At 38.7% G+C, this 144,179-nt stretch overlaps 1 protein-coding gene and 1 pseudogene across 2 annotated transcripts; both read left to right on the top strand.

The window, feature by feature from the left end:
- Positions 1–22,925: 22,925 nt before the first annotated feature.
- Positions 22,926–85,368, top strand: UBE2V2 (ubiquitin conjugating enzyme E2 V2). 2 transcript variants are annotated; one of them, XR_007458525.1, is made up of 5 exons: positions 22,926–23,008; positions 59,654–59,802; positions 64,348–64,473; positions 80,556–84,080; positions 84,862–85,368. XR_007458525.1 is itself a non-coding variant. In XM_049633418.1 (4 exons), exons 1-4 carry the CDS (start codon positions 22,993–22,995, stop codon positions 80,700–80,702), a joined length of 438 nt encoding a protein of 145 aa, XP_049489375.1. In that variant the 5' UTR covers positions 22,926–22,992; the 3' UTR covers positions 80,703–84,107. The 2 variants fall into 2 exon arrangements, 1 of the variants encoding a protein (XP_049489375.1); XM_049633418.1 differs by lacking the exon at positions 84,862–85,368 and having other exon boundaries at positions 80,556–84,107.
- Positions 85,369–102,468: 17,100 nt separating this feature from the next.
- LOC125924704 (2-iminobutanoate/2-iminopropanoate deaminase-like) lies at positions 102,469–104,706 on the top strand (annotated as a pseudogene).
- Positions 104,707–144,179: the final 39,473 nt, after the last annotated feature.

Genomic DNA, 144,179 nt, shown 5'->3' with positions numbered 1-144,179 from the left:
ACTGGTAGGTACACTTGTTCATGATACAGTATATTGCTTTAAACATTCAGGTAGTCAGGCCCAGGTTTAAGTCTGGCTTTATTACCTGAAAGCTGTATGGTCTTGGGCAAATTACTTGATCCCTCCATGCCCCAGTTTTCTCATATGTAGAATAGAGGTAATGCTACCAAATTAGTTGGCAAAGGAAAAAACCTGGCATAAATTGGCTTAAAAAAAGGAAACATATGGCTTGCATAACTAGAATGTTTATGGGCATATGGGTTTCAGTCTTGACCAGGTGTAGAGGCCTACTGATGTGGTTGGCTTCTGTCTCTACTGCACAGCTTTGCTTTCTGTGGTCTCCTCTGTTCAGGCAGGTTCTCTGGGGGTGGAGGCTAGGTGGCTACCACAGAAGTCACCAACCCCAAAGACAGACTTCCTTTCACAGTTAGAACTTTCTGTACCCATTCACAGTAGGTGGCTGGAATATGCGGGTGCCCCAGCTTCAGTCCCTTGTCTACCTAAGTCTTGGTGGAGTAGGCACAGCCTTGCCTGCAAATCAGACTGAGAGCGGGGCAGAGGTCTTTCTCCAGAGGAAAAGCAGGGTGCTGTGACCGGAACGGAGATGGATGCTTGAAGGAAAACAAGAGGTATCCACTGCCAGTACCCACCTAGCCCACCAGCAGATTGGAAAATTTACCTGCACAGGTAGAAATGATGATGTATATAAAGTACTGATTGGTACCGAGTAAGAGTTTGATAAGTGATTGCTCTTCACCATCACGTCAGGAAGGCGATCTCCCAGGGCACTTATTTGCATGTAATGAAACTTATGCATCTTAGGGGCACGTGGGTGGATCATTTGGTTAAGTGTCTAACTCTTTTGTTTTTTTCTTTTTGAAGGCAGCAGGGAGGGGCTCAGGGAGAGATGGCAGTGTGGAGAATCCCAAGCAGGTTCCAATATGGGGCTCACGACCGTGAGATCATGACCTGAGCTGAAATCAAGAGTCTGATGCTTAACCAACTGAGCCACCCAGGTACCCCAAGCACCCAACTCTTGATCTCAGTTCTGGTCTTGATCTCAGGGTCATGAGTTCAGGCCCCACACTGGGCTCTGTGCTGCACGTGCACATACACACAGAGAAAAATACTAAAAGGATGCATCTGAAAATGATACAGGGTAGTCTCTGGAATTATAGGTAATTTTACTTTTCCTCTTTATTCGCATTACCTTTTAAAGATACTTAAACTATATTTTTGATTAGGGAATGCATGCACACGGTGAAACACACTAAGGATATAAAATGACACACAGTGAAAAGTCTTTCTCTTATTCTTGTCCCTCCAACTCCCTTCCTAGGAGCTGAGCAATGTTGCCATATTTTTATGTATTCTTCCAGACATATTTTATACAATTTTACTTATTTTTAACCTTTCTACAATTAACTTTTTACTTTTCTAGTAAGAAAAACTCATAGGGGCGTCTGGGTGGCTCAATCAGTTGAGCGTCTGACTCTTGATTTCAGCTTAGGCCATGATCTCATGGTTTGTGGGTTTGAGCCCTGCATTGGGCTCTGAACTGACAGGGTGGAGCCTGCTTGGGATTCTCTCTCCCTCTGTTTCTCTGCCACTCCTCCGCTTGCTTGCACTCTCTCTCTCTAAATAAATAGATAAAACTTTAAAAAAAAGAAAATTTAAAAAAAGAAAGAAAAAGATTATAAAATAATGAATACATGCCATTGTGGGTTGGTTTGTGTCCAAATTCTAACTCCCAGTATTGGTGCACGTGACCTTATTTAGAATAGATTTTTTTTTTGGAAAGGAAATCAAAAGACTTTGGGGATTAAACAGGAAGATTCAAAAAGGATTTTCCATATCCTGCTGAATAACAAACATCATGTATACAGATGGTAAGTAGTGGGGGAGGAGTTTGAAAGTGGCCATGTGTGATTAGTTGGAAATACTTCCTGGGATAGCTGTAGTTTAAAGAAAAGATTTTGGGAGCAATTTTATTTGCCTATTAAAATTATTTTTTGTAAGTACAAGATAGAGGCACCTGGGGGCTCAGTTGGTTAAGTGTCCGACTTTGGCTCAGGTCATGATCTCACAGTTCATGGGTTCGAACCCCACATCGGGCTCTGTGCTGACAGCTCAGAGCCTGGAGCCTGCTTCAGATTCTGTGTCTCCCTCTCTCTCTGCCCCTTCCTCACTCCTACTCTGTCTCTTTCTCTTTCAAAAATAAGTAAAATTGACAGCATTTGAAAAGAAAAGAAAAGAAAAGAAAAGAGAACAGAACAAGGTAATATCTGGTTTAAAATTTCAAACATTACCAAAGGATATATTGCAAAAACATGTTTTGGATTTTTTTCCCCCACACTCCTCCCCAGAGTGTTCTTCCTACAGGGTAACCAGTTTAACAGAAGGTTTGAAAATAAAGAGGAATTAAAATTTTGCGTAAGAGAGCATTTGAAAAGCATAGAATGTGCAAAATTTGAAACATGAAGATATTGCCAAGATCTCTTGTCTGTTTAGATTCTGAAAACATAATCCTTCCATCACTAGACTTGATGAGGCTTCCAGGCTTAACTGGAAAGGATCTCTGAGTGATGGGACACAAACGGAAATCGCCTTCCATAACAAGGAATTCAGACATTGGAATCAGGAGGTGGTGACTGGGCTGTAGAACTGCTCAGCATCCTAGGGAGACACCTTGACTTCTCAGAATCTTATTTTCCTCCTTCTTAAAATATTTTACTAACTGCTTGTCCTGAGACCTGAAGCAACTATTAGTGGTCAATAATTGTTACGGTGTAACTTGCCATAATGTATCACTGTGACTGTTTGCACAAAACTATTTTGTCTAAATACTTGCAGACATAAGAAAGGACTTATACACAAGATTATTGTATGTTGCTTACAACTGCAAAAAATTAAAAACAACCCAAATACACATTAGTAGAAACTGATTAAATAAATTATATATATCCATACAATGGAACATTATGTAAATAATACTATAAAAAAGAATGAGGCAGCTCTCAATGTACTTACATGGAAAGACCTCTAGGAAATATTGCTAAGAAGAAAAAGCAAGGTCTAACATAATGTATTTAATTATCCTTCCTGTGTATAAAAAACGCTGGGGAGGAGTAAGAATCTACATTCTAATTTGCTAGAATGCATAAGAAATCTCTGGAAGGATATATAAAAACCTAATAAAAGTGGTCACTCGGAGAGTTGATGGGGCAGATGGTACACAGATGGAAGTAAGACTTTCTGCTACAGTTTCTTATAGTTCAATTATGAACACTGGGAAAGTATTAGCCATTCAAAAATAAAAGAGATAAGTTAACTGGACATACACTATGATTTTCGTTGGTGATGTAGCTATTCTTGCCATTATAGAGTCACTTGAATACTTAAATTCACTTATAAATGCAAACCAAACTTACAAAGAGGATGCAAGGGTCTAGATATATTGACAGTGACAAATGCCTATGTGAGATTTTGGAATATCATTTCTTGTACTTCCGGCACACCAAAAGATCTTTTTTTACAATACTACCCTTGCAACACCATATTTCAGGGTGATGTCATGTTGCAGTGTTCTTAGTGTGTGGTCATTATTGCTGCTGGAGGTGACTCCACGGAAGATGACTTAATGATCTACCATAAAGCTGCAAACACCAAGGTGTGATCAGCACTGAGCATGCCGTGTCTTTTGACGAGTGACTAGGACTATACAAAAAGTGTTGTTGCAGACTACCAGTGTTCAAACACCACCTCTGACACCAACTGGGTGTCCCACAATTCAATTCAACTCTGACACTAACTACCCAGAGTTAACACAGACCTCACAAGACCGCTTCCATTTCAGACGTCGTTTGCAGCCTGTGGGTGTCCCCAAGCCTCCCGCACTTCTGCCCACCTTGCTACGAATTCCGAAATGCTATGTTCCCACTCCATCTGGGGGGACTGCAGTTCAGTTCTGGTACTAACTACCAGACTTAGCACAGATCCCACAGGAGAAAGACAAAGCCTGTGACAAGACTGTCTCCACTTGAGACGCCACCTTCGAGTCTCGGAGGCCACCTGCACTTCCTACAAGCAGTTACAAATGTGGGTTTTCCTTCAACCCTTTCAGGCTTTATGATTCACCAGAGCTGCTCACAGAACTCATGAAAAGTGCTATTCTTATGATTGCAGTTTTATTACAAAGAATACCGTGAGAGTTAATATTATGTTATCAACTCGACTAAGCCATGGGTGTTCAGATGTTTAGTTACACGTTATTGAGGATGTGTCTGTGAGGGTGTTTCTGGATAAGATTAATGATTAATGTGTTCATTGTTAGACTGAGTAAAGCAGATTGCTCTCCCTACTGTGAGTAGGCTCTGTAGGGAAGGAATATTTTTCCTCCTATCCTTCTTATTAATTTTTTTAATGTGTTTTTTTGAGAGAGAGAAAGAGAGGGAGAGACAGTGGGGGAGCAGCAGAGAGAGAAAGGGAGACATGGACTCTGAAGCAGGCTCCAGGCTCTGAGCTGTCAGCACAGAGCCTGACATGCGACTTGAACCCACAAACTGTGAGATCGTGACCTGAGCTGAGAGGTCAGATGCTTAACCGACTGAGCCACCCAGGCACCCCTCCTTCTACCCTTCTATGTTCTTTGGCTGCTCTAATAATTGAATCGACATAGGACAGTTTAACAGGAGAAAACCAGATTTAATTTTATACATTTGGGAAACCCATAGTAATATGAAACTCAAGGGCAGGTTGAGGAGTTGAGGCTTCTATACCATCCTGAGCGAAGGGATGAGATAGGGGCCTGGAGCTTCAAAGAAGAGGAGGTGATTCACAGGCTGATAAGAAGAACAGGTGTATAATAATTACATCCTTGATTGGCCATATGCACAAGTCCTTCAGATTAAAGTTATCTGATAATAGCTCTCTTCCTGAGCCAGCCCCCCTATCTGAAATCTTTTAGGTAGTTAATAGAGAGGTAAATGTGTTTCTTGAGTAAACTGGGTCCTCATTGCCTTCAGCTCAAAATTATTCACATGCCAAATTGGCATATTTTGGGGTCATGTCTTCTGTTCTCCCTCAGCCACATCCAATCAGTTGAAGGCCTGAACAGAACTCACGGGTGGACCCCCCATGAGTAAGAGGGAGCTCCTTCTTCCAGATTGCTTTGAACTGGGACATCGGTCTTTTCCTGCCTGCAGACTTGAACTGAAACATCAGTTCTTTTTGGGTCTGCTAGCCTTCGTGCTGGAACTTACATCATTGGCTCTCCTGTGCCTCCAGCTTGCTGACTCAGACCTTGGGACTTCTTAGCCTCCATAACCGTGTAAGCCGATTCTTTATAATGAATATCTTTCTCCCTGTATATACATCCTATTGGTTCTGTTTCCCTGGAGAACTCTGGCAAATGATACAGATAGTAACAGTCGAATGAAGAGACACATACGGCAAGGTCTGGGGAGGTGGCAGAGCAGAGCTTCCATGTCCTCCCCTCATGGAGTCTAGGCATCGTAACCTCCATTACACCAATGTGTTCACCAACTAGGAGTCTCCATGGAGTCTCATGTCCAGAGATTTTTATCAAGGTTCCATTATATTGGCATAATTGACTAAGCAATTGGACATAAGATTGAACTCAGTCTCCAGCCTCCCTTCCCTCCCCAGAGGTTGGACTGTCCCAAAGTTCCAGTCTTTGAGTCATGTAGTTGGTCTTTCTGTCGACTCTTCCCCATCCCTAAGGTATCTTAATGAGTAACCTCATTAACATAGCAAAGGCACTCCTAACGTGCCGGAAATTCCAAGAATGTTTGAAGCTCTGGGCCAAGAACTGGAAACAAAGACCAGATGTAGCCTTTATTCTATCACATTAACAGGCCCACTGTTTCCACTGAGGAGCCCTACCATGCTGAGAGCTTTTGATGATGTTATATAATAGTACATTCTGAAGGAATTTGCCAGGAAGGGGGAAAGTATCATTATATACTTCAGGTCTATGCACCTAAAATTATGTACCTTAGGTTTGAGTGCTAATATTTTTGAAAGGTATTATTAGTATGTGAAAATTGTTTTCTAGTATCTTTATTTTCACATGTCGTCTGTTCTTATCTCAGAGCTGGGAACTCCTCAGGCAAAAAAAATTTTTAATTTTCTTATTCTTTAATTTTCTTCCCTACAATATTATTTATTAATAAAAATAGTAAGAACTCAATAAATACTTGTAGAGAAAATATTAAATTAGTAATATTCACATTTTATTAATAGTACAATAGTCTTTCTAGTATAGACTGTGAGAAGTGAGATGATTCATTTTCAGAAATACCAAACAAAAGCTGTGTGGTCTAGTTAACAATAGGTTTACAACCTATTGGAAATGTCTATAACACCCCACCCCCACCCCAACAATGGAGAATGAAGTGTCCCAAACCCTTAGTTCACTTGCTGGTTCTCCTTCCCCTCTCCATTTTGTGGGCTTATTTTTGTGAGCTTTGAAATGAGCATGCACCAAAGAGCTGAAGTCCCTGTGTCACCTCAAGGAATGTATATTTGTTCCAATCAGATTACTTTTTACCTTACATGGGCTTAGGGGACTTCTGGGTAAGGCTGTAACCTCTGTAGTGCTCAGCCAATGAGGAACCAGGGGAGGGACTTGCCTCTGTAGTGCTCAGCCAATGAGGAATCAGGGGAGGGACTTGCATTCTAAGAGATAAATCGCCAGCTATAACTGTCCCCAGTGTGCCTGTCCATCACATGCTCTCGCAAGAATGTTGATTAAAGCCTCACTTCACTGTGTTCCTAGTCTCCACATGCCTTATTTCATTGGGTCAGTGGGCTTATTTCTCACATAGACCTAGACTAATTTACTCATAAGTGGCTTGGATTAACACTTGTATAATTATTTTTCTAAAATTTTAAAAAACTTTGTTTTAGAGATAGGGCACGATTTTGAGCAGGGGAGAGGGGCAGAGAGAGAGGGACAGAATCATAAGGAGGCTCCATGCTCAGTGCCGAGCCCAACACAGGGCTCGATCTCACAACCCTGGGATCATGATCTGAGCTGAAATCAGGAGTCAGACACTCAACCAACTGAACCACCCAGGCGTCCCTTTAGTTTTTTATGCCCAACATGGAGCTCAAACTCACGACCCTGAGATCAAGAGTTGAATGCTCTACTGACTGAACCAGCTGGGTGCCCCAACCAACAGTTGTCTAATTAAAGGCAAGATAATCTTATGGCCAGAAGTCACCAAAGGTCCATTTAAAAAATCATGTTATTGGAAAATCATTTACAAATAGTAGACTTATTTATGTTTCTGGACACACTGCTAAGCATTCTCTGAGTGTTCACAGTGCACCTGAAACGATACCACTTAGATACTGTATGAGAAGTGTCACTATAATCATCTGCTATGTAGCACACTTTGTTTTCTACTAAAATTCTAGGGAGGTTTTCCCTTGTGAAACACAGCCAACCAGTCCTCTGATTTCCCTGATCATGACCTAGTACACAATCCTTTGATTTGCTCAACCAGGTAGAAGTGGAAGGAGTGCCCATGTTTGTGGTAATTAGAAGTTAATAAATGTACTGGGTCCTCAGGATGCATTGTGGTGATAAGACTTTTCTGAAAAGGGTCCTATATGTAAAATCTTGTTGTCAGGTCTGGATTTCAAGTATGTTCTGCTGGTTAAAAATAAATAATTTTAAAGGAGGAAATAAAAACCTAACATAATGCAGAGAGATGGAAAACTTGATAGGAATGACTGAGTCATCTTCAATCAGTCAGGTTACTTTCCAAACCAAGATCTCCAACTATAGATTTTATCAGCTTAATTTAAATGAGAGAAGCATAGAAGCCTTGTTTATTGAAGATATTGAGGCATACTAGTCACTTAAAATTTTGACGCATAATCAAATTAATAATTTAAAGTATTTCTTCTTTATAACATACTCAGAAATTTGAGAATTTGTGGAGAATATAAATCTTAGAATGTACTATATGTTGTTAAGCTCACTGAATTATTTTATGATGACTCTATATTGGCACAGACTGCCATACCGCAGCTCTTTGTAGCAACATACAATTAAAATTTTAATATCTAATGTCAATTATATAGGCAGAGCTATGTAGGTTGTATTATCTGATCCAACTATTACATTCCTAAAAATGTATCCTGTTGTAATGGTTCAAAATAAGCAAAATGTGCTGACTAAAGACTTGTCAACAATAGTGAATATTGGAAGCAGCTGACAAATCTGAAACATTAAGAGAATGGCTTGATAATGTGATATGTATTTTAAAGCTTTTAGACTTGTATCTATGAAGACTGAATGGAAAAATATTTTTACTGGAAGTAGCAAATAATCTATGGCAATAAGAAAACATGTTTATGTGAAAGACATACAAGAACCAAAAGTGTATGTGTTAAAGTGATAAAGTTATAAATAAGTTATTACACTAGAATTATTAAGAAATATTTAATGTCGTTGTCTCTTTTCTTAAAAAAAATGGAATTTGGATATCTAGGAAATGGTTTTTTTGTCAGACCCTCCCTCTCAATGAATTCTGTGTAGCCTTAACTGAGTCAGCCCCCTACTTTTAGCATACAGAGTTCATGTTATTTCAGTAGCCATCCATTCTTCCCAGCTAAGGAACTGAAAACTTCAAAAATTACCTCTATTCCTAAGAATTCCCTTACATAGTGAGAAAACAACAACAACAAAAACAACAAGAGAGTAACAACAAAATCTGTATTATCTTGGGTTTCATCATCTCTTGTTTATTTAGGTTTAGGTTTAAGAATGCTTCAGATGCTGAATATGAGGAGGAAGAAGAATGGACCACTGAATTTGGACTTAACACTGTGACGATCAATCAGTATTCTATCAGATGAGAGAAGGAGAATTGAGAGTGCTATGCAGTTTAACCTTGGCATTGTGGTGAAAGTGCTTATTTTCAGGGTTCTGGGTTTGAATAATCACCTCTCAGTAGGTGGTCAAGAATGACTCTACTTTCTCCTAACAGCTTTGTCATGTGTGGACTCTTCAGAAAAAAACCTCAACATCCAAGGGTGTTTAGAATGAGCAGCAAAAATGCATAGACCTTCCTGTGGGAGTTTCCCTTAATGGAACATAGTCAGCAATAATCCCTGTCCAGATCCCAGGTGATGGATCTGATCATCGTGACTGATAATGGGTGAACGTTTATGGACTTTGGCCAGAGGTACCGCCAAGAGACAATGGGCAGGGCTGATACCCAGCTGATAAGGACAGGGAGAAAAGAGGTCCAAGTGGACTCAATGGCCAGTGAAAAGACCCTAGAATCTACGTTGTTTTAGGGACAGTGAGGAAGCCCATGGGTTGGATATAAAAGAGCAAACAGGAGAGGAGTAGTAGATGAGGGTGGGATATAATGGGTTAGGCATGGGAACAGACCATATAGAGCTTTCTAGGCCCATTTCAAGAATGCTGGCAGTGCAAGAACATAAGATCAGTAAAATGGAAGCCACCAGAGGACTTTTTAAAAAGCAGACCTTTTTTTTTTCCCCCCAGCATAGGTTCACAGCAAAATTGAGTTTCCCATATACTTCCCTGCCCCTAAACACACCTAGCCTCTCCCATTATCAACATCCCCCACCAGACTGGTACATTTTTTTACAATTGATAAACCCACATTGTTACATCATAATCACCCAAAGTCCATAGTTTACATTAGGGTTTACTATTGGTGTACATTCTATAGATTTGGACAAATATGTAAATGACATGTATCCACCATTATAGTATCATACAAAGTATTTTCACTGTCTTAAAAATCCTCTGTTCTCTGTCTATTCATCCCTCCTCTTCCGTAATCTCTGGCAACCACTGATCTTTTTACTGTCTCCATGATTTTGACTTTTCCAGAATGTCATACAACATGTAGCCTCTTCAGATTGGTTTCTTTTATTTAGTATTTAAATTTTCTCCATGTCTTTTCATGATTTGATAGCTCATTTCTTTTTTAGTGCTGGACAATATTCCATTGTCTGGATGTATCATAGTTTATCCAATTCCCTAGTAAAGCACTTCTTGGTTGCATCCAAGTTTTGGCAACTATGAACAAAATTGCTGTAAATATTCACATGCAGGTCTTTGTGTGGATGTAAGTTTTCAACTCCTTTGGGTAAGTAGCAAGAAGCACAGCTGCCTATTACATGGTAAGAATATGCTTAGTTTTGTAAGAAACCACCAAATTGACTTCCAAAGGGGTCTTGCTGTTTGACATTCCCACCAGCCATGAATGAGAGCCATGTTGTTCTACATCCTCATCAGTATTTGGTATTGTCAGTGTTCCAGATTTTTTTACCACTCTAATAGGTATATAGTGATATCTTATCATTGTTTTAATTTGCATTTCCCTGAGGGCATGTGATGTGGAGTATCTTTTCATATGCTTATTTGCTATCTGTATATCTTTTATGGTAAGATATCTGTTAAGGTCTTTCACCCATTTTTAAATTGGGTCCGTTGTTTTCTTTTTGTAGAGTTCTAGAAGTTCTTTTTATATTTTGAATAACAGTCCTTAACAGATGTGTCTTTTGCAAGTGTATCTCACAGTAGGTGGCTTGTCTTTTCATTCTCTTGATGGTGTCTTTCAAACAGCAGAAAATTTTAATGTTAATGAACTCCAGCTTGTTATTTGTTTCTTTAATGGATCATTCCTTCTGTATCATATCTAAAAAGTCATTGCCAAACCCAAGGTCATCTAAATTTTCTCCTGTTATCTTCTAGGAGTTTTATAGTGTTGCATTTTATATTTTAGTCTATGATCCATACTGAGTTATTTTCCATGAAGGATGTACATATGTGTCTAGATTCTTTTTTTTTTTTTTTTTGCATGTGGATATGAGTTGTTCAAGTATCATTTGTTGAAAAAACTATCTTTGTTCCAGTGTATTGCCTCTGCTATTTATCAAAGACAGTTGCCTATATTTATATAGATCTATTTCTGGGTTCTCTAGTATGTTCTATTGATGTATTTATTTATTCTTTCACCAATACAACACTATCCTGATTACTGTAGCTTAGTAGTAAGTCTTGAAGTTGAGTAGTGTCAGTTTTCCAACTGTTTTTCTCCTTTAATTTTTTGCTTTTAAATAATTAAATTTTTAATTAATTAATTTTTTTAAGTATTTATTTATTTTGAGGAAGAGCATAAGAGTAGGGGAGGAGCAGAGAGAGAGAGAGAGAGAGAGAGAGAGAGAGAGAGAAAGAGAGGAGACACAGAATTCCAAGCAGGCTCTACTCTGTCAGAGTGGAGCCTGACATGGGGCTTGAACTCACAAACTACGAGATTATTACCTGAGCCAAGATCAAGAGTTGGATGCTTAACTGACTGAGCCACACAGACGCCCCTGCTTTTATTTTTTCTTAAAGTTTATTTATTTTGAGAGAAAGAGAGTGGAAGAGAGAGAGAGAGAGAGAGAGCAGGGAGGGGCAGATAGAAAGGGAGAGGGAGAATCCCAAGCAGGTTCCACACCATCAGCACAGAGCCTGATGTGGGGCTCTATTCCATGAATTGTGAGATCATGACCTGAGTCAAAATCAAGAGCTGAACACTTAACTGACAGCCACCCAGGTGCCCTGTTTTTCCCCTTTAATATTGTGTTGGCTATTCTGTTTTTTTTTTTTTTTTTTTTTGTCTTTCCACATAAACTTTATTTTTAAAAAATGTTTATTTATTTATTTTCAGAGAGAGAGAGGCAAAGAGAGAGGGGGAGAGAGAATCCTAAGCAGGCTCTGTGCTGTCATTGCAGAGTCTGACATGGGGCTGGATCTCACAAACCATGAGATCATGACCTGAGCCAAAACCACGAGTTGAATGCCCAACCAACTGAGTGACCCAGGTGCCCCTTTCCACATAAACTTTAGAATCAGTTTATCCATATCCATAAAGTAACTTACTGGGATTTTGACTGAGATTGCATTGAATCTATACATGAAGTTGGGAAGAACTGACATCTTCACAATATTGAGTTTTCCTACCCTTGAACATGGAATTTCTCTCCATTTATTCAGTTCTTCTTTGATTTTGTTCATCAGAGTTTTTTAAATTTACTCATATAGATCTTATACACAGTTTGTTAGATTTATACTTGATTTAATTTTTAGGGTGCTTATGTAAATGGTATTGTGTTTTTAATTTCAAGTTCCACTTGATCATTGCTGATATTTAGGAAAATGATTGACCTCTGTACATTAACCTTTTATCCTGTAACCTTGTTAGCTTCATATTTTTTTGTTGTTTTTTTCAGATTTTCTACATAAACAATTATGTCTTTGGCAAACAGTTTGTTTCTTTCTTCTCTAATACAATGTTGAGGAGGAGTGGTGAGGAAGGGATCCTTGTCTTATTCTTGATCTTAGTAGAAAATCTTACAGCTGGTCACCATTAAGTATCAGGTCAGCTGTTGGTTTTTTGTAGATATTCTTTATCAAGTCAAGGAAGTTCCCCTCTATTCCTATTTTACTTAGAGTTTTTATCATGAATGATTGTTGAATTTTATCAAATGCTTTTCTGCATCTATTGATATGATCATATGCTTTTCCTTTTTTTTTTTTTAAATTTTTTTTCAACGTTTTTTATTTATTTTTGGGACAGAGAGAGACAGAGCATGAACGGGGGAGGGGCAGAGAGAGAGGGAGACACAGAATCGGAAACAGGCTCCAGGCTCCGAGCCATCAGCCCAGAGCCCGACGCGGGGCTCGAACTCACAGACCGCGAGATCGTGACCTGGCTGAAGTCGGACGCTTAACCGACTGCGCCACCCAGGCGCCCCTGCTTTTCCTTTTAGCCTGTTCATGTGATTGATTACTTTCATTGAATTTTGAATATTGAAATAGCTTTGCATTCCTGGGATAAATCCCACTTAGTTATTGTGTAATTCTTTTTATACATGGTTGGATTCTTTGCTAAAATTTTGCATTTATGTTAAAGAGACATGTTGGTTTGTAGTTTTCTTCTCTTGTAATGTCTATCTGGTTTTGGTGTTAGGATAATGCTGGCCTCATAGAATGAAATAAGAAGTATTCCCTCCATTCTATCTTCTGAAAGAGATTGTAGAGAATTGGTATAAATTGTTTCTTAAATGTTTTTTTTTTAATTTTTTAATGTTTATTTATTTTTGAGACAGAGAGAGACAGAGCATGAGCAGGGCAGGGGCAGAGAGAGAGGGAGGCACAGAATCCGAAGCAGGCTCCAGGCTTCAAACTGTCAGCACAGGGCCTGATGTGGGACTCGAACCCACAAACCATGAGATCACAACCTGAGCCGAAGTTGGATGCTTAACTGACTGAGCCACCCAGGTACCCCGTTTCTTAACTGTTTGATAGAATTTACCATTGAACCCATCTGGACTTGGTGCTTTCTGTTTTGGAAGATGGATCTAGACCTCTTTATATTGTCTATTTCTTCTTCTGTGAGTTTGGCAGATTGTGTCTTTCAGGGAATTAGTTGTTGAATTTGGGGCATAGAGTTAATCTTAGTATTTTTTTTTATTATACTTTTAATGTCCATTTCTGATAATAGTGATTTGTGTTCTCTTTCTCATTTTGTATTAGCTAGTCTGGCTAGAGGCTTATTGATTTTATTGATCTTTTCAAAGAACCAGCTTTTGGGTTTGTTGATTTTGTCTATTGATTTCTTATTTTCAATTTCATTGGTTTATGCTCTAATTTTTATTATTTATTTCTTCTGCTTACTTTGGATTTAATTTGCTCTTCTTTTTCTGGTTTCATAAGATGGGAGCTTAGGTTACTGAGTTTAGGTCTCTTCTTCTCTAATACATTTTTCAATGCTATAAATTTACCTCCAAGCACTGCTTTTACTGTATCCCACAAATTTTAATAAGTTGTATTTTCATTTATTTCAAATTATTTATAGATTTATGTTGAGATTACTTCTTTGACTTGTGTTATTTAGAAGTATGTTGTTCAGTCTCCACAGATTTTGGGAATCAGTGGACACTTTTGAGCAGAGGAATAATTTAATCTGATTTATACTTTATTTATTTATTTATTTTTAACATTTATTTATTTTTGAGACAGAGAGAGACAGAGCATGAACGGGGGAGGGTCAGAGAGAGAGGGAGACACAGAATCCAAAACAGGCTCCAGGCTCTGAGCTGTCAACACAGAGCCCGACACGGGGCTCGAACTCACGGACCATGAGATCATGACCCGAGCCGAAGTCGGCCGCTTAACCGACTGAGCCACCCAGGCGCCCCTGATTTATATTTTAAAATGATAACTAGCTACTATGGTAAGAATGAGCTATTTGGAGTAAGGGTAGGTAGCAGCACAGAGGTTCTTGGAATAAACCGGGTGAGAGACAATGTAGGCTTATAGCAGGGCAGGAAAAGCGGACACCATTAAGAGTGTAGCATTTCAGATATATTTGGAAGGTAAGGCCAGCAGATCTTCCAGATGGACTGAATACATGATGTAAGAGAAGGAGAAATGAAAGACTTTTTGGAGTCAAAGCATATAGACACCACTTAAAATCATGAGCTTAGATGTGATCACTAAGTGAATGTGGAGAGAAAAAAACTTCCAAGGACTGAGAACTAGCCCTCAATGGTCTGATTCATACAGAAAAGGAAAAATCAGAAAAGGAGACTCAGAAGGAATGGCCAGTGATGAAGGAGGAAGATGAGGAGTATTAACCATGTCTTATTTTCTGTATTTTTAATGTTTTTTTAAATGTTTACTCGTTTTTTTATTAAAATTTTTTTAAATGTTTTTATTTATTTTTGAGACAGAGAGAGACACAGTATGAACAGGAGATGGGCAGAGAGAGAGGGAGACACAGAATCTGAAGCAGGCTCTAGGCTCTGAGCTGTCAGCACAGAGCTCAATGCGGGGCTCAAACTCACGGACTGTGAGATCATGACCTGAGCTGAAGTCAGATGCTTAACCGACAGAGCCACCCAGGCACCCCGTAATGTTTATTCATTTTTGAGAGAGACAGAGAGACAGAGAGAGACAGAGACAGAGCATGAATGGGAAGGGGCAGAGAGACAGGGAGACCCAGAATCCAAAGCAGGCTCCAGGCTCTGAGCTGTCAGCACAGAGCCTGATGCGGGGCTTGAACTCACGAACCATGATATCATGACCTGAGCTGAAGTTGGATGCTTAACCAACTGAGCCACCCAGGTGCTCCTATTTTCTGTATTTTGATGCTTTGATATCCTTTGTCTTTGCTAGGACTTGAGGTATAGCTCCTACAGGGTTAGCCAATTCCTAAAAATGGTAAATACCTCTCTGGAGATTGTGCCTTTCAAAAGCAAACCAAGCCATCCAGAGTTTACACCTCCATCACCTCCTTTATCATGCTCTCACACTCTGGATCACTATTCCTTGCCTTAATCACTCCCGAGTGAGGGATTAATGTCCTGGAACCCACTGTTATTTAGATTAGCCAATCCTCAGCCTGCTTATCCTGCCTTTTCCATTCTTTCTTGTGGAATCCACAGTAAAGATTCTTTCCTACACTTCCCCCTCAGCTACTCTGCCTCCTAACTGACCCTGGTGCTTCCCCATGTGGCCAAAAATGGTATACCATGCCTACTTTTCCTAGGGAACTTTGAGTATAACAGATTTCTTCCTTCATGAGAGTCATTTCTGTATCTATGCGTCATGCGTCTTACCATATCTGATTAAAGCGAATCACAGTTACCCTTAAAATACCAGGAAAGTGTGGTGAGTTTGCAGCCAAATGAAAAAATTAATCCCCAGATAACATAATAGTCAATTATGCTATCATCTACATACAGGTCAAGTAGGATGAGTGCTGGGAATTGACCATCAAATTCCATAATTGGACAGCATTTCAATATTGGAAGGCCTTTAAGGGAAAAGATAACAACAGTGGAGAAAGGTAAGCTTTGGAGCAAAGACTTTAAGTGGTTGAAATTTGTGGGGCGCCTGGGTGGCTCAGTCAGTTCAGTGTCTGACTTCAGCTCAGGTCATGATCTCATAGTCCGTGGGTTTGAGAGCCACGTCGGGCTCTGTGCTGACAGCTCAGAGCCTGGAGCCTGTTTCTGATTCTGTGTCTCTGTCTGTCTCTGTCCCTCCCTCCCCCCATTCATGCTGTTTCTCTCTCTCAAACATAAACATCAAAAAAGATTTTTTTTAAATAAATGGATGAAATTTGTCCCAAACAAGGGGGAAAAAAAGCCCAGCTACAAAAGGGCAACACAGAGGAGATAGCATTACAATGTTGAGAAGAAAGAAATACTCCCAGAATGAATAATGAGGTTTTACATGTATATATGTGCATAAGTGTGTTTCAGTCACAGGTACTGAGGTTCCTACTTGTGATAAAGTCTATGAATGTATTGGTTTTTGAGGCCTCACAACTTCCTGAATCAACAAGTTAGTTGGCTTCAATTGGATCTTTTATGTTGCAGACAGAACATGTCTGCATTTTCCTTTACTGCCTCCCTAGTACAGACGAAAAGAGGCAGAGCAGTTTAATGAAGGGACAAGAAAAATTAATCAGGAAAGGATTCAGGAAAGTAGAATTTGAATTTGGCCTAAGGAAGGACAAGAAAGTGAAAGGTAGAGGAGAGAGGGGAAACCTAAGGTAGAGATACAACCATGAAAGTGGCCATTAGCACATAGCAGTAGCATACCTGGGAGATGGTTTGACTAAAGTGCAAGGTGTCCATTGGAGAGCGATGAGAAATAATTTAGGAGACGTCAGTGGAGGCTGGATTTTGGAAGTCTGTGAAGGCCAGGCAATGGTATTTGGGCTTGATGTCCTTGGCCTGGTTGTTAAGAGGACAGTTGTTTGCTGTGACTTCCTAAGGCAGACTTCCAGTTTTGATGACAGCACTTCTTTTTCTGCTAGGCTTAGAATTCTCCAAATAGCTCTTCAGGTAGCCATTATGAATTTATTAGAATTGACAATAAATATGAAACTCATTGCCAGCCCAGTGGGAAGCAAAAGGGGGCAAATGTATCCACTAGAATTCTATCTAGTGGATATTCTATCCACTAGAAAGGATAGAATAAAAGCAATGCTTGAGAAATATTGACATTTAGGATAGTTCGGCTGAGAGGCTGTTGCAATCTAGGTATGTAATATAGTGCTAAGGTTGGTAGAAATTAAGAAAACAAGCTTGGGGAAAGTGTATTTAATAATTTGATGATACTAATATCATCAAATTATTTTTTTTTTCCCCTCCACAGTGGTAAGAAATTCCAGTTGGGTTATTATGTCAGGCTCCTTTCAAAAAAAAAAAAAAAAAAAAGACTCCCTCAGGCTTTGTCAAATCATGGGGACTTTATATAAAGATATGGTATTAGTTTTTATTGCTGTATAACTAATTATCACAAATTTGGGGGCTTAAACACACATATTTGTTTTTTCACAGCTGGGGCATGGTCCAACTGGGTGCTCTGCATAGCTTCAATCTATGTGTCAGTTCGGGGTCTGTGGTCTCATTTCATGGCTCGACTAGGGAGGGAGCTGCCTCCAGGTGTATGTGGTTGTTAGCAGCATTCAGTTTCTTGCACGCCATCAGACTGAGGGCCTCGGTTTATTGGTGGCTATAAGCCAGAGGTGGCCCTCAGTTTCTTGACACATGGCCCTCTCAAAAGTGAAGCTTGCTTTTTCGAATCTAGCAAAGGAAAAAGCTTCCCTGTAAGATGATCATCACAATTGTATCATAATTGCATAGGTAACATCCATCATTTCACCATATTCTCTAATGATTAAAGACAAGTTCCAGTGCAGCCACTATAGAAAACAACATACAGGTTGTTCAAAAAATTAAAAATAGAACTACCATATGATTCGGCAGTCCCACTTCTGGGTACACACCCAAAGGAAATAAAATGACCGTCTTAAATAATATCTGCACTTCCATGTCCGCTGCAGCATTATTACCGGTAGCCAGTACATGTAAACAACCTAAGCGTTCATTAACAAACAAAGAAAATGCGGTGTGTATACCTACAGTGGAATACTTTTCCTCCTCACAAAAAAGAGGAAAATCCTGCTTTTTCTGATAGCACTGATGAACCTAAGGGACGCTACGCTAAATGGAATAAACCAGACACAGAAAAACATTTTGTATGATCTCAATTCTGTGTGGAGTATTGACAAAAATCATAGTAACAGAGAGTAAATGGTGATTGGCAGGGGCTGGGATGGAGGGGTAGTGGGGAAATGCTCATCAAAGGTTACAGACTTTCAGTAATAGGATGAGTAAGTTCTGTAGACCCGGTGTGCAGCACGATGACTATAGTTAATAGTAATGTATCATACACCTGAAATTTGCTAAAAAGAGTTCATCTTAAGTGTTCTCACCACACACACACACACACACACACACACACACACAAAGGGGAACTACGTGGGTGATGGATTGTGGCAATCATTTCACATACATAAATATATCAAAACATCGTGTACACTTTAAATGTACAAATTTTTAATTTATCAATAACACCTCAATAAAGCTTGAAAAAAGCCATAGGTCCTGTTTAAGCTCAAGGGGATGGGATAACACTAAGGAATGAACACCAGAAGGTGGGATCATGGGTTGTCTCAGACTACCCACCACAGACACTAAGGGAGGCAGAAACCTCATGGGAGTTGTACCTCTACTGTTGGAAGAAGAGGAACAGTTATTTTGGCAACTAGAGGGACCCAGCATGGATCTAAGGACCTGTCACCTTAATGCTTTCAAATTGCCATTAAAGGGATTCTGTGACTTTGTGTCTATGTGTCTTCTCGTATGTCATTCGTTTCTTTCTGCTTCCATCCATGGCTGTGTTTTCTGCATGTTCTTGGACAGATGGGGAGAGAGATAGCGATAGGAAGAGAGAGAGAGAGGGGAGGTGCCTGGGTGGCTCAGTTGGTTCAGAGTTTGACTCTTGATTTCAGCTCAGGTTGTGATCTTGTGGTTCATGAGGTTGAGCCCTGCATTGGGATCTGAACTAACTGTGCAGAACCTGCTTGGGATTCTGTCTCTCCCTCTCTCTGCTCCTCCCCTGCTCATGTGTGGGTGCACTCATGTGCATGCACTCTCTCTCTTAAAATAAATACATAAACTTAAAAAAAATAGAGACAGAGAGAGATGTTCATGTTTGACAAAGATGTTTGTTGTGACAGATCATCACATAGGCCAGTCTACAGAATGGACACCCTTGATTCATATATTACCCCTAGCTGGAAGGAGGTGGTTTAACTGTTGTAGCTGAACCACTTTTGTTCAAGGAACAGTTTAGGGTGTCTTTCACTAGAGCACATGATTGGGCATTTTAAGGAGGGATTAGGAAACGACACATACCAGTTATCCAGTGGTTATATAGAAATCAAAAGCCTATAAATAGCTAACTTATCATTTATTAATACTGTCCTTCTTTCTAAAGAATGAGAATTTGTGGTAGCTTACAGAGATATATAAAATACCACGATAAGGAATCAAATAAGTGTGAAGTATGATAAGGGAGAAATAAGAACGCAAAGTGAATTGATTGGTGAGGTCAGTGCATACATTATATACCATAAACATTTATTAAAGATGTGCTACAGATTTGGTTTTGAGTTTCTTCACAGCCAGAGCCAGAGGAAAACACAAAATACCTATAAAAATGATTCGCATGGGGTGCCTGGGTGGCTCAGTCGGTTAAGCATCTGACTTCGGCTCAGGTCATGATCTCACGGTTCATGGGTTTGAGCCCCATGTCGGGCTCTGTGCTGACAGCTCAGAGCCTGGAGCCTGCTTCGGATTCTGTGTCTCCTTCTCTCTGCCCCTCCCCTACTCATGCTCTGTCTCTTTCTGTCTCAAAAATACATAAACATTAAAAAATTTTTTTTCAAAAAAATGATTTGCCTACTACTAAAAAGAATAATTTTCTCTGATGGTGTCATCATCATAATAATGGCAACCATTTGTTGTGCACATTTAATGGGGCCAGACACTATGTTTAATATGTTAAGTATAAATTCTAACATTACCTCCATTTCACTGGTGGGAAATTGGAGATTACAAGATTAAATGTATCTTCTAAGGTCACAAGGTGAACAAGAGGTTGGACTGAGATCTCTCTGGTTCCAAATCCATCATTTCTCCATTGCACGCTGTGGGGCTGAGTGAGCTGTGGTGGGCAGGTGATGGGGAAAACCGCACCCGTTGCTTTTCTTGGCCTTTCCTGCCTCTCCTCTGTCCTTGAGCCCTTCATGCTGCTTCCTGCCTCATGCTGGTACCCCACAAATGCCAGACTTTGCTTGCACAGCTGTTCTTTGACTGTTTCTAACACTCCAGACTACCTTTTGATTTGCTTCTTCCTTCAATTTCATTTCCATATTGATCAATGTTCTATTCGATGAGTCCATTTTTAAAAATTTGATTTTATTCTTCTTTCATTGATTTTTCTTTTCTATTTTCTTCCATTTTGGTTCCTAAGAAATTTGAGGTAATTTTTTCCCCTTCTTTTTCCTGGTTGTCATTGAGGCTTGTTGCTTTATACACTATAGCGAATAGGCAAAAATTGAGCATTTTTGTTTTCAAGTTACACAATATCTGACTTCCTCCCATGTATTGTAATTTATTCTTCAATTAACAATAGAGACGGTAGGACTGCTATTGGCTTTGCAAGTCCTGTTTACAAAATGTGAAGCAATATTTACATATTTTAAGAGTTAAACATTTCCTGAGTAAATATTTATAATTGGTCAAGTAGAATTGAATTTGGTTATTGTTTTGCTAGTCGTTAATTTTGATTCTGTTGTGAGGAGGACTATTTAATCTTGCCATTATCCATCTCTCTGGCCTAATAAGATGGTAAATATATGTCAGCAGAAGTTCATCAACATCCAAATGTAAGTGGACATTTGTGAAAAATGTATGGTAACGGTTATGCAAACAATGTTTGTAAGAATAGTTAACAGAATAAGCAGGGTGAATGTTATTAGTTTCCTATTGCCGCACAACAAATTGTCCCAAAACTTAGTGGCTTAAAACAGCAAACATTTGTTATCTTATTTTCTGTGGGTCAGGAATCTGGGCATGCCTTAGCAGAGAGGCAATGAAGGTGTTGGCCACAACTACCGTATCATCTAAAGACTTGACCAGGGCAAAGTCTGCTTTCAAGTTCACCCCCATGTTTGTCAACAGAATTCAGTTCTTCACGGCTGTTGAACTGTGGGCCTTACTTCCTCCAAGGCTGTTTGTCAGAAGCTGATATCAGTTCCTTGCTACCTGGGCTTCTCTGTAGGGTGGTCCTCTGTGTGGGAGCTGGCTACCTTTGGGGGAAGCAAGAATGAGTGCTGCAGTTGGAATCTAGTCTTTCTAAAACATAATCTCCAAAGTGATATCCCAGCACTTCTGTCTTATTTTATTCTTTGAAAGCCAGTTAGTAAACCCACAAAAGGCAAGGGGATTATAAAAAACAAGGGCATGAACACCAGGAGGGGATCATTGGGAGCCATCCTGGAGGTTTGCCTACCACAGAGAGTGAAACTAACACTAACTTAATGCTGCCTAGCATCACTTCATATTAGAGGACAGAACTGGGACTGACGAGGAAGAAAAAGCAGCTGGCACTCCAAGTTCAAAAACTAAGAATAGGGTCTTTCTCTTCCCAAAGTTTCAGAACATGTACTAGATGGGGTAAACAAGTATGTGGGATGGAAAGAACTAAGGACCACTAAAAGTAAAAACTTCAGACACCCACTACTATAGCAGAATCAGCATTTACTCTTAGGCCCAGCATTTTAAGGGCAACCAGGAATGAAAAGAACATTGACTTGGGAATCAGACTTCATCAGAATTCCAGCTTTCTTGTAACTACTGGTAGATTCACATTCTTAGGAAAGTCATTTAAGTTCTTTGGGGTTTATTTTCATTTCCTATAAAATGGGGATGATAGTATGAAATATTACTACCTATATTTGTGAGGCAGGTATTTAGAGCCATGATAGTTACACAATACTAGATGGCAACATAGTTCTACTGTGCCGCTATACTGAAAACTAAGGATGCAAAATCTTTGTTTTTTGAAACACATGGTGCTTTCTAACTACTTACAAATTTTATTTTATACGCTTTTGAAATCACTTTTCAGACTTAGACAAATATTTTAATGTTTCACTACCATGCATTATCTCAAAAGTATGAATGATATAAATTCATTTAATTCCAAGGGGTTCTTTCGATTTTTTTGTCCAACCCCTCTGAATCATTTTTAAACACAGAATTGCCAATGCCCTATTTAGTTACGACTTAATTTTTTTTTTTTTTACACTTATTTTTGAGAGACAGGGGTAGGGGGAGTGGGGCTTGAACTCACAAAACGTGAGGCCATGTCCTGAGCCGAAGTTGGAGGCTTAACCAACTGAGCCACCCAGGCGCCCCTAGTTATGACTTTTAATAGTATACTTCACTTAATTCAATATCAAAATAAATAGTTTCAATATTTAGTCAATATAAAACATTGTTTATGTTCTCTCTCTCTCTATATATATATTGGCTAACATATTAAGGTTTTGCAAACCTGCGTGATCTTCCTTACAGCACATCATCTACGAACTATTAGGACACATGCCTGCCGTATTTGGGACTGAAGCCTCGCTGCACATGTCTTTTAATAAATTATTAAAAAAAATTTTTTTTTTCCCCTCCCTTCACAGAACATGCCTTAAAAAAAAATATTTCCCGTTGTCTTTTTGCTCTACATTATGGTGACCGCCACAACTCGGTCTCCTAATGAACTTTAAGTTTTGCTTTGAATCCACGTATAACCTTAGGAAGACATCCAGACCACAGCAAGGCCCTGTACGCCCTTGGGCTAGGTGGCTAGAGCTTGAGCCGACGGGGGCGGAGCCTATGGTGACGTAGGCCGGGAAGCCGCGGGGCGGGGGGCGGGGCGGCGCGCTCCCGGAAGTGGCGCGTTACGTCGCTGTGCGTGCAGGCGGCTGCGTCGGGCTGCAGGAGAAGATGGCGGTCTCCACAGGTCGGTTCCCGGGCTGGGCTGCCTACTTTCCCACTCCAACCCGGCTCTGCCCCTCCGCCTGCTGCTGGCGGCCGGGCACTGATCGTGTGGGAGAATCCAGAGTGCGCCTTCTCGGACACCGTGCTACCCGTGGAGCGAAGCCCGGGAGCTGGGAGGGCCCGGGCGGGTCGGGCGCCGGCGCCGAGGGCCCGGGGCGGCCGTCGGGGGTGGCGGGTCGTGCTTGCGCGTCGGCCGCGCGCCCGCGAGCTGGGGGCGGGGTGGCTCCGGCGCGGGCGCACACGCAGGGGCTAGCGGGTGCGGGTCAGCTCGCTGAGCGGAGGGCAGTGTGGGAGGGAGGAGAGGAGGCCCAAGGTGGGCAGTGTCAACCTCGGGCACGGAAGGGTTTCGGGTAAGGGGCGTCCTGGATCGAGGGGGGGTCCCGTTCTGTTGGACTTGCCTTTATATGGGTGGAGGAGGAGAGGACTAAGAAGAGGACTGTTGCTGTTTGTAATAAGGGAGAAATGATGATCATTCTTACCTGGCTGAATACGTGTTGTTATTTTTATTCATTTAAGGGCAAAAGTGTAGTGCAAGAAAAATAAAACCATAGAGCAAGAAAACGCCAATTTAAGAAGTGGTTTGTTTCTTAGACTGTTCAACTCCTCTCTCGTACTGAGTACAGTGTTTGGTTTCCAACGAGCACAGACTTTGAAGTTAAATATTAATACTGAGATTTTCGAAACTTGACCATTTTACAATATGTTAAAATGAAAATGTTAAGTTTTACTACTTAACGTCTGATCTTTCATTTCTCCTAATTATAATTGAAACCAGGCTATAGAACAGTGTGATTTAATATTTCATGCCATCATTGCATAATAAAACAAAATTTTAAATGTATATGTGCTAAAAAGTGGAAGGTTGCAGTATATGTTATTGCAATTTGTAAGGTCATACCTTGGGATACATTCAATATACATTTTAATGGAAAGTTGTGTCTTTTAAGTCTAATCTTTAATGTGTACAGGTGTCATAGGTGATAGGATCTTTACCAGTTTTAGCGTTGGGGAGTATGTCGGCGTGCTTGAGGTGTTAGCGAACTAGTAAACACAAGGATTATTTTAAAAATGAGATTTTAGTGTTACAACTTTATTGTACTTGCTGTCGGAAATCCAGCGTGCTTGCGAATGGGGCCATATCCCTCTTGTTGTGCTTGGTACTATGGGTTCTTGAAAATTTAGTAATAAAATGGTACATTTTAATTTGATAGTTTTCATTTTGTGGATTGCATTGTTTATTTAAACATGTTTCCCCCCCCTAACATTATACATATGAGAGTGTGGAGATATTTTGAAAAGAACAAACATTAGTTGTTAGTAGTGGCAGATACTTTTCGTTATCCACTTTCAGTTATCTTTTAAAGAAGTCGAATATAAGTTATAAAGATGTTGCTGATTGTTGGCACGTTTCCTTATACATTGGAAGCCTGTATTTTCTAGTTTATATTTCATCATCACAATTGTTATATTTTCATCCTGTTTTCAGATTTATGAAATATGATACCTTAGCATAACTAATAAGGATGTATTTTAGGCATTTGAGGTTTTTTCAATGAAATTTATTTTGAAACTATTGCTAAAAACTTGTCTTGGTCAATTTCAGTATTCTGTTTATTCATTTTGTATGCCTTACATAATTCACAGTATTGTTGAACTGAGAGGAAGACGAGTGCAGAAGCAGCTTTGGACTTTTTAAATTATACTTTCTTTTAGCTATACTTTTGTATTCTTTGTGGGGAAATAGTACCTGTATATTTGTGAAATAAATATAGCTTAAAATTTAAAACGAGATGAGCTAGGTCATGTAATGTACATGTTTTGGGGTGCTTGGCTGGCTCATCCTGAGGAGCATGGGATTCTTGATCTAGGGGTTGTGGGTTCGAGCCCAATTTTGGGCATAGAGATTATAAGAAAAAAATAAACTTTGAAAAAAATCATTAAAGAATAATATACATGTTTTTTATTTAAGACAAAATAATCTTGATAAAAATAGTTATTTGCTGGGCTAAAAAGAAGAGATACCTGACAAATATTTTTGATCCTTATTAAGGCATTATATTTTAATGTACAGTATCTAAGTCATATACTTTTATCCTTCCTCTTACTAGAAGAAAAATTGGGGAGAAAAAATTCCAGCTAGCCTGAGATTTTTAAGCTGAAACATACTTTGCCATACTATTTGATTCTCTTTTATTTAAGAGGGGAGGGTGCAGAGGGGAAGAGAGAGATTCTTTCTTTTTAAGTTTTATTAAAAAATATTTTTTTAAAAGTTTATTTATGAGCGATAGAGACAGCATGAGTGGGGGAGGGACAGAGAGAGAGGGAGATACAGAATCCTAAGGAGGCTCCAGGCTCTGAGCTGTCAGCACAGCTGAGATGAGATCATGGCCTGAGCTGAAGTTGGACGCTTAACCGACTGAACCACCCAGGTGCCCTGGAAGAGAGAGAGTCTTAAGCAGGCTCCATGCTCTGTGCAGAGCCCGATGGGGGCTCAATCCTGGGACCCTGGGATCATAACCTGAGCCAAAATCAAGAGTTGGACGCTCAACTGACTGATCCACCCAGGTGCCCTTGGTCTTCTTATTTTGCAGACGAGAAAAATGAAGGCTAAAATATTACAAGATTTTACACAGTTGGTTAGTGATGGATTCAAGGTTAAAATTTGCGTTTTTGTTTTTATTTTGTTCTCAGTCTTGTGTTCTTTCTGTTATGAGGAACTGTGCGGTTTGAAATATTCCTCAATCATGCATCTTACTCCCTTTTAGGCTTGAGAGTGGCTTTCACACTTCTCTTTCTAGCAGAATCTTTGTTTCAGACTTAGATGTTTCTTGTGGATGGAAGTTGGGCTGTGGTGGAGACCCACTGGCTAGCTCCCCCGTTTCCAAGAGGCACAGTCACCTTTGGAGGTCAAGAGGATTTCACTGGACATGGCTTAAGAACCACTACTTTAAGGAATAGAAATTTATTAGTACATTTAGTACCTTTGATTCAAAAATTTAATTAGATCCCACTACTAATAAAAGAGTTACTGTTAGATGAAAAAGCGCGTGCCACACTTTCTTAAAAAATAAATTTAAAATTTTAGGATAATTTTAATTTTGCAGTAAAGTTGTGAAGATAGTACAGAGAAGATTGTACATGGGAGTACCTGATGTTCATTTCCTGTCTCAGGATCCCATCCAGGATACATTGTTAAATGAAAATTTAAAATTTCTTATCACTTAAAGAAGTTGTGGTTTATATATACAATGGAATACCACTTGGTAAAGAGAAAGAATGAAATCCTGCCATTTGCAACAACGTGGATGGAACTGGAGGGTATTATGTTAAGTGAAATAAGTCACAGAAAGATATTATATGTTTTCACTCATATGTGGAACTTGAGAAACTTAAGACCAATGGGAGAAGGGAAGAGGAAAAATAGTTTCAGAGAGGGAGACAAACCCATAAGAGACTCTTAAATACAGAGAACAAACTGAGGGTTGATGGGGGCGTGGGAGAGGGGGAAATGGGTGATGGGCATTGAGGAGGGTACTTGTTGGGATGAGCACTGGGTGTTGTGTAAGTGATGAATCATGGGAATCTGTCCCCGAAACCAAGAGCACACTGTATGTTAGCTAACTTGACAATAAATTATATTAAAAAGATAAATAAAAAATAAATTAAAAAAGGAAAAAAATAGGGGGCGCCTGGGTGGGTCGGTCGGTTAAGCGTCCGACTTCAGCTCAGGTCACGATCTTGCGGTCCGTGAGTTCGAGCCCCGCGTGGGACTCTGGGCTGACGGCTCAGAGCCTGGAGCCTGCTTCCGATTCTGTGTCTCCCTGTCTCTCTGCCCCTCCCCTGTTCATGCTCTGTCTCTCTCTGTCTCAAAAATAAATAAACGTTAAAAAAAAAAAAAAAAGGAAAAAAATAAAATTTTTCATCACTTGAGTTACACTAGTGGGGTTCTAATCTCTGAATGCAGATGATTGTAAAATATCTTTAAATAACGAGAGACTCAGAAAAGAACGGAATATTTTTGTCTTTGATAGTAGGTCTGTGTAAGCCATAAGGTTGAAAAACGAAACGATAAGTAAAACTTACTACCTTCTTCAGAAGCGGGCAGCATTGTGTATACTGGAACAAGAACTGGATTAGCAGTGCTTTAATTCCACTGCTGCCTCTGACAGATTAGTGTGGCATGCTAGGCATGCCACTGAATCTCTTAAACCTTGCTTTGCCCATCCCTTCTGTGAAAGGTTGGACCACATGATTTTGTTTTCCCTATCTTCAAGATGATGATATGCAGGCAGAACTTGGGAGTAGGAACAGAAGAGGTGTGCATGGTGTGTAAATCATAACATAGAACCTGGGAACTGGACAAAATAAGAGCCAAATTGTGGTAGTCTAGTGCATTTCCCTCTTGAGACTTTAATAACTGGCTTGATTTTTCTGTGTCTGTTAGCAACCTGGATCCTCTTGATACATGTTTGCTTTTGACAATATGATTAAATCGTACAGCCTTTGCTGTACGTGCATTCATCCCTTTGCACAATACTGCAGGATGGTAAAAATGACCATGCAGACTGAGACTGTTCAAAGCAATCTTACTAAGAAAAACTGTTAGTCCGTGACCTTTGAAAATGTTTGCTTAGATATTAAAAACTCTTTGTGGTTATAAGTATTTAGGAAAATGAAAAAAAATTGTAAAACTAATACTTGTTCAGTACTGTAATTTAAAAACGAGACGTTAAGAATTGGAATGTTTTATTTGTAAAAAGTTTGTCAAGAGTAGTTTGAACAATGCTTGACTTTTTCTTCTCATCGTACACTTACGATGTGGAGCAAGCATCTTTTCTGTGCTTTGATAATTGTCATACTCCTCAGTTTGAATCACTTCCAGTATTTTATCCTTTGTGCTTTCGATGTTGGAAATAATCTCAGATTTCCTTTATTGTGAAGTTTTTCACTTCCTGTGGAACATTGCCATCCTTTTCTTGTAACTGCCTTCCTCATTTGCATCCATAAGCCCCCATTCACACAGTTTGGGTGTTTGCTCATCTAGAGTCTTCCCAACACTTCCAGTTGCGTGTTTTTTTCTATAACTGCATTTACATTTGATTCACATTTCACGTCAGTGTTACCAGTTTTTTCTTTGCTGCACTTTGATCTTTGTTGGCTAATTTCTTTTTCTGGCTATTTTTATAGAATGTCACATGGGTTTACTACTGGCACACTACTATGAGCTTTGCTGTCTGTATGTGAGTCACAAATGTGCAGTGACCCATCACCACCTGACTTTGAAAGATGTGAAGCGATTGGCCACTGGTTAGGATGCTCACCTATTATTTACATAGTGATTTGTGGACTGGGGAGCTTGCAACAAAATTTGTACTTAATGTGATTACTCATGGTTAGGGGACTGTGCTAACTGAAGCTTCATCCGTGGTGTTGGGGGACTGGTAGTATTTAAACCATGCTGACTGAAAGCCATACAAATGGAAACTATGAAAAGGAAAGATTATCCTTAGTGGAAACATCCACTTGACCGATTACTTGGGGAGCTGTTTGACACAAAACTTCAAAGTGGATATGTGAGGCTTGTAGACTAGAATAAATGGAATAAAGTTCCGTGTTCAAAAGTTTGTTTCAAGTGTATTTGACTTTTTTAAAAGGAATGAATGTTTTATATAAATACATTTTTTCTATGTTTTATATTAGAGAGAGAGAGAGAGAGAGAGAGAGAGAGAGAGACAGAGCACGAGTGGGGGAGGGGCAGAGAGAGAGGGAGACAGAATCCGAAGCAGGCTCCAGGGTCCAAGCTGTCAGCACAGAGCCCATTGCGGGGCTCTAACTCATGAACAGCGAGATCATAACCTGAGCCAAAGTCGGACGTTTAACCGACTGAGCCACCCAGGCGCCCCAAGATGTTTTTATAAATAAATCTTTGAGATAATATGGTAAGACGGTCCTACAGTTGTAGGACTGGGTTTGGGAGTGATTTATTCTTCTTTACAAAGTCGTAGCTGATTTGTATAAAAGCAAATGTTATATTCAGTTTAAGTTAGAACTCCGCAAAGTTTCGGATCACAGGAGAGAAAGCCTGTGTAGGTCTTTACATATGTTGAAATAATAATTGTAATGGAAAGCACATTATGGATCATCTAGGCTTCACTTTATAGATGAGCTATGGAAATTTAGATAGGAAATGACTTACTCAAGATTACTTAGCTAGATGTTGAGTCCAGAGGTAGTTTCTTGATTTCAGGTTCTTTGATAACTGGTTCTGTATTACACTGTATAAACTTTGTTTGCTTTCATTTTGTGGGAACCTAACAATGTGATTTCATAAATAAATACCATTAGGATGAAGAGAAGACAGTTGGTAGGGTCTAATGACATTGTATTTAACACTACATGTTTTAAGATGTAAATGATTGTGTTGAAAGAATAACAAAAAATTTAAGAACGTTGATATGTGTGTTTCTTAAATGTTTATTTTTGAGAGAGTGTGAGCATGAGAGGAGTGGGGGAGGGACAGAGAGAGGACAGATTCTGAAGTAGACTGTGTGCTGACAGCAGAGAGGCAAGGCAGGGCTTCAACTCTTGAACCTTTAAGATCATGACCTGGGCCAAAGTCATATGCTTAACCAACTGAGCCACCAAGGCGCCTCAAGAAAATTGATATTAATAGCTAAATCTCATTATATGTTTACACAGATTTTTTTGTAAGCACAAATTTGGTGTTGCAGGCAAATGATTCTTAATGATTCTTTTATTGATTAATGATTCCCTTATGCTTCTTTTATTTTCCCCCCCCTTCTCCCATGGTCTTCTCTTAAGTTTCTCAAGATCCACATAGGAGTGAAAACATGGTCTCTGTCTTTCTCTGACTGGACTTATTTCAGTTAGGATAATACCTTCTAGTTCCATCCACGTTGCTGCAAATGGCATGATTTCATTTTTCTCGTTGCCAAGTAGTATTCAATTGTATATATAAACCACGTCTTCTTTATCTGTTCTTCAGTTGATGAGTTTTAAGGCTCCTTCCTAATTTGGCTATTGTTGAAAGTGCTGCTATAAACATTGGGGTACAAGTGCCCCTATGCATCAGCACTCCTGTATCTCTTGGGTAAATTCCTAGCAGTGCTATTGCTGGGTCATAGGATAGATCTAGTTTTAATTTTTTGAGGAACCACCACACTGTTTTCCAGAGTGGCCGCACCAGTTTGCGTTCCCACCAACAGTGCAAGAGGGTTCCTGTTTCTCCACATCCTTGCCAGCATCTGTTGTTTCCTGATTAGTTCATTTTAGCCAGCCTGACTGGTGTGAGGTTGTATCTCAGTGTGGTTTTGATTTGTATTTCCCTCATGATGAGTGACATTGAGCATCTTTTCATGTGTCTGTTGGCCGTCTGCATGTCTTCTTTAGAAAAGTGTCTATTCATGTCTTCTGCCCATTTCTTCACTGGATTATTTGTTTTTTGGGTGTTAAGTTTGATAAGTTCTTTATAGATTTTGTATACTAACCCTTTATCTGATATGTCATTTGCAAATATCTTCTCCCATTCCATTGGTTGCCTTTTAGTTTCGGTGATTGTTTCCTTTGCAGTGTAGAAGCTTTTTATCTTGATGAGGTCCCAATAGTTAATTTTTGCTTTTAATTCCCTTACCTTTGGAGATGTGTTGAGTAAGAAATTGCTGCAACTGAGGTCAAAGAGGTTGTTGCCTGTTTTCTCCTCTAGGGTTTTGATGGTTTCCTGTCTCACATTTAGGTCTTTCATCCATTTTGAGTTTATTTTTGTGAATGGTGTAAGAAAGTGGTCTAAATTCATTCTTCTGCAGGTTGATGGCCAGTTCTCCCAGTACCATTTGTTAAAGAGACTGTCTTTTTTCCATTGGCTACCCTTTCCTGCTTTGTCAAAGATTAGTTGGCCATACATTTGTGTATCCAATTCTGGGTTATCTATTCTATTCCATTGGCCTATGTGTCTGTTTTTGTGGCAGTACCATACTGTCTTGATGATTGTAGCTTCGCAGTAGAGGCTAAACTCTGGGATTGTGATGCCTCCCGCTTTGGTTTTCTTTTCCAGTAGTACTTTTCCTTTTTCAATAGTACCCCAATAATTAATTTGGGGTCTTTTGTGGTTCCATGCAAATTTTAGGATTGTTTTTTCTAGCTCTGAGTAGAATGCTGGTGCAATTTTGATTGGGATTGCATTGAATGTGTAGATTGCTTTGGGTCGTATTGACATTTTAATGATATTTATTCTTCCAATCCACGAATATAAAATGTTTTTCCATTTCTTTGTGTCTTCTTCAATTTCCTTCATACATTTTCTGTAGTTTTCAGCATATAGATCTTTTACATCTTTGGTTAGGTTTATTCCTTGGTATTTTATGGTTCTTGGTGCAATTGTAAATGGGATCACTTTCTTGATTTTTCTTTCTGTTGCTTCATTATTAGGGTATAAGAATGCAACTGATTTCTGTACATTGACTTTGTATGCTGCAACTTTGCTGAATTCATGTATCAGTTTTAGCAGCCTTCTGATGGAGTTGTTTGGGTTTTCCACGTAGAGTATCATGTCTTCTGTGAAAAATGAAAGCTTGACTTCATCTTTGCCAATTTTGATGCCTTTGATTTCCTTTTGTTGTCTGATTGCTGATGCTAGGACTTCCGACACTATGTTAAACAATAGCGGTGAGAGTGGACATCCCTGTTGTGTTCCTGATCTCAGGGGGAAAGCTCTCAGTTTTTTCCCATTGAAGATGACATTAGCTCTGGGCTTTCTGTATATGGCTTTTATGATTTTTAGGTGTGTTCCTTCTATTCCAGCTTTCTTGAGGGTTTTTATTAAGAAAGGATGCTGTATTTTTCAAATGCTTTTTGTGCATCTATTGACAGGGTCATGTGGTTCTTATCCTTTCTTTTATTAATGTGATGTATCACATTGATTGATTTGCGAATATTGAACCAGCCCTGCAGCCCAGGAATGAATCCCACTTGATCATGGTGAATAATTCATTTTATATGCTGTTGAATTATATATATTGGGATGTTGGCCTGTAATTCCCCTTTTTTGTGGGATCTCTGTCTGGTTTGGGAATCAAGGTAATGCTGGCTTCATAAAATGATTCTGGAAGTTTTCCTTCTGTTTCTGTTTTTTGGAACGGCTTGAGAAGGATAGGTATTAATTCTGCTTTAAACATCTGGTAGAATTCCTCTGGAAAGCCATCTGGCCCAGGAGTCTTATTTGTTGGGAGATTTTTGATTACTGATTAAATTTCTTTACTACTTATGGGTCTGTTCAAATTTTCTATTTCTTCCCGTTTGAGTTTTGGTAGTGTGTGGGTGTCTTAAGAATTTGTCCATTTCTTCCAAGTTGGCCCTGTTTGGCATGCAGTTTTTCATAGTAGTCTCTGATAATTGTTTGTATCTCTGAAGGATTGGTTGTAATAAGTCCATTTTCATTGGTGATTTTATCTATTTGGGTCCTCTCTCTCTTTTTTAATGTTTATTTTTGAGAGAGAGATGGAGTTCAGGCAGGGGAGGGGCAGGGAGAGAAGGAGACACAGAATGCGAAACAGGCTCCAGACTCCTGAGCTGTCAGCACAGAGCTCAATGTGGGGCTTAAACCCATGAACCGCAAGATCATGATCTGAGCCAGAGTCATGGCTCAGAGGCTTAACCGACTGAACCACCCAGGTACCCTGGTCCTCTGTCTTTTCTTTTTGAGAAGTCTGGCTAGGGGCTTATCTTTTTTTTTTTTTCCCCCCCAAAAAACCAGCTCTAAGTTTCATCGATCTGTTCTGGTTTTTTTTTTGGATTCTATATTGTTTATTTCTGCTCTGATCTTTAATATTTCTTGTCTTCCTCCGGTCTTGGGGTTCCTTTGTTGTTCTACTTCTTGTTAGGTGTACTGTTAGATTTTGTATTTGGGATATTTCTTGTTTCTTAAGATAGGCCTGGATTGCAATGTATTTTCCCCTTAGGACTGCCTTTGTTGCATCCCAAAGGGTTTGGACTGTCATGTTTTCATATTCATTTGTTTCCATATATTTTTTAATTTTTTCAATTGCCTGGTTGACCCATTCATTCTTTAGTAGGATGTTCTTTAACCTCCATGCATTTGGAGATTTTAACTTTTTCCTGTGGTTGATTTCAAGTTTCATAGCATTGTGATCTGAGAGTGTGCATGGTATGATCTCAATTCTTTTATATTTATTGAGGGCTGTTTGTGACCCAGTATGTGATCTATCTTGGAGAATGGTCCACATGCACTCGAGAAGAATGTGTACTCTGCTTTAGGATGAAAAGTTCTGAATATATCTGTCAAGTCTATTTGGTCCAGTGTATCCTTCAGGGCCATTGTTTCTTTTTTGAATTTTCTGTCTAGATGGTCTGTCCATTGTTGTAAGTGGAGTATTAAAGTCCCCTGCAGTTACCACATTCTTACCAATAAGATTGCTTATGTTTGTGAGTAGTTGTTTTATATATTTGGGTGCTTCCGAATTCATTGCATAGACATTTAAAATTGTTAGCTCTTCTTGATAGATAGACCCCATAATTATTATCTAATGCCCTTCTTCATCTCTTGTTATGGCATTTAGTTTAAAATCTAGTTTGTCTGATATAAGTATGGCTACTCCAGTTTTCTTTTGACTTCCAGTAGCATGATAGATCTCCATCCCCTCACTTGCAATCTGAAGGTGTCTTCAGGTCTAAAATGGGTCTCTGTAGACAGCAAATAGATGGGTCTTGTTTTTTTATCCATTCTGATACCCTATGTCTTTTGATTGGAGCATTTAGTCCATTTACATTCAGTGTTATTATTGAAAGATAGGGATTTGGAGTCGTTGTGTTATCTGTAGCTTTCATCTCTGTAGTGAGGTCCCTGGTCCTTTGTGGTCTTTGCAACATTCCACTCACAGAGTCCCCCTTAGGATCTCTTGTAGGGCTGGTTTAGTGGTGATGAACTCCTTCAGTTTTGTTTGGGAAAACCTTTATCTCTCTGTCTATTCTGAATGACAGGCTTGCTGGATAAAGGATTCTTGGCTGCATATTTTTCGTACTTAGTACATTGAAAATTTCCTACCACTCCTTTCTGGCCTGCCAAGTTTCAGTAGATAGGTCTGCTACTACCTTTATGTGTCGTCCTTGTAGGTTAAGGCCCATTTGTCCCTAGCTGCTTTCAGAATTCTCTGTTTGTGTTTTGCCAGTTTCACTGTGATGTGTCATGCAGAAGATCAATTCCTGTTATGTCTGAAGGGAGTTCTCTGTGCCTCCTGGATTTCAATGTCTGTTTCCTTCTCTAGATTGGGGAAGTTCTCAGCTGTCATTTCTGTAAGTACACCTTTTGCCCCTTTTTCTCTCTCGTCTTCTGGAACTCCTATGATACAGACATTATTACGTTTCATTGAATCCCTTAGTTCTCTTAATTCTCCCTTCGTGGTCCAGAAGTTTTTTATCTCTTTTTCTCAGCTTCATATTTTTCCATAATTTTATCTTCCATATCACTTATTTCCCCCTCTGCCTTTTCAGTCCTTGCTGTCACTGCCTCTAGTTCACTTTGCACCTCATTTACAGCATTTTTTAATTCATCATGACTATTTTTTAGTTCCTTGATCTCTGCAGCAGTGGATTCTCTGCTGTCTTGTATGCTTTTTTCAAGCCCAGTGATTAATCTTATGACTAGTATTCTAAATTCTTGTTCAGTTATATTGTTTATATCTGTTTTGGTCAATTCTTTAGCTGTCATTTCTTCCTGGAATTTCTTTTGAGGAGAATTCTTCCGTTTTGTCATTTTGGCTAGTTTTCTGTCCCTTATGTGTTTTAAAAGTTTGTTACATGTCCTGCTCCTGCAAACACTACTATATTAAAGAGGGGTTGTAACACTGTCCAGGGCCTGGCCCTTCAGGAGCTGTTTTTTAGAGTGTGTTACTTGCTCTCTGTTGTTTTGACTCTGGCTGCTTTATCTCCCTACTCGTAGTGATGGTTTGGACCCTCCACCAGGTGTGCTTTGAGTTGTTCGTGGAAGTAGTCCTGGAAAAGAAAACAAACAAACAAAACAGAAAAAACCCCAAAACACCAGCTATAGCAGAACAACAGGGTGAGGCTGTTCTTGATAGAAGAGGACTTATCCCTTACAAAGAGAGACATGACAGGGGCAGGGAAAAAGAAAGGAAAACAAAATTGACCAGGCAGAGAAACTAAACGGCGTAATGCGGAGAGAGAGAAAGGGGGGGAGGGAGAGGGGAAATAAAGAAGGAGGTGTAGAACAGGCGTAAAGCGATAGATTGAAGGTGTCCGCTCAAACAAACCAACAACCAGAATAACCAGACTAGAGAAGGGAAGAAATAAGAAGGCGAAAAGGAAGGAAATTTATATATATATATTTTTTTATAATGGACATTATATATATTGGACAATTAATATTATATATGTATATAATATTAATTGTCCAATAATTAAATGAATAAATGTAAAACCACTGGGTGCCTTGGAAGTGGTGGCAGTGCTGGTTTGGAGGAGGGGCTGTCTGGTTCATCAGCGTCAATATAGCTCCAGGAGAACCACAGTTAGCACACGCGGAGGGGCGTGGTTTGGTGTGGCGGGTCCCGCTGTCCCTTCCCTGAGGCCCCAGCTTGGTGATGGGGGGAAAAAATGGCGACTCCCCCCGCCCCAGTCCCCAGTCTCTCCTCCACGGACTGGGTGTCCCACACCACTCTGTTCAGGCCATCCTCGTGGGCACCCGCGGGCACCGTCCAGGCGGTTTATCCCGCTCGGACGACTCCCGTGCCTCCCTGGTGCTCGGCTGGGATTCACATCCTGATGTCTTCAAGGAGCCCGCTCCCTGCGCCCGGCTTCTGGCAAGTGCTGCCCCGCGGCCCTGATACATGGCCTCTGGTTGGCGGTCGCAGGCAGGGCTGCTTGCCTTTGAAAGGCTAAGCCCCTTCTTCCCACGCCACTCCAGGGCAGGGGACCGCTCTCTCCCACCGCGGGCTGGGCCTCCGAGCTAGTTCCCGAGCCCCGGGCTGGCCCCCCTTCTCCCCAGGTGCACGAACAGGGCAGGGCGCCCGGCCCCAGTCCGGAGGAGGCCCCGCAGTCAGGGGTTGGGTCTTCGTCGCCGGGTCGGTGGTTTTTCTCTCCCCCAGATACAGTCCTGTGCTTCCCCGGCCTCCGTTCCTCTTCCCTTTGTCTCTCTGCAGAAGGGGATCCCTCCCCTCCGTGCCTGTGCGATTTGGTTAATCTTGCAGTTCGCACTCGCCTACCTGTGGCCTGCCAGTCTGTCCCCGTGGGTCCCCAGAGACGTCTTTGTCACTCTGGAGCCCGGACTCTTGGAATTCAAAGTCCTTTGGCCTCAACACTGCTGTGTTTGAGGGAGGAGGGTGCTTCGGGTCCCCCTGCTGCTCTGCCTTGTTGGATCTCCACTTCTTAGTTTATTCTAAAGAAAATGTCCTTTCCTACTTCTGGAATAAACATTGTTAGCTGCTTTCCTGGAGAATATTAAGTAACTAATATATTCTCCCTTGGTTTACCTATCTTACTGAGCTATCTATGGTGTATCTGAGCAAAGACTTCTCTAATAACTTATTGCATTGTATTTGAATCTTGAATGTATCTGCTTTCATGGTTGTCTTCACTGACAGAGTCTGTATTCCAGAAGTTTTTTGTATTCGAAGGTATAGTAGAGATGCTTCAGATGTATAATATTTGATTTGAAATTTTTTCAGATGCTTTTATTTCCATGTTTCATCACTTCCAAGACACATTTTAGTGTCCAAAATAGATATATGTCATATAGTTTAATGGTAGTATTTTTTAATTAAAGAAAAATTATTTATCAGGACACCTGGGTAGTTCAGTCAGTGTGAAGCGTCAGACTCTTGATTCGGCTCAGGTCACGATCTCACGGTTGTGAGATCACACTCCTTGTCGGGCTCTGCGCTGACAGCATGGAGCCTACTTGGGAATCTTCCTCTCCCTCTCTCTCTGTCCCTTCCCTGTTTGCGTGCCCCCTTTCTCTGAAGTGAAGAAATAAACTTTTAAGAAAAATTTATTTTTTGAGAGAGAGGGTGAGTACAAGTGGGAGAGGAGCAGAGGGAAAGGGAGAGAGGTTTCTTTTTCTTAAGTTTTATTTATTTGTTTTGAGAGAGAGAGGCTTGATCTCACAACTGTGAAATCACGATTGTGAAATCAAGAGTCACACATTTAACCACCTGAGCCATCCAGTCTCACCTTTAGTTTCTTAATAATGGTTCATCATATAGTTTATGCTATCTTAGATTTGATGAAAGAAAATATTTAAAGTCTATTACAAAACATTTAGTGAGGTGAATATATACCAGATTTTAAAGTACAAGGTTCTACAAATATGTTAACATGTGTTCTCATTTCTTTAAAAAAAAATTAAAAAAAATTTTTTTAAATGTGTATTTATATTAGAGAGAGCAAGAGCGCATGAGCAGGGGAAGAGCAGAGAGGAAGATACAGAATCTGAAGCTCGATCCAGGCTCTGAGCTGTCAGCACACAGGCTGATGCGGGCCTCCGACTCACAAACCGTGAGATCATGACCTGAGCTGAAGTCTGATGTTTACCAACTGAGCCACCAAGGCGCCCTGAAAGGAATTTTTTTTAATGTTTATTTATTTAAAAAGTTTTTTTTAAATGTTTATTTTCTTTTTGAGACAGAGACACAGAGCATGAGAAGGGGAGGGGCAGAGAGAGAGGGAGACACAGAATCTGAAGCAGGCTCTAGGCTCTGAACTGTCAACATAGAGCCTGACGCAAGAGCTCGAACTCATGCACTGCAAGATCATGACCTGAGCCGAAGTCAGACACTGAATCAACTGAGCCATCGAAGCACCCCAATATGTTCTCATTTCTTAATTGAATATTGAGAAATTGTTATAAATAATTTAAACTTAAGTATATTCTAGTGAAGTAATTTTTTAAAATTAAATTTATTATTTTTTTAAATTTATATCCATATTAGCATATAGTGCAACAATGATTTCACGAGTAGATTCCTTAATGCCCCTTACCCATTTAGCCCATCTCGCTTCCCACAGTACCTCCAGTAACCCTCTGTTTGTTCTCCATATTTAAGAGTCTCTTATGTTTTGTCCCCCTCCCTGTTTTTATAATATTTTTGTTTCCCTTCCCTTATGTTCATCTGTTTTGTATCTTAAAGTCCTCATATGAGTGAAGTCATATATTTGTCTTTCTCTGACTGACAAATTTCGCTTAGCATAATACCCTCCGTCCAGGTAGTTGCAAATGGCAAGATTTCATTCTTTTTGACTGCTGAGTAATACTCCATTGTATATATATACCACTTCTTCTTCAGCCATTTATCCATTGATGGGAATTTGGGCTCTTTCCATACGTTGGCTATTGTTGATAGTGCTACAGTAAACATTGGGATGCATGTGTTCCTTTGAAACAGCATACCTGTATCCCTTGGATAAATACCTAATAATGCAGTTGCTGTGTCGTAGGGTAGGTAGTTCTATTTTTAATTTTTTGAGGAACCTCTGTACTGTTTTCCAGAGTGGCCGCACCAGTTTGCATTTCCCACCAGGAGTGCAAGAGATCCTCTTTCTCGGCATCCTCCTCGCCAACATCTATTGCCTGACTTGTTAATGTTAGCCATTCTGACAGGTGTGAGGTGGTATCTCAGTGTGGTTTTGATTTGTATTTCTCTGATGATGAATGATGTGGAGCATTTTTTCATGTGTCGGTTGGCATCTGGATGTCTTCTTTGGAGAAGTGTCTCTTCATGTCTTTCACCCATTTCTTCACTGGATTATTTGTTTTTTGGGTGTTGAGTTTGATAAGTTCTTTATAGATTTTGGAAAGTTACTCTTTATCTAATATGTCATATGCAAATATCTTCTCCTATTCCATTGGTTGCCTTTTAGTTTTGCTGATTGTTTTCTTTGTGCAGAAGAAGTTTTTATTTTGATGAGGTCCTCATAGTTCATTTTTACTTTTGTTTCCCTTGCCTCCGGAGATGTGTTGAGGAAGAAGTTGCTGCAGCCAAGGTCAGAGAGGTTTTTGCCTGCTTTCTCCTCGAGGATTTTGATGGCTTCCTGTCTTATCTTACGTTTAGGTCTTTCACCCATTTTGAGTTTATTTTTGTGTATGGTGTAAGAAAGTGGTCCAGGTTCATTTTTCTGCATGTCACTGACCAGTTTTCCCAGCACCACTTGCTGAAGAGACTGTCTTTATTCCACTGGATATTCTTTCCTGCTTTGTCAAAGATTAGTTGGCCATATGTTTGTGGGTCCATTTCTGGGTTCTGTATTCTTTTCCATTGATCTGTTCTTGTGCCAGTACCATACTGTCTTGATAATTATAGCTTTGTAATACAGCTTGAAGTCCAGAATTTGGATGCCTCCTGCTTTGGTTTTCTTTTTCAAGATTGCTTTGGCTATTCAGGGTCTTTTCTGGTTCTATACAAATTTTAGGATTGTTTGTTCTAGCTCTGTGAAGAATGCTGGTGTTATTTTGATAGATATTGCATTGAATATGTAGATTGTTTTGGATAGTATTGACATTTTAATATTTGTTCTTCCTATCCAGGAGCATGGAATATTTTTCCTTTTTTTGTGTCTTCAATTTCTTTCATAAGCTTTCTATAGTTTTCAGTGTGTAGATTTTTCACCTCTTTGGTTAGATTTATTCCTACCTATTTTATGGTTTTGGTACAATTGTAATGGGATCGAATCCTTGATTTCCCTTTCTGTTGCTTTTTTTTTTTTTTTTTTAATTAAAAAAATTTTTTTTAAATGTTTTATTTATTTTTGAGAGAGAGAGTACGAACGGGGGAGAGGCAGAGAGAGCAGGAGACAGAATCCACAAAGCAGGCTCCAGGCTCTGAGCTGTCAGCACAGAGCCCAATGCAGGGCTTGAACTCACAAACTGTGAGATCATGACCTGAGCCAAAGTCGGATGCTTAACCGACTGAGCCACCCAGGTGCCCCTCTGTTGCTGTATTTTTGATGTATAGGAATGCCGTCGATTTTGTGCATTGATTTTATATCCTGCGACATTGCTGAATTCATGAATTGGTTCTAGTAGTTTTTTTGGTGGAATCTTTTGGGTTTTCCATATAGAGTATCATGTCATCTGTGAAGAGTGAAAGTTTGACCTCTTCCTGGCTGATTTGGATGTCTTTTATTCCTTTGTGTTGTCTGATTGCTGAGGCTAATACTTTGGATACTGTGTTGAATAACAGTGGTGAGAGTGGACATCCCTGTCTTGTTCCTGACCTTAGGGGGAAAGCTCTCAGTTTTTCCCCATTAAGGATGATATTAGCACTGGGTCCTTCATATGGCTTTTATGATCTCGAAGTATGATCCTTCTCTCCGTACTTTCTTAAGGGTTTTTTTTTTTTTTTTTCAAGAAAGGATGCTGTATTTTGTCAAATGCTTTCTCTGCATCTATTGAGAGGATCTTGTGGTTCTTGTCCTTTCTTTTATTGATATGATGTATCACATTGATTATTTTGCAGATATTGAACCAGCCCTGGATATCAGGTATAAATCCCAGTTGGTTGTGGTGAATAATTTTTTTTAATGTATTGGTGGATACCATTGGCTGATATCTTGTTGAGGATTTTTACATCCATATTCATCAGGGAAATTGCTCTGTAGTTCTCCTTTTTAGTGGGGTCTTTGTCTGGTTTTGGAATCAAGCTCATGCTGCCTTCATAGAAAGAATTTGGAAGTTTTCTTTCCATTTCTATTTTTTGGAACAGCTTCAAGTGAATAGGTGTTAACTCTTCCTTAAATGTTTGGTAGAATTCACCTGGAACACCATCTGGCTTTGACTCTTGGTTTTTGGGTCATTTTTGATTACTGATTTGATTTTTTTACTGGTTGTGGGTCTCTTCAAATTTTCTATTTCTTTCGTAGTTTTGGTAGTTTATATATGTTTCTAGGAATTTGTCCGTATCTTCCAGACTGCCCATTTTATTGGCGTATAATTGCTCACAATATTCTCTTACTGATTTTATTTCTGCTCTGTTGGTTGTGATCTCTCCTTTTTCATTCTTGATTTTATTTATTTGGGTCCTTTCCTTTTTCCTTTTGATCAGAGTCACTTGGAGTTTATCAGTTTTGTTAATTCTTGAAAGAACCAGCTTCTGGTTTCATTGATCTATTTTACAATTTTTTTGGTTTCAATAGCATTGCTTTCTGCTCTAATCTTTATTATTTCCTGTCTTCTGCTGGTTTTGGGTTTCATTTGCTGTTCTTCCAGCTCTTTAAGGTGTAAGGTTAGGTTGTGTATCTGAGACTTTTGTTCCTTCTTTAGGAAGGCCTGGATTGCTATATACTTATCTCTTATGACCGCCTTTGCTGTGTCTCAGAGGTTTTGGGCTGTGGTGTTATTATTTTCATTGGCTTCCATGTGCTTTTTTTTTTTTTTTTAATGTTTATTTTTGACAGAGGCAGAGCATGAGTGGGGGAGGGGCAAACAGAGAGGGAGACACAGAATCTGATGCAGGCTCCACGCCCTGAGCTGTCCCAGCACAGAGCCTGACACGGGGCTTGAACTCACAGACTGCGAGATCATGACCTGAGCCGAAGTCAGAAGCTCAACAGACTGAGCCACCCAGGCGACCCTCATGTGCTTTTTAATTTCCTCTTTAACTTCTTGGTTAGCCCAATCATTCTTTAGTAAGATGGTCTTTAGTCTCCAAATATTGGTCATCATTCCAAATTTTTTCTTGTAGTTGATTTTGAGTTTCTTAGTGTTGTGGTCTGAAAATATGCATGGTGTGATCTTGATCTTTTGTACTTGTTGAGGGCTGATTTGTGTACCAGTATATGATCTTTTCTGGAGAATGTTCATGTGCACTTGAGAAGAATGTGTATTCCATTGCTTTAGGGTGAAATGTTCTGTATATATCTGTTAAGTCCATCTGGTCCGTGTGTCATTCAAAGCCATTGTTTCCTTGTTGATTTTCTGTTCAGATTATCTGTCCATTGTTGTAAATGGGGTATTGAGGTCCCCTACTATTATGGTATTATTACCAATGGGTTTCTTTGTGTTTGTGATTAATTGATTTATGTATTTGTGTGCTTTCACATTTGGAGCATAAATGTTTACAATTGTTAGGTCTTCTTGGTGGATAGACCTCTTAATTATGATGTAATGCCCTTCTTCATCTCTTTATTTTTAAGAGTGAAAGAAGTACGGCTACTCTAGCTTTCTTTTGTCGACCATTAGCATGATAGATGGTTCTCGATCCCCTTACTTTCAATCTGAAGGTGTCTTTTGGTCTAAAATGGGTCTCTCGTAAGCAGCGTATAGATGGATCTTATTTTATTATCCATTGTGTTATTATCCATTGTTTTGATTGGAGCATTTTGTCCATTGACATTTAGAGTGAGTACCTAAAGATACGAGTTTATTGCCATTATGTTTCTTGTAGAGTTGGAGTTTCTGGTGGTGTTCTGTTCCTTTCTGGTCTTTGTTTCTTTTGGTCTCTTTCTGTCTCTCTCTTTTTTTCCCCATCTTTTCTCCCCTCAGAGAATCTCCTTTAAAATTTCTTGCAGGGTTGGTTTAGTGGTCACCAATTGCTTTAACTTTTGTTTGTCTGGGAGACTTTTAATTTCTCCTTCTATTTTGAATGACAGCCTTGCTAGATAAAAAATTCTTGGCTGCATATTTTTCCGATTCAGCACATTTAATATATCCTGCTACTCCTTTCTGGCCTGCCAACTTTCTTTGGATAGATCTGTTGCAAACCTGATCTGTCTTCCCTTGTAGGTTAAGGACTGTTTTTCCCTTGTTGCTTTCATGATTCTTTCCTTACCTGAGTATTTTGTGAATTTGACTGTGATGTGCCTTGCTGATGGTTGGTTTTTGTTGAATCTAATGGGAGTCCTCTGTGCTTCCTGGATTTTCATGTCTGTGTCTTTCCTTGGGTTAGGAAAGTTTTCCGCTATGATTTGCTCACATAGCCCTTCTACCCCTTTTTCTCTCTCTTCATCTTCTGGGACCCCTATGATTCTGATGTTCCTTTTTAATGAGTCACTGATTTCTCTAATTCTTTTTTTCTTTAAAAAATTTTTTTAATCTTTATTTTTGAGAGAGAGAGAGAGAGAGAGAGAGAGACAGAGTGCGAGTGGGAGGGGAACAGAGAGAGAGGAGCACACAGAATCCGAAGCAGGCTCCAGGCTCCTAGCCATCAGCACAGAGCCCGACATGGGGCTCAAACTTACGAACCATGAGATCATGAGATCATGACCTGAGCCAAAGTCGGACACCCAACCGACTGAGCCACCCTGGCACCCCTGATTTCTCTAATTCTTAAATTATGCTCTTTTGCCTTAGTCTCCCTCTTTTTTTTCTGCTTCAGTATTCTCCATAAGTTTGTCCTCCATATCGCTGATTCAGTGCTCTGCCTCATCCATCCTTGCTGCCGTGGCATCCATTTGAGATTGCAGCTAAGTTATATCAGTTTTTATTTCATCTCGACTAGCTTTTATTTCTTTTATCTCCGCAGAGAGGGATTCTAATCTATTTTCAACCCCCGCTAGTATTCTTATTATTGTGATTCTAAATTCTGGTTCAGATATCTTGCTTGTAGCTGTGTTGGTTAAGTCCCTGGCTGTTGTTTCTTCCTGCTCTTTCTTTTGGGGTGAATTCCTTCATTTGGTCATTTTGAAGGAAGAAAAGGAAGTAATGACAAAAATATTAAAATTAAAAAATTAAAAACAACATGCATACACACAAAAATCAAGTAAATTATGCTAGATCCTAGGTGTGTTTTGGTCTGGTGGTTGAAAGGAGCTTGATAGATTAGAGAAAAAAGGGAAAAAAAAGGGAAAAAAAAAGGAAAATGTTGAAAATTTGAAAAATGAATACAATGAAATAGAATAAAATGAAATGATGGAAGCAAAATAGAATTTGGGAAAATTGCCAAAAAGTAAACGGTATAGTAGAAAAAAATATTTTTAATAAAAATTGAAAATAAAAATAAATTTTGTCTCTTTCTATATTTAAGAAAAAGAAGAAATGAAAAAGAGAAAAAAAGAAAATTTAATAGATGGACAAATGAAATAAGATTGAAATTACACCATTTTCCCCTAGAAGTCAAACCATGAAGCAATTTATAGTCTGTAAACTAAGCAGGCAGAGAGACTTCTGTTGTTCCTGAAGAGTGACGTTGGTCTAGTTGGGCACAGCTTAGTGAAACCGCTCTGTTCTCCACTAGATGGCGCTGCTTAGCTTACTGAGGTGTATCCTGCCGCTTGTAGGTGTTTTTGTGCCTGCGCGGGAGGGGTGAAAATGGCGTCACCCAGCTACCTAGTCTCTAGTATCTGAATGCTGTTCTCCGTGATCAGCAATCAGGCACGCGTCCTTTGTTTCCAGCGTTTGTCTACTCCCTGCTTTTAAATTGTCCGTGACCAAGCTCTCAGGTTGCTAGGTGGCACCTCCCTCCTGAATTTTACATCTGAGTAGGCTGTGTTTCCCGACCCCTCACTTCTGAGGGACTGTGGCTTTGTCCTGCTCAAACTTTCTGGGGGAGGGTCTCACTGAGCAATGGCCGGGTGCTGGCCACACCCAGGAACGTTCTCGGGACCGTGCTGCTGCTGATGCCCAGAGACTGCGGCTGGGTGCCTGCCTGCCCCAGGAAATGTTCACGCGATCGTGTAGTGGTAGCGTTTCAGGGATTGTGACAAATCTCAACACACATCTGGCACCTGGCTTCACTCTTACTGACCTTGTTTCAGCACCAGCGAATGTGGTTGTTCTCCGGGGTCTGCTGGCACCTTTGCCTGTTCAGGGGTTGTAAAGCCTCTACCGAATGTCTTCCCAGCAGGGGAACTGCCTCTCCCTGTGTGGCCCGAAGACTCTTGGACCTCACTTTGCTTCTGGGGATTTCCCCTTCCCACCAGAGCATTGGCACGTATGGAGCTGCAGAGTTTCAGACTCTGCGGTCTCTCTGTTTATATAGTCTTAGTGGAATTTAAACCCTCTCCTTGCTCTGTTCTCCCATTTTAGTTCATTCCCTGTGGCTGTTTTTCCAATTTTCCCCTTTCTCTCCAGCTGCTTTTGGGGGGAGGGGTGCTTTTCCCGTACTCTCTGCCTGTCTCTGCCTTTCTCCACAAGCAAAAACAGCTCCCTGCCCTCCGTGGCTTCTCTCTCCCCCAGTTCACTTCTGCACCGCATACTTGCTGAGTTCCGTGGTTCAGGTTGTGCAGATTGTTGTGTTAATCCTGAAATCAGTTTTCTAAGTGTACAGGATGGTTTCGTGTTGATCTGGCTGTATTTCATGGATGCCAGACGCAAAAAAAACTTCCATGGTGCTCCGCCATCTTGGTTCCTCTCCTTTAGTGAAATCATTTTTAATCTTCTGCAGTTTCTTGAAATAGAGACAAAAGTTAAAATTACTGTACATGATAAGTCTTTATTTCAACAAAAGAATATTCTTATTTTTGGGTCGCCTGGGTGGCTCAGTAGGTTAAGCATCTAACTTTTGATTTCGGCTCAGGTCATGATCTCATGGTTCGTGAGTTCTAGCCCTGCTCGGACTCTGTGCTGGCAGTGTGGAGACTGCTTGGGATAATTTCTGTCCCTCCCTCTCTCTCTCTCAAAAACGAAACAGAATATTTTGATTATTCCTGAGACTTATCTGTAAATATTTCTAATATTAAATCAGTATTTGTGTCAGCTCATACTGTCTGATGAATATTCAGTTCTGAAGTGTTCTAAATGCAATTTATATGTCTTGATGTCAGTAATTCTGTATTCTTGATCTTCTTGACATCATTCTTGTTGATAGTATTTACAGTGGGTTGTAATTGTTGGTTTTGAAAAGCTAGTGGGGTTTATAGGCCCATTTACAATTGTGGGATGGGTTTTCCTGAGCGAAGAACTGTGAATAAGGATTAATGATTCAGTCAGATTTGTTCCTTTGCGGAATGGATGGTCAGAGCTAATGAATGGTGAGGCCTGCGCAGCTAGGAATTCCACTGATGGTTGCCCGGAAGAGACAGTGAGTATACCTCGTACAAAATACAGGTTAGAAAAGCGATCACACTGGGTGATTTCATTTACTTTTCTAAAGTATTCTGCTGTTAATAACATTGTAAGGTAAAAAGGCCTAGTGAATTTAAAGCCCCAGTTGTAGCCTATCTTTGGGTCCATATTGATGAACATATGAAAGTTTCTGTTAAATATTAGCAATGTGTATGTGTTACTAGATTTGTCTTTTCGTTTATACAGTTAATATAATTCATGTACTTTATTTTTTTTAAGTTTTTGTTTTAATTCCAGTTAGTAAACACACGGTGTTGTATTAGCTTCAGGTGTACAATGTAGTGATTCAACAATTCCAAATGTCACTTGGTGCTCATCACGACAAGTGCACTCCTTAATCCCCATCACTTCTTTCACCCATCCCACACCCACCTCCCATCTGGTAACCATCAGTTTGTTCTCTATAGTTAAGAGAACTTGATTCTCTTGTTTCTTGAGTTCTCTCTCCTTTTTACTTCCCATTTGCTTGTTTGTTCCTTGTTTTTAAAAAAAATATTTATTTTTGAGAGAGAGAGAGAAAGGGGGGAGGGACAGAGAGAGAGAGAGAAGGAGACACAGACTCTGAAGCAGGCTCTAGGCTCTGAGCTGCCAGCACAGAGCCCGACTCGGGGCTCAGACCCACGAACCATGAGATCATGACCTGAGCCAAAGCCGGAGGCTTAACCGACTGAGCTACCCAGGCTCCCCTGCTTGTTTGCCTCTTAATTCCACATAATAAGTGAAATCATATGTTATTTGTCTTTCTTTGACTTGTTTTGCTTAGCATAATACTCTCTGGTTCCACGTTTTTGCAAATGGCAAGACTTCTTTTTTATGGCTGGATAATATCACATTACCTCTCTCTGTCTCTCTTTTACATTTTCTTTATCCATTTATCAATCGATGGATACTTGGGCTACTTCCGTATCGCAGCTGTTGTAAATAATGATGCCATAAACATACGGGTGCGTGTATCCCTTTGAATTAGTGTTTTTGTATTCTTTGGGTAAATACCCAGTAGTGCAATTGCTGATCATAGCGTAGTTCTATTTTTAACTTTTAGAGGAACATCTGTACTGTTTTCCAGAGTGGCTGCAGCAGTCTGTATTCCCACCAACAGTGCAAGAGAGTTTTTCACCATATCCTTATCAACACCTGTTTCTTTTGTTGCCAGTTTTGGCCATTCTGACAGGTGTGATTTGATATCTAATTGTACTTCTGATTTGTATTTTCCTGATGGTAAGTGATTTTTGAGCCTCTTTTCATGTATCTGTTGCCCATCTGTATGTTTTCTTTGGAGAAATATCTCTTCATGTCTTCTATCCATTTTTGTCTAAGTTTATTTATTTTGAGAGAGAGAGTGTGGGGGAAGGGCAGAGAGAGAATCTCAAGCAGGCTCTGCACTGTCAGTGCGGAGCCCGACTTGGGCTCCGTCCCACCAACCGCAGGATCACGATCTGAGCCGAAATCAAGAGTCGTAAGCTTAACTGACTGAGCCATTCAGGCACCCTCTTCTGTCCATTTTTAAATTGGATTACAGAAGAGTCTTGGTTTACAAGCATAATTCCTTCTGGAAAGATGCTTGTAATCCAAAGTCCTCATATATCAAAGCAAATTTCAAGAACCATTGGCTCAATTGTGATTGATTATGTGACGTTCAGTGTCATGTACTACTTGTATTGCAAGACATTGCTCATTTATCAAATTAAAATTTATTAGAAATGTTTTCTTGTCTTGCAAAACACTTTGCAGAACAAGTTACTCGCATTCCAAGGTTTTACTGTATTTGTTTTTTGGGTGTTGAGTTTTGTAAGTTATTTTGTATATTTTGGGTCCTAACATTGGTTACGCCATTTGCACATATTTTCTCCCATTCCATAGGTTGCCTTTAATTTTGTTGATTGTTTCCTTTGTGCATAGAAGGTTTTTATTTTGATGTTGTCCTAGTAGTTTTTGCTTTTATTTCCCTTGCCTGAGGAGACATATCTAGGAAAAAGTTGCTACAGCCGATGTCAAAGAAGTTACTACCTGTGTTCTCTTTTAGGATTTTTATGGGTTCAGGTCTCACATTTAGGTCTTGAATCTATTTTGAAATTATTTTTGTGTATGGTGTAAGGAAGTGGTCTAATTTCTTTCTTATGCATGTTGCTGTCTAGTTTTCCCAGCACCATTTCTGGAAGGGACTTTTTTTCATTGGATGTTCTTTCCTGCTTTGTCAAAGATGAAATGACCATATAGTTGTGGGTTTATTTTGTTTTTCTAATTTTGTTGGATTAATCTATGTCTGTTTTTGTGCCAGTACCATACTGTTTTTGATTACTATAGTTTTGTAATATAACTTGAAAACTGAAATTGTGATTCCTCCAGTTTTGTTTCTCTTTTTCAAGATTGCTTTGGCTATTCAGGGTCTTTTGTGGTTCCATACACATTTCAGAATTGTTTGTTCTAATTTCATGAAAAATGCTGTTGGTATTTTGATAGCGATTGCACGTACACTGCTTTGGGTAGTATGGACATTTTAACAGTGTTTGTTCTTCCAATCCACGAGCATGGGATGTCTTTCTGTTTCTTTGTGCCATCTTCAGTTTCTTTCATCAGTGTTTTATAGTTTTCAGAGTACGGGTCTTTCACCTCTGGGTTAGGTTTTTTCTTAGGTATCTTATTATTTTTGGTGCAGTTGTAAATGGGATTGTTTTCTTAACTTCTGTTTCTGCCGCTTCATTATTGGTGTATAGAAATGCAACAGATTTCTGTACATTGATTTTGTTTCTTGTGACATTACTAAATTCATGTATTGGTTCTAGCAGTTTTGTGGTGAAGTCTTTCGGGTTGTCTCTATAGAGTATCATGTCATCTGCAAATAATGAAAGTTTTATTTCTTCCTTTCCAATTTGGTTGCCTTTCATTTCTTTTTGTTGTCTGAATGCTGTGGTTAGGACTTCCAGTACTATGTTAAATAACAGTGGTGAGAGTGGGCATCCTTGTCTTGTTCCTGACCTCAGGGGGAAAGCTCTCAGTTTTTCCCCATTAAAGATGATGTTTGCTGTGGGATATAATTCATGAATTTGAAAATGATTTTATGTAATATTTTAAATATATGATGTAGTTACCTGAATGTATGCCAGTTTGAGTTTTTGCACTTCTAAACTACTTTTCCACCTGCCCTTCTCATCTTTGTCCTTAAACAGCAAATCACTTCAAAACTTAGTGGCTTCAAACAGTGGTTCGTTCTTTCTCATGGTTTCTCATCGACGAGGTGGTTCTGCTGGTCTCACATGATGATGGGCTGGGCCTGTTGCCCAGGTGCCTTGATTCAATTAGGAATGGCCATTCTCTGGCCTGGTTGACTTCTTCATATCCTAGTAGTGTCGTAATTGGTGGTTGGCTCCCAAGAGAGCTAAACAGAAGCTACCAGGCCTCCCACAACTGCACCAGCATCGCTTCTACCATATTCTGTCAAAATAAGTGGCAAGGCCATACCAGATTCAAGGGGATGGGAGATAGTCTCTATCCCTTGATGGGGTAGGGGGCTGTGCCTGGAGGGAGAAAAATTGTTCATAGCTGTTTGGAGGCAGTCCACACTCCTTGAGGGTGAATTTCACAAAGTGGAATTTGAAGTCAGAACATATGAATAAAAAATTCTGGTTATATTTTGTCAGATTACCTCTTGAGCAATATGGAATTGATTTCCAGGAATGTATAATTATGTATAAATGAAAATTTCCCATAATTCTACCAGCATTGTGTTTAGCATGTTTTAAGTTAAATTTTGAGGAGTGTATAATTTCATCATTTTTCAGTGTGCATTTTTTTTTTTTTACAAATTTTCTTATTATTTTTTTTGCTTGTTTTATCATTTGTATTTCTTGTCTAGATATGTATAATTCATTTATTGTCATAAATATGTGTGTGGCCATTTACTGCTTGTTCAAGGAACTGGTTATTGATATTAGCAGGTTTAATAATAATTTTGTTTTTTTATTTTTTCAAATTTTTATTTAAATTCTTATTTAGTTAATATACAGTGCAGTATATTGGTTTCAGGAGTAGAATTCAGTGATTCATCACTACATACAACACCCCGTGCTCATCACAAGTACCCTCCTTAACACCCATCACCCATCTACCCAATCAATCCACAATTTGTTCTCTATCGTTAAGAATCTTTTATGACCTGAGCCAAAGTTGGATTCTTAACTGACTGAGCCACTAAGAGATTCTTAATGATAGAGAACAAACTGTGGGCATCGGGCTCTGCTGACAGCTCAGAGCCTTGTTTCCTGCCCACCCCCCGCCACCACCCTTGTTTCCTGCCCCCTCTTTCCTTCTAACCTTTCTGTTCATCTGTTTTGTTTCTTAAATTCCACATGAGTGAAATCATATATTTCCCTTTCTCTGACTGACTTATTTCCCTTAGCATGATACATTCTAGCTCCATCCACGTCATTGCAAATGGCAAGATTTCACTTTTTTTTGATAGCAGAGTAATATTCCCTTGTATATATTTATACCACATTTTCTTTATCCATTCGTCAGTCGTTGGAGTTTTGGGCTCTTTCCATAGTTTGGCTATTGTCGATAGTGCTGCTATAAACACAGGGGTGCAGTACCTCTCTGAATCTGTATTTTTGTATCTTTTGGGTAAATACTTAGTAGTGCCATTGCTGGATTGTAGGGTAGTTCTATTTTTGACTTTTTGAGGAACATCCATACTGTTTTCCAGAGTGGCTGCACCACTTTGCATTCCCACCAACAGTGGAAGAAGGTTCCCCTTTCTCCGCATCCTCACTAACATCTGTTGTTTCCTTTGTTGTTGATTTTAGCCATTCTGACAGGCAGGGGGTGGTATCTCATCTTGGTATTGATTTATATTTCCCTGATGATGAATGATGTTGAGCATGTTTTCATGTGTCTGTTAGCCATTTGGTTGTCTTCTTTGGAAAAATGTCTATTCATCTCTTCTGCCCATTTCTTAACTGGGTTTTTTGGGTGTTGAGTTTCATAAGTTTTTTTATAGATTTTGGATACTAACCCTTTATGAGATATGCTATTCGCAAGTATCTCCCATTCCATAGGCTGCCTTTTAGTTTTGTTGATTGTTACCTTTGCTGTGCAGAAGCTTTTTATCCTGAAGTCCCAATAGTTCAGTTTTGCTTTTGTTTCCCTTGCCTTTGATGATGTGTCTAGTAAGAAGTTGCTGCAACCGAGGTCAAAGAGGTTGCCGCCTGTGTTCTTCTGTAGAATTTTGATGGTTTCCTGTTTCACGTTTAGTTCCTTCATCCATTTTGAATTTATTTTTGTGTATGGTGTAAGAAAGTGGTCCAGGTTCATTTTTCTGCATGTTGCTGTACAGTTTTCCCAACACCATTTGTTGAAGAGATGGTCTTTTTTCCATTGGATGTCCTTTCCTGCTTTGTCAAAGATGAGTCGACCATATAGTTGTGGGTCCATTTCTGGGTTTTCTATTCTGTTCCATTGATCTATGTGTCTGTTTTTTTGACAGTACCATACTATCTTGATGACTACAGCTTTGTAATACAGCTTGGAATTTGGAATTGTGATGCTTCCAGCTTTGTTTTGCTTTTTCAGGATTGCTTTGGCTATTTGGGGTCTTTTGTGGTTTCATACAAATTTTAGGATTGTTCTAGTTCTCTGAAAAATGCTGGTGTTATTTTGATAGAGATTGCATTAAATGTGTAGATTGCTTTGGGTAGTATAGGCATTTTAACAGTGTTCATTTTTTCAGCCCATGAGCCTGGAATGCTTTTCCACTGTTTTGTGCCCTCTTCAATTTCTCTCATAAGTCTTATGTAGTTTTCAGAGTATATATATCCTGTTCGTACGTGCATGTATCTGTTTTGGGGCTCCTCCCCATTAGTCTGTTAGTCTGATTTCACATTATGTTAGTTTCTTTGGCTGATGAGAAAATCTTAATATCTAGGGGAATTATTGCTTCTGTTTTTTCTTTAAAAATTTTCTCCAAACTCTTGCCAGAAGAATATTAGGACTGTTTGTCAAGTTCCAGGAGCAATGCTATTTGAATTTCAGTTTACATAGAAAGAATCTCTGGATTAATTTGAGTACTTAACCTTTGCAATAAGTTTGTCATGTAGGCTGATTGCTTTATTTATTCAGGTTTTTGATGTTCTTTACTTATATTTTGTAATTTTTCTCCACTGACGTCTTACATATTTTTCACCCATTCTTCAGCCTGGATGGTTTCTGTTCTTTATGGTGCATCTGGTGAGTTTCTTCTTCTAGGAGACTTTCCTTGTCCCTTCTTTTGGGGTAAGTTGTCCTTTCTAGATGCTTCCAGAGGATTTTTCACATTGTATTGTGCTGTCTCTTTAATCATCTTCCTGTCCTAGTTCGTAAACTTCTTGAGAGCAAACGAAGCTTTTAGTCTCCTGGTTTCAAGCGTCTATTATAGTAACTGCATCTGGTAGCAGTCAGATGATTACTGAGTGAAGGCATGAATTAATACAATAGTGAATGGATGACAGAATATAGGTCTCCTGATACTTTGCTGTTTTATGTGTGTTTCTCTACATGGTGTTTTCATAATTTTTTGCCCCATTAAGATAGATAATAATGTTAAAACTCAACAAATATCTGACTCTTAAATTTCTGGAAAATTGTGAAGTATTATTCAGAGAGCTTTTATAAATGTTTTTATTAATATATGATTTTAAGCACTGCAAAACCATAAATTTCTTGGACTTAAATTTTAACACTTCCTTTACAATATTTTTGCTTATGGCAAATTTCAACAACGAGTCGTGTTTGGAAAATATGTATTTTATTTTAAGTTGTACATATTCTGTAATCTCCCTACATTTTTTTTTTTTTAATCCATGGGGCTTTAATTTTAATTTTTTTTTTTTTTTTTTTTTTTTAATTTTAGAAAGGGAGAGAGAGCACAAGTAGGGAGAGGGGAAGAAGGAGAGAGGGTATCTCCACACTCAGTGCTGAGCTGGATGCAGGGCTTGATCCCACGACCCCCTGGGATCATGATCCGAGCCAAAACCAAGAGTCAGACATTCAACTGACTGATGCCCTCAACCCAGGCACCCCTTGCTTTGTTTTTTGTTTTCTGGATTCTGGGGTGCCTGGTGGCTCAGTTGGTGGAGCATGTGACTCTTGATCTCGGGGTCGTGAGTTCAAGCCCCACATTGGGCTCACTTTAAAAGAATAAAAATAAAGAAAGTTTTATAGCTTTTGAGATGCAGTGTACGGTGACAGTTTGTACCTGTGTTGGGAAAGCTGAATTTTAGTTTTGAGTAAGCTACTAGCTTGCAGTGGTCTTGAATAAGTTACTTTATGTTTTTGGTCTTTGTAAAATGTAGGTATAGCTGCCCATCGTACCTCAAAAAGACTTTTTTTATATTCAGATAGGTGGCAGTATGAGAAAGTAATTTGAAAAATATAAAGTGCTGTGTTATTTCCCTGGGTAGGAGTATTTTGCTTTGAGCATGCCTAGTGTGTGACATACGGAGAGATTTTTTTTTTCCGTAATGTGTATTTATTTTGCGAGAGAGAGAGAAGGAGCGAGCAGGAGCCCCAGCCCTGCATGAGCGGAGGAGGGGCAGAGAGAGAGGGAGACAGTCCTAGGCAGGCTCCATGCTGTCAGCGCAGAACTGGAAGTGGGGCTCAATCTCACAAACCATGAGGTCAGTCCCTGAGCCCAAATCGAGTCGGGTGCTTACCCGGTTGAGATACCCGGCACCCCTGGGAAGAGTCCTTTTAATGGAGTTCAGAACAGTATGTATTTGATCAGAGTTGTTTACACACTTGGTCAAGATGTGTCCCTCATCCCTATTAGATTTGCATGGATTGGGAACAGATTAGCAGGAGGTAGGGAAAGGAGCTCCATTCGGGACTAGTAGGTTCCATGAGTAGGCAGTGGAGAATACTGGCTAAGAGCTTCAACCCTGACTTACTTGCCATGTAATTAGATTGAATTTTATGAGATTTCTCTTTCTTTTGGTTAAAAAGATGCCTGAATAACTGCACTTTGATTTTATAAGGTTCAACCTAATAATTTAAGCCTTAATTTTCTTATCTAGTGAAATGGTGATGTTCTATCGGCTTACGAGGTGATTTAATGAAGGACTTCTGCCTGTAAAGCTTTTAGCAAATGTTTGTCTCATGGGAGGTGCTCGGTAAATATGTTATTTTTAATCAAGTCAGCTTGTTGGGTGTTGAGAACTCAGAACTCCCAGGGTGGGGCAGGACTTTTCATGAGTTCCATCTTAACAGTGTGTCCACTCATGTTTGTTGAAATCCATGCCCAAGGACTCTGCAGGGGACACGTAAGCAGCCTTGGCCACATCCCGCAGCACACACGCCCCATACACTCTCTTCCTTAACCTTGTAGACCCTCTGGGCAGTGGGGTGAGGGGAAGGGACCCATAGCCAACCTGGGACCTGGGTGTTTGTGAGGATCAGCTAGAGGAGGGTTGAAAAGCACATAAAACAAAACGTTTATTCCATTTCTACAGATATTTTCCTTTAATTAAAAAAATTTTTTTTGTAATGTTTATTTTTGAGAGAGACAGAGACAGAGCTTGAGTGGGGGAGGGGCAGAGAGACAGGGAGACAGAATCTGAAGCATGCAACGGGCTCCCAGCTTTCAGCACAGAGCCCGATGTAGGGCTTGAACCCATGGACAGTGAGATCATGACCTGAGCCGAAGTCGGACGCCCAACCGACCGAGCCACCCAGGCACCCCTCCTTTAAGTTTTGAGTAGGTGATGATTCCCCTAGTCAAGTCTTCCTATTCCTGCCCCCCAAGCAAGACTAATATTATTCATTGGGGCATTTTAAGATGGCACCTGATTATGTTTGCCACAGAAATAAGTTCGTAGATAGGGGGAAAAGGAAGTTACAAAACTTTGAGGCATGAGCTCATTTTGGGGAAAAAAGCATGGAAGCCATATATTTTGTATGGAAGATAATCTAAAGAGAAATACACTAAAGTGGTAACAATAATTATTTTTTGAATTTTAGGGGCTTTTGTACATCTTAGAATGCTCACCATCAGGTAGAACTGGAATTTATACTGCCCTCTCTAAAACGATACCACCTCTTGTCTTTTTTTTGTGGTAGAACTTACTTAATTTAGATGATTAATTGCAAACTGATAGTAAATTTGCTTTGCTCTTGTTTCTCATGTTTGTATGGCTGGTTGGATAGATTTATTACTATTCAAGTTCTTAGCCTTTTTTTCCTTGTAACTTGAAAAAGGTCAAAATGTATGAGTTAAAGTTGGGAAATCTTTTTTCTTAATAAACATTGCATGACAAGATTCATTCTGGGCTTTATTTGGCAGTCTTTATGCCTTTATTTTTGGTATCATGGGAATTAAAGGCAAGTGATGTGCAATTTGATATCTTTCACATTTAAAACTGGAAGCATTTTTCTAGAATGCATTTGTTTGCATTCAGAGTTTTGGTTATGAATGTCATTATTTTTGGTCTTATTTCCCAGGAGTATAGGTTCATTGAAATGTACTAAAGAAGAAACTAGATTAGTGGAGAAGCCTAGAGGTTTTTGACTTGGTTTGTCAATTAATAGTTAAGTGACTTTAGGATTATCACTCCACTTTTACTGGTGATAATTTTATTTCCTCTAAAGTATTAGGTTTTGGACTGGATGATCTTTGGTATTCTTCTGGACCAAAAATTAACATCATTTTAAAAGTTTCAGCTAGGAAGTGTGGATTTATGGGTGACTTTTTTTTTTCTTTTAATGAAGATCCAAGACTAACAGAACAAAATAGTTTAAACTTAATAACACACACAGACATACAGGAAAAAGACAAGTAGAACTATAGAAAAACGCTCATATATGGCAAGAGATCCAGAGGGCAGTCTACGTACATACTTCAATTTTCATGGAGTAACATCCCCACCTTGTGGCTTTTAATTCCTCACAGATATTAGCGGTTGGTTGAAATAAAACCAGAGTACTCTAACCCTGAATTTGAAAATATGACTCAGTGTTAATCTTGTATTTTTTTGTCTTATACTTTAAAAGCAAAATCGTCTTAGCTGCTATAATTTTTTAAATGTTAGTACTATCAGTAATTATCTATTAATCTTACAATTATTTTCCCAAAATGCAATATAAAGAAATGGTGAAAAGTTTAGTAGTAACTATCTTTATCACTTTTACGGCACTTATATAAGAAGAAACCTTAATTTTCTAGTTCCCTTTGTAGTTTTGGATGCTCATAAAGGTCACTTGATTGAATTGTTTGTAAATCAGCAACAGAATTCAATGCAAATTTAGAATAATTCTTGGGGAGGGGCGTGTGGGTGGCTCAGTTCGGTTAAATGTCCGACTTCAGCTCAGGTCACGATCTTGCAGTTCCTGAGTTCAAGCACTGCGTCGGGCTCTGTGCTGACAGCTAGGAGCCTGGAGCCTGTTTCAGATTCTGTGTCTCCCTCTCTCTCTGCCCCTCCCCTGCTCATGCTCTGTCTCTCTCTGTGTCAAAAATAAATAAAAACATCAAAAAAAATTTTTTTTAGAATAATTCTTGGGGAATGGCTTTAAATGGTAAGGATAATCAAGCTGATTTAAGGTTATTTTAAAAAGGAATTCAGTAGCAATGCATTGTGGAGGTCATGACTGTATAAGCTACAGGAAAATAGCAGCTGTCCCGATGTTAGGTGAATAGAAACTAACAGCTTAGGGTAAAATTTCTAGGGGCCACCCTACAGTTTTTAGAGCTTTTATAGAGTATATATATCATTTCATAAAGTATATTCTAATGTATAGAATATATTCTCATATATAGAATATTCTTTTAAAGAATAAAGAGCTTTTATTCTCACATAGCATAGATGGAGGCTAATGGAAGTTTTATGTAATTCCATCTAATACAAACATTAAAATGGTCATCATAGTCAACATTTATTGTGTTTAAGGTGGATTACCTTGTTTAATTTTCACAGTGATTCTGTGAGATAGGAACTATTGTTACCTCAGTTTAACAGGTGAGAAAGTAGGGCTGGGAGTCACATGTTAAGTGGTTAGCAGATCTGGACCTGGGCAGTCTGATTTCTAGATCTGTGACAGGATATGCCACTTGTGTAGTTTGTACTGCTGTGTGACTTGATGTAAAAGTGACTTTGGTCTGCACCAATTTGCATTCCCACCAACAGTGCAAGAGGGTTCCTGTTTCTCCACATCCTCTCCAGCATCTATAGTCTCCTGATTTCTTCATTTTGGCTACTCTGACTGGCGTGAGGTGATATCTGAGTGTGGTTTTGATTTGTATTTCCCTGATAAGGAGCGGCGTTGAACATCTTTTCATGTGCCTGGAAAGCAGTGTGGAGGTTCCTCAGAAAATTAAAAATAGACCTACCCTATGACCCAGCAATAGCACTGCTAGGAATTTATCCAAGGGATACAGGAGTACTGATGCATAGGGGCACTTGTACCCCAATGTTTATAGCAGCACTCTCAACAATAGCCAAATTATGGAAAGAGCCTAAATGTCCATCAACTGGTGAATGGATAAAGAAATTGTGGTTTATATACACAATGGAATACTACGTGGCAATGAGAAAAAATGAAATATGGCCTTTTGTAGCAACGTGGATGGAACTGGAGAGTGTGATGCTAAGTGAAATAAGCCATACAGAGAAAGACAGATACCATATGGTTTCACTCTTATGTGGATCCTGAGAAACTTAACAGAAACCCATGGGGGAGGGGAAGGAAAAAAAAAAAAAGAGGTTAGAGTGGGAGAGAGCCAAAGCATAAGAGACTGTTAAAAACTGAGAACAAACTGAGGGTTGATGGGGGGTGGGAGGGAGGGCAGGGTGGGTGATGGGTATTGAGGAGGGCACCTTTTGGGATGAGCACTGGGTGTTGTATGGAAACCAATTTGACAGTAAATTTCATATATTAAAAAATAAAAAATAAAAAAAAAATAAAATAAATTTCTTTCTAATAGGGATATTTTAAACTAAAATTAGAGCCCAAAGATTTTATTTATATAAAGCATTTCAATAAAAGCCTTCTCATTAAAAAAAAAAAAAAAAAAAAAAGTGACTTTGGTCTAGAAAACTGGACTTCAGTACTGGATCTGCCTCTTACAGCTGTGTGACATAACTTCTTCATAGCCCAGTTTCCACAACTGTAAAATGGGTGCTTTTAGGATTAAAGGGGATGATTTATTTAAAATAGAACACAATATATGCTCAACAAATGGTTTTAATAATCATAGTAGTTGTAATAATGGCTGTTTTTGTGTTTTTTTTTGTGATTTGTAAAAGCTCTGTATTACTGTGGCCCAAGATTTTCAAGCATTTTTTCATGAAGCACAAAATGGCTAGTGTTCTTTTAATTTACAGTATTTTTATTGCTTTTTCGTTACATGTCCAGAAGGGTTACTGTCAATAAGTGAAAGATGTTTTGGTTTCACCAAGAGAGAAGTTATACAAAATGATGGCCACTTTAGAAGAGATGTCAACCCCCCCCCCCCCCAAAAAAATCATAATCGTGTGTGTGCATGCATGAGAGAGAGAGTGCACGGCCACATGTGCACAAGCTCTAGAGCCAAAGAGAGGCTTCTGAGGGCATTTACCTAATTTTTTCAAGACTTGTGTGGTGGGGCTGGGGGATGTTTCAATCTAGATGCTTTTGAGAACATGAAAGACCACAAGGTCCGTTCTTTGGAGACGTGAGACCAGTAATTGTAAGAAAGGTTGTGGTCAGTTGGAAGAATCATGGTTGGATTCCAGGGGTTGGAAGTCACAATGGTGGCAAAGACCAGGTCTGTTGAGGATGAAGGAGTGAGAACTGTGAAATGCTAGGTTCTGGGCAGAGAGGCAAACTTCTGTGTTAAGATTTTAGAAATAAAGTAGGGGTGATGAAGTCTCAAGAGGGGGAGGTATGAGAAGGGCTAGTGGATCGTGTAAAATTTGCTGGGTTGGGCCCAGAGGTGAAGGGCGGGTCCTAGGAAACTGCTATATCCATAAGGAGAGTTATTCTCAAATCAAGGAGCTCCCCAAGGGATGATGACGCCCCATGCTGACATGGGGAGAGGTAAGACCCTCTAGTTAGGGATGAGGACAAGAAAGGAGACTGACTGGGGGCCATGGATGGGGCTGCTTCAGCATTGTTGAAAAAAATTGTGCCCTCTAGTGCTTTTTTAAAGATGGAACATAATTCTGTTCTTTAAAAAGCATTAGAGAGGACATGTTAATGAATTTGAACTTTCTGGTCCTGCCTATTTACTTGATGAAGTGTTCTAGGCTTGGAACAGAAATCTCAGTTATGGAAAATATTCATTTTATAATGATTTCCTTATGACTGATTTATGCCAGGATAACATTGATTTGTTAGGAATTCATCTACATGTTCTATGCTGCAGCTAATATTTGTTACGGTGTTTTCTTTAGGGTTTTCATTTTGGGTGGTTTTAGATTGAGCGTTTTCTGGGGGAGAATGCTTAAAGGGAATTTGACATTTTGGGAAATAAGTTGTAAAGTTTAAACTGGAAAAAGCTCAACTTGAATATATGCAACTCTTGTAATTATGGGCTTTTTATATTTACATTCTTTTGTATAGGAGTTAAAGTTCCTCGTAATTTTCGCTTGTTGGAAGAACTTGAAGAAGGACAAAAAGGAGTAGGCGATGGTACGGTTAGCTGGGGCCTTGAAGATGATGAAGATATGACACTTACAAGGTGGACAGGCATGATTATTGGGCCACCAAGGGTCAGTGCTATAAATTATATTTTTTTCTATTACTATTATTGTCATTTTAGAGTAAGCATTTTATCTAATATTGATATTAAAGTAATTATCACTTTTAACTGAAACAATTCCTCCCTTTTAATTCATTTTGTATACATTTATCGAGATGCTTCCTGCGTGTAGGGTATAATGCTTGATTTTGTGGAGGACTGGGGGGAAAATATTGATACAGTCATTGCCGTCAAGGTGTTTGCAGTTGAGTAGAGAAGAAAAAATAATTACAAATGACAGATTCTAAATATGGCAGAGAAAGTTCACTACGGGACTTTAGAATATGTTTCTTCTAGCTGGAATAATTGAGGAAGGCTGAACAGTGGAGGAAGTTGCCTTTGGAATGAGCCTTAAAGGACTGACTGGTAGGATTTCAGAAGGTGGTGATGGGGATGGAGAACATTCCAGATAGAGAGGAGAAAAGGTGAGGAAATGGAGGGGTTACTTGGGAAGAGCAAACAGTATATTTTGGCATAACATGTTACTAACCCGCTCGCTATGTGTGTAACCAAGGTGTAACCAAGGGTTTCTAAATTGATTCGTATTGAGTGCACACTGCTGTTTGCCCTCTTGACATGTGACTTGTCTTGTATATACCATAGGCCTCAATTTTTTCATTTATAAAATACAGAGAAAAGTCTATGATTTTTGTATATTTTCTAGCATTGTTGGCAACAGACCCATTGTGTTTCATTTTATTTAGGTCTTTCTCAAGCTTAAGAAGTTTTATTTTTACTCAAAATCTTTTCCAGACTGGGAAATATTTTTCCACGTTGCATTCCTTACTCAAAGATCCCATTTACTGCACTCCTGGCAGTGAGTCTTTGAAATATGTATTCCATAATGTTTTTGACTTCTGCAAAGAGCACCAGTTTGAAGGTTTTCTTTTTTAGTCTTTGGTTTTATATACTATTGGCTACCTGATGAGAGCATTTCAATTGTTTTGCTTTTGGGTGGAGTTTAGATTGCCTCTTGATTTTTACAAAAGAAAAATGGATCAAGTAATCAGCAGTGTTAACTTTAGAGAGTGAATCACCATATGTTTTATATTTTCTGGTATTTCTTTGCAGAATTTGAGCACACTACTAGCCTGACAAACTCCGATTTCCTTCTTCTGCTTTGGTTTTCCTGTAAGATATTTGAGGAAGGAAATGTAACTTGATGGTTAAGATTCTTGATGTGTTTTTTTGTAACTTGGTATTTATAATGAAAACCTTGATTTTCACTGCTTGTGAACATTATTAACATGGTCTGTTTGGTTAAAAAAGAAAGGACTTTAGTTTATGAGCTTTTTTTTTTTAAATTAAGTTTTTATGTATTTACTTTGGGAAAGACAGAGAGTGTGAGTGGGGGAGGGAGTGAGGGAGGAGGGAGAGAGAGAATCCTAAGCAGGCTCTGTGCTGCCAGCATGGAGCCCGACATTGGGCTTGAAACTGTGAGATCATGACCTGAGACAAAACCAAGAGTCAGATGCTTAACCAACTGAGCCACCCAGGCGCCCCCTAATTTATGAACAACATTCTTAATGAATAGTTTGAAGATTTGACAGTCTGAACTTGAGTATACTAGAGTATAAATTTATATTTACATATACTAGATATTTACTGTATTTAGTATATTTATTTACTAGATACCTAGTATATTTATTTATACTAGAGTATAAGCTTGAAATTATTTAGATTTAGTTTTTCTCCAGCCACTACCTCCAATGGACTTTAAACTTTAGGAATGTTTTAGAGCTTGTGTGTGAGTTCCTCTGATTTTGTGGACCGGCCTGGAGCATAGTTCCCGAATGTGGAAGAGCAGCTCCCAGTTGATCTCACATGCAGACTAGCTGCCTTTCCTGGTGTCACCGAACTGCAGGAAGCCCCTCTGTGTCCAGGCTGTGTCCAGTGCATAGTGAAGCCTGCTCTAGCTTGCGGGGGTGGGTTTGGTTTGCTCAAAAGAGCTGTGTAGACACAATGCTGCCATTGGGCCACTGGACATGCTGGACGGCTGGTCATTGGGCCTTCCCCTCCCTCCCTCCCTCCCTCCCTCCCGCCTTCCCTCTCTTCCCTCTCTTCCCTCTCTTCCTTCCTTCCTTCCTTCCTTCCTTCCTTTCTTTTCTTTTCTTTTCTTTTCTTTTTTTTTTTTTTAATTTTTTGGACTTTGTTTTTGAGAGAGAGAGAGAGAGAGAGAGACACTATAAGCAGGGGAGGTACAGAGAGAGAGGGAAACACAGAATCCGAAGCACGCTCCCTGCTCTGGGCTCTCAGCACAGAGCCCCATGCAAGGCTCAGACTTACAAACCTCAAGATCATGACCTGAGCTGAAGTCAGGCACTTAACCAACTGAGCCACCCAGGCGCCCTGGGCCTTCCCCTTTCTCAGGGTAGTGGTGTTGGAGCCTCTTCTTACTTCCTTTGGAAGCCAGGAAGGGGCAAGAGGGGAGCACCTTACAAAGGCACAGCATCTTTCCGGCCAGCCAATGATTTTTCTGCCTTCTGTCACCATCTCCCGACTTCCTCCTTCACTGAGACCCAGTGAGGGTGAGTACTTGTGCACTCATTCAGTTGCCTTGTAATAAAACCTGCAGGAGTTACTGTCTCCCCTTAGTTGTTTTCTCTTTAGGAGGTGCCATATTTAGAGCAGTTTGTCCCCAGCTTCAGGTATCCACATCTAACCAGCATAATGGGAAAATTTTGTCTTACCATACTGTTACTTGGTTAGGGGTTTTTAATTTTTTTAATGCATTATTAACATCCCTGATTTTTTAAATGTTATTCTAGTACTTTGTTTGGATTTATATAATCAGCAATTTTGTTTTTCCATATATGTTTGTGTTTTAAATTTTCTGAAGCAATACTTTTTTAGCATTAGAGATTTAGTAACTTTTCCAAGTTTTCCTTATATGTAAATGGATCTGCTTTGCCCATTTAGTTTGGAGAATTAAATGACTTAATAATTAGACAATAGGAAGGTACCTGACTATAGTACATATTTTGTAAATATTCCTTTTTTTCCCCTTTTTGTATTTTGCAATTGATTGGATGACAGAAAGATGTGGCTGTTTTCTTTTGTTTTTGTTTTTTTTAATTGGAGTGATAAAATTAGACCTTGGTCCAAAGTTAAGATGATGTTTACTCTAAAAGGCTGGTTTAGAGTTTTTAAATTTAATTTTAAAAAGTTGGGTATAATTTACATATAATGAAATGCACAAATCTCACCACGAGTTTCCACAAATACACCTTGTTGCCTATGCTTCTGTCTAGATATAGAACAGTTCAGTCACGTGTGCCCTTTCTCACCCCCACCCAGCCTGGAGCAGTTTTGCATGTGGTAGAATTTCGTGTAAGTGGAATCATGCAGTGTGTGTATTTACTGGTCTGCTTATTTCGACTCAGCACGATGTCTCAGAGATTTAGTTGTGTTGTTCCACACAGTAGTGGTAGTGGTTCTTTTTATTTATGGTTCTTAATATTTATGTTACTGAGTAGTATTTTACTGTATGGATTTGTACCATAATGTATTTATCACTGTGTTCATGGTATTTGGATTTTATCTACTTTGTGGCTATTTGAAATAAAACTGCTATGAACAGTCTTTTAAAAGTCTTTTGTGAACATGCTTGTTTCCATTTTTTTGGATAAAATGTCTAGGAATGGAATTGTTACATCATAGGGTAGGTAGGTACACACTTATTTATCTTTATAAGAAAATGCCAGTTTGTTTCCTAAATGGTTATACGATCCTCTACTCCCAGTAAAGTGTGAGAGTTCTGGTTGTTCCCATATACGTTGAGTATATTTAACATTATAGAGTTTGTTGGGGGCTATTACTATTATTTTTGTTATTTATTTATTAATGTTTATTTTTTTTATTTTGAGAGAGACAGAGTGAGCAGGGAGGGACAGAGAGAGAAGGAGAGAGAGAGAGAATTCCAAGCAGGTTCTGCTCTGGCAGCATGGGGACTGACGTGGGCCTCAAACCCACAAACTGTGAGATCATGACCTGAGCCGAAACCAGAGTTGGACGCTTAAGCAACTGAGCCACCCAGGCGGCCCTATTATTCTTATTTGTTAATGTAAGTCTTGTAGATAGGTTAATGTTCATCCAGATTGAGTACCACAGACTGGATGATTTCCTTGCGATCTCCATGACGTTAGTCCTTACTGTACACATCCAAACTGCTGAGCGTGTTAATGGATGTGTGTGGTTAACCTTGGTTGACTTTTATACAGGTGTTTCTTTTCAAAGTGTTGAAATAATTATTAATATATATACAAGATTGTTGCATACGTTTTAAATTACAGTAGTTTAATATCCCAGGTCTGACCTCCACTTGGGAATAGCTCTTACTTAAGGGAAAGGAAGTTGTGGATCGGTTTGGGTAAGTGAAATCTATAGCTGGTTAGCTTATCACATAAATGTGAATGTACAAAAATATAAATTATTGATCATAAAGTAATATCAAATACATTAATATTGTACTTTTCCTCTTTATTAGCAGTTGAATATTATTATTTTTGCCTTCCAGACAAATTATGAAAACAGAATATATAGCCTGAAAGTAGAATGTGGACCTAAATACCCAGAAGCTCCTCCATCAGTTAGATTTGTAACCAAAATTAATATGAATGGAATTAATAATTCCAGTGGAATGGTAAGTTAAAATAGTCATTTTATTTTTATAAAATAATATATAGTCAGAAGAAAGTTAAAATATAAAACAGACCTTTGTTTAGTTGGAAGTCTAAAAGAAATATATCTTGTTTTTCTCTTATAAATCAATCTGTCCTTAAAAAACCTTTATGTACCAGCCTAGATAGATGTGATGACAACAGTTCTCTCAGGGTTTATTAATTGCTTCAGTAGTCATATTTAAGTTGAATCCTTATTTGGTAAAAAGATAACATTCTCTTTGTTATTTTTCTTTAAGGTTAAGGTACATTTGGTGAGATTAAAAAAATGAATATTCATGAAGGGGAGGCTTTGAGGAACAAGTGTGTCTGTATTAGAACAAGTAGTCATGGTTGAGCATTGTTGTGCGTTTAAAGCAAATAAACCAAAATGACATGCTCTACCTGGAAGTTAGAAGGCTGAATTTCCATTATGATTAGGTTGTTAGGGCTCATGTTAAGACTTCTAAATCCAGGCTATTGATATGCCATGTTGAGAGTACACTCACGTGCAAAATACATGTTAGGAAGTGTAATAACACAATAATAATAAAATGAACATCATCCATCTTAGGAAATAGAATGTTATCAATATCCTTAACTTCTTGTGTTCTCCTTCTCATCCTATTCCTGTATTCCTTTTCCTCACTAGTAGTAATTAACATCTTAAAAATATTCTTTTATGTACTGTTTTTTTTTTTTAATTTTACCCAATGTATCATGTGTGTATACCTAGCCTCCCTCCCTCTTTCCTTCCTATTTATCTATTTATATACCTGCCTTACCTATCATCTATTAAAAACTATGAGTTTATACCAACACACTATTCCATCACAGTAGGATTTATTCCATATTTCATCTGTTTCACATTTGTAATTCCCTCTGGTAACAAATTGAACCCTGGACACACAGAACTAGCCCTCTAGCCCCCAACTCAGTCTAGTATGCAGACCCACAGCTAGGCCCCACAACAGCAAGTGCTTCCCTGCTGGATGTGCTAGAAGAAAGCATGACCCTGACAGGAAGAAGGTGGACAGGTCATTGGAAGTCTCAGCTCTGAATCCGCTGGTCACTTACAAATCTCCCTACCTGATGCATGCCACCTAAAAGCTGGGTTCTGAGAGTCCTTCCTGTCAGTCTGTCAGTCTTTGTAATTTATTGGGACTATTTAGTCCCTTTACATTTAATATAATATTGATATGTTTAGGTTTAATAAATCATTTTATTTTGTGGTTTCTCATTTTCCATGTGGTTTTTGTTTCTTTTCTGCTTTTGAAACGGTTCTCAAAATTTTTCATTCTATTTTTGTTTTTTCAGTGGTTATTCTAGAAATTATAGTGTGCATACTTAAGTATTTCTATGATAAATAATATTAAGAGATGTGATAGAAGCAGGATTATAAAACATTTTGAACATACAGAAGGATATTGTTTAGGGAATTTCTTTTTTTTTAATTTCTTTTTTATTTTTAAAAATTTACATCCAAATTAGTTAGCATATAGTGCAACAATGATTCCTTAATGCCCCTTACCCATTTAGCCCATCCCCCCTCCCACAACCCCTCCAGTAATCCTCAATTTGTTTCCATATTTATGAATCTCATCTGTTTTGTCCCCCTCCCTGTTTTTATATTATTTTTGTTTCCCTTCCCTTATGTTCATCTGTTTTGTCTCTTAAAGTCCTCATCTGAGTGAAGTCATATGATTTTTGTCTTTCTCTGACTAATTTCACTTAGCATAATACCCTCCAGTTCCATCCACATAGTTGCAAATGGCAAGATTTCTTTCTTTTTGATTGCTGAGTAATACTCCATTGTATATATAGACCACATCTTCTTTATCCATTCATCCATCGAGGGACATTTGGGCTCTTTCCATACTTTGGGTATTGTTGATAGTGCTGCTATAAACATTGGGGTGCATGTATCCCAGAAGGATCTTTCTAAAATACAAATTGTGTTATGTCACTTCTGTGCTTTAAGATCCTTTAACGACTTCAACCACAATGTGCATGCTTTTTGCCATGGTTCATTGGGACTCACAGGGTCCACACTGCCCTGCATGCCTTTCATTTTGCCTCAGGATCAGTGCACTGTTCTTTCTGTCTGGACATCTCCCCCACTCTGGCTAATCCTTACAGATCCTTCCCTTTTCTGTGTAAAAGTCACTTTCTTCGAAAAGTCTTTTCTTGAATTCTGTCCCTTTTTTTACTCTGATAATCTTTTCCTTTGTAGCAGTTTCTATAAATTTATTACTACTTTTCTCTTTGTTTTCATTTTTGGTGTTTTTAAAAGAAGTATTTTTGATACGTAGACAAATTTTAGAAAAGTGATATAACCAACATCGTCCATTTTCCCTTGTCACATCTTAGCATTTTGGTCTTGTTTGCAATAGCCTTTTTAAAAGAAAGACTACATTATAAGTAGTTAACTCTGTGTACCTTTCCCCAGTTTCCCCTTCTACTTTCCTCCGAAGTAATCTCATCTTGAATTTGATGTTTATCATTTCCATGCATGATTGTTATGCTTTAACTATGCACGTGTGTGTATACCTCTATATTGTATTACTTTTGTGTGGAATCACGTCAGTGATTTTTGAGTTTCATCTGTGTTGAGTCATTTAAATTAGATTTTTCCTTTTAATACTCTGTTTTTCACTTGCTGGGCATTTACGCCGTTTTCAGTTTTCACTGAAAAGATTGCTACAATGGACATTCTTATATAAGTACTCTTCTACCCTAAGGCAGTGTTTCTTAAGACTTGGGTGTTTAATGGTTGGTTTGTTGGTATCCAATATGTTGTAGATCAGTACTTGTGTAAAATACAATAAAAATTACTAAGAAAATGAAATAAAAAAGAAAATACAGTAAAACCTTGGATTGTGAGTAACTTGTTCTGCAAGTGTTCTGCAAGACGAGCAAATGTTTCTAATAAATCATAACCTGATAAACGATTGATGTCTTGCAATACGAGTATTATGTGACATTGAACATCATATGATCACCACTGAGCCATGGTTCTTTTCTCTCTTTCTCTTCTCTCTCTCTCTCTCTCTCTCTCTCTCTCTGTCTCTCTCTCTGCGGGATTGTGGGTGATCATCTCCCATGCTCAGACACTTGGTCTCAGGCCACAGTGTTTGGCAGAAATCAGTGATTTTTCAGAATGTTGGAAGGTGCCCACAATTGGCACTAGTGTCTTTTTGTCACTTTAGCACCTGTGGACAGTCCTTTGCTTTTCCAGACAAGAGTAAGCTTAGGAATGCGTTGCTTCATTCTAGGTCAGGCTGCCTGCAGATACCCTTTCCTCTGCTGCCTTTTTGCCAGTTACATTAAATACAGTAAATGATAAGAGTTTATTAATACTGTACAAAGTCAACATCAGTTAGTGATAGTGAAAGTTGTCCTACACAGTAACCCTCCTCTCTTGTCTCCCTCACATCAGCCATGAAGGTTTTCAAAGGTAAGTGCAGGTTAATTTGTTTATTTTCATTTATATTTTGTATTTTCTTTATTATTTCATATTATATTGGTGTAATCATTTTTATGTGAATATTTTTAGATTGTGGAATGAATCATCTGAGTTTCCATTAGTTCTTATGGGAACTTTGCTTTGATATACAATTGCTTTGGATTACAAGCATGTTTCCGGAACGATTTAGGCTCAAAAGCCAAGGTTTTACTGTATAAGCTCAGGTTTTTTAAACAAGAATTTCTCTGTCAAATTACCATAGAAATCTTGAAACACATTTCTGTGTCTGTCTTGTGGTGGACCAGTAAAAAATTAGCTCAAGGCCTGGCGTCATTCCATGGAACATAGCACTGCTCCAGGACATCCACCTAGAAGTGGAATGTGTGCTGAAGTGTAGGGCTTGCCTTCAACTTGATTGAAAATTGCCAGCTACTCTTCGCAGAATTGTAGCTGCGTCTGTCCTGCTAGCTGTGTCTAGCAGTATCCTGTGATCGTACGTTCTCACCAGTGCTTCATATGGCCAACCTGGGATGGGGATTTGAAAAGGAAAAGAAATAATGATTTTAATTATTAGAGCATAGGTTGTGTATAGAAGGTTAGAAATAGGGTGACTACACTGGACATCAGTTTTTCTCTTGATGGATATTTAAGAATTTAAAATACTACTTTCATAACTAGTAAATAGATGCCCAGAACCTCACACTGACCGTTGGTCATGTGTCAGAATAATTTTATATCATTTTGAGGTTAAGTACCTGATGAATTTTCAGTGTTGCTTTAGTAATTTTGGTTTATATTTATGTAATACAACAAGGTAAAATTATTCCTTACGGGTGGTTAGCACAGGAAAGCACAAATTGTAGTGCTTTATGCTGTGAAGTCTCAAGTTTTGGAAGTTATTGTATATTATAGAATGATAAGATGCAGATTTGTTCTGACATGGTATTTATTTTCCCATGTTCTTTTCTTCCTCCTCTCTCTTCTTCATCTTCTTTTCCCCATTGTGTGTGTGTGTGTGTGTGTGTGTGTGTGTACGTACCCTGTTGGTATTTCACAGGAGTTGCAATCGCTTATGCTTATTTAACTATCATGTAACTTTACAGCTAGAAGTGTTTGTTTCTGCTTTGGAAAAAGCTTGGTATTCTCTCCACTTGAAAACTCTTATTTGCTAGTGGAGTCTATTTAAAACAGGCTAAGGGGCTTGCTACTGCTGAAGTTAAATCATTAGAGGAAGCCCTTTAAGTACATCTTAACGTTATAACATTCTTCTTATTGCTTCAGTTACTTGTAAGAGAATTATTTAAAAATTATTTTTGTCTTCTATTTTAAGCAGTTTATTGTGATATAATTTGCATACCATACAGTTCATTCAAAGTGTATATAATTAAGTGGTGTTTTAGTTTTCATTGGGTTGTAGACCCATTACCACAGTCGAGTTTTAGAATATTTTTGTCCCTCTCAAAGGAAACCCCCTACCCATTGGTTGTCACTTCCTATTCCACCATCCCATACCCTAAACAACCATTAATCTTCCTGTCTTTATAGATTTGCCTATTCTGGACTTTTCATATAAATGAAATCATAATATGTGTTTTTTGGCAACTAGCTTCTTTCACTTAACATGTTTTCAAGGTTCATCCATATTATAGCATGTATCAGTACTCTATAACTTTTTATAGCTTTTATAACATTTTATTGCTGAATAATAATTCCATTATATAAATCTGTCTATACATTTTGTTAATCCATTCATCACCTGATAGACATTTGGGTTTTTCTACTTTTGGCTGTCATGAATAATGCTGCAGCAAAAATTTGTGTACAAGGTTGTATGGTTAAAACTTTCATTTCTATTGGATGTATACCTAGGATTGTAATTGCTGGGTCATATGGTGGCTCTGTGTTTAACTTTTTGAGGTATGGCCAGACTGTGTTTCTTTCTTTCTTTTTTTAAAAGTTAATTAATTAATTTTTAAATTTACATCCAAATTAGCATATAGTGCAACAATGATTTCAAGGAGTAGATTCCTTAATGCCCCTTATACATTTAGCCCATCCCCTTCCCACAACCCCTCCAGCAACCCTGTGTTTGTTCTCTATATTTAAGAGTCTCCTATGTTTTATCCCCCTCCCTGTTCTTATATTTTTGCTTCCCTTCCCTTATGTTCATCTGTTTTCTATCTTAAATTTCTTCATATGAGTGAAGTCATATGATACTTGTCTTTCTCTGACTAATTGCGCTTAGCATAATACCATCTAGTTCCATCCATGTAGTTGCAGATAGCAAGATTTCATTCTTTTTGATTGCTGAATAATACTCCATTGTATGTATGTGTGTATATATACATACATACCTATATATATATATATATATATACACATACATATATATATATATACACACACACACACACATACATACGTACACACATGTACACACACACACACACACACACCCCCCACATCTTCTTTATCCATTCATCTGTTGATGGACATTTGGGCTCTTTCCATACTTTGGGTATTGTTGATAGTGCTGCTATGTATACATTTGGGTGCGTGTGCCCCTTTGAAACAGTGTACCTGTATCCCTTGGATAAATAACTAGTACTGCAATTGCTGGGTTGTAGGGTAGTTCTATTTTTAATTTTTGGAAGAACCTCCATACTGTTTCCCAGAGTGGCTGCACCAGTCTGCGTTGCCACCAGCAGCGCAGAAGAGATCCTCTTTCTCCATCCTCGCCAGCATCTGTTGTTGCCTGACTTGTTAATGTTGGCCATTCTGATTGGTGTGAGGTGATATCTCATTATGGTTTTGATTTGTATTTCCCTGATGATGAGTGATGTTGAACATTTTTTCATGTGTTGGTTGGCCATCTGGATATCTTTGGAGAATGCCTATTCGTGTCTTTTGCCCATTTCTTCACTGGGTTGTTTTCTGGGTATTGAGTTTGATAAAGTTCTTTACAGATTTTGGATACTAACCTTTTATCTGATATGTCATTTGCAAATATCTTCTCCCATTCCATTGGATGCCTTTTAGACGTGTTGCCTCTGGAACTATGTTGAGTAAGAAGTTGCTGCGGCCAAGGTCAGAGAGGTTTTTGCCTGCTTTCTCCTTGAGGATTTTGATGGCTTCCTGTCTTATGTTTAGGTCCTTCATCCATTTTGACTTTTTGTGTATGGTATAAGAAAGTGGTCCAGGTTCATTTTTCTTCATGTTGCTGGCCAGTTTTCTAAGCACCATTTGCTGAAGAGACTTTATTCCATTGGATATTTGTTCCTGCTTTGTCAGAGATTAGTTGGCCATACGTTTGTTGGCCCATTTCTGAGTTTTCTCTTATGTTCCATGGATCTGAGTATCTGTTTTTGTGCCAGAACCATACTGTCTTGATGATTACAGCTTTGTAATACATTGTGAAGCCCAGGATTGTGATGCCTCCAGCTTCAGTTTTCTTTTTCAAGATTGCTTTGGCTATTTGGGTGTTTTTTCTGGTTCCATACAAGTTTTAGGATTGTTTGTTCTAGCTCTGTGAAGAATGCTGGTATTATTTGATAGAGATTGAATTGAATATGTAGATTGCTTTGGGTAGTATTAACATTTTACATATATTCTTCCAATCCAGGAGCGTGGAATATTTTTCCTTTTTTCGTGTCTTCTTCGGTTTGTTTCATAAGCTTTCTATAATTTTCAGTGTATAGAGTTTTCACCTCTTTGGTTAGATTCATTCCTATGTATTTTATGGTTTTGGTGCAATTGTAAATGGGATCGAATCCTTGATTTCCCTTTCCGTTGCTTCATTTTTGATGTATAGGAATGCCATCGATTTCTGTGCATTGATTTTATATCCTGTGATGTTGCTGAATTCATGGATCAGTTGTAGCAGTTTTTTGGTGGAATCTTTTGGGTTTTCCATATAGAGTATCATGTCATCTGTGAAGAGTGAAAGTTTGACCTCCTCCTGGCTGATTTGGATGTCTTTTATTCTTTTGTGTTGTCTGATTGCTGAGGCTAATACTTTGGATACTATGTTGAATAACATTGGTGAGAGTGGACATCCCTGTCTTGTTCCTGACCTTAGGGGGAAAGCTCTCAGTTTTTCCCCATTGAGGATGATATTAGCACTGGGTCTTTCATATATGGCTTTTATGATCTCGAGGTATGATCCTTCTCTCCGTACTTCCTTAAGGGTTTTTATCAAGAAAGGATGCTGTATTTTGTTAAATGCTTTCTCTGCGTTTATTGAGAGGTTTATGTGTTCTTATCCTTTCTTTTATTAATATGATGTATCACATTGATTGATTTGCAGATACTGAGCCAGCTCTGAATCCCAGGTATAAATCCCACTTGGTCGTGGTGAATAATTTTTTTTAACGTATTGGTGGATACCGTTGGCTAATATCTTGTTGAGGTCTTCGGTTTTGGAATCAAGGTACTGCTGGCTTCATAGAATGAGTTTGGAAGTTTTCCTTTTTTTTTTTCTGGAACAGCTTTAAATGAATAGGTGTTAACTCTTCTTTAAATGTTTGGTAGAATTCCCCTGGTAGCCAGTCGCCCCTGAATCTTGCTTTTTGGGGAGATTGATTACTAATTCAGTTTCTTTACTGGTTATGGGTCTGTTCAGATTTTCTATTTCTTCCTGTTTTAGTTTTGGTAGTTTATATGTTTTTATGAATTTGTCTATTTCTTCCTGATTGCCTATTTATTTGCATATAATTGCTCATAATCTCTTATTGTTTGTGTTTCTGCCATGTTCGTTGTGATCTCTCCTCTTTCAATCTTGTTTTTATTTATTTGGGTCCTTTCCTTTTTCTTTTTGATCAGACTCACCCGGGGTTTATCAATTTTGTTAATTCTTTCAAAGAACCAGCTTCTGGTTTCACTGATCTGTTATACTGTTTTTTTTGTGTCAATAGCATTGCTTTCTTCTCTAATCTTTATTATTTCCTGTCTTCTGCTGGTTTTGGGTTTTATTTGCTGTTCTTTTTCCAGCTCTTTACGGTATAGGGTTAGGTTGTATATCTGAGACCTTTGTTCCTTCTTTAGGAAAGCCTGGATTGCTATATACTTATCTCTTATGACCGCCTTTGCTGTGTCCCAGAGGTTTTGGGCTGTGTTGTTATCATTTTCATTGGCTTCCATGTGCTTTTTAATTTCCTCTTTAACTTTTTGGTTAACTTCATTCTTTAGTAGGATGGTCTTTAGTCTTCAAGTATTTGTTATCTTTCCAAATTTTTTTTGTGGTTGATACCAAGTTTCATAGTGTTGTGGTCTGAAAATACACACAGTATGATCTTGATCTTTTTGTAATTGTTGAAGGCCGATTTATGTCCCAGTATGATCTATTTTGTAGAATGTTCCATGTGCAATGGAGAAGAATGTATTTTCTGCTGCTTTAGGATGAAATGTTCTGTATAAATCTGTTAAGTCCATCTGGTCCAGTGTGTCATTCAAAGCCATTGTTTCAATGTTCATTTTCTGTTTAGATGATCTGCCCATTGCTGTATGTGGGGTGTTGATGTCTCCTACTATTATGGTATTATTATCCATGAGTTTGTGTTTGTGACTAATTAATTTATATATTTGAGTGCCTCCATGTTTGGAGCATAAATGTTTATAATTGTTAGATCTTCTTGGTGGATAGATGCCTTAATTATCATATAATGCTCTTCATCCCTTGTTACAGTCTTTATTTTAAAATCTAGATTGTCTGAAATAAGTATAGAGACTCTGATTTTCTTCTGGCGACCATCAGCACGATAGATGCTTCTCCATCCCCTTGTTTTCAATCTAAAGGTGTCATAGGTCTAAAATGCGTCGCTTGTCTCTCTCTCTCAATAATAAATAAATAATAAATAATAAATAAATTAAAAAAATAAATAAAATAAAATGAGTCTCTTGTAAACCACATATAGATGGATCTTATTTTTTTATCCATTCTGTTACCCTATGTGTTTTGATTGGAGTGTTTAGTCAGTTGGCGTTTAGAGTGAGTACTGAAAGATATGAATTTATTGCCATTATGTTGCCTGTAGAATTGGAATTTCTGGTGGTGTGTTCTGGTCCTTTCTAGTCTTTGTTGCTTTTGGTCTTTTGGGTTTTTTTCTTTTTCTCTTTTTCATCTTTTCTCCCCTCAGAGAGTCCTCCTTAAAATTTTCGCAGGGCTGGTTTAGTTGTCATGAGCTCCTTTAATTTTTGTTTGGGAAACTTTTAATCTCTACTTCTATTTTGAATGACAGTCTTGCTGTATAAAGAATTCTTGGCTGCATTTTTTTCTGATTCAGCACATTGAATATATCTTGCCACTCCTTTCTGCCCTGCCATGTTTCTGTGGATAGGTCTGCTGCAAACCTGATCTGTCTTGCCTTGTAGGTTATGAACTCTTTTTCCCTTGCTGTTTTCATGATTTTTTCCTTGCCTATTTTGTGAATTTGACTATGATTGTTGATGGTCCGTTTTTATTGGATCTAATGGGAGTTCTCTGTGCTTCCTGGATTTTCATGTCTATATCTTTCCCCGGGTTAGGAAAGTTTTCTGCTATGATTTGGTTACAAAACCCATCTACCCTTTTCTCTCTGTCTTCATCTTCTGGGGTCCCTATGATTCTGATGTTAGTCCTTTGTAATGAGTGAGTTCTCTTAATTCTTATATCATGCTCTTTTGCCTTAGTCTCCCTCTTTTTTTCTGCTTCATTATGCTCTGTAAGTTTGTCCTTTATCACTTATTCACTGCTCTGCCTCATCCATCCTTGCTGCCGTGGTATCCATTCAAGATTGCAGCTCAGTTGCAACATTTTTTATTTCATCCTGACTAGGTTTTATTTCTTTTATCTCCACAGAAACGGATTCTAATCTGTTTTCAACCCCAGGTAGTATTCTTATTATCATGATTCTAAATTCTGAGTCAGACGTCTTGCTTGTATCTGTGTTGATTACATCCCTGGCGATCATTTTCCTGTTCTTTCTTTTGGGGTGAATTCCTTCATTTTGTCCTTTTGAAGAAAGAAAAGGAATTAATAAAGTAAAAAAAAAAAATTAAAACAACACAAAAAAATAAAATAAATGATGCTAGATCCTAGACGTGTTTTGTTCTGGTTGTTGAAAGAAATTTGATAGATTAGAGGAAAAAGGGAAAGATAAGAAAAGGGAAAAGAAAAAAGGAAAACGTTTGAAAATTTGAAAAAATGAATACAATAAAATAGAATAAAATGAAATGATGGAAGTAAATAGATTGTAAAGATTTTACAGAACAGTAAAAAATACAGTGGATAGAAATTAAAGAAAAATATTTTAATAAAAATGGAAAATACAAGTAAATTTTTTCTCTCTCTATGCCCAAGAATAAGAAAAGGAAAAAAAAAATTGAATGATGACCCAGTGAACAGAATCAAATATGATTGAAATTACATCTAGTTTCCCCTAGAAGTTAAACTGTGAAGCACTTTATAGTGTGTAAGCCAAGCAGATGGAGGGACTTGTGGTCCTCAAGAGCGAGGTTGTCCCAGTTGGGTGGGGCTTAGTGTAACAGCTCCATTTTCCACTAGGTGGCACTGCTTAGCTCACTGCATTGATTTTTGTGGCATGTATAGGCATGTATGTGCCTGCATGGGACGGACAAAAATGGTGTCACCTAGCTACCCATGCTCTAGTATCAGAGCTCTGTGGTCTCCCCGACTGGCAATCAAGCACCCCTCCTTTGTTTCTTGCTTCCATCCACTCTTTGCTTTTACACTGTCTGTGACCAAGCTTTCAGGCTGCCAGGTGGCACCTTCCTCCTGAGTTGTATCTCAGGTGCGCCTGTGTTTCCCAACCCTTCACTTCTGAGAGACTGTAGCTTTTACCTGTTCTGACTGTCTAGGGGAGGGTCTCATGGAGATGTGGCTGGGTGCCAGCCCACCCCCAGGAATGTTCGCAAGACTGTGTTGCTGCCGATGCCCAGAGACTGTGGCGGCGCGCCAGTCCACCCCAGAAGTAGTGTGATTGTGTAGCAGCAGCGTTTCAGGGATTATGGCCAATCACAACACGCATCTGGTGCCAGGCTTCACCCTTAACATCGTCGCTCCAACACCAGTGAATGTGGCTGTTCTTCAGGGTCTGCTGGGACCTTTGCCTGTGGTGGGTTGGAGGTGGGGGGCACACTGCCTCCACCAAATGCCCTCCCAGCAGGGGAAATGTCTCCCTCCATGTGGCCCGAGGACCCTGAGGACCCCGAGGATCTTGCTTTCTGCTCCCGGGGATTTGCCTTTCCCACCAGAGCACTGCCAGGTATCAATCTGTGGAATTTCAGACTCTACACCACCCCCCCTGTTTATAGTGTCTTAATGGAATTTAAACTCTCTTCTTTCTCCTTTCTTCCTTTTTTGTTCAGTCCCTGTGGCTGTTTCCACTCTTCCTTTTTCTCTCCAGCTGCTTTGCTGGGGGAGGAGTGCTTTTCCTGTACTCTCTCCCCTGTCTCCTTCCTCTCTCTGCAAGCAAAAACAGCTCTCTGCCCTCCACGGCTTGTCTCTCTCCCAGTTCACCTCTCTGTGCCATGTTCCTGCCGAGTTCTGTCGTTCAGGTTGTGCAGATTGTTGTGTTAATCCTCAAATCAGTTTTCTAGGTGTTTAGTGTTGATCTGCCTGCATTTCAGGGATGAGAGATTTAAAAAAACCTTCCATGCTGTTCCTGTTCCGCCGTGTTGGCCCTTCTCCCAGACTGGTTTTCAAAATGGACATAACATTTTGCATTCTTTCCAACAGTGTGTGTGGGTTTCAACTTTTCCACATCCTTGTCAACACCTGTTACTGTGTCTTTTTGATTATAGCCATCCAAAGTGGGCGTGGAGTGGTATTTCATTGTGGTTTTGATTTGCAATTCCTGGATTAAGCTAATGATGTTGAGCATCTTTTCACACATTTATTGGTAATTTGCGTTTCTTCTTTGGAGAAATGTCTATTCAGGGCCTTTTTTTTTTTTTTTTTTTTAATTAAAGTGGTTTAAAACAACAAAGATTAATTATCTCATAGTTTCTGTGGGCTAAGAATGTAGGTACAGCTTTGCTGTGTCCTATGGCTCAGGGACTCTCCCAGGGTTGCAATCAAGATGTCAGCCTGTGCCATGGTCTCATGTGAAGATCAACTAAGGAAGCATCCAGTTTAACCTCACTTATGTGGTTGTTGGCAGGATTCATTTCTTTTTGGGTTTTTGTACTGAGGGCCTCAGTTTCTTGCATACTGTTTCCCAGACACCACCCTCAGTTCCTTGCCAGGGTGGAACAGAGCAGTTTGGAACATGGCAGCTGACTTCTGTCTGTGAAGCAAGTGAGTGAAAGCAAGAAAGAGCAAGGTGAAATCACTGTATTTTTGTAATTTAATATCGGAAATAAACATCCCAACATTCTCTTCATAAAGCAAGTCATAAAGTCTGGTTGGGTTGACATAACAAAAATACCATAGACTGGGTGGTTTCAATAACAGAAATTTATTTCTCACAGTTCTGGAGGCCGAGAAACCTGAGATCAGTATGTCAGCAAGGTTGGGTTCGTGAAGGTGAGGACCTTCATGCTGAATTGTAGATGACTAACATCTTACTGTCCCTTTCTTGAAGGAGAGAGCAAGCTCTAGTTTTTCTCTTCTTAAAAAGGACACTAATCCCATCATGGAGCTCTACCCTTATGATGTCATCTAAACCTAATTACTTCCCAAAGATCTCAGCTCCTAATATCATCCCTATGGTCTTAGAGTTTCAACGTATGAATTTGGGGAGAACACAGTTTGTAACAGCTGTCTGCCACAAATATGCTTTTGTTCACATTTTAATTGAGAGATATTTGGCCTTTTATTACTGAGTTGTATGAGTTCTTTATATACAGAATGAGAGCCCCTTATGAAATATATGATTTGTAAGTATTTTCTCTCATTCTGTGGATTGTCTATGCTTTCTTGATGGTTCTGTTTTGCAATTCAGAATTTTAAGTTTTGATGTAGCCAGTTTATCTTTTTGTTGAATGTGTTTTTGGCAGTAGATATTAAAGAAACCATTACCAAATCCAATGTAATGAAGATTTACTCCTGTTTTCTTCTAAGAGGTTTTTTTTTTTTTTTAAAATAGGTTTAGCTCTTAATTTATGTGTATGAGTTCATTTTTGTGTGTGATGTGAGTTAAGGGCTCAACTTCATTCATTTGCTTGTCGATATCTATTTGTCCCAACACCATTTATTGAGGAGGCTATCCTTTTCCCATTGTATATGTATTCCTGGCACTCTTGTCAAAAGATTACTTGACTTTCCTGCTCTCCATTGTATTCCATTGATGTGATGTTCATCCTTATGTAAGTAAGCACCACCCTTTTTGATAACTGCCTTGGTAGTAAGTTTTAACATTGGAAAAACTTTGTTATTGTTTTTGTTTTAGCTATTCTGGGTTCCTTACATTTCCACATGAATTTTAGAATAATCTTGTTCATTTCTACAAAAACACAAAACAAACAAAAAAAACTCATGTAGTTGAAATTTTGATAGGGCCTTTATTAAATCTGTAGACTACATTAAAGAGTATTGTCATCTTAGCAATATTAGGTCTTCTGATCCATGTATGGGGGATGTCTTTCCATTTATTTAGGTCTTTGATTTTTTTTTAACAGTAAATTACAGTTTTTGTTATATGAGTCTTATGCTTCTTTTGTTAAATTTATACCTATGTATTTTATTCTTACCCAATTATAAATGGCATCGTTGTCTTAATTTTATTTCCTGATTGTTTATTGCAAGTATACATACATGGGTTTTTTTTAAATTAATTGATTTATTTTTTATTTTAAAAAGAGAGAGAGACTGGGGAAGAGGGGCTGAGGGAGAATCTCAAGCAGGTTCCAGACTCAGCATGGAGCTGGTGTGGGCTTGATCCCTTGACCCTGAGATCATGATCTGAGCCTAAATCAAGAGTTGGACACTCAACCGATTGAGTCACCCAGGTGCCCCTACAAACATGGTTTTATAAATTGATCATGTATCCTGTAGCTTTGCTGTATTTGTTTATTAGCTCTACTAGTTTCTTTAATGGATACCTTAGGATTTTCTGTATACAAGATCATGTCATCTTGTATGACATGACATCATGTCATCATGACAAGATTAGTCATTCTTTTCAATCTGATGTCTCATTTCATTTTCTTGCTTGATTGCCTGGCTGAAACCTCCAGTACAATCTTGAGTAGCAGTGATGATTAAATATGTTAACTAGAGGTTTTTAGAGATGCCCTTTATGAAGTTGAGGAAGTTCCCTTCTCTTCCTGGTTTGTTGAGTGTTTTTTATCAGAAAAGTTGTTGGATTTTTATCAGATGCTTTCTTATGCTTATTGAAATAATTATGATTTTTGTTCTCTATTCTGTTAATATCGTATATTATGTTGACTGGCTTTTTAAAATCCTGAGCCAACTTACAGTTCTGGGATAAATCCTACTTTGTAATCTTTATTATGTGTTGCTCAAGGTCAGCCACAGGTGAGAGCATATCAATTCTTCTGTTGAGCCTTTGTACAATTCTGTACATGTGTGGTCTTCTAGATTCACAGGCATATGTTGGAACTTTTCAAAGCCCCTGTGGACATCTCATTTCCCAATCATTCCTCTGAAATATTTTGAACACCTTCCTGTTTGACCTGTTATTGTCTCCCCAGGCAGCAGAGATGTTAAAACAATTGACACTGATTATTTTTGAAAAATGCCTGGGGTAGGTGTGGATGTGGGTGGGAGGAGGAATATGCAGTACTCAGTGGGTGACTTTTGAGGTCAGATAAAGAAAAAACCCGGAGGGGCCCCTGGGCGGCTCAGTCAGTTAAGCATCCGACTCTTGGTTTCGGCTCAGGTCGTGATCTCATGGTCTCCTGAGTTCAAGCCCCATGTCAGGCTCTGGGCTGACAGCATGGAGCCCATTTGGGATTCATATCCCCTGTCTCTCTGCCCCTCTCCCACTCATGCTGTCTCTGTTTCTCTCAAAATAAATAAATAAACTTAAAAAAAAAACCAAGACAAACATGCCTGTGAGTGGGGTTTTCCGGGGAATGGCCAGCCAGGTCATGTGATGTCAGTTACCTGGGAATTAGGCTTTGAAGTTGCTCCAGCCCCATTCTGTCAGGCTTCTACAGTGGAAGGTTAATTTAGTATAGTACAGAGAAGACATTGATAAGAAAAATCCAAAAGCAGAGATCAGTTTAACAGCTCTTTTCTAAATTCCAGTGGAGATAATTACCCAGATTCTGGGTAGTGGCATTGGAAATGGAGAGGAACCTTCAGACGTTGTCTCATCAAGAAGGATTTGGCAACTGTGTTTACAGTGTAGTTATTTAATGTAACATTTGTTTATGTCTGTTGTCCAAAGTTCACTACATGTTTAGTGTAAGATATAAAAAAGCATACACACAAAAAAGACAAATTTTTAGGAAATACCTGTTACAAAAGGATTATTTTTCCTGTATTATGAACTTGTAGTGTCATAGTGTTTCTTTTGTGAAAGTAGAGCCAGGCTATGAATTTTAACAGCACTTCTTATTGAAGTATGTACAGTAAGTCGGTGCCATAGTACTTTAAATTTTGTAGTTAATTTTGCTCTTTTCCCCCCATTTCAGGTGGATGCACGGAGCATACCAGTGTTAGCAAAATGGCAAAACTCATATAGCATTAAAGTTGTACTTCAAGAGCTAAGACGTCTAATGATGTCCAAAGAAAATATGAAGCTTCCACAGCCACCAGAAGGACAAACATACAACAATTAATTTTAGTGGATCTCAAACTTGTCTTAAATCAACAGCCTTCTACTCATGTTAATGTCTTGATTAAATATCACAATGCAAAATACCCACACATTAAGTAAAAGAATTCCAGCTGGTAAACATGACCTGGACATTTGTAAGAATATATTTAATATATGTACACCATTATGTTTTCAGCTTACAGGAGGAAAAATGCAGCACCATTTTTTTTTCTCTTGTTAAGGCACTGTCATTTAAGCATAAACCTGGAGTACTCAAAATAGAATTCAGGTTTACAAGATGAAAGCATGGAGAGAAGAGTCAGATGCTGTGGAAGCATGTGTGTTTCTGAAAAGTAAAAAAATCTCAAGAAGGAAAAACAGAAATGGCATGCTTTATCCATCTTGCTTAGCGAAAGAGCTTCAAGTTGAAATTGTCTAAAGTAGCAGGTACAATGAATCTTGTCACAAATTGTGTTAATTTTTGAAGCGGTGTGGGTGCTGACTACTAGTAGTATCAAAAATATGTTCAGGATTGTTTTGATACCTGTATTTATGATAAAAAAATGTCGTGGGGGAGGCCGATGAGTATCTGTTAAAAGCCGTTCCTGTGTGTTACATGTAACAGACATGGTAAATATTTGTTTACAGTCTTTGTTTGACAAACCATGCATTTAAGTGAAATCAACAAAAAAAGGAAATAGGTGTATGGATATGTGATTTTGAGATTAAAGTTAGTCTTAAAATGTAAATAAAATGTGGAACGTGTCCTCAGAAACCGTGCCATTTCTATTATATTGATGTGGTATATGTACAGTACCTTGCTGAGGTAGCAAAAATTGGAATTATTGTAGCTATTCATCTATAAACACCTTTTATTATTACTCTATTTTGTATACTTCTTGTGAATTGGAATTTGCAGAGTATCTCAGAGAACAAATTACCGAATTAGTTTAATTTCTTCTTTGGAGAAGGAGGAATCCTGGGTATTAATTATATTTTGAATTTGAGTTTACCAGAAATATTATTTAAAAATGTTTGAATTCTAGCAATTCTTATAGAATTATAGACTACAGATGATCCAAGTACACATTCCATTTTTAATTCTTGAGTTTTCTGTGACATGTCTTCCCCTAGTGCTTTTAATACTTACTAATTGGGATTAATTGTATCCAGTTTCACTTAATCTCCACTTTGGCAGACGCTAATTTTGACCTGAAAGTTCATTTGTGTTCTGCCTTTACCGAAATAGGCTTTAGGTCACTTTTTCATTTCAAAGCACTGGGTATACTACTTTGTTAAAAATACTCCCTTCTTATGAATTCACTGCAGAAAATAGAAAGGTGGTCAGGTAGCAAGGACGAATTTCTCAAAGGTGTCCTGACATGTTTTTATCAGTTCATTCAAAGTTAAAGATCTGGGCTACTTTTTCTTGATCGATAATACATAAAAGTCAGTGATAGTTTGTCTAAAGTTACTAATTTCAACATGGCTATTCTTTTTCATTATCAAAAGAGGTTTAAAATGCTTTCAAATGACAGATAGAAAATATATACACACAAATTAGTGCATGTCTAATTTATTAAAGTAGGTTTGAAATGAATTCTTACCTTGGAATACATTCTTAAAAATTTTAAATGGTTGAAGATGAACTTGAATTACAGTGGCATCATATGCAAGACCATTGGCAATGGTCTGAATCAGTTTAACTCCTTTTCCACTTTGAGAATGTGTCTTGTCACACATGGGGACTAATAATCATTTGAATGCTGTTTAATAATTTATATAGTGGTGGGCTGAGAGTCTGAGTACTTGGTCACTTGTCCTTTTCCCTTTTCCCATATCCACTATTGTGAAGGGTTTCTTCTCTCAAGTATATGTTGTGTGAGTCAGCCCTAGAATGTTTATTTCCTCTGTTTTGTCTTTGGGACTGTGGATCTCTGCAGAGATCTGCATGCCAATTAGCCAGTTCCCAAAGCAGAACCCATTTTGCATGTCACAATCAAGATATACATGGCAATCTAAGACACACTGGTTGATTATGGAAGGAGCTAATGTAGAGCTGCTCTTAATTACAGTAACATTTCTAAGGCTGCATTTTTGAAGCAATTTTTTCCTTTGTTTTCTAAAGTGGCTAAGGTTGTAGGAATGTGTGGTATTAAATGAACTGTAAAATTGCCTTTGAAACTTGTTTAAAAGGCTAGCAGTTGTGACCCTAGGGGGATGATCATATATTAATAAAGATTACAAAAATAAAATTCTTGTCCTGTTAGGTCAGTGTTATGCTTTAATGGTTTTAATTACTAGTTTTCAGAATTGCTGATTGTAACATTTTACTAATATTTCAAAGTAATGGCATTTATTAGGGGTTTTCAGAATTTTGACACAAACATTTGTAAGGATAGTCAGTAGTATTTGAGTCTTCTGGGTGTAATACATAAGAAATTTATAATTTCAGATTATCCTTTTAAAAGAATTTATCACTTCAGTTTGAGTGCTTGGAGAGTATATTAGTTTCACTACATATGGTTAATTAGTCTGGATAACTTAATGCCAATTCATTGATTTAAATATTTCCCACTGAAAAATATTGATAAATATATGTAAAATTAATATTGTATTGAATTTCGAGGAGGCAGATGGAAACTATTAGCACATTATCCTTAATAGATTTGGTGTGTATGGCTTTGGGTGGTTCTGGTAGGTGCATGATGGAATTACTTTGGTCAGAACGATGTTAACGTTTTTAGTGAGCACATGACTATGTTCTTACGTGCATTTTAAAGACTATAGGTACTAATGATAAAGTCATGAATAATGGGATTTGGGAGGTATTTAAGGTTATTTTTCCCCTGATTTCTTTTTAGAAGTATATTTTTTAGATGTGTAGAATCATAGTATCATTTATTGCTGGGGAGGATCTGAAAGGCACTGATTTTACTTTTCTGATAACTATCAATATAATTTTCCAGTACCAACTTGATTGATTTTTGGTTATTTTCACAAAAAGTTTCCAATTTTCACAGTTCTGGACAGTATATGTATTTTGAATATAAAATAGAAACATAAAAAGGAATGGATGCAGTGTATTACAGAATTGGTAAGAGCATTAGCTGTTAATTCCCACCCAGTACCTTGTTTACTAAAAAGCAGGAAATGTATGGAAATAAAGTATCTTTTATGCTAAAGTTATAGTATGTCTTATAGAAGTTACAAAGAGTGGATGGAGATCTTACCATAGTTCACACTGAAAATGTTATTTTAAAATTATAGTGGAGCGTTGAAAATAAAAGATACACCATGAGCATTTTCTGAAGAGAAAATTTTGAAGGTATTTGATGATACAGAAAGTGACGTCAGAACCATCGTTTTGTGAAATAAGGGAGTTTTGGAAACTCCTGGGGTGAGTACATGATTAAAAAAATAATAATTGGCTAGGAAGAGGTTGCCATGGTGTTTACATCCTTAGTAGGATATTCTCACCAAAAAAAAAAAAAAAAAAAAAAAAAAAAAAAATTCCTAAGGGTCTGTTTCATCTCATTTTACATATAGTCTGTAAGAACAACCCACAAGTTTTTTTGGCCAGTTCATTTAGGAAATCAATGATGAAAGCCAGATAGATCTCACTTTCTTAACTTAGATTTCAGTAATCATTTTTCTGTGAAGTGAGTAACTGACCAAATACCATGTAAGGTTTGTGCCGCGATCCATCTGCCAAAAGTAGACTTCTGTGAATTACTTTGTCTTGTCCTTGTTCAATAATTAGCTACGTAAGTGTATCTAGAAGTTTTGGCAGCCAAGAAATTCTGCAAAAGTGAAGTTAATATTCTGCCCCCAAAGGAAGGCTAACAGTCGACGCTAAGAATCCCAATAGTAATGAGAAACCTGTGGTCAGTAAAGAGGCAAATTATTGAGTTGAGAGTAAACGCTTTTAGTTGTTCAGTGCAGTAGTTGAGTAATTTTTAAAAATATTTTTTTCAAAAATTATAAGGAATCACTATTAACACTTGAGTGTATATTTTTCATGCCATATAATTAATTGCCTTGTTTTAAAACATTAGATAACAAGGTAATCTGGAAAATTTACAATGTAATGTGAAGTGAGGTTTTAACAGGATATCCTCATATTGTAGTAAAATTAGTTACAATCAACAAGTATGGTAATTATAAATGCTTTATTACAGGGTGGTATTTTGCAGCCTTTGTGGTTTAGCAGCCTTTACTTTAATAGAGGAACGAAAGTAGATTTTCTTCACAGTTGATAACTGACAAAGACAAATGTATCGTTTTACTCCTTTTCAAGCCAAGTAAGTAATAATGATTGTCAGATGTCCAGATTATATCTGTTATCCTAAATTATCTTTCTATTGCTATAATTTAAAAAATCTAGATAAAGTGGGCAAATAGACTTCTTCAATAATTGCAATACTCAAGTGAAAATAATGGAGTACACAAGAAAAGTAAAATACTTAGTTGCCTGGGTTTCTTAGTCTTTAGTAATGTATGGACTTCTTTAAGGAGAAAAATAATACTTGTGGACTCAGCATTGTTTTGAATTATTTTTGTTCAAACATTGTTTAATGCATAAAACTGTACTAATGCAAATGTTGTATATGCTCTTGGGCCTTTATAAAATTATAAAGTAAATTGCACACAACTACAGAGTAATTAAAATGTAAAATAATTTAGAATTGAGGATGTTTTATTTAATCTGCTTGAAATGTATATATTGGTGTTATCTCTTGCCTTTTTCTGTCTTTTTTTCTTTTCTGTTTTCTTCTTTCTTCCATGTCTATACTGTGGTGTGCTGCTCGACCTCAAATTTTCTTACCTTTTTTTCTCTTGCCAGATTGCCACAGAAACATCCTTGCTATGTGATCTGACCTTCATTTGATGTAAATACAGTTCTGTATTAAGTCTATTATTCTTTTCTATTAGCCAGACAGTTTGAAAAGAACTAAAACTCCTGAGTGTACTTTGAGACCCACATTTGTCTTAAACCTTTGATTATGAAGTATTAGAGTGATATTCACTTTGCTGTCAGTGTGGTCCTGCATAGGAAGGAAAATTATTTATGATCGGTGATGATAGATAACTTGATATATTGATAACATTTTAATTTAGGGTAACACATTTTAATCAAGGTGTCTTCAAGCTAAATGGTGCGATCCCCAAGCTCAGTTGTAAGGGGTGCTGAATATGTTTATTGGTTTAGAATATAGACTGCAGTTAAAAGAGGCCCCTCCCTTTCTGTTTTGACTACTCTACCATCATTCTCTGGGGAATCTTCCTTTTCACAGTCTATGGTCACGTTTGTTCTTCTTGTGACCAATTTTGTTCTGTCTTGTTGACTGGGTGTTTCCTTTCAGCTCCTTTAGGCACTTTCAGTTTTCCCCATCATCTTGGTTGTGATCCCTTCCATCTTCTTCCTTTGACGTCAAAACTAACCATGAATTTGAAGAATACTCTTGGGAGTTTGCTTCACCAGCTTGAACCACTTGTTATGGCCTCCTTCCTACCACGTGCCCTTTGTTTATCACCTCTGTTAATGTTTGTAATCCTGTTTCCTTCACCTGAATCCTCTCCTAACTTCTTTACCACTCTGATTTGTAGGTCTTTTTCTCAACCTATCACTGTTGTCCTCCTTTGTCCTCATGTGTTGAGGTTTTTGGCTTTACTTCTGAGGCTTGATGTCTAAGCATCCAAATATGGTGGTCATGATCATCACAATAATAAATGTGTAAAGTTATTTATAAATCTATTCTAATAATTAAATTATTTGAGTTTTAAATGACATACCTCCAAAGTATATTTTTTGAAACTAAAAATAAAGAATTGGATGTTTTCTTATTTGAGATACTTAAGATCATTAAAAATACCACCTTTTGAAAACAAATGAATTGGGCTGCAAAGAAATGTTAGAATTATTTATTTGGATTACAAATTGTTGGAATCATGACTGCCAGAAATGAGGTAACTTTTTATATGATGAAAACTTTATTGAGTTCTGTTTACCAAACACATTAGGGAAGTTACTTTCAAGACTTCCCTGTGTTAAGTCCTTGTGAAATGCTACTTACTAAGTACATGGATACAGATGATAATATTGAGGTGATACATACATTTAAATTATGGTCAACTATTGGTTTTTGAGTGAATGATCACATCTGCATGGAGAGAGCCTAAGTGCCCATTAGCAATAAGGTTCTAAGGGGAACAGAATAGTAATATTGATAACAAAGAACAGTAGAGAGGAAGCTAGTACAAGTCCTGGGGCAAATACCATTTTGCCATATGCCCTATGACTTTGGGCCAGTCGGCCTCTTTAACCACCTTCAGTTTCTTCTGTAAAGTCCATGTTTACCCAGAGTTGTGGTTTCATGAAATAATATGAATGTTTTAATTACAGTCTGATATAGAGTGATCAATAAATGCTAGCTAGAATTTAATAATGTTATTAATCTAAGAGCATTAAATCTTAAATGATGTTAAAATATGCATTTGCATCAAGTCTCTACTATGTAAAGTGTGGGCTGATTTTTCAAGATGTTATATGAGGTTATGTAGACTTCACTTAACCTGCTTGTGCATTCTGGATGAGTTTATTTTTAATTTTATTTTAGTTTAATTATTTTGAGAGAGACAGAGACAGGGCGAGTGGGGGAAGGGGCAGAGAGAGAGGGAGAGAGAGAGAGAATGCCAAGCAGGCTCCATGCTGCCAGTGCAGAGACCGACTCGGGGCTCGAACGCATGAAACTGCTAGATCATAACCTCAGCTGAAACCAAGAGTCAGGCATGCCTGGCACCCCTAACACTTCCCTCTTCTGCATTTGGGTGTAGTAGGCCTGGTGGATCCACCTCTGGATGGGCACAGTTGCTTCGGCCCCAGCAACAGGTCTCCATGATGACATCCGTTGGAAAGAGGTAAACTTACCTGTAGCTCAAAAGAAAGCTTGCATAACTTGGGCTGAAAGCCCCACTATTTCGACTGCATTGCAGTAGAAAATTTCATATATGCAACCTACCATAAAACCTATGTATGTGCTAAGGAATGGGATTAAAGGAAAAGGAAACTATATTTCGAATTTACCTCTTCCACTAATCATCTTCACTTGTGAATATAATCACAGTGAAGTCCCTTGAGTTGTGGACTCCACCTACCCCCTGCAGAAAAGTCTACGTGTAGTAAATGTCATTATGTGGTGTGTTGAAGCAAATCTCAAGAGTAGGGCTTTCCTCTTACTAAACCTTGCCTTCTGCGGTTGTATATAATGTAATCCTGGAAAGGTTAGAACCTTAGTAAATGATTATTCAATTGGTTTTTATCAAGCAAAGTTAAAATGTGGGTTAATATTTGCTCCTAATTCCCCTGCTAGGTGTTAAAAGACTGGCTTTTAATACTGGCTTTACCAGTAACAGTTGTCTGATTTTGATCAGTTGATTTTATTTGGTTAGTTATATTCATTAATTCAACAGAAGTGTATTAGGTTCCTACAGTCCACCCGGCATGTATACAGTGGTGAGTGTCACACAGTGTCTTATGGTTACAATCTACTAGGGCTTAGCGATTGGCAAATAGGCAACTTGTCTAGTGGCAAATACCAAGAGAAGTGGTGAAGTGTTGTCATTTGGGAGACGTTCATAGAAAGCACCTATCCTTGGGACTCCTAAGGTTCTTGAACACCTATGTATATTATCTTTGATAGCATATCCTTTAAAGAGAATAGAAACCATACCTAAATACTGGTTTGCTCATCCTGGTGTTTGACAACCTGTGAATTGTTAAAGGGTTGTATTATCATTTAAAAATAACATAGCCTTTAGACAGCCTACATGTTCTGGAGTAGTTTCCTCACCCATGAAAAGGAAGTTGGAGTAGGGAAGTTCTGAGATGTTTTCAGAGCCAAGTTCATTGATTTTTTCAGTCATTTACAGTGTGTGCTCTAAGTATCATAGAATGCTTTACAATGTGTTAAGTCTTGCTGGTCCTGTGGGGGCACGCAGAATAATAGTTTTATTTGCATATAGTGTGCAGTCTGGAAAGGATTTAATTTAGTAGTGTTAGACCAAAACTCAGATTTTAATGGCATTTTGGGGGGGGGGGTTGTTAACAAAATACTACAGAGTTTAATTCAGTACCTTTGAGATAGGGCCTAAGGTTCAGTATTTCTTAACTCCCACTCATGTCCTTTCATTGGTGGACCAAACTTTCAGTACCAAAGGGTCTAATATACAGTAATTTGGGGAAAAGTAACGGAAGTGTCTTTAGCATATAGCAGACACTATTGAATAGGAAATGTAAACTATGTTTGGGTGCTTAAGCTCATTCTCTTGCTCTCTACAGAGGAGCACACTACAGAGTGTGCTGATTCTCTTTCTGAATTCTCCCTTCTTGCTTACTTTTCTGGCTCTCTGCTGTTAGTTCCTCTGGTGTTCTTCTCCAGCCCCATACTTGAGCTCTGCAGACTGTCAAAGCATGTGTGTTTGTATGTGTTTGGGGGTGGTGGTGTAGGGGTGATTCCACCCCAGATTTTTGTTTTTGTAAAACAAAGGAGATTTCTTTCTAGTAGGTTTAAGAACTTTAAGTTACTATTATTATTTTTTAATGTTTATCTTTGAGAGGGACAGAGAGACAGAGCATGAGCTGAGGAGGGGCAGAGAAAGAGGGAGACAGAATCTGAAGCAGGTTCCAGGCTCTGAGCTATCCAGTGCAGAGCCCTACACAAGGCTTGAACTCATGAGCCTCCTTGAGATCAGGAGCTGAGCTGAAGTCAGATGCTCAACTGACTGAGCCATTCAAGCACCCCTTGGATGATCTTTATTTTAATTTCTTTCTCTCTAGTTCTGAACTTTTCAACACATAATGTGGGGTTAGGTGGAATGCCTCTTAAAACATTCCAAGCACTACAGACATTTCTCTTTCTGAGGTTGTATTGTTATTTTATTTGTGGTCTTCCTGTCCACACTCACGGATGAATATGACTGTTCTCTAATTTTGAGACCATTTCTTTTGAGAGTCATTTCTCATGTAATAATGATGGTTCTTAGTATTCGATTACCAATGCGTTTAGATGTGTTCCCTGGGCAAGGAAGAACTCAGCTACTTGTCAAGAGTCAGCTATGTTGAAGGTGTATCTTGCTAGAATCACAGATGGGGAGTAGTGATATCATGAGTCACCTTCATGTCAGAAAATATTTTAGTCACTGAAAATTACCTGTTGTTCCCAAATATACTAGTTTTCTGAATTGTCTCTGAACAAAGAGTAAAAGGCAAATAAAAACCCCACAGTGACTTCCAGAACTTTGCTATCAGCTCACTTTCTAAATAATTGTGTTCTAGCCTGGATTGAAGATTTTGTTTTATTTTGTTTTTAAATTAATTTTTTGTGTATAAGCTTTTGCATGGACATATGTTTTCATTTCTCTTGGGTTGACACCTAGGAGTAGAATTGCTGAGTCATATGGTAGCCGCGTTTAATCATTTGAAGAACTGCCTGGGTGTTTTCTGAAGTGGTGTCATTTTACATCTCTACCAGCAGAGTGTGAGGGTTGGGACTTCTCCACGTCCTTGTCAACACTTACTGTTTTTGATTCTAGCAATGCTAATGGGTATGAAGTGGTATTTCATTGTGGTTTTTACTAATCACTAATGATGCTAAGCCTCTTTTTACAAGATTATTGGCTATTTGTTTATTTTCTTTAGAGAAATGTCTATTCAAGTCCTTTGCCTCTTGTTAAAATTGTGTCCTTTGTTGTTTTATTGTTGAGATGTAAGAAATGTTATATATTCTGGGTAGTAGACCCTTATCAGATACCTGGTTTGCAACCCATTCTTTGTGTTGTCTTTTTACTCTCTTGACAGTATTCTTTGATGCACAAAAGTTTTTAATTTTTATGCAGTCCAATTTTTCTATTTTTTTCTTTGGTTGCTTGTACTTTGGTACATCTAAGTAATCATTGCTTAGTCCAAAGTCATTATGATGGCTAGTTTTATGTTGTCAACTTGGCTAGGCTATAGTAACCAGTTATTTAATCAGACATTAATCTAGGATACCTGTTAAAATACTTTATAGATGTAGACGCAGATACAGACAATGTCTACAATCAGCTGGCTTTAAGTAAAGGAGACTGCTCTCAATAATGCGAGTAGGCTCCTCCAATCAGTTGAAGGCCTTAAGAGAAACACCTGAGGTTTCCTGGTGGAGAATAAATTCTGCATCAAGTCCTGCCTCAATTTCCAGCCTGCCAGTCTGTCCTACACATTTCAGACTTTCCAGATCCCCACAGTCAGTTGAGCAAGTTTCTTAAAATAAGTCAGTCTCTGTGCTGTGTCTGTCTATGTATGTGTGTATGTATGTATGTATCCATACATCATCTGTTTATCTATCTCTATTGATTGATCGGTCTGTTAGTCTATCTGGTTGTTTATCTATCATCTCCTATTGGTCCTGACTGATTAACAAAGATTTACATCTATGTTTTCTTCTCCAAATTTTATACTTTTAGCTTTCACATTTAGGTCTTTGATTCATTTGAATTAATTTTTATATATAGTGTGAGGAAGGGGTCCAACTTTATTATTTTGCATGGTGATATCCAGTTATCTTGGCACCATTTGTTGACTGGTCTTGGCACCCTTGTCAAAAATCAATTTGTCATATATATTATGACATATATTATCTCATATATATATATATATTTCCAGGCTTGCAATTCTATTGCATTGATCTGTAAGTCTAGCCTTAATGCCAACGCTTCACTGTCTTGATTGCTGTAACGTTGCAGTAAGTATTGAAATCAAGAAGTATGAATCCTCCAATGTTCTTGTTTTTTTAGATTGGGCTATTCTGGGTCCTTTGCATTTCCATATGATTTTTAACATCAACTTGTTCTGACGAACAAAAAGAAAGTTGAAAAAACCGTGATAGAGATTGCATGGAATTTGTGGATTGCTTTGGGAAGTATCCCCATTTTAATAATATTGAATCTTCCAACCCATGAACATGGGATGACTTTATTTATCTGCATCTTCTTTAATTTCTTTCAACAATGTTTCATAGTTTTTCTTTTCTTTGTAGTGTACAAGTCTTGCACTTCTCTTTTAACTTTATTACCTAGGTACGTTACTGTTTTTGAGGCTATTGTAAACGGAATTGTTCTCTCTTAAAAAAAAAAATACTGTTTATTTATTTTTGAGAGAGAGCAGGGGAAGGGCAGACAGAGAGGAAGACAGAGGATCTGAAGTGGGCCTTGGGCTGACAGCAGAGAGCCCTGTGTGGGGCTCAAACCCATGAATCGTGAGCTCATGACCCGACTGGAAGTCGGATGCTCAACCGACTGAGCCACCCAGGTGCCCCAGGAATTGGTCTCTTAATTTCATAGATGATTCATTGCTACAACTGATTTTTGTGTATTGATCATATGTCCGTAATATTTTTTTTCTTTGCTGTAAGCTTCCTGAAGAGAACAAATGTGTACTCTGTAGGTCTAATGTATTTGTGTCTTAATGAGGTTGATTTTATATCCCCGAGAATCTAAGCCTTTACTGCTTTTCATTAGTAGCCTTTACATTATTCCCAGTGACCAGCACTGTCAGTCACAGCAATTTATAAAATCATATGATGAGACTAGTTGTTAGGCATTAACTGAAGTTTAATTCCTCTCTCCCAAACATTGATCTTTGCTTCCTTATTTGTTAGATATGTGCTTAGAATGAAGGATGTTTATTACTGTACAAAGGGCATAATTTCCATGGAGGGTATGAAAATGAAGCACATGCAATAAAGACAACAGTATGAAAACCAACATTCCATGTTGTCTGAGTTGTGATTATTCTGGAATAGTTTGTTATAATTTCAGATCTTCGAATCCCTGTCTCTAGTGATTCTGAACATTGGTATAACAAACCTAAAAGTGCCTCTAAAATTATATGAGGGGGTCATTTAAAGTTGACACTTTAGAGAAATTTTTATTTAGCATTTTGTGTGTGTGGGAGTGGGGCAGTGAAAGGGAGGCCTCTTGAGTTTAAAGTGTCTCATCCATGCAACTTTTTGTCCAGTTAAACATAATTCTTGACATTAAAGCATGATTTTTGAAAATTGAACCATTTATTAAACTCACATTTTTACAACTATTTTTGTAACTGATCTTCCTGTTTTTCAAAACTCTATGTTTATATTGAAGTATTTTAAAGCAAGATGTAGACATTTTAACATTTACCTCTAAATACTTCTTAAAAATAACATGGGTCCTGCATAACCAAAGTATTATCAAAACTAACATAATAATAACTTTTTATAATGAGATATAATTGACATGTAACATTAATTTCAGGTGTACAACATAATGATTCAGTATATGTGTATATTGTGAAATGATCACCACAGTAAGTCTAGTTAATATCTGTCACCACACATAATTACAAAACATTTATTTCTTGTGGTGAGAACTTTTAAGATGTGCTCTTTCAGCAGCATTCAAATATACAATGCAGTGTTATTAACTGTAGTCACCACTGATTATTACATCCCCAGGATTTATTTATTTTGTAACTGGAAGATTGTACCTTTTTATCTTCACCCTTCTTCTGCAAACCATCAATCTGTTCTCTGTATATAAAGTTTGTTGTTTTTTTTGATGCCACACATAAGTGAGATCATGGTGTATCTATCTTTCTCTGGCTTGTTTCACTTAGCATAATAACTTTTAGGTCCATCCGTTTTGTTGGAAATGGCAGGATTTCCTTTTTTTATAGCTGAATAATATTCCAATGTTTGTATGTAAATATATTTTCCACACTTTCTTAAGCAGTTCATTTATTGATAGCACTTAGGTTCTTTCTGTGTCTTAGTTATTATAAATAATGCTGAGCGTGGGGGTGAATATATCTCTTCGAGTTACTGTTTTTGTTTCCTTTGGATGCATACCCAGAAGTGGAATTGCTGGATCATATGGTAGTTCTATTTTTAATTTTTTGTGGTGCCTCCATTCTGTTTTCCAGACTGGCTGCACCAGTTTGCATTTCCACCAACAATGCATGAGGGTTCCTTTTTGTCCGCATTCTTCCAACACTTGTTATCTCTTGTCTTCTTAATTATAGCCATTTTAACAGGTGGGAGGTAGTATCTCATTGTGGTTTTGATTTGCATTTCCCTCATGATCAGTAATGTTGAACATCTTTTCATGTTCATTCTGTTGGTCATCTGGATGTCTTCTTTGGAAAAATTTCTATTCAGATCCTCTGCCCCTCTGTTGAGTTATATGAGTTTATGTTTTTAGGATATTAACCCTTACCAGATATGTGATTTGCAAGTATTTTCTCTCATTCCATGGGTTGCCTTTTCATTTTGATGATGGGTTCCTGTGCTCTGGGAAAACTTTTTGTAGTTCCAATTGTTTATTTTTCTTTGGTTGCCCTTATCTGAAATGATCCAAAAAATATTGCTAAGACAAATGTCTAAGAGTTTACTGCCTATATTTTCTTTTAGGAGTTTTATGATTTCAGGTGTTACATTTAGGGTCTTTAATCCATTTTTTATTTATTTTTGTGTACAGTGTAAGAGAGCATTTCAGTTTCATTCTTTTGCATGTAGCTGTCCAGTTTTCCCAGCACTATTTATTGAAGAGATTGCCCTTTCCCTACTGTATATTCATGCCTCCTTTGTCATAGATTAATTGACCACATAAGCATGAGTTTATTTCTGGGCCCTCTGTTCTGTTTCATTGATCTCTGCATCTGTTTCTGTGCCAGTACCATAATGATTTGATTACTATAGTTTTGTAGTATAGTTTGAAATTTGGGACTATGATATGATACCTCTAGCTTTGTTCTTTTTTCTAAAGTTTGCTTTGGTTTTTGTTTTGTGTGGGGTGTGTGTGTGGGGGTGGGGGTGGGTGTGGGTGGGTAGATGGTTCCATACAAATTTTAGGATTATTTGTTCCAATTCTGTGAAAAATACCTTAGGTGTTTTGATAGGGATCGTATTCAAGCTCTGGATTGCTTTGGCCAATATGGACATTTTAGCAATAATAATTCTTCCAATCCATGAGCATGGTATAGCTTTCCATTGATTTATGTTGTCTTCAGTTTCTTTCATGAATGTCTTATAGTTTTCAGTGTACAGGTCTTTCACATCCTTGGCTAAGTTAATTCCTAGTTTTTGTTTTTTTTTTATGCAATTGTAAATGGGATTGTTACTTAATTTCCCTTGCTGCTGCTAGTTTGTTATTAGTATATAGAAATGCAACAGATTTCTGTATATTAATTTTGTTTCCTACAACTTTACTAAGTCATTGATTAGTTCTAATAGCATTTTGGTGGAGTTTTTAGAGTTTTCTGTACATACTATCATGTCATCTGGGAGTAGTGACAGTTTTGTTTCTTCCTTACCAATTTGAATACATTTTATTTCTTTTTGTTGTTTGATTGTTCTGGCTGGGACTTCCAGTAATATGTTGGATAAAACTGGTGAGAGTGGACATCTTTGTCTTGTTCCTGATCTTAGAGGAAAAGCTTTCAGCTTTTCACCACTTAATATCTTGTTAGCTGTGGGTTTATTGCATATGACTTTTATTGTGTTGAGGTATATTTCCTTGTAACCGCTTTGTTGAGAATCTTGTGTCTTCAATTTTGAACTTCTTTATTAGCTCTATTAGGTTTTAGGTGTAAATTATTTAGGGTTTTCTATACATAAAATCATGCCATCTGCAAATAGAAATAGTTATACTCTTTTCCAACCTGGATGTCTTCCCTTTCTTTTTCTTGCCTAATTGCTCTATCATTATCTTTTGCAGTCATAATTTCTGTCAAGTCCAACTTCCTAAATCCTTTTTTCTTTTTTTTTAATAAAATTTTATTTTGCAGATCTAAATTCCCTCATGAGAAGTTTACAGTTTATAGTCATGGTCAGGTTTTGTATCAGTTATTTCTAGAAATAACATTCATTGTGTATTGGGTAAAAGAGTGATAGTTGTATTTATATCTTAACTAATCCAAGTGGGGTGTATTCTTGGATTACTTTATCATCTGGAATTGGTCTCTGTGATTTTGTTCCTTTAGTTCCTCATCATTCTAATGAGCAGTGTGTATTAACCAGTCATGTACTTGGTAGAGCAAACAAACTGTGGAGATCAAATTGTTCTAGAGAGCCCAAACAGTGAGATCAACCAACTCTTCATTAGTAGTAATTTGTCTGAGGAACCAGACTGCATTTCGTCATTGTGTTTCTGTCAATTCTTGCAAATTCTATTTTTACTTTTTAAATTTAAGTTAGTTAACATACTGTGTAATAATAATTTCAGGAATAGAATTTAGTGATTCATCACTTACATATCACAGCCAGGGCTCATTCCAACAAGTTTCTTTCTTAATGTCCCTCACCCGTTTGGCCCTTCCCCTGATCCAACACCCTACCAACTACCCTCAATTTGTTCTCTGTATTTAAGAGTCTCTTATAGTTTTTTCCTCTCTCTGTTTTATATTACTTTTGCTTCCCTTCCCTTATGTTCATCTAATATTATTTGTCTTTCTCTATTTTGCTTAGGATAATACACTCTAGTTCCATCCATGTTGTTGCAAATGGCAAGATTTCATTCTTTTTGATCAGTGAGTAATATTCCATTGTGCATATATATCACATTTTTATCCATTCATCAGTTGATGGACATTTGGACTCTCCATACTTTGGCTAATGTCAATAGTGCTGCTATAATTGGGGTGCATGTGCCCCTTTGAAACAGCACTCCTGTATCCTTTGGATAAAGATGTAGTAGTGTAATTGCTGGGTTGTAGGGTAGTTCTATTTTTAATTTTGGGGGAACTTACATACTGTTTTCCAGAGTGGTTGCACCAGTTTACATTCCCACCAACAATGCAAAAGAGATCCTCTTTCTCCACATCCTCACCAACATCTATGGTTGCCTGAGTTGTTAATTTTAGCCATTCTGACAGGTGTGAAGTGGCATCTCATTGTGGTTTTGATTTGCATTTCCCTGATGATGAGTGATGCTGAGTATTTTTCATGTGTCTGTTAGCCACTGGATGTCTTTGGGAAATTGTCTGTTCATGTCTTTTGCCACTTCTTCACTGGATTATTTGTTTTTTTTGGGTGTTGAGTTTGATAAATTCTTTATAGATTTTGGATACCAACCCTTTATCTGATATGCCGTTTGCAAATATTTTCTCCCATTCCATCAGTTGCCTTTTAGTTTTGCTGATTGTTTCCTTTGCTCTGCAGAAGCTTTTTATGTTGATGGGGTCCCAACAGTTCATTTTTGCTTTTGTTTCCCTTGCCTCTGGAAACATGGCAAGTAAGAAGTTGCTGCGGCTGAGGCTCAAAGAGGTGGTTGCCTGTTTTCTCTGGGATTTGGATGGATTCCTGTCTTACGGTTAGGTGTTTCATCCATTTTGAGTTTATTTTTTTGTATATGGTGTAAGAAAATGGTCCAAGTAAATTCTTCGCCATGTGGTTGTCCCGTTTTCCCAGCACCATGTGCTGCAGAGACTGTCTTTATTCCATTGGATATTCTTTCCTGCTTCATCAAAGATTAGTTGGCCATACATTTGTGGGTGTATTTCTAGGTTCTCTGTTCCGTTCCATTGATCTGAGTGTCTGTTTTTTATGCCAGTACCATACTGTCTTGATGATTATAGCTTTGTAATAACAGCTTGGAGTCCAGAATTGTGATGCCTCCAGCATTGGTTTTATTTTTCAAGATTGCTTTGGCTATTCGGGGTCTTTTCTGGTTCCATACAAGTTTTAGGATTGTTTGCTCTAGCTCTGTGAAGAATGCTGGTGTTATTTGAGAGGGATTGCATTGAATATGTAGATTGCTTTGGGTAGTTTCGCCATTTTAACAATATTTTTTCTTCCTATCCAGGAGCATGGGGTGTGTTTCCATTTTTTTGTGTCGTCTTCAATTTCTTTCATAAACTCTCTGTAGTTTTCAGTGTATAGATTTTTTACCTCTTAGGTTAGATTTATTCCTAGGTATTTTATGGTTTTTGGTGCAATTGTAAATGGGATCCATTCCTTGATTTCTCTTTCTGTTGCTTCATTATTGGTGTATAAAATGCAACCAATTTCTGTACATTGATTTTATATCCCATAACTGCTGAATTCATGGATCAGTTCTAGCAGTTTTTGGGTGGAATCTTTTGGGTTCTCCACATACAGTATCATGTTGTCTGTGAAGAGTGAAAGTTTGATTTCCTCCTTGTGGATGTGGATGCCTTCTATTTTTTTGTGTTGTCTGATTGCTGAGGCTGGGACTTCCAATACAATGTTGAATAACAGTGGTGAAAGTGGATATCCTTGTTGTGTTCCGACCTTATGGGGAAAGCTCTCAGTTTTTCCCTATTGAGGATGACATTAGCGGTGGGTCTATATTCATATATGGCTTCTAAGATCTTGAGGTATGATCCTTCTATCCCTACTTTCTTGAGGGTTTTTATCAAGAAAAGATGCTGTATTTTGTCAAATGCTTTGTCTACATTTATTAAGAGGTTTATGTGGTTCTTACCCTTTCTTTTATTAATACGATGTATCACATTGATTAATTTGCAGAGACTGAGCCAGCCCTGCATCCCAGGTATAAATCACACTTGGTTGTGGTGAATAATTCTTTTAATGTATTGTTGGATTTGGTTGGTGAGTATCTTGTTGAGGATTTTTACATCCATGTTCATCAGGGAAATTGGTCTGTACTTCTCCTTTTTAGTGGGGTCTTTGTTTTTGGAATCAAGGTAATGCCTTGTAGAATGAGTTTGGAAGTTTTCCTTCCATTTTCATTTTTTTGGAACAGTTTCAAAAGAATAGGTGTTAATTCTTTTTTATATGTTGGGTAGAATTCCTCTGGAAAGCCCTGGACTCTTGGTTGTTGAGAGATTTTTGATTACTGATTCAACTTTACTGGTTAAGGGGTGTTCAAATTTTCTATTTCTTCCTGTTTCAGTTTTGGTAGTTTATATGTTTCTAGGAATTTGTCAATTTCTTCCAGATTGCCCAATTTGTTATATACTTGCTCATAATATTCTCTTATTGTTTGTTTCTGGGGTGTTGGTTGTGATCTCTCCTCCTTCATTTATGATTTTATTTGGTCCTTTCCTTTTTCTTTTTGATCAATCTGTTTAGAGGTTTATCTGTTTTGTTAATTCTTTCAGAGAACCAGCTCCTGGTTTCATTGTTTTGGTCTACTCCTGTTTTTTTGTTTTTGTTTTTTTTTAATTTCAATATCATTGATTTCTGCTCTAATCTTTATTGTTTTCCCATCTTCTGCTGGTTTTGGGTTTTATTTGCTGTTCTTTTTCCATTTCTTTTAGGCGTAAGGTTAGATTGTGTGTCTGGGACCTTTCTTCCTTCTTTAGGATGGCCTGGATTGCTATATACTTCCCTCTTATGACTGCCTTTGTTGCATCCCAGAGGTTTGGGTCTGTTGTGTTTTCATTTTCATTGGCTTCCGTGTACTTTTTAATTTTCTTTTTACTTTCTTGGTTAACCCATTTTTTCTTTAGTAGAATGTTCTTTAATCTCCAAGTATTCATGGTCTTTCCAAATTTTTTCTTGTGGTTGATTTCAAGTTTCATAGCATTGTGATCTGAATATATGCAAGGTATGCTCTTGATCTTTCTGTGCTTGTTGAGTACTGATTTGTGACCTACTATGTGATCTGTTCTGGAGAATGTTCCATGTGCGGTTGAAAAGAATGTATTCTGCTGCTTTAGGATGACATGTTCTGAATATATCTGTTAAGTACATCTGGTCCAGTGTATCATTCAAAGTCATTGTTTCCTTGTTGATTTTCTGTTTAGATGATCTGTCCATTGTCGTAAGTGGGGTGTTGAAGTCCCCCACTATTATGGTATTAATATCGGTGAGTTTCTTTCTGTTGTTATTAATTGACTTATACATTTGGTGTTCCACGTTGGGGGCATAAAGGTTTACAATTGTTAGATCTTGGTGGATAGACCCCTTAATTGTAATATAATGCCCTTCTTCATTTCTTGTTACAGTTTTAATTTTAAAATCTATTTTGTCTCTTGTAAGTGTGGCTACTCCAGCTTTCTTCTGATGACTGTTAGCATGACAGATGATTTTCTGTCCCCTTACTTTCTATCTGTCTGTGTCTTTAGGTCAAAATGAGACTCTTACAAATGGCATATAGATGGGTCTTGTTTTCTTATCCATTCTGGTACCCTGTGTCTTTTGATTGGAGTGTTTTGTCCATTCACATTTCGAGTGAGTACTGAAATTGATGAATTTATTGCCTTTGTATTGCCTGTTGAATTGTTTCTGGTGATGTTCTCTGGTCCTTTCTAGTCTATGTTGCTTTTGGTCTTTTTTTTTTTTTTTGGCTTTTCTCCACTCAAAATTTCTTGCAGGGCTGGTTTAGTGGTCACAAACTCCTTTAGTTTTTGTTTGGGAAACTCTTTATCTCTCCTATTTTGAATGACAGCCTTGCTGGATAAAGAATTCTTGGATGCATATTTTTCCAAATCAGCACGTTGAATATATCCTGCTACTCCTTTCTGGCCTGCCAAGTTTCTGTGAATAGGTCTGCTGTGAATGTGGTCTGTCTTCCCTTACAGGTTAAGGACTTTTTTTTCCTTTGCTGTTTTCATAACCTTTCCTTGTCTGTGTATTTTGTGAATTGACTATGCTATGCCATGGTGGTGGTTTTTTTGTTTTTGTTTTTTTTTTAAATCTAATGGAGTTTTCTGTGCCTCTTGAATTTTGATGTCTGGGTCCTTCCCCAGATTAGGAAAGTGTTCTGCTATAATTTGCTCACATAAACCTTCTGCCCCTTTTTCTCTCTCTTCGTCTTCTGGGACTCCTATGATTTGGATGTTATTCCTTTTTAATAAGTCACTGAGTTTTCTGAGTCTTGTATTGTGATCTTTTGCCTTGTTTACCTCTTTATTTTTATGTTTCATTATTCTCCATAATTTTATCTTGTATATCGCTGATTTGCTGCTCTGCTTCATCCATCCTTGCTGTCGTGGCATCCATTTGTGATTGCATCTTGGTTATAGCATTTTTAATTTTGTTCTGACTAGATTTTATTTCTTTTATCTGCACAGAAAGGAATTCTGTGCTGTTTTCAACCCTAGCTAGTATTTCTATTTTTGTGGTTCTAAATTCTAGTTCAGACAGCTTGCTTATATCTGTGTTGATTAAGCCCTTGGCTGTCATTTGTTCCTGTTCTTTCTTTTGGGACAAATTCCTTTGTTTTATCATTTTGGAGGAAGAATAAAATTAATAAAGTAAAAGATGAAAATTAAAAATTAAAAACAAAACAAAAGGTCAAATGAAGGAAGGTAGATCCTAGATGTGCTTTGGTTTTTGAAGGAAGCTTGAAAGAACAGAGGAAAAAGGGGAGAGAAAGAAAAAAAAGATAAGGAAACATTAAAAAATTTTTTAAACTTATATAATAAAATATAAAATAAAAAAATGAAATAGAATAATTTAAAAAATAAAGTAAAAAAATAAAAATAAAAACAAATTTTCTCTTTCTGTATCCAAGAATGAGGAAGAAAGGAAAGAAAGAAGAAAAAAAAAAAAAAAAACAAGCAAAAACAGAAGCAAAGAAAATGAATAAATAAATGAACCAGCAAACAGAATTAAACCCGAATGAAGTTACATCCAGTTTCCCCTCCACCTGAAACTATGAAGCCTTCTATAGTCTGTACACTAAGGAGGTGGAGTGACTTTGGTTGTCTTCTTAGGGGATATGGTTGGAGGGTGCAGTTGGGTGGAGCTTGGTGTAAGGGCTCCATTCTCCACTAGGTGGCTCTGCTTAGCTTACTGGGGTGGATCAGTGTGGTGCACATGCACATGCGCGGGAGAGGTGGAAATGGCCTCATCCAGCTCTAGGGAGCAGGAAATTTGCGCTCTCACTGACCTGTGATCAAGCACCTCTCCTTTGTCTCAGGCCTCCCTCTACTCCTGCCTCTACTTTGTCTGTATCCAAGCTGTCTTCCTGCCAATGGTTTTGGGGAACAGAATTCTTGTTCAGTCCCCTGTGAATGTTTTCACTCTTCCTCTCTCTCTCTACTTTTTGGGGGAGTGCTTTTCTTGCATGATCCCGATGCACCACACTCTCCCTCTTTCTCTGTTCTCTCTCTGCACTAACAGTTCCCTACCCTCCACAACTTTTCTCTCCCTCAGTTCACCTCTCCACACCATGTACCTGCCAAGTTCTGTGGCTCAAGTTTTGCAGTTTGTTGTGTTAATCCTCAGATCAATTTCCTAGGTGTTCAAAATGGTTTGGTGTTGATTTAGCTGTGTTTCAGGAATGTGACAGGCTCGGGGTCTCCTGCTGCTCTGCCATCTTAACTCCCTCCCTCAGTTCTCACAAATTCTTAACTCTTTTCTTAGGTCTCACTCCTCAGGATCCTTAATCCAGTGAGAAATCAAGTTGCTGAAAAATGAACTTATACTTCTCTGGGGTGATGGAGTGAAGAAGTAGTCATTCCTGGACAGAATTTTCCCCTGCTTTTACTCTGGTCCCTATTAAGTATACATTGATTTCATAATATGGAAGTTAAACATTAAGCTGTAAATGATCTGGACTAGTCTTATATTCCATTATCTAAGTAGTTATTGCAACCCCAGGATAAATTTCCATATTTAAGTAATCTCTACACCCAATGTGGGCTTAAAGTCATGCCTCCAAGATCAAGAGTTGCATGCTTTTCAGACTGAGCCAGGTACCCTAAATGTACATATTTAGATTGGAGAATGATGCCTTAGGCACAGGATACCTGCCACTGGCTAAGAGGGTGAGAAGGTTGAGGTGTATCAGATTCTTCTCCCAGAGGTGCCCGCAGAAGAAAAGTATTAGCCACGTCATCTTTGATCAGAAGGATGATCAGTGCAGCAAAAGTCCCAGCGCCATTGGTCCCTACAGTGAAGCTCTTTTAGTCTACAGGACCATTTATATTTAGGACAGCTAGGCATGGGACCTTCAATTGGAGCTTTCCAGGAGGGGTGGTAGAAGAAGCTAAACAAGTTCTTGCAAACACGGGTGAAATTCTGAAATTTGCAGGCTGTAACTCTACTAATGAGTTAAAAATCAACTGTTTTGCTGGCTGATAAATGACTTCGATATCATTATTTCAGGAGTAGGTTTCCTGCTAGGTTTGCCTACCAGGTTGTTGCGTTGCCCAAAGGAGGTGGTGTTGAGATTGATGTAGTAGCTCTCCAAGGACTTCTCACAACAGCATGACTATAAGTAGGCCCGGTGTTAGTCAGTCTGGAAGTTTTATAAGCTTGTAAAATTAATAATTTACTTTTTATAATTGATGTTGGAAAGTATTGTTTTGGTTAAGATATCTGAAATTTTTATGGAAATACTATATAATAGGGCAGTTGAATGTGAATTGAAGATTAGATGATGAACCTAGTTACTATCACCAATTTTATACATTGGTATTGCTGAATGTAGGTAAGAAGATACTCATTACATAGTTACTCAAGTAAATAAAAGTAAGAGGGTTTAACATGTAGGAAAGAGGAGCTACTCTTCCTGAGAAATAATAAAGAGCACACCTAATTCGATTATATATAATTGTATATTCAGTATAGCTCTGTGAATTAACAAAACAAGATTCATCTCTGAAAAAAATATAGTAGACACTTTTACATGAAGCAGTATATTACAGTGGTTAAGGGCAGGGACCCTAGAGCCAGACTACCTGAACTTAAATCCTATTGTAGCCTCGGGCAAATTACTTAAGCTATCTGCCCTGTTTCCTCTGTGAAATATTTCCTCTGTTTTATCTGTAAAATGGGGATATTTCTAGTACCTATCTTATAAAGTTGTTGAAAGGATTAACATGTATAAAGCACTTAGAATAATGCCTGGCATATAGCAATGATGATGAAGAAGGAGGAGGAGGGAGAAGAAATAGATGTCTTCTCAGGAATGGAACATTATTCCTCAATAAAAAGAAATGAGCTATCAAGCCATAAAAAGACATGGAGGAACCTTAAATGTATGTTGTTAAGTCAAAAAAGTCAGTTTGAAAAGACTACATACTGTATGATTGCAACTATACGATATCTGGAAGAGGCAAAGAGTAAAAAGATTAGTGGTTGCCAGGAGCCTGGGGAGTGGTGGGGAGGTAGGGGAGGGATGAATAGGTGAAGCACAGGACATTGTTAGGGCAGCACGCTACATTAATGCTGGATACATGCGTTATGCATTTGTCATAACCCATGGAATGTTCACACACAATGAACCCTAACGTAAACTAAAGACTCTAGTTAATGATATTGGTTCATCAGGTGTACCACACTAGTGCAAGGTGCTAATTAGGGAAAGTATACCACAGAGCAGAGGGAACATATGGGTATTCTCTATACATAAAAAAAAATTCTCTAAATTTATTTTTAAATTTATTTTTATTGTTAAAAAAGATTGGAGAAAAAAATGCTTATTAGATAGAAATATGAAAAGCAATAATTTTAAGAAAGCATCTTTGGGGTTTTTGCTGAATGTGCATAACATAGTGAGTTTAAAGACTGGTATGGCTGGAACTTTGCAGGTAAATTAAACAGTGATAGAGATGTGATCTTTTTTTCTGTGTATTTTAATTTTTATATGAATGGAGTGAATTTTCTGAGTCACAGAGTGGAGCATATCTGCATTTTGGCCATCCTGGCGACTCCTAGGCAGAGAGCCAGTCAAGTTGGCGTAATCTGAGGCAACAGGGATGAGAGGTCCGCCTCCCACTTCCCAAGTTCGTGTCACCAACTGGTCCAAGTCAGAAGCCCAAGTAAAAACTGGCCTTTGTTGGCAGGATGCAAAGGAAGAGGATGAGGTTACTGCTAAAACTGGATTCTGGAATTGGGAAATGGCAAGCTAAAATTTCAGCTAAATAAAATATGAATAAGGTAGTGTTTTATAATATTCCGTTATTGTAACAGGCTGGGCAATTATGAGAAAACAGTATTATCCTGAGTAAAGAATGACTTGGCAGTGCTCAGGATAAAAGATTACTTACAAAAGTCCTCTCTGTTTCTTCTGTTCTGTTGGCAAAAGTAATGGCTGAAAATGACCAGACTGACTTGAAAAGAAGCAGGCTCAGCAGCACAGCCATTTGGGGAAATGCATCAGGGCTGACGCAAGGCTCAGAAAGAAAGGATCTTGACATAACCCATTTTCATGTATTACTTTCCAGAAAAGCTTTCTCTGCTATTTATAGGCACATGTGTTATCTTGGCCCTCTGGGAGCAAAAATTTGTATATTTGACCAGAAGAGTTTTGCTAGTAGGCAGTTTCCTAAGAGAAATAGGACATTTGTTTATTTGTTTTACTTTTGGCTTAGCTACATAAAAGCTGAAATTTTGCAAAAGCAGACCAGAGTTGTTTAGTATCAGGCAATTTGTAGATGTCAAAATGTGTGGAGTGTCTTGATGCAATTGTCTGTCATTATGTAACACGATAGAAATGAGGGCAGCCCACAGGGTTGAGTGCTGCATCCAGCACTCAAGGGAAGGGAATCTGGATTGGGTGAAGTGAATGTGTGGAAAAGAAAACAAAATGTCCTGCAAAGAGACTATAGGAGCCAAATGCATGTTCTCAGATCATCCAGGTGTTTTTCCTTTTGGCCTCTTCTGAAGGATTTACTTTTTATATCATGTTGGAAAGACATAAGTGAAACCTAGATACTTCTGAAGCTCTTTCTTTTCCTCCCTGGCTCTTAACAATGTAGGTTACTTGACTCACTTCCTGTCTCCTTCTGAGTTTGCAGGCAGAAGATCTGTGGTGATAGAGCCAGTCTGGCTATGCGTGTTGGGAAAGGGATGCTCAGAAATCGAGAAGGGAGCCTTGTCTACTCCTTTTACTGAAATACTACTAATGCATGTGGCACCCATGTTCCAAAGAAACTATAGATGGTGTTTTCTCAATTGATCCTGGCAGTTTTAAAAATAAGACCCAGTATAAACAGACACTGATCTTTTGATGAGCAAACAAGAATGTAAAGAATTCTGGAGGGAAATAAAAGTTGTTTACTGTTAGGATATTGATTGAGAAAACTAAATGCCACTAGGGCTCTTATCTACTCTCTGATTGAATTTCTAGTATTTCTAGTATTGAATTTGAACAACTATTTTCTCTAGGGCCCCAAGTTATTATTTTATCACTTTTGGCACATTATTTTGTTATGTTTCAATATGGACTTGTCCATGGTCTTTATATGTACAGGCTGTTTTTTTAAATATATAAAAATCATTTAATCAAGTGTGATAAAATAATAATTACAGTAAATTTAATTGCTGGATACCTCAATTTGGTAAGCTGAATAGAGATATAGATTAATATGAAGTTTTAAATATGGCATCTGTAAAAATTCAAAATCAAGGAAGACATGTTAGAGTCACTCTCTTGTTTCAGGTGCTTTAAATAGCCTTATATGACTTCAAGGCTTGTTTTTAGTTTTGGTAATTTCTGGATTTTGTGGCAGGAAAAAATACCTCTGAGAGAAGAAACAGAAAGAGAAGGGAGAAAAAAGAGGGTGTAGGAGCTAAATTTCGATCTCTCTTTGGCCAGAGTTGGCAATTTTCTATTATAGAACAATATTTAAGTTTTCGCAGGATTCACTGAAGGCATTGCTAGACAACAAACAACTACTGCAGATATATTATAGCTTTAATCTGGTTTATTAAGCTTCTCTCTAGACAATCCATTTTTCTTAATCAGAAGACCAGTATTCTCATATTTGCTATTATGTTGAAGCTGTTCTGTTTGTTTAGAAATTTCACACAGGACATATTTTTTCGTATGATATTATTTAACACAAGTTATATTGTTGTACCTGTGACTGCAAACATGACCCTTTTTATTTTTAGTGTATTTGTCAGTTTAACAATACTCTGCTTGTTCTCTTTTGAAATCCCAATTTTATAACTCAGAAGCCCAGACCCTGGGTGCACCTTCAAGGCTATCAACACTGGATCCCTTTTTGGAAACTCGGAAATCAGAATTAGCAGTTTTATCACTGAGAACCTCCTGTTAGAATGTGCCTATTAGTCCTAGATTGGATCAGCAATGGATAGTATATAGGAGAGGGCCCTTTATACACTTTGGCCTAGGCTGGTATTTTTGTCTCTAGCCTTGTCCTCTACTGTAAGCAGGTTCCCCAGGATGTACACTCTGAGATGGAGCCTTTTGTGCATTAGGTTTATTGAGAAGTGTTTTTAGAATCAATACCTGTGGGAGTAGAGTGGTCTTGGCAGAGGAAGAACCCGAGTTGTGCTACAGTTACAACAAAGGCCTCATCTGCTCCTTGAGGGGGTGCTCTGGGGCTGGGGTGACCATTCAGAGTTGTCCTAATTTGGGGCAAGACGAGTGGGCCTTACATCCTTGTGCTGATAGTCATGGTCCAGGCTGCCCCAGGAACAGAGCATGAGGCTCTGTGGGTAGGAAAGGCAAACCCATCGACAGAATACGTCTATTACAGACAAGGTTAAACCACCCTTCTCCAGGATGGAGAGGGTCCAATAGACTCAACTTGCCCTAATGTGTCTGGTTGATTGTCTCAGGGATGGTGTTGTATCGGGCTCAGTGTGGGTTGCTGTCACTGGCAGGTTGGACACTCACTCAGAAGCAGCAGTTGACAGACTGGTCTTGGTGACCTCCACTCCTTACCACCACCGATTCTCTTCATGTACCTATTGTGCCAGCCCTGAGGTGGCAATGAGAGACTAGCTGATGCCAGCTGGTTGAGTCATTTTTGTCTACTTTGTGTTTGCTCTGTTGTGGTGGATGTTCTCTGGTGGGCATCAACCTCTGATTCAGTGATCTTCACACACTTTGTACTCATTCCATAAGTGCATCCACATGTCTCTTCCTCTGACCTCCCAATTGTTTTCCTGCCAGGCTCTTCCTCAACCAGCTGAAGGTTTTGTCACCTACCATGAGTCCATGTGTATTCTGACTTTAGGCTTCCTCCTTCCTCACAAAGTGGGTGGTAAGGGGTGGTGCCCAAGGCTGTATCCATGAGAAGGATGTCATTCCCTGCTGCCTCTCAGGGCTGCTGCACATAGGGCTGTGAGGTGGCAGCAGTCTCTTCTGGGCTTTGTATTGATATACTAAACTGATCAACATGAAAACGAGGCTTTGTTTCTCCTTAGTAAGATGGTCTCAAATACCCCTTGGCCCCAATGTGGCTACAGGTGTGAGCTGAAGAAGAGGCATTGATGCCACAATGGGGATGACATGATGTTCAGGTCACTCGCTTGTGAAGTTCACATATTCTCTCTAGTCCTGCTCATGCCTGATCCCTTAGTACCATTTCCTTTTATAGTGGATTGCTGATGGCTCCACTTGGCCTCATGACTTGGTTGGTCTGACAAAGCCAGCTCATCATAGGCAGTTTTGGCTGTCTGGTCAGCTGATTGGCTATGATCAGACACTCCATCTCTGACAGGGCCAGTAGTATGCCAAGAGCTGTCTTTCAAAAGACATAACTGTCTGCCATAAAAGGGAAGGCTTTGCTTTAGAACCTTAGCAGTATAATCTCTTGTATGGTTTTGCCACAAATACCACAGGTGTCTTTTTTTTTTAATACCACAAATACCTCCAATAGCATAGAGTTTCTTGAGTTGTATAGCATGCCTGGCAGGGCCACTGCACCACAATATTGAGCTGAGAGGCAGTCACAGCAAAGGCCCCAGCCAATCCCATGGGAGCTCTGGAGTGGGGAGGCTCCTCAGAGTTGTTACAAATCAAGTCAAGGGGACTAGGTCCTTAGATTTCTGCACTGACCAGCCATTGCATGTGGGCTGCCTTCAGAAAGGGGGCATAATATCAGGTAAGGTGATTCACATTAGCTGTGGCTAATCCCCAGAGTGAGTCTCTTCTGAAAGTCGTCAGCTGCCTCTTGTACTCTCCTTTCCCCTCTCCATTTATTATTATTATTTCTTCATTGCCATTATTTATAACATTTATATTATTCTTTAATCACAGTTGCCATGATTGTTTCAATCTTTGTCCTATACATGCCACTCTTTTTTTTTTTTTATGTATAATAATTTATGCTCTTATGTTTGATTGGCTGACATTTATCCTTTGGTAATTTTTAAAGATAAACTTATGGGAGGTAGGAGGCTGAGGCTTTTCAATCTTTTGCCTTACTCCTTGAAAGACAGTTTGGTTGTATTTAAGGTTCTTGAGTTGTTCTTTCTTTGAGCTAATTTAGACATTACTGTCCTCTAGCATTGACCCAGGCTGTGGAGAAACTTAGAGTCAGCCTAATCTGCCCACTGATGCCTCCACTTATAAGTGACATTTTTTTTTTTTTTTTTGAGAGAGGGCACAAATGAGTGAGGGGCAGAGAGAAAGAGAGTGAGAAGGAGAGAGTGAGAGAGACTGAGAGAGAGAGAAAGAAGAGGGGCTCAACCGAAGTGGGGCACAAGCTCATCCGATGTGGGACTTGAACTCATGAACCATGAGATCATGACCTGAGCTGAAGTTAGATGCTTAACCAACTTAGCCACCCAGGCACCCATAAGTGACAAACTTTTTATCTGGATGTACAAATATTTTTTGGAATATGCCTTGGTGTTAAATGTTTTGTGTGAATTTTTCCTGGGACAGATGGATCCTTTTCAACCTGTAGATTCATATCTTCTTTTATTTCTGTAAAACTTTCTTGAATTATATCTTTAAATATTTAGTCTGTCCTATTGTTTTTGTTTTCATCTGCATAAATTGGGCCTCCCTTGCCATCCTTCCACAGCAGTTACTTTCTCTCTGATCCTCTTAACATTCTTTATTTCTATTTCCATTTCCCTGCTTTTCTAATTCTTTCCTTCTGTGTCTCTTACTGTTTTTTTGACAATATCCTTGTGTTGCTTCCAATTTTGCCTTTTTCTTTTATGATTTTTTTCTTTTAATTTTCTGAGATCTGCCAGCCTATTTAAAAAACAGAAAAACGTCTTCTCTTGTCAAATATTTCCCGTGCACTTGTATTTCTGCTCTTTAGTGGCTTGAATCTCCTGAATCGTATTGACAATTGCTTTAAAAAGATGACAAAGTTCATGATGAAATACTTGTTCAAAATTTTCATTTGTTATGAAAAAGGATGCACACTATAAGTGAGCATAAACATTAAAAGAATGGTAAAAAGGCATATAATTTTGGGGGGCACCTCGCTGGCGCAGTCAGAGGAGTGTGCGACTTGATCGTGGAGTTGTGAGTTTGAACCCCACATTGAGTGTAGAGATAACTAAAAAAAGTAAACTTAAAAGAGCATATGATTTCTTATCTAATGGGGGAGAAATGGAATAATAAAAAATCCCAAAGAAGGCAAGAAGTAAGGGAAAAGGAATATAGAAGAGGTAACATAGTAACTTGTTAAGATGGTTGATCTGAACTTAAATATATCAGTAATTATGGTAAATGTAAATGGCAAGATGTTTTAATAAAAGACAAATATTGTCAGAGTGGAAACAAAATACCTAATTATACGACATCTAACATGATGTACAGGTAAAACGTAGAGATATAAATTTCTGTTTATAAAAAGATGGAAAAACAGGGACCATATTTACCCTCCCTCCTGAAACAACTGAAAATTCAGTCAAAATATATGAAGTCATGGTCCTGCAGCATTTAACATCAGCCAATGGAGACAGGAAACAAATGAATGAAACTCTCTGATTACCCCAGTTTACTGCCTGGAGAAAGTTTCCTAAGATACAGGGATTGGGGGAAGCCAGGAAGAGCCCAGCAGTCTCCCTGATATGAGCTAGGAACCTGAGGAAGCCGAGTTGGCTATATTTTCCAGGGCAGAGTACTGGGAAAGAGGGAGCCACACAGAAAGAGACTACATTTACAGAGCCTCTCCTTTTAGTATTTAGCTCAGTACAGATCAGCCTGTGTGTAAGAGAAAAGCACCTGAGGCTGAGGAAAGAGAACTACCTGAAAAGGATTAGAGGGAACAATCATAGGACTTGTAACAGTGCCTCATAAGCAAAGTGGAATACCTCACACTTCACAAAGTAGCAGATACTCAGAATGGCCTTGTCTCAGTAATGAGGCTAACTTAACCCTAGACCTACATGCTGTTATGGTCCTAACTCAAGCAAGACCTAAAGGGATCAAATTGTTTCGAAGAAATTAAACTTTGTCTTATAACAAAGCACAAAATGTTTATAGGAATACAAAAATGCCTAGCACTCAACAATCACACTGTCTGGCATCTGGTCAAAAATTGTCCAGCATTCAAAGAAGAAGAACAGAATCCATAATTAGGAAAAAAAAAAAAAAGTCAATCCAATCAATCATTCAGTTAAAACTGATCCAGAAGTAGTATAGATGATAGAATGAGCAAAGAACATTAAAATAGTTATTATAACTGTATTTGGTATTTTTAAGAATCTAGAGGAAAGACTGAACATGTTAAGTAGAGACATGAAAGATATAAAAGACTCAAACTGAACTTTTAGAAATAAAAACCATAGTGTCTGAGATGAAAAATAAGATTGACAGGATTAGTAATTAATAGGAATCAATCCGGGGTGACTGGGTGGCAAAGTCAGTTAAGTGCCTGTCTTAAGCCAAGGTCATGATCACATGGTTTGTGAGTTCAAGCACCACATCCGGCTCTCTGTTGTCAGCCAGAGCCTGCTTTGGATCTTCTGTATGGCCCTCTCTCTGCCCCTCCCCTGCTCACATTCTCTCTGTCTCTCTCAAAAATAAACAGAAAAAAAAAAAAAAAAAAGGAATCAATCCTAATCAAGTAGGATTAATAACAGATTACATTGCAGAATAAGAGAGAAGTGAATTTAGAGACCTAGCAATAGAAAGTGTTCAAGAAGAAACACAGGGAGGAAAAGACCGTGGGGGTGAGGGGTGGGGGATGGGGAAGGGGACTCTCTGAGGAGCCAGGGTGTGGGAAGAAATAATGACTGAATATCTTCCAATATTTGGTGTGATGACAACTATAAACCCACACATTCAAAAATATCAATAAACTCCAAGCATAAGAAACATGAAGAAACTACATTAAGTCTAATCATTTGCTTAAAACCAGTGACACAGGTACCTTAAGAGCAGCAGAAAAAAGGTTCATCGTGTGCAGAGAAACAATAATATGGATGACAGTGTATTTCTTACAGTTCTTATACTCTAGTTATGCTACAATGCAGTGGAGCAACAGCTTTGAAGTACTGGCAAGGGGAAATAAACCTAAAATTCTTTGCCCATTGAAAATATCTTTGGAAAAAAAAAAAAAAAAAAGAAAAATGGGGCGCCTGGGTGGCGCAGTCGGTTAAGCGTCCGACTTCAGCCAGGTCACGATCTCGCGGTCCGTGAGTTCGAGCCCCGCGTCGGGCTCTGGGCCGACGGCTCGGGGCCTGGAGCCTGTTTCCGATTCTGTGTCTCCCTCTCTCTCTGCCCCTCCCCCGTTCATGCTCTGTCTCTCTCTGTCCCAACAATAAATAAAAAACGTTGAAAAAAAAAAAAAAAAGAAAATATCTTTGGAAAACAAAGGTGATATAAGAACAATTTTAAGTATATTGAATTTAAAAGAATTTGTCACCAGAAGACATGCACTATAAGAAATATCAAAGGAAATCTTTAAAGCAGAGGAAAAGTAATACCAGAAGAAATATGGATCTGTAAAAGGAATGAAGAACACTAAAAAATTATATATATAGATACAAATACACAATTTTTCTTAATTAAATCTTAAAAAGATATACTATATAAATCAATAACAATATTGATATATTGTAGGGTTTATAGTATATGTAGAAGTAAAATGTATGGTAATAGCACAAAGTCTTGGAGGAGAGAAATAGTATTACACTGTTATAATGTTGATATCATTTGAAGGTAGGTTGTGATAAGTTAAATATGTATACTGTGTATCTTAATGCAACTACTAAAATAACATGACAGAGTTACAGCTAATAAGCCAATAAAATGTATAAAATGGAATAATAAAAAATCACCAAATCCAAAAAATGGCAGGAAAGAGGAGAAGGGGAAAAGAGAAGATATTAGACAAATAGAAAGCAAATAGTAAGATCTTAGATTTATACTCAATGATATTAATTATATAAATCATATCAGTTAAATGTAAATGCTATACATACCTCAATTAAAAGGCAGAGATTATCAGATTGGATTAAAAAAACTAGACCCAAAAATATGTTGTGTATAGGAATTTGAATTTTATTTTATTTTTACATGTTTATTTATTTTTGAGAGAGAGAGAGAGCACACGAGCAGGGGAGGAGCAGAAAGAGAGGGAGACATGGGGCACCTGGGTGGCTCAGTTAGTTGAGTGTCTGACTTCGCTCAGGTCATGATCTCACCATTCATGAGTTTGAGCCCTATGTCTGGCTCTGTGCTGATAACTAAGAGCCTGGGGCCTGCTTTGGATTCTGTGTATTCCTTTCTCTCTGCCCCTTCCCTGCTTGTGCTCTCTCTCTCTCTCTCAAAAGAAACATAAAAAAAAATAAAAAATAAAAATAAAAGAGAGGGGGACATAGGATGTGAAGTGGGCTCTGTGTTTACGGCAGACAGCCCGATGCGGGGGTCGAACTCATGAACCACAAGATCATGACCTGAACTATAGTCGGATGTTTAACCAACCAAGCCACCCAACCAGTTCTTGTGCCCCAAGAATTCTAATTTTAATAAAAAGACCTGGGGAACCTGGGTGGCTTGGTTGGTTAAGCCTCTGGCTCTTTATTTTGGCTCAGGTCATGATCTTGAGGATCGTGAGACTGAGCCCTGCTTTGGGCTCTGTACTAACAGCGTGGAGGCTGCTTGTGATTCTCTCTCTCCCTCTGTACCCGCCACCCCCCCACCCGACCTCTTGCACTCTCTCTTTCTCTCAAAAATAAATAAATAAACTTAAAAAAAGAGACTCAAATAGGTTAAAAGTAAAAGAAAGGAAAAAAATATACCATGAAAACTCTAATGAAAAGAAATCTGGAGTAGCTATATTGTCAGGCAAAATTGATTTCACAGGGAAGAATATTATGAAGGATAAAGAAGGTCATTTAATAATTATAAAATTAACAATTTCTCATAGAGACATAATGATCTTATACATTTCTTTACCAAATAATACAGCTTCAAAAATGAAGGAAAAACTGATAGAACTTCAAGGAGAATTAGACAAATCACAAATATAGTCAGCAATTTCAACAATTGGATAGGATAAGAAGACAAAATAAGAACATAGAAGTCTCAAACACTATCAAACAACTTGACCTAATTGACATTTATAGAGTACTTAACACAGAATATACATTTTCACATGGAATACTTATCAAACTATATTTTAAGTCACAAACCAATAAAATGGTTCAAATCATGCATCCATTCTTGATACAAACCTCAACAAAGTATGGCTAGAGTATGGCTCAACATCATCCTCAATATAATCCTCAATGTGGAAAAACTGAGAGCTTTTAAGATTATAAACCAGACAGGATGTCCACTCTCACCATTGTTATTTAACATAGTACTTTAAGTTCTAACCTTAGATATCAGACAATAAAAAGAAAGAAAAGGCATCCAAATCAGCAATAAAAGTCAAACTTTTATTATTCGCAGACAACATGATACTCTATGTAGAAACCCTGAAAAATTCCACCAAAAAATTTGCTAGAATTAATACATGAATTCAGCAAAGTCACAGGATATAAAATCAACATGCAGAAATCTGTTGCATTTCTATACACCAAAAACAAAGCAGTAGAAAAAGAAATCAAGGAATTGATCCCATTTGTAATTGCACCAAGAAAACAATGATACCTGGGAATAAAGATAACAAAAGAAGTAAAAGATCTATACTCTAGAAACTATAGAACACTATGAAAGAAATTGAAGAGGACACAAAGAAGTGCAAAAGCATCCCATGCTCATGGATTGCAAGAACAAATATTGTTAAAATGTCTATACTTAACCAAAGCAATCTACACATTTAATGCAATCCCTATCAAAATAACATCAGCATTTTTCACAGAGCTAGAACAAATAATCCTAAAATTGTGGAACCACAAAAGACCCTGAATAGCCAAAGGAATTCTGAAAAAGAAAAGCAATGCTGGAGGCATCACAATTCTGGATTTCAAGCTTTATTACAAAGCTGTAGTCATCACAATGGTATGGTACTGGCACAAAAACAGACACAGAAATCAATGGACGGAATAGAAAATCCAGAAATGAACCCACAACTATATGGTTGACTCATCTTCCACAAAGCAGGAAAGAATATCCAATGGAAAAAAAGGATGTCTCTTCAACAAATGGTGTTGGGAAAACTGAACAACAACCTGCAGAACAAAACTGGACCACTTTCTTATGCTAGACACAAAAATAAATTCAAAATGGATGAAGGACCTAAATATGAGACCTGTCACCATCAAAATAATAGAACACAGGTAGAAACCTTTCTGATTTCAGCTGGAGCAACTTCTTACTAGACACATCTCCTGAGGCAAGGGAAACAAGCAAACATGAAATATTGGGACTTCCTCAAGACAAAAAGCTTCTGCGTAGTGAAGGAAACAATCATAAAACTAAAAGGCAACCTATTGAGTGGGAGAAGATATTTGGCAATGCATATCTGATAAAGGGTTAGTATCCAAAATCTATAAAGAACTTATCAAACTCAACATTCAAAAAACAAGCAATCCAGTTAAGAAATGGGCAGAACACATGAATAGACATTTTTACAATGAAGACATAAAGATGGCCAACAGACATGTGAAACTATGCACAACATCACTCATCATCAGGGAAATACAAATCAAAACTACAATGAGATACCACTTCACACCTGTCAGAATGGCTAAGGTTAAGAACACAGGAAACAACAGATGTTGGTGAGGATGAGAAAGGGGAACCCTCTTACACTGTTGGTGGGAATGCAAACTGGTCCAGCCACTCTGGAAAACAGTATGGAGGTTCCTCAAAAAGTTAAAAATGGAACTACACTATGACTCAGCAATTGCCCTACAAGGTATTTAACTCAAAGATACAAAAATACTGATTTGAAGGGGCACATGCACCTCAATGTGTATAACAGTATTATTATCAACAATATGCAAATTATGGAAAGAGCCTAAATATCCATCGACTGATGAATGAATAAAGAATATATATATATATATATATATATATATATATATATATGGAATGCTACTCAGCCATCAAAAAGAATGAAATCTTGCAATTTGCAGTGATGTGAATGGAGTTAGAGTGTATTATGTTAAGCAAAATAAGTCAGAGAAAGACAAATACCATATGATTTCACTCATATGTGGAATTTAAGAAATAAAACAGTTGAACATAGAGAAAGAAGAAGAGGGAGGCAAACCATTAGACACTCTTAATGATAGAGAACAAACTGAGGGTTGATGGAAGGAGGTGCATAGGGGATGGTCTAGATGAGTGATGGGCATTAAGGAGGGCACTTGTGATGGGCACTGAGTGTTGTATGTAAGTGGTGAGTCACTAAATTCTACTCCTGAAACCAATATTACACTGTATATTAACTAGAATTAAAAAAAATTTAATGTTTATTTTTGAAGGAGAGAGACAGGACACGAGTAGGGGAGAGGCAGAGAGAGAGGGAGACAGAATCTGAAGCAGGCTCCTGTCTCTGAGCTGTCAGCACAGAGCCCAACGTGGAGATCAAACTCCCAAGCCATGGGATCATGACCTGAGTGGAAGTCAGAGGCTTAACTGACTGAGCCACCCAGGCACCCCCAGGCTCTCAGTTTTTCCACATTGAGGATTATATTGAGGATGATGTTGAGATTCAAATCCTATCAAGCTGTGATTTATAATGACAATTGTGTTAAAGTAGGAGTCGACACAAGGATATCTGGAATTACCTAAAATATATTGAAACTGAATACTACACTTCTAAATAACCCATGGGTCAAAAAAAGATATCATAAGGGAAATTAGACATCTTTTGGAAGTAATAAAATGTAAATCTGATGATGTCCCATCCATGCTTAGCACTCTACAGTGTTTTCCCACTTCCTTTAGTGCCAACTCCCAGCTGGTCTAAAAGCTCTGCATGATTTCTCCCTACTTTCTTCTGTAGCCTCACTCTCTGCCACTTTCCAGTTTGCTTTCTTCTTTTCATTTATTAACATATCATGTTTCTTCCTGCTGCAGGGGTGTCATACATCCTCTACTTGGAGAATGAAATTCTCTCTCCCTCTCTTGCCTGCCTCCTATCTAACATTCACGTTTCCTGGATTAAAAGCCACTTCTTTGAGACATCCAGATGGCTAACAGACACATGAAAAATGTTCAACATCACTCATCATCAGGGAAATACAGAAAAAATTCGTGATGAGATTCCACCTCACACCTGTCAGCATGACTAAATTTAACAAACACAGGAAACAACAGGTGTTGGCGAGGATGTGGAGAAAGAGGAACACTTTTGTGCTCTTGGTCAGAATGCAAACTGGTGTAGCCACCTAAGAACAGTATGGAGGTTCCTCAAAAGGTCAAAAATAGAATTATCATATGATCCAGCAATCGCACTATTAGGTATTTACCCAAAGGATACAAAAATGTAGACTCAAAGGGGTAAATACACCCCAATGTTTATAGCAGCAATTATCCACAATGGCCAAACTATGGAGAGAGCCCAAGTGTCCATCAACTGATGAATGGATACAGAAGAGGTGGTTTATATGTATATGATGGAATATTACTCAACCATCAAAAAGAATGAAATCTTGGGGCACCTGTGTGGTTCAGTCAGTTAAGCATCTGACTTTGGTTCAGGTCATGATCTCATGGTCCTTGAGTTTGAGCCCCACGTCGGGCTCTGTGCTGACAGTTCAGAGTTTGGCGCCTGCTTCAGATTCTGTGTCTCCCTCTCTCTCAGCCCCTCCCCTGCTCATGCTCTGTCTCTCTCTGTCTCAGAAATAAAGAAACATAAAAAAAATAAAATCTTGCCATTTGCAACGACATTGATAGAGCTAGAATGTACTATGCTAAGCAAAAGAAATTAATTAGAGAAAGACAAATACCATATGATTTCACTCATGTGTGGAATTTAAGAAACAAAACAGATGAACATATGGGAAAGGGAAAAAGAAAAGAGGGAAACAAACCACAAGAGACTCTAATGATAGAAAACAAACAGTTGATAGAAGGAGGTGGGTGGGGGATGGGCTAGATGGGTGATGGTACTAAGGAGGACACTTGTGATAAGCACTGTGTAAGTATTGTATGTAAGTGATGAATCACTGAATCTAATTATGAAACATATTACACTATATGCTAACCAAGTAAAATTTATATTTAAAAAAAGGTCACTTCTTTGGATATTGCTGGAGTTTTGATTAGGGTTGCATTGAATCTATAGATCAAGTTGGGAAGAACTGAACATTTTGAAAATATTTGAGTCTTCCTACCCATGAACACGGGTTTTATAAGTTTCTTTATATAGATTTGCCTATATTTTGTTAGATTTATACAGAAGTGTTTCATTTTTGGAGCATTGATTGTAAATGATATAGTGTTTTAAATTTTAAATTCCACTTGTTCGTTGTTGATATATAGGAAAACAAGTGACTTTTGTATATTAACCTTGGATCCTGCAACCTTACTATAATTGCTTATTAGTTCCAGGAATTTTTTCTTCTGAATTCTTTGGTATTTTCTGCAGAGACAAATATGTCACTGGTAAACAGACAGTTTTATTTCTTCTGTCTCAAGCTATATACCTTTCACTTCCTTTTCTTGTCATATTGCATTAGCTAAGACTTTCAGTACAATGTTGGATAGGCCTGGTGAGAAGGAGAATTCTTGCCTTGTTCTTGGTGTTACAGGGAAAGCCTCTAGTTTCTCATCATTTAAGTATAATGTTAGCTGTAGGATTTTTGTAAATGCTCTTTATCAGGTTGAGAAAGTTCCCTGTAATTCCTAGCTTGCTGAAAGTTTTTATCATAAATGGACACTGGACTTTTTCAATGACTCTTTCTGCATCTACTGATATAGTTAAGTGACTTTTCTTCATTAACCTGTTTGCATGATGATTATATTAGTTGATTTTTGAATGTTTAACTGACCTTGTATACTTGGGATAAATCCCACTTGGTTGCAGTATATAATTCTTTTATAATTGTTGGATTAAATTCGCTAATATTTTGTTAAAGATTTTTGCTTCTATGTTCATGACAGTTATTGGTCTGTAGTTTTCTTTTCTTATAAGATATATTTATTTATTTAGAGTTTGTGGGGGGAGGGGTGGAGGGAAAGGGAGAGAGAATCTTAATCAGGCTCCATGCCCAGCATGGAGCCTGATGTAGGGCTCCATCTCATGACCATGAGATTATGACCTGAGCCTAAATCAAGAGTCATACACTTGACTGACTGTGCCACTCAGGTGCCCTCTTATAAGGTCTCTATCTGGTGTTGGTATTAGGGTGATGTTGGCCTTACCATTATAGAACGAGTTAAGTGTTCCCTCTGCTTCCATTTTCTGAAAAGATTATAGAGAACTGGCATAATTTTCCCTTAAATATCTGATAGAATTTACCAGTAAAACTCTCTGGGTAGATCTAGTGTTTTGTTTTTTGGAAGGTCATTAAGTATTGACTCAATTTCTTTAATAAATATAGGCCTAATTAGATTACATATTTCTCCTTGTGTGAGTTTTGATCAGTTGTGTCTTTCAAGGAATTGGGTTAATTTCATCTAAGTTATCAAACGGAGTTGTTTACAGTATTAGTGTATTAACCTTTTAATGTACATGGGATCATTAGTGATGACCCTTCCTTAATTTCTGATACTTGTAATTTGTGTCTTCTCTCTCTCTTCCCTTGGTTAGCCTGGCTTGTGGCTTATCAATCTTATTGATCTTTTGAAAGAGACAGTTTTGGGTTTTATTGATAGTTTCTGTTAATTTCCTGTTTTCAATTTCATTGATAGCTGCTCGAATTTTTACTATTTTTTTCTTCTGATTTCTTTATGTTCATATTGTTCTTCTGTTATTAGTCTTTGTCTTATATTTAGTGTTTTTAAGTTTGTCCTCAACCAGAAAGTAAGGCAGAAAGTACATTTAGTCTCCCATTAGGTGGGTTAAGTAAACACATATGCTTCTAATTATTGTTTAATTCCCTCCTCTAAGTGTCCTAGGCTTCTGTGGAATCTCATAGGACAGTCATGAAACTTTAACAAGAGCTTGGGAAGAGATCTGGGAGCTTAATTTTTATGTATCAGAATGAAACAATGCTTGTATACCATTTATTTAAAAAAGAAGGCAGTTTCAACTTTGATATTTAGTATGCCTGATTTTATCACAAGGCAAAATTAGGTGGAGGAAGAAAATACTGTAGTGATTCCACTTAAGGGCCAACACAGACAGGGAGAGGTCACTTCTTTCTTTTGCTTGCTGTTATTATTTGTCAACGTAAAATTCCTGATTAAAAAAAGCAAGTGTTTACCTGGAGTTGCAGGTTTAGGAATTGTTAACAGATTTTTCTCATTGTTCACTTACCACTCCCCCCCCCCCAGCTTGGGCACCCCCAGTCTCTGAGGCCCTGGAAACAGCAGAGCTCCTGGTGCTGCATCTTAAATGTTAGGGCAAACTGAGAAAGAGTGATTGCAGATATCTTACCAATAATGTTACGAGATGAACCTATTTTTAATGTAGTTTGGAGAAGAAATGTCAACTAACTTAAAGGGAAAAATTTGGAAGTACTGCTATGTTAAGGGACATAAACAATGGGGACAAACTCCTGTGGGAATATGAACATCATTAAGAGAGAAAAACAGAGCAGAAATAAACTGATTCAAGAAATTTTTCAAAGCTTCTACGATTGATCTGAAGCTACCATTTGATTCTCTAGAATGGCCAACACTTCAGGTGTAGACTCCACTGCAAAGATGGAGATTGAGGAAGGTAGAGGAGCCATTGAACCAGGGTCTCAGATACTGTTTTTAAGTTTCTGACCATGGGTCAGGTTGGCCTGAGGTCCTAGAGGCTTAGGCAGGCACACTTGAGTTAAGCCTTTGATCTGGCTTTGCTCAATTTGCTACCTGTGCCTCTCCTTGCTCAGCTATCCTATGCTGTAGAGTCTGTTGGGCTAATGCTTGTGTGTTTAAGCCAAGAGTAACCTCATAGGTTCTTAGGAGGATTAAGTTAGATCACACGTGTACAAAAATGATAGACTGTCAAATTTGAAACGGATAATCAAAGTTGCTGCATCAGTCAGATTCCAAGGCACACTTGGATGAGGATAGTTCAAAGAGAGTTGAATGCTGGTCCTGATTACCGAGGCTAGGAACCCTCAGCGCTGGTGCAGTAGCCCGGGCAGGTGAAGATAGGGCTGGGGCATGCAAGAAGAAATGGCTATCAGCCAGAAGAGGGTAGAGAGGCCTCGAGGGGACTGCCCTGCTCTCAGGACCCAAGATCTCAAGGTGGGGCCACACTCAGCACCCTCAGCTCCCTGGCACCCTTAGCACCCCGGGCTACCTCCTGGCTGAACTCACGGGATGGCTAGGGGGAGGCTGCTGATGAAGCGCATGATGCCATACCCCTTGCTGAAATGGTCCATGCCCATATGGTCCAGGCATTCAGCCTCCCAGGGTGGGAAGCAAGATGGAGACATTGAGGGTGAATCTGGAGGTACAGTTGGAGAACACCGAGCACAGTCACTAAGGATCTACTGGTGATTTTGTGGTACCATACATGAACTAAAATACCATGTAGAGAGCCATCAGTGAAATAATACAACTTACACATTTTGTTATTTTGTTATTTCAGAGTAATGATAAACCACGATCTAGCAAATGGTTTTTGAATATATTGTTAGCTGAGGAACCCAGTGTAAAAACAAGACAAAAGTGGCTTGGATCCCACTGCAGTTGGAGAAAGGAGTGGAACAGCTTGGAGTCCTTCTCTGACTCCTTCTGAATGCTTCATTTTCCTGAAGCAGTGAGGAATTGGGATCAGTTGATTTGAAAACTACTGTTCTAAGACTCTTGAAATCAGACATTTGTTATTTTTTTTCAATATGTTGAATATTCTTCTAATAAGAAGCCATTTATAGGCTTCCATGGTAAATTTTACTTGTCTCTCCTAATAAAGATCAGTGGGGTGCCTGGGTGGGTCAGTAGATGAAGCATCTGACTCTTTATTTCAGCTTAGGTCATGATTATGAGTTCAAGCCCTGAGTTGGGCTCTGTGCTGGCAGTACAGAACCTGCTTGAGATTTTCTCTCTCCCTGTCTCCCTGCCCCTCCACAGTTTGTGCTCTCTTTCTCTCTCTTTCAAACTAAATAAAAACTTTAAAAATGGCTTTAAAAAGGAAAATTAAAAAGATCAATAAAAGTGATCCTACAGATGGTAGCCATTGGAAAATTGTGCTATAAAAATATACGTGCTATGAAAAATGCATCTGGGCAATTTTTGTCATGTTAGCATGTCTCATAACTGGGAGACATAATTTTAACTCTGTAAGTATTTCCTGCTAGATTATGTAATTATTGTGGGTGTCCATCAGCATTTAGAATGAGAAAAAGTGGAATATAGGACAATAGCCTCAGTTTATACTCTCATCCTTCTTTGCTATGTCCTGACCTTTTTAATATCAGAGCCACCACACACCACACACACACACACACACACACACACACACACACACACACCACACCACACATGGTGTGTATTCCTGTGAAGCTGATAATACTCTGACTTATTGTTCCACAAATCTGTAGAAACTCAGGCATATGGGGCTCTGTCAAGACCCATCTTTTCAATTGATTGTCCTTTGCCCACTCATTTATTTCTGCTAGGTCAGGGGGAGCTCTCTACTATCCTGGTGGTAACATCTAGCAAGGTCGTGTTTCCCTGATCCAGCTACAACTACTCTTTTCTTTTAGTTTCTTGCTTATTTTGTTACTGTTTAAATTTGACAGTCAATTTGATAGATTCTTCATCTACAATTAATTGAAAAACTTTCAATCCTCCATTGGCCTACAGAATGTTCATTACTTTTCTATATCTGTCTTTCTTTCATTATAGGATCATGGCTAGCTTAAGTGTAGGTGCATAGTGCTTTCCTGCTTTTCTGCTTTCTTGTTGTCAATGTTGATGGATGAGATTAGCTTTGCGATCTGAGGGAAAGACTGCAGAGAATGTGAGTGGCTGGATTAGAACCTCATTCTTTTCTGGACCAAACTGGTGTTACTGGATGAGCCTCATTTCCGGCTAACCTCATCTAGAGCTCCACATTAATCTTTGAGTTCTCACATATCTTCTTTCACTTTCTCTTTATTTTGGGATTGTTTCAGATGGGATGTGTGTATGTGTGTGAGTGTGTATACGTGTGCATGAGCACGAATGTGAATTTTAAGGACAGTAGTTGTGAAAACAACTCCACTGACATCATTATTTACTTCTTGTCTGAGTTGCCATGGATGGTAGGACTTATGTCCAACTCTTGTCACATGTTTATTACACCCTGCAAGTGTGGGCTGCCCCTTCTCCGCACAGGTGCAACTTCAGGAGGCCACAGTGGTGAGGCAGATACATAAGGCCTTCAGTGGATGACCTTCTCTTCCTACTAGAAATTATGGGACCATTCAGGTTTCAGGTTCTAAAAGTTTCATACTTGGGTCACTTGATTTGCAGACTGGATAAATAATATTAGTTAACTGAGGGAAAATGACTTCAAAGTAAGCTGATCTGGGTTGCTGACTTACATTTACTAATGATACTATGTATCTTCTCATTGTTCTGTCTGTTTTAATGTTTCTAAAAGGGGTCAAATGACAATTATTTATCTTCAACACTTGCCAAGTTTATGTAAACTTGTAGAAATGAAGTTATGCAGAACAGTCCTATAGGGTCAGTTTTAGTGCTGAATGCCACTGAGGGGAAGGGGGATAGAGTGTAGCTCTGGAGAGTGTTCAGGGTAAGCAGGGTGTTCAGGGTGAGCTTCCATTATACATGCACAGCAGAACCCAAATGTTACCTGGGAGCTCCTGACATCTTGTGTTCTGTATAAAATTAAGTCTGCACATGAACAAAATTGAAAAACCTTTAGCCAGACTGACAAAGAAAAATGGAATGAATACTCAAATTGATAAAATCAGGAATGAAGTCAGGGACATTATTACTTACCTTAGAGAAATATAAGGGATTATACTTGACTCCTATGCCAACATGTTAGATAACCTAGAGAAATTCCTAGAGAGACTTGAACTACCAAAACTGACTCAAGAAGAAATGGAATATCTAAATAGGCTCATAAACAAATAAAGAGATCAAATTAGTAAAACAAAAACAAAAACAACAACAAAAAACTTCCTACAAAGAAAAACCTAGGCCCAGGTGGCTTCACTAATGAATTCTACCAAACATTTCAGAAAGATTCATACCAGTTCTTCACAAAGTCTTCCAAAAAATAAAAGAGAACACTTCTCACTCATTTTATGAAGCCGTTATTACCCTGATACCAAAACCAAACAAAAACATAAGAAAAGAAAGCTACAGAGTGGTATCTCTTATGAATATGGATGAAGAATCTTTAGCTCAGAGCTGAGCGTGGAAAGTGCGTAAGATTCTCTCTCTTCCCTCTACCCCTCTCCCCTGCTTGCACTCTCTCTCTCTCTCTCTTTCTCTAAAAAAAAAAAAAAAAAAGTAAACAATCCACTATACTCAAAACTATTAGAGCTATTAAATGAGTTCAGCAAAAGTTAATTATGCATAACTAATTGACTTATGTTCCCCCATGTTCTCCCTGGAACACAAACTTGTGAAAATTCCCAGGTCCTTATGTATTTATGGTCACTTCTGCTCTGGGGCCTGCTTTCAGAAGAGCTGTCTCTGTTCCAAATACCACTGAGCTAGATACTTCACTAATAGCTCTCTTGATCAGTGTTTATTCTACATGTCACTTACACAAAGACATCCTTAAGCAAGTAGGTTTTTGTTTTTGGAGGGGGAGGAAATTTGAAGGGGTTAATAAAAGAACCTATGGTGCAGCAATGCAAACGAACTGAATGTTAGATGTGCTCTTTCTAAAAATGTCTCTTGGCTGCTCTTTATCAGGCTGCTCACTTATCCCTATATTCTCCTCAGCTTCCTCCTCTCCCCGCCCTCTCCCAGGGGAAAACAGAAACCAAACCAAGAATCCAAAAAATCCAAAAATCCAAACCAAGAATCCAAAAAAAAAAAAAAAGGTTAAAGAAACTTAACCACCTTTGGTGATTGATCGAGCTACTGATGATACACCAGCTTAAAGCTCTCATCTTTGTCTCCAAAGGGCTTATAACAGAACGGAATTCCAAGAAAAATTCTGGTGCCAAAGATTGTTGTTACGATTCCCACTTCATGACATCTGATTTCAAAGTAGACTGCTTTACATTGTAGTTTGCTAGAGTTAGCACATTCATCTGTTTGAACGCTCAAGTATTTGGTAGAGGATCATTGATTTGACCAGTGAAAACATAAGTTTTTATGCCATTCAGTGCACACATGCCTACACATCACTACCCTTCAACATTGTACACATAACGGTAAGTATGCATTTTTTGGTGGGTGAATGATAATACATAGGTTACTGAAAGACTTTTTGGAGGATGTGAGGTGAACGGAGTTTGAGTGTGGAGAGGAAGGTTAGCAGGTGGGGAACTTGGAGGGACATGTGGTGATGAGGATGGCAATGGGGGGGGCGGTGGGAATTGCAGGGCCAAGATAGAAATGTGTCCATTCATTGTCTCATTTATTTATTCAACAAATATTTATTAAGTGGTTACTAAATACAAAGCAATACTGTAAGTCCTGAGTGAGGGGAGAGAGAGTTGAAGGTAAGAAATAAAATCTGATCCTTGTAAGGTCTTGGGCATTTCTGGTCACAGATTCTTTTGGCAAATTTATTGTACAACCAAGGCAAGCACAAGCAAGAAGATATAGGCACAAGTCAGGGCTATGCTAAAGCTGTTGTTCTAGGAAGACCTATCAGATGATGGAAGGTCAGCTGCCTGGATGCCCGTTGATGTGGAGAACAAAGGCAAAAGAAATGTAGAAAACAAAAATGGACTTCCTTACAACTTACAGCCCATTGACAAGTACTTGAGACAGGCAGGCTGAGTGACCTTCCTCCAGGAACTCAACTGCCTTGACGTTAATACTTTGCTAGGATCAAAAGGCAACTTTAACCTGACATTAGCCTGGCCTCCTGGATCCCGTAAGTCTTCTTTAACATATAAAAATCCTTTGGAAACTTCCTTTATCTCTATCCCCTTCTATCCCCCCCCCCCCCCCACCCACCAAGGTACATGTTAGCTAGCAATCATCATCCAAGCATATGGGCTACTGGTATACATCTGAAGGGTCTCACGACTAAGGTTTTACTAGACAGTAGTAAAGGACCCCTCAAGGTCCTGGAAACCTTGTTTCCAAATTCCTTAGAGACTTAGGTTATCCCTAACTCCCTCCCAATTTAAAAGCATATAATCAATCACTCCTCATAATCCCAGTGCAGCTCTTTCTGTCCTATCCCCGTGCTTTAATAAACCACCTTTTTGCACTGAAGACGTCTCAAGATTCTTTCTTGACAGTTTGCTTCCAAATCCCAACATTATGCCACATCACCCGTGACCTGAAGTTTAACCAACTTGTGAAGCTGATCAAGGTGAATCTGCATGATTTAGACCAATAGCCAAGAGAAGCCGCTTTGTTGACCAACTCAGGTTGGTGACAGCAGTGGACATAAAGCTGGTTCACAAGGCGCCAGTGGGGCCCTGGGTGTTGTTTCAATACTCATGAGACCTGAAGGAGTTGAATTGCTTCCCCAAAGGCTTTTGTTTTTTGGCTGCCTGCTGAGAAGTTTTATTTCTTTTAAATAGGGACAAACACCAAGTGGAATAAATAATTCTGGATGTGGGAGTAAGGAGGATACAGATAATTAAATGCAGAACTAGGATTGCTACATCTATTAAATTCTATGGCTTAAAGGGATTTCAAAAAATAAAAGGTTGTTTTTTTTTTCAGTACTATTTTTCCAAGGAAAGAACTGGTAGTAATTTAATCATGTTCTGAAATCTCAATTTTAACCCAATCAGACCTCAGACTCATTTTAACAAATCCATTTCTTAAATATTAGCAAATGGTTTCTAAACACCATTCTATCCTTAAAAAACCAAAACTCAAACATGGGCTCCTTAGGGACTTGGGGACGTGTTTATACGCTTTTAAAACAACATAAATGGATTTATTCTAAGTGTAATTTCTGTCCGGTTTTTTCTTTAACCTAATAAAGCGTGTTATTGACCTTTCCATTGTCAGTACACATAGGCGCACCCCATCTATAGGTGGCTGCATTGTAATTGCTTTGAGCCCTCAAGGTATTGATTCACCTTTAAGCCAATTTTTTGTGTGCACAATTGCTAACAAGGCTGCAAAGAATGCATTTGGACATATATCTTCACGCATATGTGTGGAGGACATTGTTCTTTTTGTCTGAGTGACGTGGGCAGCCATGACAGGGTGCTGAGCTGAAGAGGACGCGCATATTTTAATCGAATTTGAATGTGATCCCTCTGGCTGCAGTGTGGAGAAAAGACAGCGCTTAAGGGTGAGGACTGAGGTTCTCCGTGCAGGGAGTCGAGGATGGGTGCCTCTTCCTAAATTCCAAATCGTGCAGGACTCGGGCTGTGTAATTTTCTGTCTAGTTCAGCATTTCATTTCCTTGAAGATTAGGGTCCTAGGGTGCTATAAACAGAACAGAACGCTGGAAGGCCGCAGACAGTTCTGGAAACTCGCAAGTGGCTTTCCCTCTCGACCGTGGAAAAATGATTCCATTCTGGATGTGGGGCTGAAGATTAGTTTGAACAGCAGCTGGCTTTTCCTTGTTAATGTCGTCGAGCTGTAGGGCGGCTCCCTGCCCGAGCAATTCCCGCGGAGGCCTAAGCTTCCTGCACCCGCACCCACACCTTTCCCACGGCCCTGCCAGCGGCACGTGCCTCCTGTGCATCGCGGATGCGCTGATGTCGCTTTGCGGAGCCCTGCGCCCCCAGGTGCCGTATATTTTATAAACAGGGTGGTAGTTTTTTTAGAATTCATAAATACCGTGTTGTCTTTCTGCTTCTTCATGGGCGTCACAAGACATCTGTGGCCTCAAAATGTCAGGACACGAGGTTAACAGTGACAAGGAAACAGCACCGGCCCCTGGAAGCTAAGACCTCCTGTGAGAAGTGAGGCCGAAGGCGGGAGCGGGCCGAGGGCTGCCGGAGCTGTTAGTTACAGTGTCGAGCATGTGCACAAACCTGAAATGCCATCTGCCAAATGAACGCTCGCTCAGAAGTGTCTTTATAAGCGGAAGGCCCAAGCCAGGACGGCGTGTACCACTTAACGCAGAGAATTCACAGGCGGGATGCGAAGCGGTGGGTGGTCTCCGGGGAGGAGGGTCTTTGCCACGTTTATTTGAAGGCCGGTGGGGTCCCGTCCTCCACACTGCGGACACTTAAACGTTCAATGAGCGTGACCTCGGAAAACCTCATTTTTTATTTCCCCCAGTTTAGTCACTAGGAGGAGCATGAACATAGCAAATCCACGTTTTCTGAAACCCTCATCAATTTCAGGAATTACACTTGTAAGTTTTAAGTCGAGTAAATTCTCCGCTCCAGTGTTTCCCCCCCATCCTTGGGTGACCGTTTCATTTGCTTTGAGCACTTACCGAGGCTAGAATGAAGAGTGTGTTGAAATCATAGAGGACAGTTTTAGAGATTTTGCTTTCTGCTCCCGTGGGCAGTGAGGACACTAGTAATCTTTTAAAATTTGGATCCGTTTCAGATGCCTTCAGGGCACCTGTCTCCCACATCCGGAATATTTCTGCAGTTTTCCTTGAGCCTGTTAGGAAACACACAAGTCTCCGGAACAGGTTTCAACATACGTGAATGGAATATGCCTTGTTCTGATTAATAGCTTTCTTCATTCTTGTAACTGTAAATATTTCAGGGTACGATTTTTTAAACTGAGTTTTATCAAATCTGGAAGTGCATTTTCCCCATGTGCTTGTCATCAGCTTGTGGGGGTTTTTAGCATGGAACTATTTTGGAGAATGTGGAGAATAAAAGTGGCTTGTTAGGGTGGTGGGATGGTTAAGTGAATAAAAACTTACTGTCATTAATGTTGGTATGGTTTTAATAGGGCAATATTAAATACCAATGGCTTGAGAAATTTGGTTTTTCTTCAATTTTAAAATCAAGTGCTTTCTCGTGGCTCTATCAGGTAAGAATGCAAATCATTTCTCCATATTCTCCCTAACTCTCATTCTCCACAGCATCTGTAACATTTTTTATTTCTTAGCCAAAAATATCTAAATAGAAAAATGTTACTTTCATTACATAACAAAGTAACGTGAGATTTTTTTCTATTAAGCTACATTTGGTATTAATGAATACTAAGTTCTGTTTGTCCTTAATATGAAGTTCTGTTGTATTGCAGTTATGTTTGATAGAGAGAGGAGATATAATTTTGAACAATGAATTTAATCATTTTTTCTTTTCTTAGAAGTTTTTATTTATTTATTTTGAGAGAGAGAGAGGGAGAGAGAGAGAGAGAGAGGGAGAGAGAGAGAGAGAGAGAGAGAGAGGGAGAGAGAGAGAGAGAGTGTGAACAGGGGAGGGGCAGAGAGAGAGGGAGAAAGAATCCCAAGCAGGCTCTGCACTGTCAGCATAGAGCCCGATGCCGGGCTCACACCCACAAACCGGGAGATCACGACCTGAACCGAAACCAATAGTTGGGCGCTTAACCAACTGAGCCACCCAGGCGCCCCTCATTTTTTCAAGTCTTATATGATATTGCATTCACTCACAGATGCATTTTTGTATTAGAAAAGTGACAATATTCTTATACATTTGAAGTATTTTATGTGTGATTAAAAAATAAAAGTTGTTGGGGGCGCCTGGGTGGCTCAGTTGGTTAAGCGTCTGACTCTTGATTTCAGCTCAGGTCATGATCTCATGGTTCGTGGGTTCGAGCCCTGCATCGGGCTCTGTGCTGACAGTGCTGGAGCCTGCTTGGGATTCTCTCTCTCCCTCTCTCTCTGCCCCTCCCCTGCTTGCATGTGTGCTCTCTCTCTTTCAAAATAAATAAACGTTAAAAAATAAACTTACTATTTTCGAAATTACCCTAAAAAATAACGCTGATTTCATAGGATTCAATACATAGGACTTTCTGTGTTCAGGGACTTCTTTTATGAGTTGGATTAGAGGTATTTGTGTTCTGTTGCACTTGACATTCTTCTGAAATATTTTACAGTATCTGACAAGCTCTTACATTTGAAAGGTATCTATCTACAAATACCAAAATTTCCCCCAAGACTTTTACTAAGATGTCTCCATTCTTAACGTGCTGGTGTGTGGAAAGGAGAAGAGCAGAGAGAGTCTTATACCAGAGGTGTTTTAAAATGTTTGACTTCGGAAAGTCACAGCTCTCCTCTGTGACAACGAGTCCCCCACACCACAGTTTGCTGCTTTGATGCCACAGGGCGGGATAGAACCCTGGCGAATGGGACACGCGTCCAGCTCTGTTTGCTGGTTTGCCTTCCCTGGACTAGAAAAGAAAATGGAATATACACACTGTCATTTTGCAGCAAACTGAAGTGGGAGACTTTACCAACTGGGAAGGAATTGTAGGGCCTTGCAGACTCTCTGTAGAACAGCTACCCTGCTAACCTGGGTGTAGAGGAGAAGGTGACTTAGTCATTTGCACAGTGAGTCGGGACTGTGACGTGGCCATTTCCTCAGGACCTGGCAGCTTGGCAAGGAGGCCCTCGGAGTCTCTTCTTCCTACCTGTGCCCTTGGCCAGGAGTCCCCCCTGGCTTCCACATAACTGGAATGGAATCAGAGAACAAACAGGGTGGATGGGGGGATGGAGGGAGAGGGGCAAATAGGTGATGGGCATTGAGGAGGGCACTTGTTGGGGTGAGCCCTGGGTGTTGTATCGAAGCGATGAACCACGGGAATCTACCCCCAAAAGCCAAGAGCACACTTTACACACTGTATGTTAGCCAATTGGACACTAAATTATATTTAAAAAAAACCCCAAACTAACCTTAATCTGTTTGAAGCTTCTGAAACTGAGCGTTAAGTTCTTAGGTGAAAATGATCGCGACTTTCCAACATGAAAATCCGTTTATACACCACAGGCAGGCAGCAGTGACAGAGTCGTGAGTCTGTATCCTGTTGATTCACCTCTGGGGCATTTGACTTGATCACTTTGGACCATAAACAACACTCACATGTTTAAGAAAATGTTTATTTTTGAGCGAGAGCACGAGCGGGGAAGGGGGCAGGGAAAGGGAAAAGGGGCTGAGAGAGGGGGAGAAAGGCTGGGAAGTGGGCTCTGTGCTGACAGCAGTGGGACCCATGTGGGGCTCGAATTCACGATCTCACGAACTTCCAGATCGTGACCTGGGGTGATGGCAGATGCTCAACTGACTGAGCCACCCAGGCACCCCAACACTCACATTTTTCAGACGACGATAAGACAGTTCTGTGATTGGCAGATAAAATGTTTTAAGTTAATGATTCCCTTTTAGTGAAATGTCATGTGGGATACAGAGTTTATGTTTTTCTTAAGGCGGTCTCTTTTGCCCTCACATGAATCTATGTGTGTTCCTGTCCCGACCTTTCTGCCTTCTGCCCTTTCCTCTGCTACCCTCTCCTTAGCAGAGTCTTTGTTCTCAGAAGTATTTCTTCCTTCTGTTCTCATTTCTAAGACCTTGCATTCTATATTCCGATTTTTCATCCACTAATACATTATGATCACACTGACAAGTCATTAGGAACCCCAGGAGTCTAGAAGAAAGATAGCTTTTTTTTGAACAGTAGGGTGTTAAAAAATTGAATCCTCAAAGATCAAGCATTTCTAGACACTAAGTATCCTGTGAGACTTTCTGGTCTGTGGGTTTGGAACCCAAGGCTGTAGGCACTGTGGTAAGTGCTTATAGACTCCTGGAGATCCCACTTCAGCCCAAATGGTCTGGCCTAGATTTAGACCATGAAACAACCAGTAATCTTCTCTAAATCCCAGATTTCAGATTCTTCTATAAATCCCAAATTTCAGATCCCAGGAAACAGGTTCTTATGACCTGGGTTCATTCTAGATCAAGTCAAATCCCAACCAGAGGCTTTTGGAAGATGCCTTGGGTGTTTACTTACATCTGGAGGTATTTGTTTTTTTGTTCAAGTGACTATTCCTCTGAAATATTTACTACAGCAGGCAAACCCACACCTTGGGCCCATTACTCCATGGCGTACTGGTGGCATGGGCGAGGGCTTCTGCTGACTACCGTGGTAGCTCAGGGAGACTTGGTTGTTAAACTGTGAGACTTAAGCGCCACTTTTGCTGGAATGGGATTGTGGAAGGCTGAAGCCCCTTCTCAATGCCTCTCTGACTTATGAACCGTGATCTCCAGGCCAGGGAGAGTGGGAGCTTTAGGCCATTATTTGGATGCCTGAGTGAACCCCAAAGCCCCAGAAGCGCTTTTGGCTGAATTGCTTGGATGATTTACTTTAGCTTTGTTGGTGACTCCAGGAGGTACACTCAGACCTGCCTTTTAAAATTAATTAATTAGTTAATTGATATTTATTTTTAAATATAATTTACTGTCAAATTGGTTTCCATACAACACCCAGTGCTCATCCCAACAAGTGCCCTCCTCCCTGCCCATCACCCACTTTCCCCTCTCCCCCACACCCCATATACCCTTAGTTTGTTCTCAGTCCTTACAAGTCTCTTATGGTTTGCCTCCCTCCCTCTCTGTAACTTTTTTCCCCCTTCCCCTCCCACATGGTCTTCTGTTACGTTTCTCAAGATCCACATATGAGTGAAAACATGGTATCGTCTTTCTCTGCCTGACTTATTTCACTTAGCATAATACCCTCCAGTTCTATCCATGTTGCTGCAAATGACATGATTTCATTCTTTCTCATTGCCAAGTAGTATTCCATTGTATATACAGACCACATCTTCTTTATCTATTCATCAGTTGATGGACATTTAGGCTCTTTCCATAATTTGGCTGTGGTTGAAAGTGCTGCTATAAACATTGGGGTACAAGGGCCCCTATGCATCAGCACTCCTGTATCCTTCGGGTAAATTCCTAGCAGTGCTATTGCTGGGTCATAGGGTAGATCTAGTTTTAATTTTTTGAGGAAGCTCCACACTGTTTCCCAGAAAAGCTGCACCAGTTTGCATTGCCACCAACAGTGCAAGAGGGTTCCCGTTTCTCCACATCCTCGCCAGCATCTCGTCTCCTGATTTGTTCATTTTGGCCACTCTGACCGGTGTGAGGTGATATCTCATTGTAGTTTTGATTCGTATTTCCCTGATGATGAGTGACGTTGAACATCTTTTCATGTGTCTGTTGGCCATCTGGATGTCAGACCTGCCTTTTTAAACAAGTTTGACGAGTGCCCTCCTTCAGCTGACTACACAGCACAGGGAGGATGAACAAGTTAATGTTTGCAAAGTGTTCTGACATTCCCAGGTGAAAGATACTGTGTAAGTACAAAGTGTTTGAATTATTGTTTAATGCCTCCAGAGACAACAGCAGGTGGAGTTACTATGAACAAGCTTTTGGCCTGAGATCCTCAGAGTTCGACCATCCAGCTGTTCCGGGAACCAGAGATGTCTTCCCTGCAGTGCTGATCTGACTCCAGGGAGCAGCACGCCTTTCATGTTTTGTGAATTCACCTAGTGAATTTACATTAAATAAATGCATATGGAAAGCTCGTGGGTGGTGTTTCTTTTTTTTTTTTTTTTTTTTGATGTTTATTTATTTTTGACAGAGAGAGAGAGAGAGAGACAGAGAGACGGGGCATGAGTGGGGGAGGGGCAGAGAGAGAGGGAGACACAGAATCCGAAGCAGGATCCAGGCGCTGAGCTGTCAGCACAGAGCCCGACGCGGCGCTCAAACTCAGGGACCGAGAGATCATGACCTGAGCCAAAGTTGGGCTCTTAACCCACTGAGCCACCCAGGTGCCCCTTGTGGGTGGTGTTTCTTAAGAAAAATATACATGTTTTCTTTTAGTTTTGCTCTATTGAGTCTAATGTTTTGGAGGATTTCACGCTGTCCCTGGGTGCAGTTAGTTCTAAGGAGCTGGTTGAAAGAGAAGTAGGCGTTTAAAGGTGGGTTGAGTTTTTTGTTTGTTTATGCAACTGGCTAATTTTAGCATCCAGATTCAGTCGTTTTTGATTCTGGTTTTAGACTGCTTCCAGGTGGTTACTAAAGGAGATTTCAGCAAATGGTGTGACTATAAGGAAATCAAGGACCCTTTCTCTGCTTCGTCTTCCTTTTGCAGAAGTCAATCTACACTGTTTATTATGCCATTTTTACTCAAGAGGAGCTGCTCGGTTTAAACTCCGTCCACGTTCCTTGCAGCTTTTAGCTGGGGTGTCCCTCACGCTACACAGCCATGTTGGCCCGAGGGCTGGGGTGTTACTCACGGCCAGTGGCCCTGGTACCTGGGAGGGAGAGAGACTCTTGCTCTCACAAAAACAAGTATCTTTCTCCCCCATTTTTGAGTAATCAGCAGAGGGCAGTACCCACCCTTGTAAAAGAATGAAGGAACCTCTTCTCTGAGAAAAGATGCCCATCCCATGTGGCCACAGATGTATCTAGATAGAGCTGGTGGCGTGGCTCTTCCTGCCTTCTCAGAGAAAGAATCTGCAGTTAAATTTACGTATGCCTGCCTATACCGATGTAGTATGGACTTTTCCTCTCTAAACCCACTTGAAATCTCTGGCAAGACGCTGTTTCTGTAAGTATAAACATGCATAAAGTACAGAGGGATCATATGAATGTATTTCTGAAGACAGTCTTCAAGAAAAATAGGCAAGATCTGGGAAGTTGTATGCTTTCGATAAGTGAAGAGTCTTATTTTCTTGGTTTGGGAACAGCTCGTAATCAACGTGGGAGACTCAGACGTGCAAAGACCTGGGCTGGCGACCGACTGCCTCCTGCACAGGCCTGCTGATGTCAGGGGTCTAAATCAACATGGGCAAGGGGGGGAGGGGGCAGCCCATGACACAAGGGACCACCGCAGACTTCAGCCTGTTCTGTACGTACTTGTATTTTGCCTTCTTGCGCGGTTTAGGTCCAGTTCACACCCTCCTTTCCTCACGGTGTCCTGGGGTGAGAGGCGACATCCACTGGGAGAGAGGCAGAGGGTGGCTCCGTGTGTCCCCACCTTCCTCACAACTGCCCGATGACAGCTCTCACTTCCGGTGGGCCGTAAGGCTCACTTCTGTCCTTAACATTCTTCACCTGGTTTCTCACTTCTTCTCGTTTGAAAGAGGCACAAAACGCGAAAAAGAGGAAACGTTTCTGATACGTCCAGAACCTTTACTTGCACCGTCCAGTAGCTTCATCAGGGTGGCAGTCGGGAACGTTTCCTTTTTGCCCCCTTAACTGTTACAGGAAACAGCAGAAACTGCCGCTCCTCCTGTCCCTGCGGTCAGTCTCCGTAGCACCTGACACGGGGGTCAAGAGCACGCGGTTCTGCACCTTGCGGGGCTTTGAGCCAGGTAAGGTCGGGGAGGCGGGCTGCTGGAGAAGCCGCTGAAGGCGAGGCTACCCCCGGGACAGGACAGATGCCATCCTCGCTGCGCCCAATGCCCAACCAGAAGTCGCCCCAGAGGGTGGCGGCGCCCGCCCGTCCTGGCTCAGGGCCCCAGCCCCTGCGGCTCCAGGGCTGAGAGTGGGAGGATGCTGGGAGGATGTTCACCACTCTGTGGTTCTTTCCTATGAACTGGGAGAGGAGGGGGCTGGACTTTTCCGTGTGATGAGCTATGAAGGGAGAGAATTAGAGGTGAGAATGTTCTAAGATATTAACATAGGTATAAATGAGAAAGAACTTACTTATATTATTTAGTCATCATATAATCTTATATATTATATAATAATAAGTACATAATTTAAATACATTATCGATGTAATTATTGACACATTTTTTTCTTGGCAATACGTTTATGTCTTATCTGAAGCTCAGATAGGCTAAAGCCTTTCATTACCATATCATGAACTTGACTATTTCCCACTGTCTCCCGCAAATGCCTTTTCAGCTCCATCTTGTGTTAATTTAATCTCCACCTGCTCAAGCTCTTTATCGCACGCAGACATAATAGTAATTTGTGTTGAGGATTTTGGGTGTTGGCATTTCTCCCAGAGTGCCCGCACGGCTCTGCTGGCCCAGGTGACTTGGTCTCTTGGGTCCGCGGCCCTCCCTCCCCCTTTTCTCCTCATGCCTCTGCATGGTATCCACACTATTTCCTTAGCACTTAGCTTTTATTCTTTTCACACGGAAAAAATAATGAATCTGTCTTCAATCTTTGTCTTCAATCCATCAAAAATGCACAAGTTTCTTGGAGATTGACACCTCCTTTCGGCCTCAGAGTTTTTATGTGTAAAATGAGAACATGGGCTTCATGTCCTCCTCGGAGCCTTAAGGATTCATTGGCTTCCCCTTCAGGGCTGCTGGGGCACAGAGGTGGGCGTTGAGGGCCCAGAGCCTCACCTACCTCTGTTGCAGCCCGAGAAGTTCCATGTTTGTCTCTTTACACTTTAGCCGGTATGTTTCATTTGAAGAAAAGATTCTATGGCTAAAAAAAAAAAATTGCTAGACAATTTCCGACACTCCATCAAAATGCAGTTAAAAACACTTTTTTACAATGGAGGTGAAATTATATAACGTAAACTTAGCCATTCCAAAGTGTACGATTCAGCGGCATTTAGCGCATTCTGCTGGGCACCTCTATCTAGTCCTAAAATACGTGTATCACCTGTCTATCACCCCGAAAGAAAACTCTGCAGCCACCAGCGGTCACTCTGTATTCTCCTTTTTCTCCTGCCCCTGGCAACCACCAGTCTCCTTTCTGCCTCAGTGAATTTACCTATTCTGGATATTTTATAGAGATGGAATCATGCGATATGAGGCCTTTGATGTCTGATGTTTCACTTAGCATAATGTTTTCGGGGTTCATCCATGGTATAATATGTATCAGTGCCTCATTCCTTTTTATGGCCAAGCAATATTCCACTGTGTGGATAAACCACATTTTGCTATCCATTTGTCTGCCGACGAACATTTATTTGGCTTGCTTCCCCCTTTTGGTTATCGCAATTAATGCTGCTCTGAGCGCGTGTGTACAAATACTTCTCTGAGCGCCTGTTTTCAATTCTTTTGGATATCAGAATTGTAATTTTAACATAAGTTCCTTAAATAAGGGGATAGTGAATTGTGCCCATTGGGTTACCCGTGGAATTAAACTCCACGGTGTGGTATAAGCTTTTAATCACTTAGTCGGTGCATACTTTTTTCTTGCCCTTTTATCCACATCTGCTTCAGCTTCCTTACTTTATTAGCTCCTTCCTGAAAGGGTTCTTTTTTATTTGAGGTTGACAAAATTTGCTGTCTTGTAGAAGTGACACAGTTATTCATATATTTTCCCCAAGTGCCATACATTCCTAATCTCATTTGGGGCCATTTTATCACAATGATGTCATTGGAGTATAGTTGGTTGGCCCTGCTCTGACCAGAGTGTTATAAATACACACAGAACACAATTCCATTCTGGCTTTTCACACCTCTGTCCTGCTTTCTTCTGATTGCTTGACTTCACTGGCCTTCTAAAATAATGGGAAAAAAAAGTGCCTCAACACATTTGGTGAATATTTGGACACTGAATTTCAAGGATTCAGCAGCTTCCTTGGTTTCCTGTTTGGTCAACTTTGAAGCCACTTGGGGAGAATAGAAGTGATAGTTACAAACTCTCTTTTTACATATTTATGGAAAATTTTTCTTAGAAAAACACTAAACCTCTTGGATGCGCTCATGTAAACTGGATTTACTGTGTCCCACCCCCACCCCCCTTTTTTTTCATCTTAAGGGAGAGGCAGGATAAAAGAGAGAGAGACCGTGTGGGCATCTGCAGCTGAATGCTGTCCTCCTAAGAACTGTCCTTCCTTGAAATTCTAGCTCAGATTTGCACATCAGCAGAATGTTCCCCAGGCCCCAAAGGCACAGAGCACTCATTGGCAGAGTTAGCTGGACTTTATCAAGCCCAGAGCTTCAACTGGAGAGCTTTGAAGATTTGAACAAGACATAAAGGGTATTTTACAGTCTGTCTGTTAAAAGTGCTATGCTGTAATTCTGTAATTTTCCATCAGACAAGAAAGGAGCCCAGCAGTTACTTTCCCAAAGGTCAGAGGGCAAATGGACAGTTTCCCTTCATTCGGCCAGGAAGTGTTGCCTGAGAAGACACGTCATTCTTGTGCCTACACAGAAGAGATAAAGAGAGGTCTGGAGAGGCCTGCCTCTTCAGCTGGGATCCCCTAAGATGAGAGAGGAATTTTCCTGCTAGAGATTCCTGGCACCAGGGACAGTAATAAGTGAGAGGAGTTTAGGACCCAAAGACACAAGTGATTCTAACTGACCTTAGCTCCTAATGATCTTAGTGTGGGAGGGGTGATGGACAGGATACCCAAGACGAAGCATTCATTGCGAACATTTGAAGACGAGATACTGGGAGGAACCCAGAGACACATCGCCTGGGCCCAAGGTGTGGGTGGTGGCCGTAAACTAATTTCAGAGTCTCTTCACTGCCACCGAACCTTGTCGTTCCAGACTCGTCCCTATACCGTGCCCTTCTCCCTCCTTACTCACATTCCTGAACATTTTCACCTGGACCACATGAAAAGGAATTACAGTGGAATGGTGAATACAGGGGGGTCAGTTTCTGCATCAGGATATAGCACGAAAGAGAGAACAATGTGAAAGGAGAAGGAGAGAGGCATGGGGTTGAAGAGGTTGGGAGCTGGAGCTTGAATTCAGGACAGCCTCCCTCCCCTCCCCGTAATGCAGACCCGAGTAGGAAGTAGATGTCTAGCAGACAGATGTGCTCTGGTCCCGGGCCCGGTCTTCTAAGCAGCACACGCCAGGGGAAAGTGAGGAAGTCCTGCGGCTGCAGACAAAGGTGAGGCTCATTCTCCTCTCCTCCCGCCACTCCTTCCCAGCGCCTCTCCTCGTGATGGAAAGCCATGCTCCTTAATCCAGCTCTTTCCAAGTTTAGGTAATAGGGTGGCTCGCTGGGGAAAACAGAAGCTACCTGAGTAGATGGTGTCAGTTGTGGCACATGGTGCAAGCTCTCTGCTTCCTTCTCCCTTCGTCAACTCTAATGAGCCTTCCTAGAGGCTTTCAGTTTCTCTTTTCTTTATTTTTGTAATCTTGAAAACATGTGTAATTATACACAACTGAGCAAACTTGGACCACCTTTGATATCCGTGTCCCCTCCTGAGTCATCTCCTCTTCTGTCCCTTCCAAGTACTAATATTTAAAATTTGTGTTTATCCCCCGTTGGTACTCGTTATAGTTTTACCACATGTTGGTTGTCCTAAGCAGTATTTTTTTTTCTTATTTACAAACTTGAAATAAATGAAATCCTGCTTAAATATTCTTCTGTGATTTTCCATTTTTATTGATTTTTGTGTGCCCCTAAGTTTATCCATATTGTTTTGTTTAATTGTAAATCATTGATTTTCACTGCCATATACATGTCAGTTGAAGGAATATACCATTTTCTGCCAATGGACATGTGATTCGTATCTAGTTTTCTGCTATTACAAAAAAACCTACTGTAAGCATTCTCTTATATCTCCTTGTGCACAAATGCAACAGCTCTTCAAGGTGCTTATTTACCTAGGAGCTGAGTTGTGGAGTCATAGAGTATATGCATTCTTCACACTTTCTAGATTCTGCTAAGTGGGTTTCCAAATTGGTTGTGGCAATTAACACTCCACCAAGGAACACACAACTACACAGATGTTTTACATCCTTCCCAAGAGTTAATATCATCATACTTGATAATCTTCGCTGATATAGTAAGTATGAAATGGTTTCTCGTTGGGGTTGCTAATGAGGTCGAGTATGTTTTATTATGTTTATGAGCCATATTGTATTTTTCTGTGTGGAGCATTGTTCAAGCGTTTTGTCCATTTTCATGTCGGAATTGTTTGTCTCTTACTTACTTATACAGTTCTTTATACATACGTTCCAGGCATTATTCCATTGTCATTTACAAGTCGAACAGATATTGTCTCCCAGAGATTTGCTTTGTTTTCCATTCCCTTTATAAGGTTTTTGTATAGAACAGAGTAAGAAATTTCTAAAATTTAGTCAAAAATCCATATTTTCCTTTATCCTTTTGTGTTTTAAGAAATCCTTTACTGGCTCGACACGCTCAGATTTTGTTTTCTAAAATTTTATAGTTTTTTTATTTCTTGTTTGTCTTTGATACTCTAGGATTGATTATTGTGTAATATGTGTGCTAAAGGTCCAGTTTCATTTTTTTTCTGTTTTCATAATCAATGTCCCAGCATCATTCATTGAATAACCCATCTTTTTCCATTTGTCTGCAATGCCAGAAAGTTTCTGTTCATGTGCTGGTCTAGGTCTAGCCTCTATTCTGTTCTTTTTTTTTCTTCTAACATTTATTCATCTTAGAGAGACAGAGTACAAGTAGGGGAGGGGCAGAGAGAGAGGGAGACAGAATCCCAAGGAGGCTCCAGGCTAGCCTCTGAGCTGCCAACACAGATCTCAACGTGGGGCTTGAACTCACAAACCGTGAGATCATGACTTGAGCCCAAGTCGGATGTTTAACCGACTGAGCCACCCAGGCGCCCCGCCTCTATTCTGTTCTAATAATCAATTTGTTTATCTTTACAGCAATACCTTGTTCTAATTGCTGTCGTGTTACAATAATTCTTGGTATCCGTGAGGCAATTGCTGCTACCTTAGAAGTATCTTGGCTGTTCTTTGTCTTTTGCTTTTCATATAAAATTTATAGTCAGCTTCTCCAGTTTTAAGAAACAAGAACGTCTTGGGATGCAAATGAAATTGTGTTGAATCTATAGATCCGTGAAGGGGGAACTAATATCTTTGTTACATCCATTTTTTTAATTCACAAAATGGTGGCCTATTTCTCCATTTACTTATATTCTTTTAAAAGTCTTATAATGAAATTTTATATTTTTTCTCATAAGAATCTTGTTTATCTTTTGTCAGATTTAATGCCAGGATTTTTTAAAAATATTTTTTTCTGTGTTTCTTTTAAAGAACACATTTTCAAACGATTTGATGCAGGTAAATAAAAATGCAATTGATTTTTAAAAACTTTATTTTGAAACAGTTACAGATCCGCGGAAGTTATGAAGATAGTACAGAGAGGTTCCATATCGTACATCTTAGGTAAATAGAACACTCTATCAAAACTAGGAAGTTGACACTGGTACAATATGTGTGTATAATTCTGTTATTTTATCACAGGGGTTGATTTGGATAAACTGCACTGCAAACAAGATACAGAGCTATTCCATCCCAAGAAGCTCTCCCTGGTGCTACCTCTTAATGGCTCTCCACCAGCCTCCTCCAACCCCATCAGTACTCATTCTTGGCCACTGATCTGCTCCCCATTTCTATACTTCTGTCATTGCAAGGACTTTATATAGAGGAACCATACAGCATGTAACTTTTTGATATGAGATCTTTTCACTTAGAATAATGACCCTAATATTCATCCAAGTTTTGACATGTATCAATAGTTCATTCTTTTTATTGCTCAGTAGCGTTCCAGGATACAAAAGTACCACATTTGTTTAAACCTTTACCTATTGCAGGACATTTGGTTGTTTACAGCTATTGGCTATTACAAGTAAGGTTGTTATGAACAACCGATACAAGTTTTCATTTCTCTGGGATAAATGCCCAAGTGCACAATTGCTGAGTAGTATGGCAAGAGTATCTTTCATTGTTTAATGAATGCCAACTATTCACCAGAGTGGCTTTACCATTTTTCATTTCTCTAATGGCTAGTGATGTGGAAAATATTTCATGTGCTTATTTGCCACCCATATGTCCTTACTGGTGAAATATCCTTATGATGAAATGTCTCTTTATATCTTTTGCCCATTTTCTAATTGAATTGTTTGACTTTTTACTGTTGATATTATTTTTATTGAGCTTTATGGAAATATAATGGAATATAACATTGTTTAAGGTGCGCAATGTGATGATTTGAAACACATATATGTTGTGAAATGAAGTGTAATAAGGTTAACACCCCCCACCACCTCACATAATTACCATTTCATTGTTGTTGTGGGGCAAACATTTAACATTTAACATCTACTCTCTTAGCAACTTTCAAGCATACATTATGATATTGTTAACTATGGTCACCATACTCTACATTAGATTCCCCAGGACTTGTTCATCTTGTAACTGGAAGTTTGTAAACTTTGACAAACATCTCCTCATTGTACCCACACCTCAACCCCTGGAATCCACCAATCTGCTCTCTGTTTCTATGAATTTGGCTATTTCAGACCTCACATATAAGTGAAATCATACGATATGTAACTTTCTCCATTTGACTTATTTCATTTCCCCTAATGCCCTCAGAGTGCATCCATGTTATTGCAAATAGCAGGATTTCCTTCTGTTTTATGACTGAACAATATGCTGTGTATGTGCGTGCGTGTGTGTGTGTGTGTGTGTGTGTGTATAATGGATAAAGGATGATATATATATGAACATTTGTATATATCACATTTCCTTTATCTGTCATCTGTTGATTGACACTTAGGGCTTTTCCATAATGACTTATGAATTTACATTCCCACCAACAGTGCACGAGGGTTTCCTTTTTTCCACCTCTTCTCCAACACTTGTTATCTTTTGTCTTTTTGGTATTGGCCATTCTAACAGTGTGAGATGATAACTCATTGTGGTTTTGATTTGTATTTTCCTGATGATGAGTGATATTGAGCACATTGCATGAACTTGTTGGCCATTTCTATGTCTTCTTTGGAAAAATTTCTATTCAAATCCTTTGTGCCTTTTTAACTGGATGATTAGTTTTTCTGCTATTGTTATTCTGCTAGTTGTATATGAGTTCCTTATATATTTTGAATCTCACAAATCGTGAGATCATGACCTAAGCCAAAGTCAGATACTCAATTGACAGCCACCCAGGCACCCCTTATTTCAGAAATTTTGATAGAGATTGCATGGAATCTGTAGATTGCTTTGGGCAATATGGAGATTAAAACAATATTGACACTTCTGACCCACGAACATGGGATATCTATCTATTTGTAGCTTCCTCAATTTCTTTCATCAATGTCTTATAATTTTCAGCATATAGATCGTTCACCTCTTTGGTTACATTTATTTCTGAGTATTTTATTTCTTTTGATGTTATTATAAATAGAATTGTTTTCCTTATGTCTTTTCAGATAGTTCACTATTAGTGTACAGAAATGCAGCTGATTTTTGTATGTTAATTTTGTATCCTGTTTACTTTGTTGTTTAGTTCAGCTTAGTTTATTCTTCTTCTAGTTCCTTGAAGTGTAAAATCAGGTTGTTTCATCTTTCTTTTTTCTTAATTTTCTTTTTTTTAATAATTTTTTTTAATGTTTATTTATTTTTGAGAGAGACAGACTGTGAGTGGGGTAGGGGCAAAGAGAGAGGGAGACACAGAATCTGAAGCAGGTTTGAGGCTCTGAGCTGTCAGCACAGAGCCTGATGCAGGGCTCGAACTCACAAACTCGGGAGATCGTGACCTGAACCGAAGTCAGATGCTTAACTGACTGAGCCACCCAGGTGCTCCTTAATTTTCTTAATTTGTTATATTTATGTCTATAAGCTTCCCTCTTTGAAGTGCTTTAACTGCCTCCCATAAGTTTTGGTATATTGTATTTCCATCTTCATTTGTCTTAAGATATGTTTGATTTCACTTTTGATTTCTTCTTTGACTCATTGATTGTTCAGAACTGTGTTGTTTGATGTCCACATGTTTATGAATTTTCCAGTTTCTCTCTTTTTATTGATATCATTTTATGCCATTGTGTTTAGGAAATATACTTGATATGTTTTTAGTCTTTTTAAGTTTAAGACTTATTTTGTGGCCTAACATACCTATCCTGCAAAATGTTCCAAGTGCAACTGAAAAAAATATGTGCTCTGTTAATGTTGGATGGAATGATCCGTATATACCTGTTAGGTCTATTTGGTCTACAGTGTTGTTCAAGTCCACTGTTACATTACTGACTTTCTGTCAGGATAATCTATCCATTGTTGAAAATGGGGTATTGAACTGCTATTTCTCTATTCAGTTTTGTTAATATTTACTTATTTAGATGCCTGTAATGTTGGTTGCATATGTATTTACAACTCTTATATTCTCTTGATGAATTGACCCCTTTATCATTTATATAGTGGCCTTGTCTCTTGACATTCTTTGACCTCAAGTCTCTTTTGTCTGGTATAAGTATAGACACCTGCTCTCTTTTGGTTAACATTTACATGGATCATCTTTTTGCATCCATTCCCTTTTAGATTGTGTGTGCCCTTACAGTTAAAGTGATTCTCTTGTAGGCAACATATAGTTGGCTCTTTTTTTTTTTAAATCCATTCA

The sequence above is a fragment of the Panthera uncia genome, chromosome F2, assembly GCF_023721935.1.
Source record: "Panthera uncia isolate 11264 chromosome F2, Puncia_PCG_1.0, whole genome shotgun sequence".
In the NCBI taxonomy this organism is placed as follows: domain Eukaryota; kingdom Metazoa; phylum Chordata; class Mammalia; order Carnivora; family Felidae; genus Panthera; species Panthera uncia.
This window is presented reverse-complemented; position numbering and strand designations above follow the sequence as displayed.

Bases quoted from the DNA above. Each gene is read 5' to 3' on its own strand.
- UBE2V2 (XM_049633418.1), top strand. The intron at 59,803-64,347 runs GTCAGTGCTATA...TTTGCCTTCCAG, and splicing joins TGATTATTGGGCCACCAAGG to ACAAATTATGAAAACAGAAT. The intron at 64,474-80,555 runs GTAAGTTAAAAT...CCCCCATTTCAG, and splicing joins TTAATAATTCCAGTGGAATG to GTGGATGCACGGAGCATACC.